At 36.2% G+C, this 144,179-nt stretch overlaps 7 protein-coding genes across 9 annotated transcripts; 3 read left to right on the plus strand and 4 right to left on the minus strand.

Annotated features, from left to right (window-relative positions):
- Positions 1–466: 466 nt before the first annotated feature.
- On the minus strand, positions 467–3,802 carry LOC306872141 (carboxypeptidase O-like; the record flags this gene model as incomplete). The annotated part of the gene is made up of 8 exons (XM_079420563.1): positions 467–687; positions 1,461–1,545; positions 1,628–1,830; positions 2,513–2,606; positions 2,696–2,812; positions 3,170–3,274; positions 3,617–3,718; positions 3,794–3,802. The coding sequence occupies 8 exons, from the start codon at positions 3,800–3,802 to the stop codon at positions 467–469; spliced, it is 936 nt and encodes a 311-aa protein (XP_079276689.1).
- Positions 3,803–31,596: 27,794 nt separating this feature from the next.
- fn1b (fibronectin 1b) lies at positions 31,597–54,842 on the plus strand. Its single transcript, XM_079422140.1, has 45 exons — positions 31,597–31,941; positions 32,351–32,476; positions 32,718–32,855; positions 32,938–33,069; positions 33,390–33,527; positions 34,056–34,217; positions 34,703–34,900; positions 35,356–35,538; positions 35,783–35,959; positions 36,656–36,808; positions 37,463–37,591; positions 37,846–37,986; positions 39,328–39,440; positions 40,124–40,292; positions 40,371–40,547; positions 40,757–40,885; positions 41,151–41,240; positions 41,381–41,575; positions 42,353–42,631; positions 42,768–43,031; positions 43,134–43,228; positions 43,867–44,035; positions 44,250–44,336; positions 44,801–44,992; positions 47,184–47,372; positions 47,477–47,566; positions 47,670–47,936; positions 48,015–48,131; positions 48,224–48,397; positions 48,501–48,656; positions 48,785–48,898; positions 49,129–49,428; positions 49,536–49,723; positions 49,853–49,940; positions 50,035–50,217; positions 50,526–50,615; positions 50,746–50,934; positions 51,043–51,132; positions 52,057–52,541; positions 52,625–52,763; positions 52,852–53,013; positions 53,095–53,220; positions 53,302–53,408; positions 53,553–53,642; positions 53,805–54,842. The coding sequence occupies exons 1-45, from the start codon at positions 31,782–31,784 to the stop codon at positions 53,880–53,882; spliced, it is 7,218 nt and encodes a 2,405-aa protein (XP_079278266.1). The 5' UTR covers positions 31,597–31,781; the 3' UTR covers positions 53,883–54,842.
- atic (5-aminoimidazole-4-carboxamide ribonucleotide formyltransferase/IMP cyclohydrolase) lies at positions 54,808–64,994 on the minus strand. Its single transcript, XM_079422141.1, has 15 exons — positions 64,871–64,994; positions 63,990–64,116; positions 63,660–63,803; positions 63,119–63,207; positions 61,767–61,918; positions 60,040–60,196; positions 59,822–59,947; positions 59,597–59,704; positions 59,418–59,503; positions 59,231–59,320; positions 58,494–58,619; positions 58,183–58,275; positions 57,903–58,085; positions 57,183–57,338; positions 54,808–55,452 (listed from the first exon to the last, which is right to left on the minus strand). Exons 1-15 carry the CDS (start codon positions 64,884–64,886, stop codon positions 55,333–55,335), a joined length of 1,773 nt encoding a protein of 590 aa, XP_079278267.1. The 5' UTR covers positions 64,887–64,994; the 3' UTR covers positions 54,808–55,332.
- Positions 64,995–83,038: 18,044 nt separating this feature from the next.
- mnx2b (motor neuron and pancreas homeobox 2b) lies at positions 83,039–86,953 on the plus strand (the record flags this gene model as incomplete). Of its 2 annotated transcripts, none has more annotated exons than XM_079420560.1 (3): positions 83,039–83,492; positions 85,630–85,790; positions 86,579–86,953. In XM_079420560.1, the coding sequence occupies 3 exons, from the start codon at positions 83,039–83,041 to the stop codon at positions 86,951–86,953; spliced, it is 990 nt and encodes a 329-aa protein (XP_079276686.1). The 2 variants fall into 2 exon arrangements, with proteins under 2 accessions (XP_079276686.1, XP_079276687.1); XM_079420561.1 differs by having other exon boundaries at positions 83,039–83,468.
- An 8,787-nt stretch (positions 86,954–95,740) lies between these two features.
- On the minus strand, positions 95,741–103,625 carry LOC306872171 (serine/threonine-protein kinase 16-like). Its single transcript, XM_079420616.1, has 8 exons — positions 103,564–103,625; positions 101,639–101,772; positions 100,697–100,916; positions 100,441–100,574; positions 98,245–98,365; positions 98,074–98,169; positions 97,682–97,803; positions 95,741–97,086 (listed from the first exon to the last, which is right to left on the minus strand). The coding sequence occupies exons 2-8, from the start codon at positions 101,722–101,724 to the stop codon at positions 96,945–96,947; spliced, it is 921 nt and encodes a 306-aa protein (XP_079276742.1). The 5' UTR covers positions 101,725–101,772; positions 103,564–103,625; the 3' UTR covers positions 95,741–96,944.
- Positions 103,626–104,106: 481 nt separating this feature from the next.
- On the minus strand, positions 104,107–113,388 carry LOC306872599 (tubulin alpha chain-like). Its single transcript, XM_079421216.1, has 4 exons — positions 113,098–113,388; positions 106,916–107,138; positions 105,766–105,914; positions 104,107–105,687 (listed from the first exon to the last, which is right to left on the minus strand). The coding sequence occupies exons 1-4, from the start codon at positions 113,098–113,100 to the stop codon at positions 104,713–104,715; spliced, it is 1,350 nt and encodes a 449-aa protein (XP_079277342.1). The 5' UTR covers positions 113,101–113,388; the 3' UTR covers positions 104,107–104,712.
- A 5,139-nt stretch (positions 113,389–118,527) lies between these two features.
- On the plus strand, positions 118,528–135,443 carry LOC306872504 (NEDD4 family-interacting protein 2-like). 2 transcript variants are annotated; one of them, XM_079421093.1, is made up of 8 exons: positions 118,528–118,750; positions 125,640–125,802; positions 127,537–127,667; positions 130,360–130,447; positions 131,432–131,556; positions 131,726–131,792; positions 132,563–132,668; positions 134,364–135,443. In XM_079421093.1, the coding sequence occupies exons 1-7, from the start codon at positions 118,715–118,717 to the stop codon at positions 132,664–132,666; spliced, it is 714 nt and encodes a 237-aa protein (XP_079277219.1). In that variant the 5' UTR covers positions 118,528–118,714; the 3' UTR covers positions 132,667–132,668; positions 134,364–135,443. The 2 variants fall into 2 exon arrangements, with proteins under 2 accessions (XP_079277219.1, XP_079277218.1); XM_079421092.1 differs by lacking the exon at positions 134,364–135,443 and adding an exon at positions 132,715–132,832 and having other exon boundaries at positions 118,548–118,750; positions 132,563–132,680.
- Positions 135,444–144,179: the final 8,736 nt, after the last annotated feature.

Here is a 144,179-nt window from a genome sequence, read left to right on the forward strand (position 1 = left end):
ATTCAATTTAATTATTTTGTTTTGTTTATTAACTTAATCAACCATAATAATATATATCATTTAATTTTATTAAAATTAATCAATTAATCATTAATTAACTTTTTTTTATTTTGTTGGTTGTTTATTAAATTATATTAATAAATATATTAAAATAATAATAATAATAATGAACTGCTTGTGATTTTCCCCATCTTTTCCTGATGTTTGTTGTTTTTGGAAGACAGTTGGTTACAAGTTGTTTCTAAAATCAGTTTTTTTTTTAATGGACACATAAGTCACACTTTTTTTGCATTGAATTTTATTGCATTAGACAGTACAATATCAAACCAGGTGGTTTTTGCTACACAGTTCTTCGAGCATAAAAGAAAACAACAAGCATGTTTGAAAAATAAAATCACATGATCCGTTTTGATATAGTGGTCTAAAACACATTAGCTCTTGAGATCCATAAGGCGGTCAGTGTTGTCTACAGTGTGGCTGTGACTGTAATCGATGCACTTTTGAAATTCTTATCATGGACGTAGTTTATGATGGACATTGCTCCCTGGTAAGCTTCTTCACATGTGGGCTGGATTTGATCCTCGGGTAGAAGGAAGCCGTATTTCCCTTCATCTCGTAACTCAAACGTAAAGGAGTATGGGATCCCTATGAGCCTTGCGAAATCACGTGAAGAGCCAGAATTTGCATCTGCGAAGAATGTTTCAAAGTGATTAACTGACTAAAAATGCATGATCTCATACAGAAACACCTGGAGTCGCTAAAGATCTTAATGACTGAACAACATCAGGGCTGTGCAAGTCATTTTTTGTTTATGTATCTCTGGACAATACAGCAGTAATTAAAAAAAAAATAAAAAAAAGAGATAATTTTACATAATGAATTTCAGCATCTTTACATTATAATGTACAGTATGAAAAATAAACACTTTTAGTTTTTAAGATGTATTAAAGGTTACATTTTTAATGATTAACTTTAATTGAGCCTTAGATAAATATTAAATTCTTACGGATATCTATAAATTAAAATAGCCTATGTCTAAAATTGCTGATAACTCATATGTAACTGTATTGAATGTGTTTTTGTCAGGTTGAGGAAAAATAGCAAGGTATTATTTTAGAATTCAGTTTTTAGAATTCAGAATTTTGGATTTTTTTTTTTTTTAGTTTTACAGAGGTGAAGAAACCGCAGTGAAATATTTAGAGTCAACTTGAGAACATTTATTTCTCAAATTAGTCCAGCTGTTAAATGCGTGTGGTGTCTCTCAGTGTATGATTGACTCATGAGGATGACTTCAATTGTGCATCCCCTTAATAATTGATTCCGCTAACAAATTATTTACACTGATACAATTAGCAGTTTATTTTTTTTTTAAATGGGCTATTTGTGTTATTTCAAATTCCTTTTTTCTAGACCTGATTGTCTTCAGGTCATGCGAGTGTACATTGGTTTAAAGTACTCACACAGTATATCAGGTGGAGTGCCCACTTTGTAGCTCTTCCCATGCACTGCTGTGATGGCTTTAGCTGCAGTGAGACCTACTTCCATCTGTAATCATCATTCAAAACTTACAGTATGCTTGAAAGCTTCCAATCCTTACTTATCCCAAAGAATTTGTTATTCTTCTTACCAGTTCATCGTAATTGGGTGCTGAGATGTTGGGGTGTCCGTATGGGACGAGGATCATCTGACCGTACGAGTGGATGGTGAGATAACAGAGCAGTTGGTTTTGATGTGCTCCCAAAAAGTCAGTGACAGCTATGGCCTCTATCTCAGACAGAGCAGTTGGTCCATTATAGATATCTGTACAGCAATTCCTGGAGTTCCCCACCACTAGTGAACACAAACAGAGGGACTAGATGATCGTTTTATTAGCTCCTTTAGCCTTAACTGCATGTCTGCTCTTGATAACTGCTATATCATGCTTGACTCTGCAGAAGCACAGCAAATGTGAATGAGTTTTGTCAGGGTTAGTTTAAACACACCTGCAATTTATGACCTGCAGAGGGTGGGATTGTAAGAAAGTCGAGATTAATATAGTACACTGGGTGCTGTTAAGTCATCTGTTAAGTCATGTTTATAACCCTTTATATCTCTTATATATAGATATATATATTTATAGCTGATATTTGAATTCATTTTTAAATTATATTGTAATAATTTGCAAATGTAAAAATTGCATGTATTTTGGTTTAGTACCATATTAAAGGTGGACATGTCAATAATGTAATACAATACATCTGGGTTACAGGATTATTTATTTGTTTATGCATTTATTTATGTTATACAACTATGTCACAATTATTCAACCCCTATTCAACTTTGCTGTTTTTAATTCATTTGTGTATATAGCATGGCACAAAATTGTAAGCCTTTAAAATAAAGTACTGTAAGCCCTTGCAAACTCTATAACAAAGCATAACAAGCTTTTACACATACTTTACATTTAGCCCATGAATGTGCTGAAATTGAGATATTGAAATTGATCTCTAGTGAAAAGAAAAATGTTACTTACTCCCCCAGTTAGCATAAAAGTTGCTGTTAATATCAGTGCCAAAACATGTGCAGTTTCCAGTCCCCGGTGATCTGGACTTCCTCCATAGTCGAGTCTTTAAAACATATCACTGATATAAGTGATATAAGATATTCTACCTTTATCAAATGTGTGTTATATAATACTTCACAGGATGAAACTCACTGTGTTATCCCGCCAGGAATAAATATATCCGTCCATGTTCAGCACTGGGGTGATGTAGAAGTCCAGGTTTTTAAATACTGTGTTCAATTTCGAGTCTGTTTTGTAGGAGCCCAGGATCTTTTTCCAGCATAACAAACAGTTCAATTCATTTATAGATTAAATTCATTTCATTCAGATTAAATATAACATGTTATATTTGGAGAAACATATAAACACATATACAAAAATGTTATCAAATCCATATGAATCTAAGGGTTAACAAGCTACAATACGTGCTTTACATCCATTATACTGGCAGTATCAATATTACTATTCAAAATAGCATACCATAACATAGCAAAAAACTCAAGAGTACATTATAAACAATTGCCTTTCATGTAATAAAATGGATGTGATATTTCTGAGAATAACACTTCAGGTCTATGTCATCATGACTAAATACGTCATAGTAAGTTTGATGTAGTAAAGTCTCACCTCTTTAACAAAATGCTGGCAGAAAGCTGGAGTGATCCATTCCCTGGCATGAATCCCACAGTCCATCCAAACGGCTTTCTTGGGTGTGGTGCTTTTGAAGCCAATCTGCATATCAGATGCAAACAAGAAAGTACTATGGTAATATCATGGCATTATTTCAAGTACTTTGAAATATTATAACTAACACCATGGCACCGGATGCAAATGTCATCTAAATTGAGTTGCAGATTTATTGTAAAAAATGAAATGATGAGTAAGTCATGGCAACATATGTTATTTCATTACTTTAAATCATCAAATTAATTTAACCAATTTCAACATCATTAAGTTATGAGGGATTTTAAATTATAGAACTATAATTTAAGTTGAAATAACTTGTGCAGCCAACTTGAAACTCAAAATCCACCGGGTGATGATAACAAGTATATTGCACTATACAGTTAGTACCTTTAGAAATGTAATGTTCCTGTTCTCATAAGTTTGTCCATATATCACGCTGGACACAACGTCTGGGTTTTCTCTTTCCATCTGATTCATCCAGGCTGAAATCTGTTTGGAGAGATTTACCAGGTCAATAAAAGAATCAATCAATCAATATCAATTGCTAGTACAGGATAACCTCACCTCATCCATGGTGTGGTACTTCGTGTAGTCATACGATCTCTGTTCCAGTCCACCAGCCAATCTGTAATCAATTAAAACACTTTACTGAATCAAATTAGGAAAAATCTCTCAGATGTAATACTTAAAAAAGACTGATCTTATGCATTCAAGTTTATTTGTAAGGACATCCCATGTCCCAATGTCAGATATCCTATTTAATAAAAACCGTTTTTCTATCTTTTTCCGTTAATGCAAAGCTAGAATTATCTCAGCTTTCCCAACAAAACTTAATGCTTTGCTCTGTCTTAATTCAACCTCTAGAGACCAATAAAACTAAGTCATAACCCCGACACCTTACCTGTCCTGGGCCACCAGAACCAAGACCAGCAAAACAGATATTACTGAGCCTTTCATGGTTTGTTTGTTATCCAGGCTTGTTGAACCTGACAGTATGAACCTAGTACAGCCTGAGAGTGACTTATAAAGCAACTCTCATCTGACTGAGATACAGAGGAACCACCTCAACTGATAACTGTGTTAATATATAAACCAAAGACATTTATTTAGCATCCAAGTTATCATAAATCTGGACTAACACACTGAGCTGTTATAAAGTGAATCCTCCTGTAATCAGGGCATGGTGACAATAAATATTCAAATATCCATTGATTAACCTTTACTGTGCAATTGGCTCAGCTACTTTAGCTGATGCTTAGATATTAGTTTTGCTGTTCTGTAAAGTTCAAACGGTGCACTATAACCGAAAGCCATCAGCTCACGTCATCAGTATATCTGAGTATATACATCAGTATATACATCAGTGATATCTGAGATATTTAACATCATCAGCATAGACAATATGGAGTAATCACTTATCAGCAGTGATGTGTATTTCCTTTGGGCTGGGCAATATTAATTAGCATTGAAGATTATGTCTTTTTATTATGATTTATTGGCATTTTTTATGACATCCAGACAGAAGCAGTCCAATGGTCAAAAGGTCATGAGTGTTGCATTTATGACTTTTTATATTATTATAGTATTGCCATTTTGATACACACACACACACCAGTTTTAATAATAATAATAATAGTTCACATTCATTCATTCATTCATTTTGATATGCCTGCTGTTTAATATGGTTTATGTATTGTTAAAAATATTAACAATAATAACAGCAACCACAATATCTATGTTATATGCTTGCTGTCACTAAATCAGGAGGTCTATGCATTGGTATAATTCACAAATCTTATATATATATATATATATATATAAAAAACTAAGCTACAGTATATTGGAAATAAAAGATGTTCTTGGTAATTGAAACAGACACAACTGGTAATTATAGATTTCTGAGGATTGTACTCTAGATGGAGACAGAGGTGGCTGAAAGCATTTTACAGAAGGTTTCACGTCAAATTAGTCACACCATTACACTGAATAAATAGCATGCAATCCCTGTAAACTCACGAATCAGTTATGTGGTTTTCTCCTGATCTCGAATCAATTTTATACATTTGTAGACAATATATATATATATATATATATATATATTTACTTCCTATTTAATGGTATTAGATGATTTGTTAATTGCATTTTATATCTTACAATTACAATTTCAATAAAACATTTGCAGTTGGTTTGTAAAAAGGTTTTTTTTAAGCATGAATGAGCTGAGTTTTAGTTGCATTTACACATTTTTGACCAACAGGTGTCACCAGTGTATGCTGTTTTGAGTTTTTCATAAAAGTGAAGCAATTGGTTGAATGGATATAATGAACTGGCACAGGACAGAGAATACGGGGAGAATAAATGTGAACGGAAATGAGGAGTGGAGGGAGAGCAAGTGGGAAAAAGGAACTAATAATGAGGTAACAAGGGACAGGATTGCCAGTTCCCAGAAATTGTCCATCCCAAAGCTGACTCAAAACCTGCTGAAATGAAAATTACTCTAATTTATACATATTATTTACAGACATATTCTCTGTAATTTTTCCAACAACTGCACTTTCCAAATAGCATAATTGTCTGGAAAACCACAACACTGGCAAGACTGCAAGGGGCAGGGCCAAGGCAAGAGACGGACAGAAGAGCACATGGCAAATAAACAAACAAAAAGCACATGGCAAACAAACATGACAGAAGTTTTCATCCACCATGAGCTCAAACAGAAAATACAACAATACAACACGCAATACTGACAAATGTACAGACTAATAAGCATAGACTGAGGACGCCAACAGTGTACGATCAGGCCAACAATACCAAAATCACACACATAAAGCAGAGGTTCTGCTCTGTTCCCGCTCTGCACAGTTTGCATGCCTCCCTTATTTAACACACCAGAATCAGATCATCAGCTCATTAGGAGAGAGATCCACAAACTGAACTGTGTCAGAGAAGAGAGACATACAAAATGTGCAGAGCAGGGGGTCCCGAGCACCAGGATTAAGAACCACTGGCATAAAGCAAGTCTAATAAGGGTGTCAAGATCCCATCATCACTGATCCAGACAAAAAATATAGCTAACAGAGCTGACAGAACCTTGACACAATGTAGAAAGAGAGGTGTACTGCTATTGGCTAGAGTCCATTAGTTTAGTTTCTGTGCAGTGTTGCACTGTAATTAACACTCATAAATTCCTTTTTCCAAAGTACAAATAAAGCCTTCGGCTTATTTTGTCATTGTGTTGCACGTTTTAGGCCCCGTGCTGCAGTTTGAACATGGTGTTATTGGGTAGCATGACTAATAAAATACTGTTTATACACATAAATATAGACAGGAAACCACAAACATTTTGCACCACTTGTGTAGAGAAAAGATAAAGGCTGAATACACAGTTTGAGCATGTGTTTCGGTGGATGTCTTGGCATGCGTTGTCATAAGTAGTTATTTTGTTAAATCTACTCTTTGTGACCTCACAGGAAGTGTCTTGGTACAAGCTATTAATGGCAATTTATTTTCAGATGATAATAGTTATTATCAAAGTTTTATGTGTTTGGATGACTGAATTTGGTTTTAATATTTGTAATTATTTTGTTGCATCCTCTGCAGTGAATGGGTGCCATCAGAACAGCTGATAAAAACATCACAATAATCCACTCCAGTCCATCAATTAACATCTTCTAAAGTGAACAGCTGCATGTTTGTAAGAAACAAATCCATCATTTTAACTTTAAACTCTGGCCTCTGGCTAAAATATGAGTCCATAATCCATAATAACATTTCCTCCAATAAGAACTGTTTGCTTGCTGTGTATGATCTGTGCATATTTCTCTCCTGATTCAAGATTACTTTTGCACTGGAAAAAACAAAATTATGGAAGGAGGACTCCTATTTTTACTTCACAAGAGGTAATTGATGGATTGGAGTCGTTCGCATTACTTGTGGATTAGTGTGATGTTTTTATCAGCTGTTTGAACTCATTCTCAGTCTGACGGCACCCATTCACTGCAGATGTGATGACTACACAGTGTGAGCATGTATTGTCTTAAGTAGTTATTATTTTGTTAAATCCAGAGGAGAACATGACTGACTCTTTGGGACCTCACAGGAAATGTCTTGTACAGTTCTCAATCTGCCATAAACAGTCTGATAATAGTTATGCTTTAATTGTTTAGAGTTCACATACAGTATCAGAAGCGTATATTAGCTGCTATAATGTGTATTGTATCATATCATTGAAAATAAAATAAAATGAAAGAAAATTCTAATTTAAAGAAATAAAACATATTTAGCACTTCTCTCATATTGTCACAAGAATATGTATAAGTCATGGAATATGCAATATTAATAAATGACGTTTTGGACTGCAGTTTTTTTGTTGTTGTTTTTTTGCAGCACTTGCTCTTACACAAGCTGTGGATGGAAGTTATTGACACAGAACACCCAGAGTACCACACCAGCCAATCCCAGCGCACTCCCTCACCAGAATTCTAATCACATGCACCTGTCTCACATCAGCACACTTCAAGTTGGCTTTATAAGCAGTTCCATCACCTTACTCCAATGTCTGGTCTTGTTTACACGCATAGGACTTCTTCACTACGCAAGTCTACATATTGAGTATATTCCTTCAAGTGTGATTTGCTGTACTTACCTCCTGTGTTCTCTCCAGCGTGTTATCCTCGTCCTCCATCGTCTCCTCATCCTCCTTGTCTCTGATCAGGATACTGTTGTGGTCTCTCTCTCCATTCCATCCATCCACGATCTGCTGGTCCTGTAAGATACGGCTACCATCACCTACCTCATCAAGTTATCTGAAGTTGTATTGCTCTGAATACTTACCTGACCCCCCGCTCATTCTGCTGTGTTTTAATAAGCAATTTAACATTCCTCTCTTCATCCTGGGTATACTTCTGTAACCGTTATATCATGCCTGGTCAGTGTAATGTGTCTGGTATGTTGGGAAAAAGATCCACATTGCAGTTAGACAAGAAACAGAGCCACTCCTGCTGTTTTACTGTGTATGAGAGCGGTTCCTGTTAACAAGCTTTGTTAATGAGTATAGCTTGTTTGCATAGTTTTGTGCATTATGTAGTTTCCTCAGTCTTTTTGTGAAAAAGTCAAAAGTATGGTATTACCATAAAAATGGCCATGAAAGAACCAAGGTATTTTTAGTAGGCTACTTTAGTAAATGCCCATAACCACTCTAGATATTGAGAGGGATACATCCTCATATCCAGAATACTGATTCATTAATGTGGGTTCAATGGGTTTTTAATATAAAACAGTGCAATATACAGGTAATTTTGATGATCGGCATCATATTAGACATGTTGAAGTTAATGAAATCATCTACTTAACTATGAATGTGGGAACTATATTCGCTGACGGGTGTTTTCACAGATAGCATTGAGATTAATCAATATGATAACAGTGGTAAAATATCACTTGGCTTGTCTTAATTCAAACAAGCTCTTTTACCAATTAATGTCTTAATTTTGTGTTGTTCCTATGCATTCATCAGTGCATATGAAAAGGAAGAACATTTGTATATTATTGTTCTATTTCATATCTTGAAATGTTTTTTTTTTTTTTAACAGCAACATTTAAAGCACTTACCCAAACAAATGGGTTGCAAAACAGACTGGAGTCTGAGAAAGAGAATAAACAAGAGCACTTTCTTCACTGGGAGCCATTTGTGTGAAGGGCCTTAACCCATTTATTACAATATGGGTGCCATTAGCCATCTGTGATCTCTAACAAACACAATAACTGTGCAAATAGTTTCCTCATTGGTCTTGATTCTGATTGTTCTTTGTCTTTAGTGAACTTAATTCAAGTGGTTTCTTTTACTCTTTGAATATTAAAGAAATACAAAAATACACCCACAAATTAAAACGTACCCACCCTCAGGCCATCCAAGATCAAAACAGATTTGGAAAATGTAGCATTACACCACCTGTTCACTAATGGATCTTCTGCAGTGAATGGGTGCCATCATAATAAGAGTCCAAACAGCTGATAAAAACATCATAATACTGTGACGTGAAAAGCTGCATGTCTGAATCAAATCCATCCTTAAGGCATATTAACTTAAACTGTTTCTTCTGGCTTGTGCATTTTTCTCTCCTGATTCAGATGTGATTACTTTTTCACTGGAGAAAGCATTATTGATAATGGACTTGAATTTTAGCTGGAACCAGCAGTTCAGGTTAAAATGGCTTAAAGGTGCCATAGAATGCATTGATACAGTATTTTAAATTGTTCTCTGATATCTACATAGAAGGTATGTGGCTTAGGTAAGGGCAAAAAAGCTCCAGAAACGATTTTACATGTCCATTTACAACCCTAGGATTTTTCCTTAGAATGAAACAATCTGTTATTGGCTTATTTGGCAGGGTCATGAATAATGATGAGCTCTGCTCTGATTGGCTGTTTCACAGTGCTGCTCAATGTTGAGCTCTGATCTGATTGGCTGTTTCACAGTGCTGCTCAATGTTGTTTCCACAAATCCCTTCACTCGATTGGGATGTTTTTTTTTTTTCTGGACGGCAAGGGCAGTGATTGTAACATCGAGCGTGTTTTGCAGCATTAAACACGTATTTATACCTATTTCATCAGGCTCTGAAAATTAAGAATGGCCTTCTCAGCTGCCATAGTTGCAACACTTGCATCATCAGAACAGGGTGTTCAACGCATCACCGTTTCCGTTTAATAAAAGTTTTGCACCGTTTTTTCGGGGCTGAACGCAGCCTAGCTCACAGCAAGAAGGAAACACAGGGAGGAAAATATTTATTTCAATACTTTCTCTGGCAGTTATATCGTTGGGTAATAACACTGCATATAAAATGTGGGCATCAGGGAGCCGTTATTAATACGCGAGGCATTGAAACTGCTTTTGAACGATTGGTCGATTGCGTTATAGATTCACTTTTGCTTTCAAGATACGCACAAACTATGTTTATATTATGGAGCGGCAGTACTTATCACACATTTTGCAAGATCAGTGGTGCTCAGGATCTATAAATCATTCGCCATCATCCTCATCTCTCCTTACTCTGTTTATGTGGTAAGTGAAATCTTATGTAGGCTACTGTAATGTAACAGGCTACCACTAGCAAGGAGCTAACCATGTCCCTTTAGTGGCTCGCCTTGTTTTAGTAGAATGCGTTATTTTCTTCCCGTGCCTTTCTGAATAAAGACACCAACCCATCCCTGCACTTCACACCCCCTGCACAGCCTGGAACATAACCTTTATTTCTATGGTTGTTCGTACTTGTTTATTTACAATACCAGTAGAGATTCTGATGGTTCGGCTGGCCTAGAACAAGGGCAGGTTTATGCAAATGTTGGGGGCATAGTGATCCCGACTGTAACGTCACAGTCGGTGTTATGTTCTGATTCGCTTGTTTTTCAGTGGTCTTTTTTTATTCACGAGATTTACATAAGAAGGAGGAAACAATGGTGTTTGAGGCTCACTGTATGTCATTTCCATGTACAGAACTGTTATTATATAACCATTCCAAGGTAAAGACAGTTTTTCATTCTATGACACCTTTAAAATAGGCTTACAGTTTAATGGCTTAAAATGAACTTCACAAGAAGTTAATTGATGGATCTCCTAATGTGCCTAAGTATGTTTCCTGACTAGAAAAGCTCTTTTAGAAATATTGGTAAATGACTTTCACTGCATGTTTCATGTTGCTGTTAACCTGTATTTATGGATAAGCATATTAGCATTAAACTCAAATCATCTGCTGCTAGCAATAGACAAACTCTTATCAGTCAGGTAGTTTTCAGACTGTTGAGACTATGAATATGTTTTTTTCCTTATCACCAATAGAATAACAGTCTGGCAAATCTGGCAAAGCCCGACTGTATGCATCATTCTTGGAAAGTAATAAGGGATCTTTTGGAATTATGTTTGCTTCATTTCTCTCCCTGAAAAACTGCTTGAAAGGAAAAGTGCAGGATTTGTTGATTTGATCATATCTGCTTTTAAACTATTTCTAAATCTTTATGTCTGATGAATAGATAAGAATTTCAACTATTTCATAGTTTAGTTTCATATAAACATCAACTTTGTCTCCAAAGGTTCTTGTAAAATTCCTTAAAATATACAGAAGTGACAATACCCTTAGAGTATCAAGCTTATTTCAAATCAGACGTTTTAAAGTAACAGTAAATTAAGCAGAAGACCTTAGTGTTCCTGTAAAAATGTCTTTGTTTGCTTAGAGTCCTAAATCTCCACAGTGATCTCAAGCCCTGAGGAACAGGCAGTTCTCTGAGCAGATGCTTTCTTAACATGACTGGACTGTAACAACACAGCTGCTGATTGTCAGACATGATCACCGAGAAAGTTGGATGCAGAGGAAACTTGTATTGCTCAGCCGTCTGTGAATGTTATCAATCATGGTTGATCTAGAAACTTTGTGTTTAGATGTTTTTGTCTGACACAAATTGCTGACATACAGAGTACGAACATAGAAAATTGGATGGATAAAAAAATATATTCATCTCCTGTTCGGATGATTTGGCGAGTTAAATAAAAAAAAAAAAAAAAAAAAAAAAGGAAAGGCATGGAGAAGTGTTCTCTAAAAAAGACCTTACTTTTGTCCTTATAAGTACTTAAGAAGTCAAAGACCACCTCTGACATACATGTGCTGTGATGTCATGGGTCATCTGTCTCTTTACAAATTGAGGCCTGTAACTTTTAACCATGATTAAAGGATAAATAACTCTTGTGGCTGGGGATTTTTAGTTTCTACGCTCATTACATAATTGTGGTGGTCAAGGGTCTCCTTAAAGACCTGGAGACAGTCATTAAGCATCATTCCGTTTGTGAGGGGTAGAGCAATGTTTAAAGACAGAAAGACAGAGAGTACAGAAACAGCCTTCCAGATCTGTGGAGATTACCTCATAGAATTTGTCATGGAGGAAATAATCTGTTATTTCCTCTATGAAGGAAAGGGCAGAATAAACATACAATCTCACGTCATTTTATTTGTTCCTCAAGACATACCAGGCACAAAGTACTTGAAAAGTAATTGAAAAAAGTATCATATATGGTAAATTGAGGTAAATTAGGACACTTTTTGGCATTAATATCTATCTATCCATCTATCTATACACATAAACATATTAAGTTTAATATTTTAAGAATTTATATACATAAATTGTCCTGTGAAAGGACAAATAAAGATATTACTAGTATAAGATAAGATATTACTACTATTGTCTCAAATTATGTGATTAATTTGGGTCACAAAAGGTAGGGTATGGGGGAAAACACCCCCTTACTGTTTTCCCAAAATAACCACTTGATAAAGTCATGGTCAATTTTTATTGTAACTATGGACTACATTGATGAGAGTGATGTGGAAGTTTTCACCATGAAGCATAGACTGGTGATGTACCAGAGAGAAAATGGATTTCACAGTACGCAAGAAGAAAAGTGTTTGAAAGTTTGTTGTTTTGTAGAACAAATTCAAATTCAAATTCAAATTCAAATTTTATTTGTCACATACATATACATACATAGTACGACATGTAGTGAAATGTATTGTACGACTGTCCAACAAATTGTCCAACAAAATTAAGAAAAACCTCAAGTTTACAAAAATACAAATAGAAAAAGTACAGTAAACATATATACAGAAATAAACTAGCAATCAAATAAAATAACAAATAGATATGAGAATAACAAATAGATATGAAGAATAAAAATAGAATATGATTCTAAATAGATTCTATAAAAAGTAAAGTGTATGTCAGTGATAAAGTGTCCGTGTGCTGTGCAGTGCAGTAAAGTGTATAAGTGAGTAAAAGGAATACTAAAGACAAAGACAAATGGTATGTAAGTCCCACTCATTTATCCTTACGTAACCTTCTACAAATTAGTGCAGATTGTATTTGAAAATGTGCAAAGTGGAAGTGTGGGGTGATGTGATTAGAGTGGAGAGTGGTTAAGACTCCGAATGGCCTGCGGGAAGAAGCTCCTCCTCATTCTCTCTGTGTTCGCCTTCATGGAGCGGAAGCGCCTCCCTGAACACAGCAGAGAAAAGAGTCCATTGTTGGGATGGCTGAGGTCCTTCACTATCTTCCTGGCCCTGGTCAGGCACCGCTTGCTGTAGATCTCCTGCAGGTCAGGGAGCTTGGTGTGAATGGTACGTTCCGCTGAACGCACCACCCTCTGGAGGGCTCGTCTGTCCTGCATAGTGCAGTTCCCGAACCAGGAAGTGATGCTGCCCGTCAGGACGCTCTCGATGGTGCAGGTGTAAAAAGTCTTAAGCACCCGAGAGGGAAGTCTAAAGTCCCTTAAGCGTCTCAGATGGTACAGACGCTGCCTGGCCTTCTTCACCAGGGTGCTGGTATGACAGGACCAAGTCAAGTCCTGCGTGATGTGAACACCCAGGTATCTGAAGCTGTCCACTCTCTCCACTGGAGTCCCGTTGATCGTGATCGGCTGGTATGACCGCTCCTGCTTCGTACTGAAGTCCACTATCAGCTCCTTAGTTTTGCTGATGTTCAGGTGTAGACTATTCACCTGGCACCAACTCTCCAGGTTCTTAATCTCCTGTATGTAGGCCGTCTCGTCGTTGTCTGAGATCAGGCCCAACACAACAGTGTCATCAGCAAACTTGATGATGGTGGTGGAGTTGGAAGTGGCCACACAGTCATAAGTGTACAGTGAGTACAGCAGGGGGCTCAGAACACAACCTTGAGGGGCTCCAGTACTTAGGGTGATGGAGGATGAGGTGTGTTTACCCATCCGTACGGCTTGCTGTCTGTCCTTCAGGAAGCTGGAGATCCATTGGCACAAGTATGTGCTGAGACCAAGGACCTCCAACTTGGAGGTGAGTGTGGAGGGAATTATGGTGTTAAACGCTGAACTGTAGTCCACAAACAGCATTTTTACATAATTCCCTTTTCTGCAGTCCAGGTGACTTGTTGTGGTGTGGAGGAGGTGTGAGATGGCATCCTCCGTGGAGCGGTTATGCCTGTATGCAAACTGTAGTGGATCCAGTGTGTCTGGTAGTGATGCAATGATGAAGTCTCTGACCAGTCTCTCAAAGCACTTCATCACCACTGATGTGAGGGCTACAGGGCGATAGTCGTTTAGGCAGGTGGGCTGCGGTTTCTTGGGGACAGGAACAATGGTGGACTGCTTAAAGCATGAGGGGACTATGGACTGTTCCAGGGAGAGGTTGAAGATCTCGGTGAATACCGGTGCTAGCTGGTCAGCGCAGGCCTTCAGAACCCGACCTGTGATGCCATCTGGTCCTGCTGCCTTCCTGATGTTCACTCTCCTGAATGCCCTCCTCACGTCATGCTCCGTGATGGTGAATACGTTGTCCTCACCGGCTTCCTCAGCGTGCATGCAGTTAGCACTGCTAGCGCCGCTAGCGTGATTAGCTGCAGCCTCGAAGCGAGCATAAAAAGTGTTCAGCTCGTCAGCCAGAGAAGCGTCCGCATTCCCCGATCTGGAGGGTGGTGTTTTATAGTCCGTGATGGTTCTAAGTCCCTGCCACAGGCTCCTAGAGCCGCCATGTTGGAATTGCGACTCTAGTTTCCTCCCGTAGCGCTGCTTCGCCTCCTTCACCGATCTGCGCACGCTGTAAGATGCAGCCTTGTAGTCATTCAATGCAGCGTTGTAGTCATCACAGTTATATATGATATGAGAACAGTTGGGCCTGTAGATAGAGAGTACATGTTATTTAATAAAAATATAATTATATTTTCAGAATGACATATTCCCCCCCCCCCCCCCCCCCGGTACAAATTACATTTTTGGTAAAAATCTAACAACATGTAAACTCTGGACATTTTTCCTACTTGGTTTATAATTTATGTCAGTGTCACTAAAACTATGATAACCTTTCTAAACACATTTAACCTTTGTTTTACAGAAAAAAAAAATTACACAGTCCTTAAGGGCGCTTTCCTACGGAGCCCCTAAGAGCTCATGGTGGTGGAAAGATTTCGGGGTGGGTGAAAAAAATCACAGAGGAAAAAATATTTTTAGGAAAAAATATTTTTCAAAACTTTTGCGTTCCCTCGCAAAACTTTGCGTTCTCTCGCAAAGAAGTTGTTTTCACCCACCCCGAAATCTTTCCACCACCATGAGCTCTTAGGGTCTCCGTACTTTCCCCCACTCTGCACTGTAAAAAAAAAAATCTGTAAAATTTACGGTAAAAAAACGGCAGCTGTGGTTGCAGGAATTCTAGCTTAAAAAAATACTGTAACAACATTTTAGGTTTTAACTTAAATTTACAGTTAAATACCATAATTTCATTAACTGATATAATGTTAATATACCAACCTATTGAAGTACTGAAATCTGTTTTGTTCCTTTGAAATACACTGATAACCATCAAACGCAGGTGGTGATGAGAAAGTCACATGATGAACCAAAGCCCATCACAAGCAGCTTTTAAATACTAACATATATAGAAGGTGCACAGTGTCATTCACACAAACACTAAACACCATTAACATCATTAAACTGAAATATGCAATAAACATTCATTTAACAACATTAGATGTAACATACAACCCTAATAAACATAACTGATAAGAAAAAACATGATAAGAAGAAACATAGTTATTTAAAAAAAAAAACGTCAAATTCAAACAAAATTTGAAATGCAACGCAGGGAATTTTGGGAACGTCAGTTTACGTTTTTCCCCCTGTAAATTGTACAGAAACTTACCGTTAACCATTTAACAGGTTTTTACTGTAGCATTTTCACAGTTTTTTACCGTTAAAATCACAATCATTTTTACAGGGTACCCTACTGTTTTCTGTCGTGACCCTAGTCAGTTCTGTTGTAATAAAGTAGTGCTGCTAATAGATAAAAAAAAAATATTATAAAAAAAATATTACTGTTTATAGATTAGAATGGTGGCAAGATGTTTAATCAATGCATTACATGCAGACGGCTTCACATTCACACTTCATGTTTAGTCTACAACCTCTCTGTTGGTATCCAAACACTCACCTCAAAATCAGTTTTGTAACGTACCACCATGCATACCATAAATGTTCCCTTAAATATTCCCATAAAATCAAGTGTCTGAATGTACAAGTAGAATTTATCACTGAATTTGTCTCGGATGTTTTCCCTAGAATTCTTTTGGAGAAGTAAAAATAGTCACAAATGAGACGTTCAATGGTTAAATGTTCTGCTGCATGGTAATTTTACTGCACAGACCCACGATGATGTCATACCTTCTGGAAATCTCGTGGCACTTCCCGTGTCTCTTTTCTGGGCCTGAGTTTGGCCGGGGAAACAAACTGTACCTCACATAACCACATTAAACAGCAGGCTTATTTGGTCGGCCTTGTCCTGCCAGTTTACTGTCCTACCCAATGTTGTCGAAGTCTGAGGTTTGACCATCGCTCACTGTATGCACACATACTGTATGCTTTAAAGAACCACGAGCAGACGGAAAGTATTTATTTCCTCCCGTGGCTCCCGTCTAACAAAACCAGACTTGTTTGCACTCAGTCTGCTTATTAGGTTATGTAAGACTCAGTTCCTTTAGAAAGCAGGAGTGATACACACAACACAGCACCTGTGGGCTCTATATTATAAGGAGTGATCATAAACCAATGTCTTTTACTATTACTGCATCCAGTCCAGAATGAGCTGGTTTTCTACACAGACAATAAAAAAATCAGACTACTTTCTGATTACTTTAAGATTACTTTTTGACTTTACTTATCACATTGATTTAAATAGGATAATCTTGTATCAATACAAAATACAAAGAGTAAGACAATATATTCCATTTGTTGTAATTAACAATGTGAAGTGCCTTAAATATTACATTTTGCATGTCAAGGTTTCCCAAACTGGAGTTCATAAAGGAACTGCAAGGGGTTTGTAAGTTCAATAAAAAGCTAAAATTTAAATAGATCATAAATATGGAACAGTTAAAATAACATCAATTAAAAAAAAATTAAAACATTTTATTTGTTCACCTTCATGTCAAGTGACCATTATCCGATGACAGATAACCGTGCACATGCAAATGTGATACTATTAAAATATATTTTTTAAATCTGAGGGGTACTTCAAGTAAATATATTAGGTGAAAGAGGTTCAGATGACAAAACAGTTTAGGAATGCCTGCATTACAGGTAAATAGGAAATCTTGTGAATTTATGCATTTTAATGTGTTTGAAAGAAAAAAGCCTTCCAAAGACATAATACACGATTAAATAACCCACCGAGTGATAATTCAAATAAAAATAATCAATACATTATGAATAATATATTAATTCATATAATATGTAATCATGAAATCAATTAAAAGTAGCTAACTCCAGTCTGACTACGAGTATTTTAAAATCTAATTTGATCTAATTACAAGTACATGTTTTTTTAAATCTGATTATGTAATCCAGATTACTTGCAATCAATTAATACCTAGCTGTAGGCTAATTTAATTTTTTTTTCTTGCAGTGCACCAATTGATTCCATCAATTAGACAAATGATGACTGACAGGAAAACTCACATAAATGTATCTACATTTTGCACAAAATGTTATTTATAGAATTGCATGAGCAAGCCAAGAACAAATCTGTCAAAACTGGCGTTCTTTAGATTAGAGTAGGACATAACTACAAAATTTGTTTTAAATCAATATTAAGTTGACAAAACATTAAATTGACAATCATTAAATTGATTACTATATATATATATATATATATATATATATATATATATATATATTTTCTCTCTTTATTTATTTATTTTTCACATTTTGTTTTTCCTCAACATTTATTATTAGTGAGTTCTCTAAAATACAGCACACAGTTTTTGAACAGTTTTATGAAGATATAAAATACCATTGAGCATCCAACTATGGAAAATTTCTGGCAATGTGCTCATGCAAAATGCCAAACAAGTCCCCGCAGTTATTCCCTCCCAAAACAGGAGTTATGGTTGCTGGGAAATACCTTAATTAGCACCGAGTCTACGCCTCCGACAGGCAGACAGAGTCTGAGTCATGAGGAGGACAGCAGAAATGATTCGGCTCCAATCGAGAGAAAATTTCACCCCACAGTCCGAGTCCAACAAAAGCCAGCATGCTGACTGGTGTTTGCACTTCACCTTTTTAGTCCTTCTGGAGTTCCTGTGTTAAAAGGAGAGTCCAGGGTGCGGTTATTAACCGTCTTCATTTTAGAAGTGTGCGAATATACCACATCTGAATGGTTTAGATTCCTAAAATACTGTGATGAAGCTATGGTGAGATCTTGAACCCAGCTGAACCCAGCAGACAGGCCCATGTTAAATACTGTGTCCTGTGTAAAAAGCTTTGTTTTCAACATGCTGGTGACTCTCATGAGATGCAGTTATCGCTCAGTGCAAATATGCTCTGCAACAAAAAAGCCTACTACATTTGTAATTCCAAGGCATTCACTGGACTCAGAGTGACCTGTGAGAGAAAATGGCACTGGAATGTGCATTTGAGCAAACCAGTGCCAGGCAGAGTATTTGAGTCTAGGTTTCGTAAGAAAAAGTCCATCATTTTTTAGATATAGTACTATTATTATAATAACATTTTTGGACATATACCATGGTTTTTGGACATGTACAATGGAGTACCTTGTAAATGCATGCATGCACATGGTTCTCATTCAGTACCATGTTAAATAACGTGATACTGTGGTAAAACCATCTTGATACCATCTAGCCTACCACTGATGCAAGGTTTTTTAGTTTTTTGGTAGGAATTGCCCCACTCAGTAAAGCCCAAGCTATTAGCAGCAGTTATGATACATACTGAGAGACTGCTCCATTTCTCAGACAGTTTTATTATGGCATGACTTAGTGTTAGAATATGAGAATAACAACAGCTGCAAAAGTCTAAAATACATGATTTGTCATCAATGAATTAATTGCAATGACTTGTTGCTATTGTTCCAGGTATAGTGCAATGTCTGTGACATTCTGTGGGGGGGGGGGGGGGGGGGGGGGTATATATTGTCTGTAGTTTGTAAAAAAATTGTCCTGTCATGTAAAGCAAGTAAACATGTAATTAAAAATGTTAATTTATTCTTGTGAAGCAAAGCTGAATTTTCAGCAGCCATTATGCCAGTATTTAGTGTCATATGATCCTTTAGAAACCATTCTAATATGCTGAACTATTATCAATGTTTTAAGAACAGTTGTGTTGCTTAATATCTTTGTAGAAACAAATATATTTCTTTCAGCATCCTTTAGATCATGTAAAAGAACAGCATTTATTTGAAACAAAACTTTTGTAACATTATAAGTATCTTTACTGTTACTTTTGTTCAATTGAATGTTTCCTCACTGAATAAAAGTATTAATTTCTATCAATCAATCAATCAATCAACAGCTATTACCTATGTCATAATACGTTATTATGATGGTAAAACATAGCATTTAAATAGGATCAGAAATCAAAATGCAATTCTTTTTTTATTAAATTAAAGACAAAGCAATATACATAGCAAAATTGTGTATTGTGAAGAAGCATACACCCAGTACTCAGTATGGGCCCAAAGATGTAATCATGTTTGGGTGCTGGTTGCCCAAGAGTTAAAAGTTCTAAGCTGTTAACACAAAGATTATAGCTGTGAGTGACCTGTGACTTTAAAGAGCTACAGAGAGAGCCACTGAACCCTTGAGAAAGCAGCTCTATGCAGGGAGACTGTCCTTTAAGTTGGTGTGCTGTAAGTACTTGTATTCACTATTAGATGAATCACAGCCGAACATGTGTTTGGTATAGGTTGTTTCTCGTTTTTGGCTAGAAGAGATTCGGATGTCTAAACCTTACTTTCAAGCATTTTGTGTGGTCAGTAAGTTAATATTTGCCTATTTCAAATTAGGCTTTTAGGAAGACTGGCTGTTTATCAGAGAAAATGTGCTTTTTGAAGGTTTACTTCAAGGAGCAAATGTTTCATTTCCGCCGGAGTCTTGGACTGATTCTGTGCTCTTGCATTAGGTCTAAATAAATGTTTACTATCCTTTTAATTTTGTTCTCTAGATAAACACGCTGAAGTTTTTGTGAACGGGATGAAGCTGGTTATCTTTCAGTCAGTCTGAAAGCTGAAATACTAGGGCGTCAACAACACATACAGCTGTTGGGTTACGTCACCTTCAGATACTGCAGATGGGAAATCTGAAACAAATTCTCCTCTGGCTCATTTGTTTTGGCTGACTGGATCTAATAATTTCTTGTCAACGAGGTAAGATTTTTTGATAATCATAATCTTACAGTATGTCGCTCTTAATCTTTTTTTTTTTTTTTGGCAGCCCTAATATGTTTTTTAAGCTTAAAATGTTTTTGTTATTACAAATCAACTTGACTAAAACAGGTCATTTGAGATGATAAGCACTGAAAGTCAACCAGATGACACGATAAAGCAAGAAAACAGCAGAACGACTGCATTTATTAATTTTCCTTTGGTTGAATGAAATGACTCAGGACATTTTTGCTCTCAGCTAGTAGAGAAACACTTGCCCATTTTAGGCATGTCTCTTTCAACCTAACCTTGTGTGTGTGTGTGTGTGTGTACATTTGGAGAACAGAGAACGCTATTTCTACCAGTGGATGGTCAGGTCATACTATCATCACCCACTAAATCAACATCGCCTGGGCATGAAACTGTGGCCTGCTTTGGGCAAAAGGACCTGGATGTCTGGATGTTGCCAAATAGAGAGAGACCACAGTCATCAGGAAGGACATCAAGGATAGACTGTATCGCTAACAAAGAGTTGTTTGTAAAATAGGTTTCATCACCTATAGTATTCACATGGGATATTCAGAAGATATCATGATGAAATTCATGTTGCACTGGATTAGTTTTCTATAGCAAATTAAAATGAGGGCGTATGAAATATTTGAAAAATGTGTGTGGGAGGACTTGAATGCATGAGTCAAAACGTGAGGGGACAAACATAGACATTTCCAAAAGTTATAATGGTTGCTACGCCCCTGAAATGAGTATTTGTAGATATTGTTAATTGCTTTGCTTATATATAATAACACAGTGGCCCTGAAAAGAATTTGGACGCATGAACTGCACGAACAAACCAAAGTCATTGCATCAGAAACAAAATGGCATTTGCAATGGCATTTTTTTGTTCACTATCTTCACTTTTTTTGAATCACTATTCAATGATTATAAACCAAGTGGTCTCAAGGGCTGCATCTGAAATCTCATTCTTCCCTGTACCATATAGTAGGTGAGTATGTGGAAAGAATAGAATGTCCAAATTCACAGTATCAGCAAAACAGTACTTACTTCTTCCAGCGAGATTCTGAAGTTGACTCATAATTCTTGGGATTTACAATAATTGGGCTTAATGTATTATTTATCTTTATTGTATTTTAAAGAATGTTTTTCTCAGCCAGTGGTTCTCAACTTGGTTGGCAACCAAACACAATACCAAACTTGTTTATCATAAAAAAAGCAAACAAAAATGTCTCAAAAATGTACTACCATGAACAGCATAGACCAAACAACTTGTATAAAATTATTACCAAAAAGGTAAAATTTCCAAAAATGTAAAAGTGAATTGCTTTCTAATTGTCTCATGAATTTTGATAATTCATGTTGTCACCCAGTAATCTACCTCATAAACCACAAGATTTCACACAAATCGTGTTTTCAAGGTTGTTAAGCTAATGTACCCTGCCATATTGGCATATGCCTATATTCTAAAGACAAATTAATCTACATACAGATTATGAACTTTTATTTGATATCACAAAATTTGACATCAAAAAGATAAGGGAAACATTTTCTACACTTCATACACCTTTAAAGTTTATGGTTAGTGCTTCATTATTTGCATTTAGATTATCCCTTCTATTGTGGTTACATCTCAAGTAGCATTTTTGCTGAGATGTGAGGTCAAGATATTGCATTTCTGTGCAAATATAAAGAGTATTTCACTACTTTGGGTTCAGTAGAGAACAAAACTGCTTTAGAACCAAACCACAGTGTCATTCAGACATGTTAGTGGACAAAAAAGAAACCAGTCAGACACATTAGCAAACAGCACCTCTTGGGTCTTGTAGAGGCAGCTGTTTCACTACTTCTCTCACCCTGCACCTGCAGTGTTTGTGTGTGTGTGTGTATGCAGGTTTATATATCCTGGTGGGGACTTAAACCTGAATATACAGAGATTCATGGGGACTAATGTAACTGGGCGGACCTAAATTGAGGTCCCCATGGGTACAAAAGCTTATAAATCATACATAATGAGTTTTTTTGAGAAAGAAAAAATGCACAAAGTTTCCTGTAAGGGCTAGGTTTAGGTGTCGGGTGATAGAAATTATGGTTTGTACAGTATAAAAACCATTACGCCTATGGAGAGTCCCTAAAAGGATAGCTGACCAGACTTTGACCCTGTGTGTGTGTGTGTGTGTGTGTGTGTGTGTGTGTGTGTTTGTGTGTGTGTTTTCCCACCCTGCACTGCCAGTTTCCAGACACTGTTTAGACATCACTAAGGTGTGCTGGCTGAAATCTGAAATCTTGCAAACACCTTACAATGGAAACGTTTTGCACCCGAGTTCTAGCTGTATATCAGTGTGCATGGTAATTATGTGATTTGTGGCTTTATTATATATAAATCTTCTCTTATTACTTTTGCATAAGCAGTCTATACGAATTACAGTATTTTCTAATGTTCTGTGTTTGTGGAGACTGCTTAATTTTCTTCAATTATTAAATTTCTTACAATTGAATGAAAAATAAAAAATAGCATAAAAAAAACGGAGTTGGTCACTTTTACATGTTGGTTAAACAGTCACAATAAGCAGTGAAAAGACTTCATGCCTAAAGTTGAAAGTCTGGCTCTGTGTGACTAGCAGACCCCCGGCCCACAGTCTAGACTGGAACAACTAAGCAACGCATCAGGTTATTTGGGATATTGCATCGAAATAAACTTCTAATGAGTGGCTTTCCATATTGATTTGTAAAACTGTCAATCTACAATCTGTTCTTTTCTGTTTGTCTTATTATGGGACGTGTATGGGACTTTTATTTCTTTTTTTATAAAAAACTCATAACTTTTGTGTATGCCTCATTCTGAACTGTTCATGTTAGAGACATGGGATCATGTCACCAAAACACAGTGCGTTTTGGATGAGCTTTGTGTTGATTGTCCCTTTGTGAAAACTTACTGAGGTAGTGACATGATGTAATGATGGAATCAACTGGAAATACCATGGTGCTGGATTATATTTACATGTATTCATTTAGCAGCTGCTCTTATGCAAATGCTACCCAACTAAATTTCAGTTGTGCACTAGAATAATAATATGGTGCAGCTTAATGCAGAACAGTGGATTACCACATTCATTCACCATAGTATATAAAGGTACTTTAAAGAATACCATAGTACCATGAGCAAATCCATGGTGGATCTTTGCTACTTTTTTTGACAATGCATCTAAGGAATTTTGTCTAATTTTTGTAAAAAACAAACAAACAAACATTATTGGAATAATAAATTAATCTATTTTCTTTGTGCAAGTCTTGACTTTAAGTCTTGCATGACCAATCAAACAATTATTTTTCTTTGTTTTAATGACACGTTTTGATACTGCAAACTGAATGCTTTTTATTGGTGAACTTACAGATGACCTGAGTGACCCCTATGAAAGGCTTCATTATTTATCCCAGACATCATGCGAACACAGCAAACAGGACACATCAACCAACCAACAGTCCGCAGACACAAGCACGGTCTGAAGACACGTCACAGACACTGCTGAGTGATTGAAACAACCATTACCATTCACACACCGTCAACAAACACACACTCACGTCCACCTGAGCAGCAACGCTGAGTCACTGAGTTTCCCTGAGGAAAAGGTAGTCTCGCCGCCACTGGCCGTTCAACATAGAGTGTCCCAGCAAACAGGAACTGGTTCAGTGGAGCATCGAGTTTATGTGGAATCCAGCACGTTGTCAAAGCTCCATCAGCCAAACATGAGCTGGATGAGGAGAAGTGACGTTCTGCGAGATTAGTATGCAGAAACCGGAATTCTGTGTTTGAATGTGAAACACTTTTCGCAAGAAGGTGAGGAGTGAGGAAGAGAGAAAGAATAAGTGGCAGACAGGAAGGAGAAAGGAGTTCATCAAGCCATTTTCAGCAGCCATTCCCTTATGAATATTAACCATGGTTTCACTACAAATAAAACCAAAAACCATGGTTAATACAGTTAAACCATAGTAACCATGGTTTTGCTACACTAACCATAGTTTAACCATGGTATTTGTAGAAAACCATTGTTACTACAGTTTTAGTTTAACTTTATAACTGTATTTTGGGTTTATATTACCACACTTGGCTTCAATTTTTATCACTGCAACCAGAAAATCATTCATTCCTATCACGCAATGTCATAAAGACAAAATTATTTGTTAATCATAAGTCCACTTGTCATCCATCTTAGAAACAATCTAGAAATGTCATCCAGTCATACAAATAAAAAAGATTATTTCTACCATCTACTTTAATAGAGAAATGATTCAATTATTTGTGACTGTTGTCAAGCTTATATCTGAAATGATCTGCTGAGTGTTGCAATTTCGGTCATTTATTTTTAAAGAAATGGACAGTCAGAACTGGATAAGAGAGACTAACAAAAAGTATATTGTGAAAAGATCATGTAAAAAAGACAGATTATTCAACCCAAATTCCGGAAATGTTGCTACGTTTTTTTTTTTTTATTTGAATAAAATGAAAACTAAAAGACTTTCAAATCACATAAGCCAATATTGTATTCACAATAGAACATAGATAACATAATAAATGTTTAATCTGATAAATTTTACAATTTTATGCACAAAATTTGCTAATTTCATATTTGATGCCTGCTACAGTTCTCAAAATATTTGGGACAGGGGCATGTTTACCATGGTGTAGCTTCTGCTCTTCTTTTCAAAACAGTTTGAAGACGTCTGGGTATCGAGTTTATGAGTTTCTGGAGTTTTGGTGTTGGAATTTGGTCCCATTCTTGCCTGATATAGGTTTATAGCTGCTGAAGAGTTTAATGATGCGCCAAATGTTCTCTATAGATGGAAGATCTGGACTGCAGGCAGGCTAATTCAGCACCCGGACTCTTCTACTACGAAGACATGCTGTTGTCATAGCTGTAGTATGTGGTTTTGCATTGTCCTGCTGAAATACACGTCGTCTGGAGGGGAGCATATGTTACTCTAAAACCTTTATATAACTTTCAGCATTCATAGTGCCTTTCAAAACATGCAAGCTGCCCATACCGTATGGACTTATGCGTCCCCATACCATCAGAGATGCTGGCTTTAGCCTGGAGGACACGGCGTCCGTGATTTCCAACAAGAATGTAAAATTTGGACTCGTCTGACCATAGAACTCTTTTCCACTTTGAAACAGTCCATTTTAAATGAGCCTTGGCCCACAGGACACGACGGCGCTTCTGGACCATGTTTACAAATGGCTTCCTTTTTGCATGATAGAGCTTTAGTTGGCATCTGCAGATGGCACCGTGGATTGTGTTTACTGACAGTGGTTTCTGGAAGTATTCCTGGGCCCATTTAGTAATGTCAATGACAGATTCATGCCGATGAGTGATGCAGTTTCGTCTGAGGGCCCGAAGATCCAACAAAGGTCTTCGGCCTTGTCCATTACGCACAGAGATTTCTCCAGTTTCTCAGAAACGTTTGATGATGTTATGCACTGTAGATGATGAGATTTGCAAAGCCTTTGCAACATGATGTTGAGGAACGTTGTTTTTAAAGTATTCCATAATCTTTTTCCACACTCTTTTACAGATTGGAGAGCCTCTGCCCATCTTTACTTCTGAGAGACTCTGCCCATGTAAGACATCCCTTTTATGTTACAGACCTGATGTCAATTAAATTAATTAGTTGCTAGATGTTCTCCCAGCTGAATCTTTTCAAAATTTCTTGCTTTATCAGCCCTTTGTTGCCCCCGTGAGAACTTTTTTGAGACCTGTAGCAGGCATTAAATTTGAAATAAGCTCACTTAGAGGATAAAAGTGTAAAATTTCTCTGTTTAAACATTTGTTATGTTATCTATGTTATATTGTGAATAAAATATTGGCTCATGTGATTTGAAAGTCTTTTAGTTTTCATTTTATTCAATTTAAATTATTCATTTTCAGAATTCGGGTTGTACTAATTAGTAACATCTGGCATTTGAACAGTCCAATCTATGTGACTCAGCAGTTTTCTGGCCAAAGATTGTGTTTGTCAAGAGACTCCATGGAAACATATCTCTTATTTTTGTTTAAAAGAAAACTTGCAGAAACATCCCCTAAAAAGGTTTACAGTGTCTCTCAGGCTTTGTCGCTCTGACCGTAAATGTACTCCCACCTGATCCTGGAAGAACATGAATACATCTCAACCACAAGTTGCTACAAATGAGAAGCCCTAACAGAAGAGGGTGAAATCACTTTTACATAACTGTTTCATATTATGAAAATGAAGGTGAATTGACTGACCAATGATTCAATGGTGAACAAATGCATGAATGCTCCTTTGTCTGCCGAGGTGAGTGGATCTCTGTTACTTCCTGCAAAAACATGGAAAATCACTCCACCTCACAGACACACGTGGGTGCCGGACATGATTAAACATCACAAATCCGGTTTTGGATCGAAGCTCAAGCTGGCCTAACACTTCAGTCCTGGAGCATCTGCCTTCACATTTAATGAAAAGCATACCCTTAGCTTGCCTAGATGCATGAAATCAATTTGTAAAAAAAGGGGAATATTTCATCAAATGTATGCATTCTTTTTTGTCTTGCATAGCCCTGCCATCAGCATAATGTCTGGTCAAGGATCACCAACCTAAACAAGAAGAGATCACCGAACGACATGTACACATTCAAAAGTCTGGGGTTTGGGGTTGGAAAGATGTTTTGTTTTTTTAGGAATGTAAAATATTATTACAATTTAGAATAACTATTGTAATACATTTAAAAATGTATTAGTCCTGTTTAGTGTTACATGATCTTTCAGAAATCATTCTAACATGCTGAATTGCTCCGTATAAATTACTATTAACTTCACTGTGTTACAAAATTTTGAACACAATGCTGCCAAAAGGGGCTGGTGACGCAGACACTGGCACTTTAGGGTTGAACTCTGGGTGTTTGGGAGGAGATATTTCATCATGGAACTCTTTGTCAACAGAATATGAAAAATGTGGAGACTAAAGCTGTTATGAAATGTTATGAGAATTTTTCAGATGGCTTGGCAAATTCAACTGCAAAATGCTAGTTGTTATCTGCAGTATACCATATGTATATAATTTGAGAATGCTTTAGCTGATAAATTATTTAAATAATGAGTTAATAATGTTCAAAGCAGTGAATAATTTGTAATATTGGTCAGCGTGGGATGGCCAGTCTCATACAGTAGATCAAGACCGATTCAGTCTCTTACCGCAGAAAACTGCATGCTATCAGTTAAAATCATATTTGTGAATTTGATCTCAGGCAAGTTGAAAGAGTAATTTGAGGGCAAGTGAAGCATGTGGACCGTTTGGGAATCTTAGACTTAGAGAATGTCAGGTCATTTATCAGCAAAGTGGTCTGGGATATATCTGTGCCTGTGCACTAACATCACTGTAAGAAAGAGAAAAGATGGTGTTACTGGAACATTTAAAGAACTAAATTGTTACAAAAGAGATACAACCAATATTTATTATAACTTTAAATCTGTAATAACTGCTCCAATAACAAATATGAATATATTTGATGGCATGCCAACATTAACTTTTTTTTAGGAGAAACTAAAAAAACAAATCTGAAACCAATATATGCATATTTTTATCAATACTTTATCAATACAGCTCATGTGGCACAACAGGATGACTTACAGTACAATTATATATTGTCATTAATATGATAATTAATTAATATAATATTGTAATATATAATTTATTGATATAATTGACATTAACAATATAATAATCATTGTGATATCAACAATTTTAATAACATTAAAAATATAATTGATATAGTTAATATTATTTCATAATTGATATAATTAACATTAATAATAATAATAATACTAAAATGTATAAATTAATAATTATAAGTAATGTTGTTTTAAATTATCTAACCTATTAGACACATTATAACCTATTGCACAATTATAATTACAATAATTTATCATTAATTTATTGACAGTTTCTGTTATTAAAATGTTATATTTATTAATATTTTTTGCATAAACTATTTTGTATCTTATATTTTTGGTTTTGCATCCACAGCTATGGAAAACTCTAACTGTGCAGGGTTACAGTTTGTTAATTTTATAATCAAGTAGAATACACTGTAAAAAAATAATAAAAAAAAATAGTTGAGTCAACTTCAAATAATTTGTTACCCGGCTGCCTTAAAATGTTAAGTTTCGTCAACTCAAATAAGTTTGGTCAACTTGAAATGTTAACAGATATTTGTGTTGGCTAAACTTCAAATTTTAAGGCAACCGGGTAAGAAATTATTTGAAGTTGAAACCACTTTTATTTTTACAGTGTAAAGCAGATGCAAAGGACGCTTTAAACTAAATGAATTGAGCTTGAGTTCACAGAATCGCTAAAGATGTCTATTGTAACATCTGCGGTATGCATGTGTTAAGGCAAATGTCTTGTTGCACTAACAGTAGTAGAGTGCTTGTAAACCTTTGGAGAATGTTGGATGGACCTGTCAGTGAAGTCCTGTTTTGCATCAGTTTTAAGGGGAAAAGTTCAGCAAAAGTACTATGGAGTGGATGTACACACCAATCACACTGACTTTATATTAAACTTACCCTATAGATCCACTCTGTTATGCAACTATATGGCTTTCTCAGTGACATTTTGTTTAAACAGCTGTTGATTCTTCATCATGTAAATAAGAAAATGTTATGAGACTGCAGTTTTGCACAGAATGTACAGGAAAAAAATATCTGGAGGCAAAAACGTGTAGAGGCCGCATCTCTGTCTTGATGAGCTCACCTGTCTGTCGCTGAGTCACGGCCTGTTATGTCAGTTCATTAGGTTTCTGAATCATTAGGTTTTTGAACTTGTCAGATGGTCAATGTAATTTTGCTCCATGCCTGCGGTGTTTGTGTGAGTGCTTGTTTGCTTCAGATTCAGAAGGTCTCTTACAACACTGCTGTACTGTAACTGGATATGGGGTGTGAGACGACTTCATACAGAGAAGTGCTTGTGAGTATGCGCCATATACAGTGTTATGAAAAAGTATTTGGACAGCTAACAAGCACAGCATTGTACAAATTGTAATATTTCACAAGGGAAACCTGATTTTATTTTGTTCTTTAAGTTAAAATAATTCACAAAGGCTCATGTCACCTCTTCCGAACTTCTTGGTTGTATTGAAATTCACTATAATGCAGCATTGATTTCTTGTTTTATGTCTAAGGGCGCGATTAATTTTCCCACAGGGATTTTAATTGGCGACTTTTTCTATTAAATGTATAAATTGAAATAACATTGTATTATGCTGCTCTGTTGAATGCTTCATTCTGATTGGTCAGTTACAGTGTGAAGACAAAATAGTATTATTATTAAACATTATATTCTATATACAATAAGAGACCACAAGTTGAAATGCTCTCTCTCTTTTTTTTTTTGCAATTGCTTCTAATTTAATATAACTTTTTTTATTACAAATTATATTAGCATACTTTTTAGTGACAACTTGCTTGCTTTATGCTTTAAAATATGTTTAAATAGTAAGAAAACTTTCATATATTTTATATTCACACTGGAATCTACATGAGCTTCTCTGATGTTTGTAATAATTTTAGAATATATAAAAGTATATTGAAATATATAATTACAAACCATATATAAAATATGAATTCAGTAATATACTGAAGTAGATATTTATTAATAAATATAAAGTATTTCAATAATATATTTTAATACAAAAATTATTTACAATAAATACACTTTTATAGAATAAATATTTACTAAAAACTTTGTCTGCTCGATGGGATGCTTGATTCTGATTGGTCAATCACGGTATTAAGTCATAAAGGTGTAAAATATGTCATCCTATTATGCTAAATGATATACTGTATACTGTACTGAGTTGCAAATGCAATACTCTTATTTTGCATTTTTTTATAATTCAATACAACCTTTTTATTACAAGTTATATTAGCATATATTCTTAGTGAAAAGTTGAACTGAAAAATGTATTTGAGTTTATGAATATCTTGGTCTTGTAGTACTTGGTTTGGACTCTTTTGCTTTATGGATAGCAAGCTTACATGATCTTCTCAAATGATGACTAAAAATCTTCTGATGTGTTTTGCAGATGTGAAAAGTAAAGAGTTGGATGACAAAACTGAGCAAACTTGCAGCAGTAGACTGCTGACATTTTGGGCATTGAGGTTTTGTACTGAGTCACATGCCTAGACATGGACACCAGGTACTGGACATCAGTTCCTGTAAGTGTTTGTTCGTGTGCCTTAGAGTACTAAATCTTTTTTTTTTCTTTTTTTTGTTGTTGTTGCCAGCAGCTATTTCCCTTTCTACTCAGTAACTTCCAGAATCACCCAGGCTAGACAAAACCGTGCATCAGAAACACTGCATATTTTCCACCCATGAAAAAGAACACAGAATCACTGTGCTCTCTTTCCACTTTATTCAGCATGGAGGATAAATCTTAAGCTAAGCAAATAAAAAAGCATAAAGACTTAGAGAAAAGATAGCACATTTGTTACATGTGAATTTTGAGAAGTACATCTAAGACAAACTCTATTTTGTCTAAACCCTGATTTTGTTATTTTGATCAAAGGCTTTTTGGTTCTAAAACTGTTAATTATTTATTAAAACACATGACTGTAAATAAATAAATATACACATAAAAATAGATTATTTTATAAATGCTTTTTATTTATTTATTTTTTATTTTGGTTTAAAATTTCTGTAATTAGTAACAATTAGTAAAAAAAAAAAAAGTAATATATTTTCATATATTCATACTTTAATCTACATGTACTACTCAGATGTTTGAAGAAAAAAAAAGTTAGCATGTATAAAGAGTATATAATTCTAACTGAAAAAAATACCATAAACCATATATACAATATATGTTAATATATGTATGGTTCATTATATATGGTTAATTTAAAATATATCTAATGTTATTAGAACTTGTTCAAATCTGAATAGCTGTGAACTCTCGATGACAGTTACCTGCGGGTTCATGACTGCACAGGTGATGCTTGCGTTTTGCCAGACTTCCCGAAACTGACGCAGAGGGTGAGAGATCCCTCCCCTCAAGCCCCCAAACTCTCTCTCTCGCTCTCTTTCTCCCCACCTCTCTCTCCATACTGGGCTGGATAAAATCCCCCTTTAAAAGAGCACTCGTCCCACATCATCTGGACGGCGGAGGTTCAGTACAGTCAGGGGAAGGCAGCTGAAATACAACCGTGCTCAAAGACAATCAGCCTCCGCAAACCTCTCCGCGCCTTCCTCTTTAGTGCGCAACAGAAAACACTGCACATTGACACACTTGTTCTCCGTAGCGGGTGAGAATGACCCGTATCTCAGTAAAGAGGCTTCTTCTCCTGCTGTGCATCGGGGGATCTGTCCACTGTATGCCACAATCTGCAGGGAAAAGTAAAAGACAATCGCAGCAACAAGTCCGTCTGGACCCGGTCTACGAGGAAGCCAGGAGTTTAGCAATCCATGAAAGTAAGTTCATCAGTTTATTTATTTGGAGCGAAAAAAAAAAAAGATCACACGTAATTTTAAGATCCAATTTTCACTTTTAACTAACTACTGACCATTAACTTTTGCCTCAGTAAACCCATAATTTGCTTAATAATTATTAATAATAATTTGCTAATTAATAGTTAGTAAGGTAGTTGTTAAATTTAGGTAGGATTATGGGATGTAGAATACGGCCATGCAGAATAAGGCATTAACATGTGCTTTATAAGTACTAATAAACAGCCAATGTGCTATAATACATAGTTAAATTGCTCTTTAAAATATAGTATTACCAAAACATTATATCTATATATGTATAACAGAAATAAGACCACTGTACAAGGAAAAGAAAGAAAGAAAGTGTGCTAAAATTGTTTATTTTTAAATTTAGATGGCTGCAACGACAATGGTCGGTTTTATAGAATGAACGATCAGTGGGAGCGTCAGTACATGGACAGCACTCTCATCTGCACTTGTGAGGGGGCTTCAGGGGTCAAGTGTAAATCCAAACCTGCAGGTGAGCGTTTTTATCATTCAGATCTTGTTATACTGAGCTTCTGATATTAGGTTTAAGTTTGCATTCTTGATTTCTGTTAGTGCGCAAAAATGCGCAATTACGCGCATACTGCATGCGCGCTGAACGAGTTGTTTGATCATTTTCTGCATTTAATGTGAAGCTTTATTTAGGTGATGCATTTGAAATAGTATATAAGTGGAGAGATACATATGGTTTATCTGCTCGTTTTTGTCACCTGTAGCCGAGGAGACGTGCTATGACAAATTCAATGCGCGCTCTTACCGAGTCGGAGAGACTTACGAAAGACCGAAGGAGGGCATGATATGGGACTGTACCTGCATTGGGTCCGGCAAAGGCAAAATTAGCTGCACCATCGCAAGTAAGTCCAAGAAAGGAGTAGAAAGAATTGTACATTTAAAAAAATCCCCATTACTAAACTATCCGATTGTTCTTGTTTACAGATCGCTGCCATGAAGGAGGAAATTCCTACAGAATCGGAGACACCTGGACACGACCACACGACACTGGAGACTACATGCTTGAATGCGTGTGCCTTGGCAATGGAAAGGGAGAGTGGACTTGCAAACCAGTTGGTGAGTCAGTGTTTACCTGTACTGTACATTTGTCTTTGCAAACATTCTGGAGAAATAGCTATTCCTGTGTATAGTCAAGCTGTTTGTAAACAGCTACAGAGCAGGTATAACTATTTAAGGATTTTTAAATCAATTTTAAAATTGCATTAAATTTTAATTTATTTTCTTTAATGTATTTAAATGCCCTGTTATTTGTTTGTAGCCTGGTTGGTTATGTGTTAATGCACACTGAGATGAAATTACAAGTGACTCTTTTCGGAAATTTGGCATGCCACACCCAAGTGGAAAGAACAAGATGATAATTTATTGTATCTTCACAGCGGAGCGTTGCTATGATGACGCACTAGGATCTTCATATGTGGTTGGCCAGACATGGCAGAAACCCTATCAAGGCTGGATGATAGTCGACTGCACCTGTTTGGGAGAGGGCAACGGACGCATCACCTGCACCTCCAGAAGTAAGAGCTTGTTTTCAATATTGCATGTCTTCAGCATCTGTAGAAGCACCTTTTTGTTGTGTTTGTTGCTCAGTAGACACCTACTTATTTCTAAGGTCCTGTTTCCTTTCTCCAAAGCACAGCTATTTTCCATGTCTCCTTTCATGACTTTGTAGTTATTTGTGTGACACACCCTTATTACATAATTACCAATGAGCTCTGCAGAGATGCAAGCTCCCTATAGCTGGATGGGAGCATGCACAAGGAAAATTACAGTGTGCACATTCCAGGGTTATTGACGTTGAAGTCTTGCAGTGAAAGGAAGTGGAGTGGGTGAACAAACACTATTACGATCTTGACTTCCTTCACCTTCTCTGCTTGGAAAGTGTCAGAAAACACTTCATCAGGGTCATAAATAAAGACAACCTACTGAAGTGTGACAGTGTGGAGATGTTTCCTAAAAAAAACTGAATGTATCTTAGTAAAGAGGTTTTTCCATGTTTACAATGTGCCATTTGTCATCTTAAGTTATTTCATTGTCTTTTCCAGACCGCTGTAATGACCAGGATACAAGAACCTCATACCGTATTGGTGAGACCTGGACCAAAACTGACTCCAATGGAAATACTCTGCAGTGTCTTTGCACAGGCAACGGTCGTGGAGAATGGAAGTGTGACAGACATACTGATTCCCATGCAACACCCGCCATTGGTACGTGTACAAAATCTGCTGTCAGATAGATGGAAATGCGTTATTTAATTCCAGTTCTCCGTGCTTTTGTGAGTTAATGTTCACATGATTACTCTAAAGCCAACGAAAGGTGCAACATTTGTTAAAGTGTAGGCCAAATTTGCCTAGATGATATGTATCATAAGTGTGTAGCAACCAAGATGTTCATTACATAAACCAAAGGAAACCTATTGGAATATCTGCTGTAAAAAAATAAAATAAAACAATCTGTAAGGATTTAAGGATCTAAGGCACATAGATCCCAAGTGACCAATAAGTTGCTTAATAATCTTAACGTATAGTCAAAAGGTTTTGGAAGGAATTTCAGTAGGACCATAGTTCCCATGATCCCAATGTGAATGATCCTATATTTGATCATAAAATTCCAATAGGAAGCCTTTGGAATATTTATTCCTACAGGGGATTTTTGTTCTAAGCCTCAACAGCTTGTCTCTGTTGTTGACTAGGTTCTGGCTCTTCCGCGACTCATAGAGTTTCACCAGTGATGAACCAAGTCGATGTCCTGGCTGAACTTCTTGAGGAAGGCAACTGTAAAACTGATTCCGGTGTGTACTACTCCAATGGCATGAGCTGGCTCAGAAGTCAGGGCAGCAAGGAGATGCTTTGCACTTGTGTTGGAGGAGGAATCAGCTGCGAGGAGCAAGGTGACCGTTACCTATTTCGATTGAATTTAGGGATTCAGGAAAATTTAGTACACTTGTTATGTTAACCAGTTCTTGGAAACCTTGAAGGGCATGTGACCATTGTAGGTTTAAGTAGTTTCTCACCCATTTGTTGTCATTTTTCTACTACATCTTTACATAAAAAGGCAAAAACTTACATTTATGCATTTGGAAGATGCTTGATCCAAAAGCGAATTACACTGCATACAATTTGTTTACCAGTTTATGCATTTCCTGGGAATCAAACCCAGTTTTGCCATGCTCTACTGTTTGAGCTACAGGAAAAAGGCCTAAAACAAACTGGTTTGGTGCAAAGTGGTTATCTCCCAAATGAGTATACAAGTTTTTAAATGTTGAGGTGATATGAACCTCTCATTTTGAATATTTGAAACACCCCAGTGCCATTATTAATGCTATCCTCTCCTTGATTTACGCAGACGGACAGTCCTTTGTTTACGGTGGCAACTCCGGTGGGCAACCATGTGTGTTCCCATTTGTTTTTAGTGGGAACACCCACTACTCTTGCATCTCAGAGGGCCGAACAGATGGGCAGTTATGGTGCAGCACTACATCTGACTATGATAGCAATGGCTTGTACTCATTTTGTACCGGAAAGAACCGTAAGTGATTCTCAGAGCCTCTTTCTTTATGTACCTTGAATACATCGACTTAAACCAGTAAATTACCCAGTTTATGTTGGTTTTGTCCAGCATAGCCACACTGCATGGTCTTCTTGGTAAAACTGGTTGACCAAGGGGGCAAGGTCTTGGTCAAAACCAACATACAAAATATTTTCACTAGGGTGCAGATTAATGTAATGAATCAAGATTCACTCTTGGTTTGTCTGTTTTTTTGGCCTTTCAGAGCTTGTGGCGACTCGTGGAGGAAACTCAAATGGTGCTCTGTGCCAGTTTCCCTTCAAGTATAATGGACGCAACTACACCGACTGCACATCTGACGGCCGTCCTGACGGCATGAAGTGGTGTGGTACCACTACTGACTATGATTCAGATCGGAAATACGGATTCTGTCCCATGGCTGGTGAGCATGTTTAATTGTTTTAGTTCTCCTACAGCAGTACTGGCTTTGCTCACTACAATATGAAGTTATTTTCTCTATGGATAACAGAGAAAATAGCTCATGGCAGTGGAAATACATTAATAGCTTAAAGAAATTGCACATTGAAACTTTAGCTAACTTTGAATACACTATAAAAACTGAACGATTTCAGCACATTGCTGCATAAAGATCATTTTTATTCAGTCAAAATACAGTTTTCATGTACTCAGTGTGTCAGTAGGAGTATAACTGTGTGTTGTTATCTGTTTAAATTATTGGTTCTTTTTAATGCATTCAGCTGAAGTCAGGTTTTATAGACAGTAATAGCTATTTTGGCCTTAATTGGTCATTAATGTGCTCAGGCCTTGACAATCAGTGGCCTGTAAATGAGTTATATTGAAGAGATATATTTAAGAGCCATTAAGGGAGTTGGAGTTTTTAAGGCCATGTAATGGGGTGCTGATTTGTGGCTCTGCTGACTGGATCTATGGGGTCCGCCCTTGTCAGGGTTTTAAGCCTGGCTTCGGTCCAGACCAGACATAGTTCCTGGCTGAGTTCCAGGGAGAATGAGATCAGAATGGACATGGAACATTATGTGCATTCAGATAGATGTGCTTGTTGTAAGTATTTGGATGGATTTTATGCAATCATAAATTCCCTTTCTTCATATTAATCCAGCTCATGAGGAAGTCTGCACCATTAATGATGTCATGTACCGTGTGGGTGACGAGTGGGACAAACGCCATGACACGCTTGGTCACATGCTGCGCTGCACGTGCCAAGGCAATGGACGCGGAGAGTGGAACTGCATTTCCCACACTCAGCTCAAAGGTCATTAGATGTTCCTAGACACAATTTTCTTACAAATACACCACTGATATTTCAAAAAGTAGTTCTGGACTTGACATTAGATTATGACATGACATTATGAAATATAGTAAATAAGAAAATACATGAAATATATTACGTATATATGTATACTTATGTATACTTTATTTTATTTACAATGAGATTTATGCTCATCACGACTGCATTTATTTGATCAAAATGTTTAAAATATTATTACAGTTTAAAATAGTTGTTTTCTACCTAAAGATATTTTAAAATGTAATTTATTCCTCCGGCAAAGCTGAATTCTCAGTGTGATCCTTCAGAAATTATTCTAATTTGCTGATTTGCTGCTCAAGAAACATTTCTATTCATTATCACTGTTGAAAATGGTTGTGCTGCTTAATATTTATAGGAAACCCTGATGCACTTTTTAAGATTCTTTCAAAAGAACAGCATTTGTTTTGTTTGAAATAATATTTTTGATTAGAATTAACAATGTGAAAGTCTTTACTAGTCTTTAGATAGTGTCTAAAACTATGTAGGTTCTACCTACAAATTAAAATTGGGAGTATAGAGGATGCAGATCTCCCTTTTTGTCACTCGTAGTCATCGTAAATTTACTCAAAAAAATAAAAAAATGATTCCCTATTTCAGACCAGTGTGTTGTGAATGGACAGACATATGATGTTAACGAGACCTTCGAGAAGCGTCATGACCAGGGCTACATGATGAACTGCACATGCTTCGGCCAAGGTCGCGGCCGCTGGAAATGCGATGCCATCGGTAAGCTGGCACTCACTAATCGTGCTGCTATGTTCAATGTTTTGTTCTGTTTTCTTTTTCTAACCTTTTTCTCAAAATGTTAGAACTTCCTTTCATTGATCAAAGTATTTTACAGTGTGAATGGCCCATGTTTCCTTCAATTCAAATCGAACAGACTCGATTGAAACAATAGTTTTTGTCAACATGTCAGAGTTGTAATGAAAGAAAGACTATTTTTACTTTGTCTACAAAATCCATTTAATATTTTTCTTTAGACCAGTGCCAGGAACCCGAGGCCAAGGTGTTCTACCAGATTGGCGAGACATGGAACAAGGTCATCCAAGGCGTCCCGTATAGATGTTCCTGCTATGGTAACGGCATTGGAGAACTGGCCTGTGAACCTCTGCAGTCTACCGGTAAGAGATCTCACTACTTTCTAGCTAACAGAACTAAAAATGACTGTGAATTCAAAGGCAAGAAACAGAACATCTGTTGTTGCCAACAGTCACTTTCCCGCAATTAGCCTCCTTTAACTTGACTAACAGTTGATTATGCATGTTTGTTTTTCTTTTAAAAGTCTCAAATGGTCCCACTGAAGGATTTCTCATCTGTCGTTTACTATCAACAATCTCTTTGAAATTCAGCAGATGTAGCATGTCAACCTCCTTCAAATGTCTCTACAGGGGGAACATTAACCATTTGAAGTTAGCCAGATGGGACAGGTGTTTATATATATTATTTTTTCTTCTATGGAACATGGATTTAGCAGGATATCCAGGCTAATGAAAGTAGATAAAGTAACTGGGGCTGTCAAGCTTCAGAAAGTACCATAAAAGTAGCCATATGTTATCGTGGTGTGAGAAACAGTTGTTTTTCATTGACAATCCTGCTTTTGAGCACCATTGTGTTAGAGTCCTTGCAAATTTTATTTATTTTTTGTCTATGGTTATGGCGCAATTGTGCAAAATATCAAATGTGATTCTCAAATACCGTCTATAGCTTTTAATACCAAGGTCTGCTGTTCATTTGCGATTCCAAATGGCCTGTAGTATTGTAAGACAGGTTGCCGTTTGTTAGCTTTTGGCCTTTTTTGAGGAAAGTGTGAGCTGTATTTTTACGACCTTCACAGAACCGAATAAAGAACAGCCGCACTCAGACCATCTGTAAATGATTGTCTTTAGCACTGTATATTGAAGGTTGTACTTTTGAAGGGCCACTGTGAATTTGTATCTGGGTTACCATCTTACTGTTTTGTGTAATTTTGGTTTGACACCACAAAGGCTGATATATTTTCTGCCAGAGTTGAAGAAGACATAAGAATTGTTAAAAATGACCTCACTGCCTTGAATTGCATGCAGCTGTTAACCAAACTCTGTGAAGGCCTGGGGATGATAAAGGGTAAAGTGGGTGCAGAATGTTATGGCCGGGTGTGATTTTTAACACCGCACCCATGCAATCATCCTCCGGACTGTTTAACACCCCTTACTTGACAAACTGGGGTAATTTTGCTCCATTTTCAAACATCTCGCCAGACAGCAGATTCAACTGTCTTATCCAAACTTTTTTTCAAATACGAAACGGAATGTTTTCAAAGACTTTTCTCCTTTCTTTCTTTGATTTCCTTTCCTTCAGAGTGAGTTTATCACCTGTTTTGTCTCATATGCTGTATTAAATACAGTTGCAGAGTTAATGCCCTTTACAATATGAAACTATCTAATCAGTTAACAATCATTAATTTTTATCCTCCTCCTCAAAAGCTCCTGTTCGAGTCATCATCACAGAAGCTGGAAATCAGCCGAATTCCCATCCCATCCAATGGAACGCTCCCCCGTCTGCCCACATTACGCAATATATCCTCAAGTGGAGAGTCGTAAGTCTTTGTGTTTTGCAGTCTCACGTTATGCTGGATTTTTATGATGATATAGTTTTAGTGACATAATATGTTAAGGAGGAGTACAAAAGCATCGACTGTAATCCAGATTCCGGGAACGAGAGACATTTTGTCCCTTCATTGAATGTTTGTGTACCTCTGTCTGCAAGGGATGATCGCCTATGCTAAAAGCACAGGATGAGATTTCATCACACACAAACAAGCCACAGTCCTTGAACTTAAAACCACAAATTTACTCTTGAGTCTGACACGATGAAACATTGACTTCAGTGGAAAGTTGCAAAATTGTGCATTTAACTAAAAGAAAGAGGCTTTTCAGATTATTATTATTATTTTTTGTTTCTGCCAGGGAGTTTTAAATTGTAATTTGTCTGAAGCTGTGTTTGGACAATATTTTATTTTTGCAGGCCAATGTGCATTCAAAAATATTTTGGAATATACTTTCAATTTTCTTAATTTTAGATGTCAAGAGACTTTTAACAAACCGGCCTTTATCAAAATATCCACTCTTTGTTACTCTTTAAGCTGTTTAAAACCGTAAATAAAGCAGAATTGTTTAACATGTAAAGGCAAAAAAAAAAAAATCATGCTACAGTTTTACCACAGATTCACCTCTTTGAGCAAGATTGATGTTTTTAGTTTCTATATTTTTCCTTTCCCAGAAAAACACACGGGCACCCTGGAAGGAGGTGAACATTCCTGGGCACATCAACTCACACACTATTTCAGGGCTTAAACCAGGTTTGACCTATGAAGGTCAGCTGATCAGCATTCTACGCTACGGACCGAGAGAGGTCACTCGCTTTGACTTCACCACTACACATGGCTCTCGTACGTAGATTATTTTATGTTCAATTATTTTCTTTCCTTTAGCAATTTCAAAAACTTAGCATATTCCCGTTTCTGCAGTGGAAAAAGCAGAGGGTGAGACCACCCAGCCTCCACCAATAGTGGACACCTCAGAGTCCGTTACCGAAATCACCTCCAGCAGCTTCGTCATCTCCTGGGTATCTGCATCTGAGACAGTGTCTGGATTTAGAGTGCAATATGAACTCTCTGAGGAAGGAGCCCCACCAAAGGTGATTGGTAAGTATTGTAGGAGACATGCAACTTGTTCAAAATGAATAGGAGAAATGGCAATGCTCAAATGGACAGCAGAGACAAGAAAAGCTCCTGATTCTGAGCTAAAGAAGCTAAATTTATAATACAAATCGTGTCCAATTATAATTAATTCAAATTTTAAAGTGGCTTAGTAAAAATTTTATTGATGTCATAATTACCCTTTTTTTCCACAGACCTCCCAAGAACAGCTACATCAGTGAACATCCAAGATCTTCTGCCTGGCCGTAGGTACAACGTCCAAGTTTTTGAAGTCAATCCAGAAGGAGATACAAATCTCATCTTGACAACTACTCAGACCACTGGTAAGATTTCCGACCAGGCATGAATCAGTTTCATAGCATTTCCACAGCAACAAGCAAGTTCATTACTGACATGATTATTTTGTTGCTCAATTTTTGTTGGTTTGATGCTAACATTGGGTTGCCACATGAAGTGGTTGGTTACGACAACAAAATAAACCTTTCTTCTGTTCAAAACAAAATTTACTACATTTACATATTTAACGTCCATCCACTAAAGTGATCAGATTGCATTGCGCATTCAAATTAATCGTCTGTCTATTCACAGCACCTGACACTCCAACTAATTATGAGGTCTCAAATGTACAGGAGACAGCCATCACGATCAGATGGGCCAAACCACAAGCACCTATAACTGGTGAGTAACATTTGTGTACCAACATTCATGCATTAAGATTGTCTTTAAAGTTGCTTAAAGTTGTACTACATCTGCAGATAATGTATGAATGTGGAATAGGTGTTAACAATTGTTTTTTTTCATGTAATGTGTTTGCACAGGCTATCGTGTAGTGTACACACCCTCGGTCGAGGGCAGCAGTACTGAGCTCATCCTCCCTGAGACTCAAACATTTGTGACACTGGGTGACCTTCGACCTGGCCTGTTATACAATGTCAGTATTTACTCAGTGGAAGACAACTTGGAGAGTAAACCTTTGGTCCTACAGGTCAGCACTTCTGGAGAGCAACAGCCTGGTAAGCGTTCAGATGATCCATTTTAGGATCCTTTTATTGGACAGATATTGTAGTAAGTGACAGGAAACATTGAGAAAGAGGTCGAGGCATGTTGCAGCCTGTACCTCCTGCTTTATTTGTATGCTTATTGATGCATCTCTTGTTTTTTTAGTTAGTTCAGAATTTGTATTCTTATCGGTTTGCATCAAAGTGTTTTTCTCTCACACACTTAGTATTTTATGTCTGTACTGGAGTTCAAACAACTTTATTAAGAGGCTTTTGCTCACTTTTCTCTAAGCTTGTGAAAGTGCCCAAGTTTCTTATTCACGTGTAAAGATGTCTGCCAGTTCTCTGTCACTTCTCGATGAGAGCTGACTCTAGCAAATGCCTGACCTGGGGGATTTAGTGCTTTCTCAGAGCCAAAAGAAACTTATAAGGATGAACTGGGAAGCTTTGAGTGTGTCTTTCTGTTCTTGTCTTGCCAGATAAGGCAACTTCTTAAGAGAACTGTGAAAACTCTTTTCTACTTTGCATGATTTTGCTTTTCTCTCTTGAAGCTAACAGAGTACTTGTTTTGAACTCCACAAAAGCATGCACTGATGATATAGACATTCCCAATTAAATAAATATTTAGTAGTACTATGTCAAGCATCACTATTTCGCTTGCTTTTACTTATGGATAGGGATTTGAACAGACTCCTAACCCTAGCTTGCCCAAAGTGTTTACATGATCATTCCTGCCTCCCCTTATAGTAGAGCTCTGAAAGATTGTAATTTTGCTTTCCATCACATTAACAGAGGAGGTCCAAGCTCCCACAGACCTGCAGTTTTATGAAGTTACCGATGCCAAAATCACCATCACCTGGACTGTTCCTCCTAATGAGGTCTCAGGATACCGCGTGACCTTTGCACCCGTAAGCACAGATGGCCGGGCCCAGAGACCCCTTCAGCTTCCTGTGACACAGAATGCTTATTCCGAGCTCACGCACCTGCAACCTGGCACTCTCTACCGCTTCCATATCTATGCAGTCAACAGAGGAGTGGAGAGTGAACCTTTGGTTGGGGAGAAATCGACAAGTGGGTGACATTCATGTTTGTCTTTGAGCTGATCACTTTCTAAACTGCAACTTACAAAATAAGCTGAATCTGTTTATAGTTACGTTTATATTATACATAGCATCTTGGTCAACTTTTCACCACATTTTCTTCTCAGAGCCTGATGCCCCTACCGACCTGCGATTCACTGACATCACTGATGACAGCGCTCTGGTCATCTGGTCAGTCCCCAAAGCTCAGGTCACAGGTTATCGTCTCTTCGTCAGCATGGGAAGCTCCAGCCCCAAACAGCTGAGGATCCCCAGCCATGAGTCTCAATACAAGCTCACCGACCTTCAGCCTGGCACAGAGTACATGGTCACCCTGCACTCAGAGCAAGGGAACACGCTCAGCGAGGGAGTCACTGATGTCTTCAGAACATGTGTGTAACCCCTCTACCTTTTCTCCTGAGTTGAAACTATAGAGTAATAGAGCTCTCTTGAGGCCATTTTGAAACCTCTTTTTTTTTGCTTTTGTTCTTCAGCTCAGCCAACAGGTAATGCTCCTCGATTCAGCACAGATGTCACCGATACAGCCATCATTGTTACCTGGATCCCAGTTCCACGATTCAGCTATAGGGTATAAACACTGTATTTACAATTTTCTGGTTACCATATTATTAGTTTATTTTGTAAAACAGGTGAAAAGAATGAAACGATATTGTAAAAATTATATATTGGATGGCATGTTAGAGGTTTTGCATATTGTTCTCAGGAATTGTGGAAATACATCACCTTACTTTAAAGGGGTCATGATATGATAAATCCAATTTGCCTTGGTCTTTTGGCATATAAGAGGTACTATTAAAACATCCTGCAAGTTTCATAGCTTAAAACATCCTCCTCATTGCAAACAAAGCATTTACTTAATCAAGCTCCAAAAACGACTCATTTGAGATCCATTGGGGTAAGGGGACGACACCAAGGTTCAGTCGTTTGCAGAAACATTGCCTCCAGACATTGACGAATAGTCATCTTCTCACCATAGGCCCCGCCCACCAGCGTTCAGTCCCTAATGGCTGACAAAATTGGTCCAAGTTGGTAATTAATGGTCATAGATGGAACACTAGGTTGCCCTAGAGAACAGTTGTTGTTCAAGCTGATAAACCAACTTGGACCAGCTACCATATTTCACCATAAGCTGTTATCACCAGAGTTTTGCTTATACATTTTCAGAAAAAAATAAAATAATCTCAAGAATATGTCTCCTTCTCTCAGATGTCTGTGAAGCCCAGCCAAGGTGGTGAGGCTCCCAGGGACATGACCTCTGGACAAGGCACTATTTACTTTTCTGGTCTGACACCAGGATTGGAGTATATCTACAGCTTGCAACCCTTGTTCAATGGCCGAAAGCATGGCAACCCTATCACAAACAAAGCTGTGACATGTAAGTTACTGATAAGTCTAAATTTGACAATGTCCGAAAGGTTTTAGAACTCAAATGCATAGTTTTTTTGACTAGCTACAAAGACAAGAAGTCTGGTAGATCTGCTGAAAGAGATTAAAACAAAATGTAGAGATTTCTAGCCGGTAATATACAGCTCAAAGTACTATATACATTTTCTAATGTTGGATTTCATTCCTCTTTCCTGTCACATTAGCCCTATCCCCGCCAACTGACCTAAATGTGGTGTCTAACCCTGTCACCGGTGAACTCGATGTCAAATGGAGCAGCACCAAAAGTCCGGGTAAATATTGACTGTACACCCACTTATCCCTGTTCACCCTTTCTTTGAAGCATGCTGGTGGACCTTGGCTATTTGTGTAGCCTGTGTGTATGTGACCATTTCAAATAATCAGGTTAAATTCTTCCAGGAATTATCTGTTCTTCCAGTCATCCTTTACTCCCACTGTTCTTTGTCTGTTTATATATTTTATGTGTTTGTGATGATTATTACATTTAGTGCATTTAATTCTAATTCTAGCATGTAATTTTATACATTGTTAATCATGGTATTACTAAAAAAATATACCATAGTTTATTGGTCAACACTATGGTATTTTTAGAAGAACCTTATATTCATAATACTATGGTATATGAATATGGTAATCAGATGGTAATACCATCTTTGGACACTATTACAGTCGCTATACTATTTTCTAAGTGTCCATTTATATTTTTATACTTGCAATATCTCCTTTATCCTCTCAGATATCACTGGCTACAGAGTGACATGCACACCAACCAATGGGCAGCGTGGAAATACTCTAGAGGAGAATGTTCGAGGATATGAAACCTCGTGTACCCTTGAGAACCTCAGTCCTGGCGTTGAATACAATGTCAGCGTCTACACTGTTAAAAACCATCTGGAGAGTGAGCCTATCTCAACCACCGTTACACCAGGTAAGACCCCATCTATAGTCAATAAATAAAGGTAAGTTCAAGCCATGCTCTGCTGGATCAAAACTACCATGACTGATCCAGAGAATCACCTGATTATGATCCATAGATTTAGAAATTCACCCTCTCAAGACACCCAGCCAACAAAAATGCCAATTGCTGCTTTTAAAGGATATCTGAATAATAGACTGTTGATCACAAGTATACTTCTGAAATATCAAAAGTGAAGTCAATAGATCTATTACTTAGCCATAACGGTGATAACTCATGGCTCACAACTCATAGGGCTCCAACCTGCAACCAGTCTCCAGCCCAAAGATCAGTCTCCATTCTTGAGCTATATCTACTTCACCACATAATCCTGCTTCTGCTCCAGTAAGATGCTACTGATCCTCGTAGATGCATCACACAAACCCTGCAAAGATCAATAAACACAGTTGCATTTAATATATTAGAATATTAACTTCTAATAAAATCCAGTAATTTCTTCTTTCCAACAAGTCTTTGGTGTTGTTTCATCTGTTTGTGCATCATGGAAATAATTGTGTAATTCTCAACAAGCATGGCTGTTTCACTTTTGGTTTTAAATGTTTGAAAATATCTATTGAATTTAATAGTTGCTAGATAAGAGCTTGGTACTTTTTTGTAGTATGACCAGTCCCGGTGCCATAGGCAGGCAATGGGGGGCCTGGCCCGCCCTGTGAGTCACTAGTGCCCGCCCTGGACGAGCCTGCTGAGTATAGAAAACGCTGTACTATTCAAACATTTTGCATTGCGAAAAAGCGGAGATGTGTTTCCTCCAGGCTGTGTGCGGCGCAGGGTGGAGTTACGAGCTTATGAGAGCTTGAGGATCCAATGGCCTTATGAAGTTTTACTGACAAGCTCTTTTTAATGATTGGCATTGGTTAAACATTTTAAAACCCTCTGATTTAAAATAATAATGACAAATTTTAATACAGGTATGAAGTATGGATAATTTTTCACGGCACACCTGACTGGGCTAAGGCAGGGCCATGCCCCCCCAAAGGAGTTACTGTGCTCCCACTTTCCATCCTCTCCCCTCCTTGCTGAACGTGATCGATTTCAAAAGCTAAAGTGAAACCAATAAAACAGCACACATAAGAAAGCGATTGCATGGTTTAGCGAGCGTCAGCGACCCCCCCCCCCCCCCCCAACACACACACACACACACACACGCGTGATTTGTGCCCCCACTAGAAATTCAAATGCCCCCTGATGGAGGTGCCCTGGCGCCGGCTCTGAGTATGACTAATTCAAATCAAAAGCCTTTTTATTTTCCATTATTGTGTGCATGTCTCTTCTGTTTATTAATCATTTGTTAGCACTGATGGCATGAGAACAGTAATTTGCTGCTCGTCTTAATTAGTCATTGTCATTGCTTCTGTGTGTCTTTTCTTCTCTCTCCCTTTCCCATAAATGCAACTTTGCAAACCAATTAAAGAAGTGCCCAAGGTGGGTGATCTCAGCTTTGTTGATTTCACGGATACCACAATCGGAATTAGATGGACCCCGCTAAATTACCCTGCAGTTACTGGATACCATATTACGGTTGTTACGGCCGGCCAGAGTTTTCGTATTTTGGAGGACGTGGTGAACTCCTCCGTCAGCTATTATACCATTCGTGGACTGGAGCCAGGCATCAATTATGACATCAGTGTGTCCACCATTACAGATGAGGCGGAGAGTGTGCCCTCGGTGATCACACAGCAAACCCAAACTGGTGAATTATCCTACATAGGTTCCTATTTACATTTCAAAGGGTGGGGGTAAAAGAAGAGGGAAAGGAATGGAGAATATGGACATAAACGAGAGGCTGAGACCCTCATCCCTCAAACATCATTCACTCAAGCCACTTCATTTCATTACTTACAAGTTTGGCTAGCCAAGATGAACAATTTGCTATTTCCCAAACTCGGTGCAGCTTTTTGAATCAATCATATGCTTATATCTGAATATTGATGCATTTCTAAGTGTTGTATGTTTGCATTTGCATTTCTGGGGAATATAACTATAACTTCCACTTGGTGGGGTATCAGTGTTTGTATTTACTGTATTCATGTTTCATGTTAATAAGAAAAGCTTTAATAACACATTTCTTAGCTATTTATTATTATGCTGATAAAGTGTTGACTTCATTTAGAAGTTCACTGTCTCTCGGTCCCATCTTGTTTAGCTATTCCAGCCCCCACAAACCTGAACTTTGCTGAGGTGGGCTCAGACTCCATGCGTGTGTCATGGACTTCCCCTTCTGTTCAGCCATCTGAAATTAGCCGCTTTGTCATCCGTTACCATCCCACAAAAAATGATGACGACACTCAGGAAGTCAATGTAGGAGGTGGCATCAATAACTTCCTCCTTCAGAGTAAGGGTTTACTGATGCTTTCATTTAAAGATCTTAATTTCAACCATGTGCATCTTACAGTCTTAACACATTTCACTGGCTAATTCAGATTTTTCTCGATTCAGACTTGCTGCCAAATACAGAGTATCTGGTAAAAGTAGTGTGTGTCTATGAGGACAGAGAGAGCGAACCTGTAACTGGTATTCAGAAAACAAGTACGTATTTGGATATAAGAAATGGTGTTCAGTTCTTAGTTTTCTTACCACTCTCTCTTCCACTCAACTCCTCCATTTGATTTTGTTCCCATCATCCACACAGAATTGGACTCCCCGACAAATCTGGACTTCTCTGATGTGTCCACCAACTCATTTACCGTGCACTGGATGGCTCCACGTGCCCTCATTACAGGTTACCGTCTACGCTATCAGCCAACCAGTGGTGGGCGCGCTAAAGATGAGAGACTTCCCCCGACGAGAAATTACTTCACACTGGTGAACCTGGCTCCTGAGACAGAATACACTGTCTATATTTATACTGTCAGTGACAATAAAGAGAGTCTACCACTTACTGGAACTCAAGCAACTGGTGAGAAGTTAAAAAGTTAAGGATTTGTTTAGTCATATTTGTGAGGTATAATGACGCAACTCTTGTTTCTTCCTGTAGTCTCTGATGCTCCCACTGACCTGGCCGTGACGTCCTCCACTCCCTCTAGCATCACCATCTCCTGGGATGCCCCTGCAGTTACTGTACGCTACTACAAGATCACACATGGTGAAACAGGTATGACAAAGTGTTTTTGTGGTGTTATGTTTAATTTCTGCAAGTTCACTTGAACTTGTAAATGCAGCTGATTCCTTCTCATTGACTCCTAGGTGAAAGAGATGAACCCAGGGAGTTCACTGTTCCAGGAACACAATCTACTGCCACCATCCAGGGTCTGCGTCCAGACACCGATTACACCATCACACTGTATGCGGTGACAGGCAGAGGGGACAGCCCAGCCTCCAGCACACCAGTCATCATCACACACAGAACTGCAGGTGGAAGTAAGTACTTATGCTCAACAAGACATTTATAACTATTATAATGTCTGACCATTAGCTTACCACACATTTCTTGTGACTGTATTGTTTTTTTCTCCATTTTCAGGTGTTCCATCCCCATCAGATTTAGACGTTTCTGATATTCAAGACAATACCTTAACTGTCCGCTGGAGCCCAGCTAGAGGTCCCATAACAGGCTACAGAGTAACAGGGACACCCAAGGGTGGGCAAGGTCCTACATTCTCTGAGCTGGTTGGCCCTGGTGAGACATCACTTGCTCATTACCTTGTCATTACATTTTATTACTACTCTTAAACTTGAAGTTAATTTGGAAGAAGTGGTTCAGTACTTGGACTTGATGTAATAACTATTCTATTTCTGCCTTTTCAGAACGTACAGAAATGACTATCCGTGGCTTGGTGCCCACCGTGGAGTATACAATTAATGTGATTGCTCTCAGCCAAGAAGGAGAGAGCACCCCAGTGGTCCAGAAAGCTACAACAGGTTAGTGGGTTTTCGATTTCTTAACCTACCTAACTTTTTAACCTTTCAAATCATCATGTTAAACTCCCCATTGGAACAGCTTGGAGTTAAGGATTTCTCAATAGGTCAATGATTAGAGTTCATTGCTGTTCCTTACGGGGCTCAAACCAGCAACCTTCCAGTTAACAGTGCTGAGCTTTAGCCACAATGCAATGCCACCCAAAACATACTTTCTCCTTCCAACTCTCCAGCAAATTTGCAGCATCCAAGAGATCTGACCTTCTCTGATGTGGACTCCACCTCCATGCTTGTGACATGGGATGTTCCACGGGTTCCAGGAGTGACCTCCTACAGGGTTCTGTACTCTAGTCCAGAGGAGGGAGAAAGGGAGTACAAACCAGCTGTAAGTGGTCGTGATAACAGTGTGGCTCTCCAAGGTCTGCGCCCAGGAACCATGTACAACATTAAAGTCATTCCCATGAAAGGACGTAACCCAGTCCGTACTCTTGAGGGCATTCAGCAAACTACCCATGAGGAGACTCAGCCCACTGGTATGACCTGTCGAAATTCAATTTAGCTTTTCAAGCTAGTCATTTAGATAATAGGGTTGAGTCCCTGTCCTAATCCGTTCTGATTCTTGTTCCTTTACATTTCCCAGTTGTCCCTGTTCCCACCAATATACAGTTCTTCGACATTAGTCCATCTTCTTTTGTCGTGGCATGGCAAGCACCCAATGCTAGGCTTTCTGGCTATCGTGTGGTGGTATCACCGAAGAATCCTTATGCCCCAGCCAAAGAAATGAATGTTGCACCAGACTCCACACAAGTCTTAGTGCCTGGGCTTATGGTAATAGGTCTACCTTCTTGTAATTTACAAATACATTTAATCTTTGTAGGCACAAGTAAAATTAGAAAAGTTATTTATTGAATCATGACTTGGACATTCCTGCCCTAAATATCTGTTGTTTACTTCCAGGTGGCCACCGCTTATGAGGTTCATGTCTATGCACTGAGAGGTTCAGACAGCAGTTCTCCTCTCACTGGAGAATGCACCACCGCTGACAGTAAGTGGGTTACCCATATATTGTCTTGCCAGTTAAGTGATTTTTAGTAGTTTTCCTATATTAAATGTAAACTATAATCTCATCAACTATGCAGATATAACCCCTCCTCGCCGAGTCCGTATCACTGATGTGAAAGACACTTCATTCACTCTCACATGGCGTGTTGTCAATAATGAGCCAATGACAGGTTTCCTTATTGAAGCCACACCCAAAACTGGAGGTCACCCCACCTTCAGGCAGACTATTCCTGCTGACAGCCGTACCTACGTTGTCACTGGTAGGTTACCATACAAGCCATAAATAGCCCCTTATAGGCCATTTGTTTTAACATTAATGGTTAAGCACTGTTTGCTCAAAGTAAACGCTCTGTTATTATACACTTCCATGGCATTTATATTGTATTCAGAGTTACAAATATTTTATACCATTTTATTGCCATCACAGTAGTGTCTAAAATCTATGGGGTTTCCATGTTAGTAAATGTTGCATCCTGTTTGGTCTGGATAAACACAAAATGTTTTTATAACTTTTTTTTTTTTTTGGGAGTATTGCTGTTTATTGAAAGAAATGTGTTCAATGCCTCAGGTTTGCAGCCAGGTGTCATGTATGTGGTCAACATGTACACACTAAATGGAAATACTCGAAGCCCTCCTTTCACATTGACTGTAAACACAGGTACAACTAAGCACATCTGCCAATGTGGAGTGATATACTGTATTAATGCTAATGCATTAAGTCTGAAAATGAACTGATTTAAATTTCCCAGTATGACCTTAAACTTTATTTTTGTCCTATATGGTCACAGCTCGGCCAGCTGTTCCGTCTCCGACTAACCTCCAGTTCACCTCGCTGACCCCCAATTCCATCTCCTTCACTTGGCAAGCCCCTCCAACACAAATTACAGGATATTACATCACTTATGAAGAATCAGGTGGTTCGCCTCGTGAGCTTACACCCCGCCCTAATGTTGGCCAGAACTACGCCACCATCACTGGTAAGACCCAGAATAGCAGATGTGGTATACATAGATGTTGGTAAACTAGGCTTGTGAAACAAAATTTATAATGCACTACGCAAACATATTGTGATATTTTAATAACAGGTCTGAAACCAGGCACAGAATACATCATAAAGATTTATGTCCTACTGAATAGCCAGAGAAGCACACCACTGGTTGGCACGGCCACAACTCGTAAGTATAACATCATTGATTTTCCTAACTTGTAAGTCACTTTGGAAAAAAGTGTCTGATTAATGGATAAATGTAAATACAGAATGTTAATGCACATATTGAGACATAAGGTGTACTCCCTTGTGCTTTGTTTCTGAATGGTGCAAGCTAGCAAAAAGTGTTTTGCAAGCATGATAGCTACTGCTGCAGTAGCAAGTGAAATAGATACAGCACATTTTGTTGAACTAGCCTACACGGGATTTTATAAAAGCTTGATATTGCACTGGCTTGCATTTCAGTAGTATACTTGGCTAAGCCATACATTTTCTTAGTGCTTAGCTTTTTAATGATGAAATTCACTCAGAACTGAAATGCAAAATAAAGATAAAATGCATTTAACATTGCTTAATTGATGCACCACGCTGACTGGACTGCTAGCTCATCACTACACTGTTTAAATTATTCAAACTAAGTGTTCCCACATTGGACTACTGTGATCAAAACCTTTGATAAGTGTTTAAAGGGCTGGTCCAGACTTTCACCAACATTTTCACTCTGTGGAGAAGTGTATTCTTGGACTGAATCTTACACCATATTCAAACCAAACGTGATGCAAAAGTTTCCATTAACAATGTTACAAAACCACAACCAATGAGAACATATTGGACGTGTAATAAAGAGTTGAATCTGGAATTTTGAACAAATGAGATTTCACAATGGGCAGGAAACAAAGACTATAAACTATATAATGCACATAATCCTCAATGTTTAATTGTAAAATATTGGTGAATTTTGAAAAAATTCTTGGACCAACTGTCCTTTAAAATGATATCAGCAAGTACTGTCATTACTTGACTGAATCTTTAGTGCCTTACTGGCTGGTAGATGCAACTGTGGCTGCCTCTTTACCTGCTGCTTTGCTTTTAACACCTTTTTCCCGCCCAGAGCTGACCTCTGATCTGCCCGGTCTGCCCCACCACGGTGGCCCAGACAAGTTGGATGTGCCTGAGCCTGACAGAGGTCATCCAGTGGGTCCCACCGGGCATGACTCACCTGATGCACACGGGCAGCAAGTGGAGTACACAGAATTCAATAACCAGCCCAGACAACCCAACAGAGGCTACCAGCCTCAACATCATCAAACAATTCCTCAACCTAACCAACCCCGACCCCAGCCTTATGTGCCTCAAGTTGGGGAGACCCTAGTCTACATCCCCAATGTGGGACCCGATGGGGGTCGTGTGCCTCAAATTATTCAGGTTAGTGAGAAGCCTGGCGATGGCCATCCTTTTGGTTTTCCAGAAGACAAGACCGGAAGACCTCAGGAGGCCCAGACCCAGACCACCATCTCATGGCAGCCCTACCAGCAAAGTTCTGGTTACCTGGTGTCCTGTCAGCCAATTACCCATCCAGATGAGAAGATGTTTCAGGTGAGGACCTAGGAAGGATTTACAGAAGATCTTAGATGAATGCAAAAGAAAAAGGTCGCAAATCTTCCTTTATTGTTTTGCAGATGCGTGTCCCAGGAACAACCACAAGCGCCACCCTAATCGGTCTCACCTCTGGTGCCTCTTATAATGTCATTGTGGAGGCCTTGAAGGGAGCCCTCAAACACAAAATTTTGGAGGAAATGGTCACCGCTGGAAACACAGGTCAAGGATCAACAAACTTTGATGAAGCCTTAAAAATACACATGCTTATCTTGATGTTTCTTTATTTTGTTCCCATTAAAACCAACAGTTCCAGGAGACAGTTCATCTAGCAAGGACTCATGTTACGACACCTTCACTGCCACTCACTATGATGTCGGAAAGGAATGGGAGCGCATGTCTGACACTGGCTTCAAACTCTGGTGCAAATGTCTCGGTTTGGGAAGTGGACATTTCAGATGTGACTCTTCCAGTAAGTAAATTGGAGATCAAATGGTGGATTTTATCCTGTAGATGATCCTGTATGAGTGCATAAATATCACTTTTTACACAGAATGGTGTCATGACAATGGAAACAACTACCGCATTGGTGAAAAGTGGGAGCGACAGGCAGAAAACGGTCACTTGATGAGCTGCACTTGCATGGGCAATGGCAAAGGAGAGTTCAAGTGCGAACCACGTAAGTGCCGCCGCTAAACAGACAATGTGTAGTCAAGTTTCTTTCAGTCAGTGGAATTAAAGATCTTGCATTTCATTACAGATGAGTCCATATGTTACGATGATGGAAAGATGTACCAGGTTGGAAACCAGTGGCAGAAAGAATACTTGGGGGCCATCTGCACTTGCACATGCTATGGAGGACAGCAAGTAAGACCAGAATGTATTTTACGATAAAATAGCAAAAGAAAATTTCAAAACATGTAAATTTCAATAAAATGCAATTCAGAGGGGGTGTTTCAAAGTCACATGCTTGAGTCTGGTGAAATGCATTGTATGTGTGTTGCTCCTCAGGGCTGGCGATGTGAGAACTGCAGAAGGCCTGGTGCTGAGATAAGCTCTGATCTGCTCAAACCTGTCCGCTTAAACACTGGCCAGAGGATGGTGAGTATCGGCTTTCAATCATGCAAGCATTTCAAAAGGCAAAAGAGTTATATTTTTGGTAAACGTGCATTGATAATACACAGTATATCACATATATTTGAATGTATATAGATAAATATTTCTGCTTTTCATTACATAACACATTCCCCTTTTTTGTTCCAGAACATTCAATGCCCCATTGAATGTCTCCGACCTGAGCTTCTTGCAGATGCTGTGGCCAACGCCAAACCCAGAGAGTAAAATTCTGACCAAACTGCACCATGACCTTCTGCCCCCCTCATGCATAATTTAATTGGGACATGTAATAAAGATGTGATTTTATATGAGAACATACTAATCACATACTGCCTTAAAATATCACTGTTTGTTATGTCTCCACTGCCGTCCAGCTGCTGCTTTACAGCAGCTGTTTTGATGCCATAGCAACAGCTGCATTTATTCACAGCCTTTCATTGGCTGTTGTTTGGTTGAGGAATTTCAATGGCTTTTACATTTTTGTTTGCTAGTGTGTTTTATACATCAATTAAAAAATGTACTGCAATGTCAAAACAAGATATTTCTTATTGCAGTCAGTTAAAACCATTTGTCAACGTTGATACCAAAAGCATAACAGGAAAGTGTACTTTCTCTGTTAATATGTGAAGATATATATAGCCTTCTAATCAATTAAATTTACAATAAACTACCTTACCATTATTGTCAGAAGATTTCAGTTTTTATTAATTGATATAGTGGCTAATACAATTCAAAGTAGTAAAAATAAGCACCGTTTTATAAGAATGTTAGAGCACCACTGGGGGTACACTGAGGTACCAAAAATCAAGTCTCAATGTGTCTTTTATATATATTTTTTCCAACATGGCTCATTGATTATTTAGAGTCAGCACTGTTTTTAGATCGATACAAATTTTAATTTTCTAAATTCTTTGACTATTTGTCCCCTTCATTCAGACGTTTTTGGATTGTATAGAATGTTATATTTGTCTCATTTGATTGTCATTTTCCTACTGTCTACACCAGTTATCACTACTGTTAAATTCATTTTCTGATATTGCAAGACTCATGACAAATTGGATTTATAAAATGTCACTCAAAACAAATTCTAGTAGAACTAGGTTCTAAAGTAAACAAACCTTGCAAGAAAAAAAAAAAAAAGTCAACAAATGCAAATAAACCCTTTATGGAATCTATGACAATCTATTATATCTGATTTGTGTTTTTATTTTGTAATGCTCATGGACACTAACGGTAGCACAATGGAATGTATCAAGAAGTGTATAGAGACAATTTCACATTGCAAATGTTTCATACAGCAGCTGTAAACAAGGACCACATGGAAGAAATTATGCAAAGATATAAGTAGTGGATCACAGTAGTGGATCATCTTATTCTGAGCATATCAGCATTAAAGGCGGCATATATGAATAATGTTCCTAACTATTTAGCAAGAATGTCACTTTGCTCTTGGCTTTAGGATCAGTAAAAAGAGAAACTTTTCAAAATTCAAATAGTTAAACTACTGAGTTAATGTCAAAGTGGACAGGTAAGCTATTAGACCAAGTTATGAAATATGGATAGCAACGTGTAATCACAGTAAATGATGTGCATCTAAAAAGAAAGAAACCCTATACTTTCGTAACAGTGAAACTAGTTGGATATTTGTATTCAACTGGATGTTTTGTAGTGCTTTTCAGTGATGGAAAAGACGGATTTTGGTGTGCACCAGGGTAATACCCAGCTCACTGCAGGCGTTGATGACCACCTCATCTGCAGTAGAGCCAGAGGGGGCAGCAATATACTCCACACCGCTCTAAAAGCACACACAAATAGAAAACCACTTAATCACAGTCACTTTTACGCACCATTTATATGCCATCTTAAGAAACATAAGGAATGTATAATACGGTGGGGAAAAACATTATTTGATCCCCTGCTGATTTTGTACGTTTGTCCACTGACAAAGAAATGATCAGTCTATAATTTTAATGGTAGGTTTATTTGAACAGTGAGAGACAGAATAACAAAAAAAAAAAAACGCGTTTCAAAAAAAGTTATAAATTGATTTGGAGTGAAATAAGTATTTGACCCCTTCGCAAAACATGACCAAGTACTTGGTTGCAAAACCCTTGTTGGCAATCACAGAGGTCAGACATTTCTTGCAGTTGGCCACCAGGTTTACACATATCTCAGGAGGGATTTTGTCCCACTCCTCTTTGCAGATCCTCTCCAAGTCATTAAGGTTTCGAAACAGACGTATGGCAACTCGAACCTTCAGCTCCCTCCACAGATTTTCTATGGGATTAAGGTCTGGAGACTGGGTAGGCCACTCCAGGACCTTAATGTGCTTCTTCTTGAGCCACTTGGCCGTGTGTTTTGGGTCACTGTCATGCTGGAATACCCATCCACGACCCATTTTCAATGCACTGGCTGGCTCCAATAACCTGGCCCTGACGGTACATGGCCCCATCAATCGTCCCTTTGATGCGGTGCAGTTGTCCTGTCCCCTTAGCAGAAAAACCTCTAAAGCATAATGTTCCACCTCCATGTTTGATGTGGGGATGGTGTTCTTGGGGTCATAGGCAGCATTCCTCCTCCTCCAAACATGGTGAGTTGAGTTGATGTCAAAGAGCTCGATTTTGGTCTCATCTGACCACAACACTTTCACTCAGTTCTCCTCTGAAGTTTGCCAATGAACATCTGAATGATTCAGAGGGCCTGTACATGTGCTTTCTTGAGCAGGGGGACCTTGCAGGAGCTGCAAGATTTCAGTCCTTCACGGCGTAGTGTGTTACCAATTGTTTTCTTGGTGACTATGGTCCCAGCTGCCTTGAGATCATTGGCAAGATCCTCTCATGTAGTTCTGGGCTGATTCCTCACCATTCTCATGATCATTGAAACTCCACTTGCATGGAGCCCCAGACCGAGGGAGACTGACAGTTGTTTTGTGTTTCTTCGATTTGCGAATAAATCGCACCAACTGTTGTCACCTTCTCATCAAGCTGCATGGCAATGGTCTTGTAGCCCAATCCAGCCTTGTGTAGGTTTACAATCTTGTCCCTGACCTCCTTGGACAGATCTTTGGTCTTGGCCATGGTGGAGAGTTTGGAATCTGATTGATTGATTGCTTCTGTGGACAGGTGTCTTTTATACAGGTAACAAACTGAGATTAGGAGCACTCTCTTTAAGAGAGTGCTCCTAATCTCAGCTCCTTACCTGTATAAAAGACACCTGAGAGCCAGAAATCTTGCTGATTGATAGGGGATCAAATAATTATTTGACTCATTAAAATGCAAAATCAAATTTATAACTTTTTTTGAAATTAAATTCTGGATTTTTTTGTTATTCCGTCTCTCACTGTTAAAATAAACCTACCATTAAAATTATAGACTGATCATTTCTTTGTCAGCGGGCAAATGTAAAATAGGAGATCAAATAATTTCTCTCCACTGTATAGCAACAAGCAAATTTGTTGGTGTATACAAGTGTGCATAAAACATGAATAATGACTTGAGCTTGGTAACAGTAGCAGAGGATGTTTACCCGTTTGGCGCGGTCAACATTGTCCCGGAAGGGGAAGAAAGCATCTGAACTGAGGGCCACAGCCTGCAGAGAACTGATCCAGTTATTTTTCTCAACCTCTGACAGAGTCTCAGGCACCTCATCAAACAGACCCTTCCAAACCTCCATATCTGGACCCTAATGAACAAAAATAAACATTCAATATCATTAGGAAAAACTCCATGGCCCAGCAAGCTACAAAAATACAGTGGTGCATAAAATTATTTCTAAGATTTTATAACATTCCAAGATTTGCCTTATGGTGTTTATTATTTTATTATTATTAATAATTATATTGTATTTTGCTTATTATACCACCCAAAGCATTAAAAATAAAACAATGCCATTTTCACAGGCACATTTTCCACCCAAATTCATATTACATCATCTTTATATTTAATTTGGATTTAGGTGTGTAATAAACCACACATTTCTTGACAGCTTTCATGAGATTCACCCAAAAATATTACACTTTCATGATCTCAAATGTCACAAAATGATAAACATCACGTTTCCACATTAAGTCCACAAATTATTTGAAAACAGAAAATGTGTATTCACTAAAAGTACTGTAGCTTTTGGAACTAGTTAAGTATGGTTTTTTTGGCTGATGTAGATCTCAAAAATATTCGCCAAGTTAACTAGGCTGGCCAATACATCCCTCCATGACCAGTACAAATAACCAATTTTTGAATACACTACCTCTCCAATTGTTCCGCTGACATACTGATCAATGGCATTAGCCATCTCTGCACGCTTAACTCCGCTGCGAAATTTCATATTGAGCACTCGTGGATGGTGCCTGAGCCACCAGTTATCAGCCTTGTCTCCTGCCAGCCGAGTGCAGTGGATACGAGACTGCTGCCCAGCACCGATGCCAATCACCTAACAAACACGCACACGTAGCACACAATTTTGTATAACTAATTTTCAACCATTTACATGTTTTGGCATTTAAATGAAATTAAAACTTTTTGGTTACCTGACCATCCTTTGCATAACACACAGAGTTGGACTGAGTGTACTTCACAGCGATACTGGCTACAATGAGGTCTCGTAGGGCACTCTCAGAGAGCTTTCATGGGGGAAAAAAACAAAAACTCACTTAATCTGTTACTTTGTTTTTTTTTTTACATATTAACATTAATATCTCGGCCCTCTTATAACACAGTACAACCAAATCGCAGTTCAAAAATTGAATTTTTTACTATACAATATGGTTTAAAAAAGTATTTCACAAATGTTACAACTAAATCAATTGCAGAAATTACACAAAACAACAGTGTTTCTCACCTTGCCCTTTGACACAATGTTGCTGAAGAGCTCTTTATCAATGACAGCTCCATTCCTCTTCTGTTTGAGGTGCAAACCAAACAGCACTCTCACCTCCTCTTCATCAGGTTCATACTCGGGATCCATCTTAAAAAACAACAACAACAAAAAACCACACATTACACAGGCTTAGAGTTGAAGCACATGGGCTTTGGGTAAGTTTGGGGCCAACAAGAGTTTTTTTTTCCAGAAAAATCATTAATAAAGTGACAGTAAGGACTTTTACATTGAAACAAAAGAATAGTATTTCTAAAAAAAAAAAAAATATTTATAAGAATAAGAAGTGTTTCTTGAGCAGCAAACCAGCATATTAGAGTGATTTCTAAAAAATCATGTGACACTGTCATGTGAGACTGGAAGAATAATGCAGAAAATTCAGGTTTGCCATAACATGAATGATTTAGGTTTTAAAATCTCTTAAAATACAAAACAGCCATTTTAAACCTGTAATAATTTTCACAATAGTACTGTTTTCATGGTCAAGTAAATGGTGAAGTCCTGGTGAGCACGAGAGACTTATTTTAAGAGCATAAAAAAAAAAATACAAAATAAAAATGCTTACCGACCCCAAACTTACTGTATGCATCATCAGAAATGTATATATTGACCAAAAAGAAAATGCTATGGGAAACGGTAGAGCAAACATAGTTAAGTAACAATTCTTGCGTCTCTTTAATCAATGAACAAGCATGGTTTACCCGAAGGACGCAATAGTTTCCATTCTTTTTTTTGGAGAGAATGCGCAGTGCTTCCTCATCATAACCAGGAGCAACGATACCATCTGACACCTAAAGAAATTGGGTAAAGTTTTATATAAAATGTACAAATAAATCCATTTGTTAAATAAGAGGCTAATATGAACTCTTGATCAAAGTTCTCACACACCTCTCTGGAGATGATCTTGGCAGTAGGGACGTCACAGATGTCAGACAAAGCAATGAAGTCTCCAAAGGAGGACATCCTGTCAGAACCTACAAGACATTTTTTCAGATTTTTCCACATTTTAGGCTTAAACATATGTGTTAAAGTTAAAAAAAATTAAAATGCATGGATAGTAGTTTCACCTCTGGCTCTGGCGTATGCAGTGGCGAGAGGGGTGAGATCCTGGAGCATGTCATTCACCATACACACCTTGGCCTCATCTTCGCTCAAAGGGACGCCAACTGCAGCTCCTAAAAGGTGAAAATGTGTCTCAAATGTTTGTCTTAAAAAGTCTAAGCCCTTTCCAACAACTCTACAAGAAAGACATGAGCTGAATTTGCATGTGAGAAACAAGTTTGCATGCATACCTGCAGGGCTGACATGTTTAAATGAAGTGGCAGCTGGCAACCCAAGAGCTTTCTTCAACTCTCTCACCAGCTGCCAGGCGTTCAGAGCATCGCACAGGTTAATGAAGCCTGGAGATCCATTCAGCACTGAGACCAAGTCAGGAATGTAGAAGAATATTAATATTCTATGTTTTGTGGTTGAATATTGATCTGGTAGCAGTATATGTGATCCTATATACCGGTAAGTGGAAGTGCTGGGCGTAGAGTGTAGAGCTGAGCAGGTGCTTGATGGGGGTTCATGCCGTACCGCAGGGGCAGCTGGGAAATTCCTCGACTGTATTCACGTCTGAAGTAATCAGAAATGGCCTCGTCGTACAGAGCGGTGTGTGTGAAGGCCTGAGATATTACAAATATAACTTCACACATACATTCTAATTAACTAAAGTCACATTTGAACTGAAATTGGTGTCCTTGTTAATTGTTGAAAAAACAATAGAAACTTTAAGCTAACTAATGGGTTTATCAAGGATTAAAGCAGATGTCTAAAGAGAAGGGGTGCTAATATGTTATGATAATTTGATGAGACGGTTACATAAAAATTACACATTTTTAAATTCTACACCGTTTTAAGTACATGCTACTATTCAAACATTTTTTTTATTCATACTTTAAGCAAGAACTCATGAAATTGATCAAATGTTACAGGAAAAACCTTAAATATATATTTAAAACAAATGCTGTTCTTTTGAACTTTCTATTTATCAAAGAAAGCTGATAAATTTACCAGTTTACACAAAAATATGAAGCAGCACAGCTTTTTTCACCTTTGATAATTATAAATGATTCTAGAGCAGCAAATCAGCATATTAGAATGATTTCTGAAGGATCATGTGACACTGAAGAAATGATGTTGAAAATTCAGCTGTCATCACAGGAATAAATTACATTTTACAATATTTATACAAATTTAAAACTTATTTGAAATAGGTCATAAGAACGCAAATAATTTTAACACAATGTCCCAACTGATAACCTCAGATGCTTGAACTTTCCCCATATTCAGCAATCATCACCCAAGCTTATCAAAAATATGCAAATGCCTCATGATCTCACAGCTGTATTGATTATTTTAAAGGGTTATCAGCACAGCTAAACATGAGAAGTCAATGGGTCAGAACTTAAGCAAGGCAAAGATTCCACTAAAAGTGACTAAATGCCTCTGCTATTTAAACTGTGGGACCAACAACAATTTCTGTTCAATTTTGTTAAGTATGACTAAAGGTCATTGCACACAGAGTCCGAAATAGTCGCACGTTAAAAAATAAATACAACCTCATTATGTCAATCATGTTATGTCAATCATGTTTGCACACTGCCTCCGAAACGTTCGTCTGTCATAAAAAAATAAATGAAAAAAATCGGATCAGGTTCGATTTTCTGCGTTTTCGCTTCTGTAGCATGCATTTTGACAGGAAAGGATGGGGAATAGGAAAAAACTCAACTCACTCAGTCTGCAATGACCTTAACAGGCCAAGTTTACTGTTTGTTTCAGGTAAAAGGCCTGAAAGCATGAATTGGATACAAGCAAGCCTATTGCTCAATGCTAACAGCAAGTCTTTGAAGTCAATGTCTGAACATGATTTACCACAAAATTCAGAACACTAGCTATTCATGTCTTGCATCTAAAAAGGGTCTAATTCATTTAGAATTATAATGTAGTATATTATGTATTATAATACATAATAGTACACCATTTCATGCGAATAAGCCTATGGTATAGTTCAGAATTACATTAAAATGAATCTGTTCCGTTAATCTGAACATTAATGTTATTAGTGGTGAAAATCCTCCTCTGGAGTTCAGTGGGTTCAGATCAGGTGCGGTTCACTGAGTTTTGAACATGCAAAGGTCAGTGGGTCGTCAAAGTTTAATCAAACCTCCTTTCAGATAGGATTGCCATGGTTACCTTGAGTGCAAGAGTTTTGCGGGTTTCCATTGTGGTATCATGGTTGCCGGAGGATTCCATTTCCTTGGCAACAACATCATAGTCAGACGGATCACAGACTACAGTGACTCTGGCGTGATTCTTAGCTGCTGCTCGAAGAAGAGTAACTCCACCTAAATATGATAGTGGGATTAATGGTGACTTTTGTTAACCAGGTGAATCTCACAAATGCTCAAGCAAAAAAAAAAAAAAAAGAGCCAATTAAGCACATTTCCCAAAATTCAATATATAGTAATTAGCACTATAGACCAGTGTTGCTGGTTTTAACTAAAACTAAAGCTACTAAAAATTGTCAGTTAAATAAATTAAGCTTAAATAACACAAAATATAAATATTAGATAAAAAAAAATGTAATCTAACCTTTAAAAAAAAAAAAAACTTTAAACTTTAAAACTAAAAAAAAAATTAAAGCTAAAAAAATAATAATAAAATAAACAAATTACTAAAACTTAAATTTGAAATTAATCCTGAAAATATAATAGGGTCATTCTTCATTTGTGACGTGTCCATCTTCTTTGTAGCAGCTAAAATACTTCCAATACTAATAAATCAAAGTATTTGCATGCTTGTATTCTGTAGTTAAAATCCTTATTGCAGTTAAAAATGACAATTTTGTTTTAAAACATATTTAACTGACAGATTGTGTGTAACAATCTGCACATTCCCACCATATATCAAAGAGGTTTTCTGGGATGTAACTGCAACAATACAACATATTCAACACAAATAATGATAACACTAATTAACTGTATTTGATTAAAATGAATTAAAAAAATAAAACCTTCTTAAGCTTCATTTTACTGAATACAGAAATTGATGCAAAATTTAAACACATAATACTTAAAGCAACAATTTTTACAAATTAGGCCTCTCATTTGCCACACAATTGAAGAATATAAATTATACTACAATAACACTGCCATATAAATAAACAGTATAATGTATCTATTAAATGCAAAAGTTAATGTAATTTTAAATAAACAAAGATTATTAATTTTGGGAGAAAAAGTGATACTTATGATTTTTTGTTTCCTCCTCTGTGCAAAATATATTTTCTTTTAGTTTTGACAAAATATATCCTGGGCTGTCTTTGTAAGACTCAACTAATAAGTTTGAATGCATAATTTCCTAGTTTAGTAGACTCTTACACTTATAATATTGCTTATAATCCTTACTCTAAAGCACATTTAAAAGTTTTCCTTGCATCATCAAATTTCTTAAACATAGAAAAACCACTGAAGGCAAATATTAAATAAGGAGTCAATTCGAAGCCCTTTAATCAAAAGCCTGTGAGCCATTAACAGTGTACTGACCGATGTCAATCTGCTCAACAGCGTCTTCCACAGTCACACTGGGGGATGCAACAGTCTTCACAAACGGGTAAAGGTTGCACACAGCCACTCTTGAAAAACATAAGTTCACATAAATATTTTTTTTTTTCTTGATTTACTACTTATTTAGAATTTAGAAGTCTAGCATGACATGATTGCATCATTACTATAATCCATATTTCACAGTGATCATATGACCCTGTCAGCCAATCAAACTTCTTCTAAATGGCTGAGAGCCAGTAAGTGAGATGAAGACTTTCGGTCACACCACAGCGGCACTATTTGAATTAGCAGTGATTAGATTACCCATGCCGAGTCTCCACTTCTAACAAAAAAGCCAATGTTAAGCATGTTAGCACCACTAAAACGGATTATATCCGTATCGGCGTCACATGACGATCATTCATGAAATAACATGACCTGAATTTAAAATCAATAAAGCAGAACTTGCAAAACAAGTACCGTGGTTTTACCACTGTAACATAGCTAGCACTGGAATGGTTTGCTTACTGAACAGTATTACCTGACAAGACTAAACCCTAGTTTTTCCATATCAGCTTTATCAGAGGGAGTTTGTCTGGCCAGAATACCACCGTGGACAGCAGGATGAAGGGTCTTGACTCTTCCTCCAAGCATTTCAGGGAATCCAGTGAGATCAGATACATCCCTGTATGAAACAATTAAATTACATATATACACACACACACACAACATTTTAAAATGACAAGAGGAAGAGTAGGGGTACATGAGCCCCCTTTAAAACAATGTTACACCTGCAAGATTTAGTACCACTGTAGTATTAAACAAATCACAGCAGCTATAGATAAATTTAAATATGCAGTTAAAACCTGACCTGACAGTGAGTCCAGCATCTCGGAGAGTTTTGGCGGTGCCGCCTGATGCCACTAATGACAGACCCACTGACACCAGACGCCTGGCAAACTCCACCAGTCCAGTTTTATCAGAAACACTCAGCAATGCTGAAAGAGATCATCAATTAGTCACATACACAAGAAAATGCATCTGACATTTAACAACTGCAGCAGTATGGGTTACTATAACTACTTCAACTGCATGTGATGACTTTTGCACAAATGTGATGAATTTTTCACACAAATCCAGGCTTCATGAAGTAAAACCATGACGGAATCAGTTTGTTGATACCATTGTCCTTCATTAAATACTGTAACAGCACTATTTCAGACAGTTAACTCTAAGGCACTTCCATATAATCAGTGGTACAACAATTCATGCAAAAAAATAAATAAATACTATAATTGGTCCATCACTGCATAGGTAGTTTTTCAAAGAAAACCATTGTATTACCATTACACCTTATACCAAAAACCATGGTACATATGGTGAGTGATACCAGGGTTTAGAAAACAGCAATACTTTTAGATAATATGGTACTGTAGCCAGACTCATTCAAATATAATAGCATGTACTATATATAATAGCATGTACTATTATCATCAGGGTAGTGTCAAAAAGCATGGTATTACCATAGCGTTTTTGGTATCGTTTACTAGTGACATAAGAGCAGTTTTCAGAATGAAAATCAAATACAAACTCTTTTCTAAATTTGAAGTTGTCTACAAAGTTCATTTTAAAGTCAGTAAAGTGAGTTATGTGACTGCTCAACAAGACACTGCGACAACAAAAACAAACACAACACAAAGCATTTGATTTGTAGGCAGCAACGTGCAGAAGGTAAAAAAGACCCAAGATTACCTAGTTCGGATGCCATGCTGCAGGTAAAACAGGGTAAATCTGAGATTTGTGCTGTAGTGTCTCGTGCACCGCGCGATGGTAATCAAAACACGTGGATGCAATAGTTTTATCCGCGAGGATGCATGACGGGAAATGTAGTTTTTACATCAAACGACACTCCCACTTTAACATAAGACGAGGAAGTGATGTATTTCGTTTTATTACAGAAAAGTGATCATAAATAATGCATATATAATACAAACGACAATGCATTAGCAAACTTATAAATATGCAGTTAAGCAATGAAAACACAAAAACATAAACGTTTTTTATCATTATAGTTTATCTGAAACTGAATGAAAAAAAATCACACAATTGAGTTGCATTACAAAGTTGACATTTACCTGAATGCACCAATAGATGGCGCCTCGAGCACAAACAGGCTCCTTGTTTTGTCCTCCATGTCCTCTTTTGAACCAGTAGAGCATGAGCAGTTCAGAGAGATTGACATGATGCTTATTTCATACATCAAGCTCTTTTACTGTAGCATTCAATGGCACCAAATATCTGAATGCAAAGTATCTGATAACAAAATATAAAAAAGCCATTTATATCAATTAAGAGAACACAAGCACATTTGTAAATAAACTACATCTCATTAAATTAAATTTGAAACGATAAACAACAGCAATAATGAAAATGTTTCTAATGAAGACAAAAGCTATGTAACTTAATAAAATAATAGTTAAATTGTAAAGTAAGCTCATTTTGAGGCATAGTAGATTAAAGAAAATGTCATTAAAGTTTCAAGCAAGCCATTAAATGTGTTTAATATATATATATATATATATATATATATATATATATAAACAGTGAAGAGGCAGGAGAATTTTCATGGCAGGAGAATAATGTAGATGATACAAACTTTAAAGGCAAACAACTGAACTATGTTTTTATTGTGTTTGTTTTATATCATATCTGGTTGAACCCTACATGCATTTAATAAAAATAAAGATAGTGTGTTTTAAGTTCATTCAGGGCACTAACTCAGGGCAATTCACTACTTTACATTTCGCTGAATTAGTGGCTAATTTATATTCTATACTCACATTATATATATATATATATATATATATATATATATACTGACCATTTATGTCAATCCAATGTAGTGTTTTCCCTTCAATACCCTGTTCCTTGTATATATTAAATATTTTATATGGACTGGTTTTATATGTGTTATAGTTTAAATCAAATCAGGATTGATCAGGAACACAAGTAATACTATGATTGTATTAGTGAAGTGAAGTGAGATACTGCCAAGTATGGTGACCCATACTCGGAATTCGTGCTCTGCATTTAACCCATCCAACGTGCACACACACAGCAGTGAACACACACACACCGTGAACACACACCCGGAGCAGTGGGCAGCCATTCATGCTGCTGCACCCGGGGAGCAGTTGGGGTTCAGTGCCTTGCTCAAGGGCACCTCAGTCGTGGTATTGAGGGTGGAGAGAGTGTTTGTTAATCACTCCCCCACCTACAATCCCTGCCGGCCGAGACTCGAACCCGCAACCTTTGAATTACGAGTCCGAGTCTCTAACCATTAGGCCACTACTTCCCCTTATATTCCCCTTATTACTCAAAACATATCTTTTTGGTGAAGCTTTTAAGTTATATTACAGTTGTTTTTGTCATTGTGTTGTCATTGTGATTGTTATTATGGAGTAGTTGTTTCTTTTATTGCTGTTTTATATTATTGTAGCACCTTGAGTGTAAGAAAGGTGCATTATAAATAAAATGTATTATTATTATTATTATTATTATTATTATTATGACACTATATATATATATATGTAGTAACTTTTTTTAAGGCATTTGGCCATAAAAATGAGTTGGCGGAAGACAACCAGTCAAATTCAGGGTTATTATAGATTACTAAAGCTAAAACAATAAAATAATATTTTCATTACATAAAAACAAATACTTACTGAAATGAAATCAAATAAAAAAACATGTTTTAATGAACTGGATAAACTAAAATAACTATAAATAAAACTGAAAGAAATGAATAAAAAATACATTTTTAAAACACAAAAAGTAATAAAAATGACAATAAACAACAAAATTAATAAAACATCATGTAATAAAACATGGCTAACACTGGCCCAGATTCAAACTCAAGTTGGCCACACAAGCACCACGGCATGTGTGCAAACAACTAGGCCACATCCCCAAGTACCACTTTATTTTCAGGGTGGAAAATAAATGTAAAGACCCTTGTCAGGAGGGCTTAAATGATTTACTTCTGCAAAAGCCTTGAGTTTTTACAGTAAGCCGCATGTCTTCTGCCAGCTCAGTAATTGGTGTGTTTGGGTTAAAATACATAATGAGTTCATTAGGGCACATTCCAGTAATCAAAAAGGGTGTCGTTTTAATTACTGGGCTTGTGCCAATCCAAGCGCTCTTACGACTTTTGGAAACCTGTCTTTGTAATTTAATTAAAGTGAACAAATGGCATGCGCAAACTTGGCCCTGGAGGGCAATTAAGACAGAATTGCGAGCGAGCGAACCCCAACTGGACGATTTGCGCCACCTATGTCAGTTAAGTTGATTGCATCGATTTCATTGATTTGCAACAGCTTCAGGCTAATTTCATCTCCCAAGGTGTGCACTCTATCTCCAGAGGCATTATTTATTTATTTATTTATCCATCCACAGTTCACCTCTTCAGATTTTGCCAAGTGATTAGATGAAAGTGTTTCATCAGGGGCAACAAAAATTCTCTTTTGCTAAGGGTGCCATGAGGTTGGGGGACTCAATAACTTTTTATTTGCCTCAGGGTCAGCCCAGGTTGGATGTTATTGATGCTCTTAAATGCATCACAACTCTCTTTAGTCGAGGAGCACAAAATGCTGAGGTAGGCGAGAAAGTGGCCTAGACTAAGGAAAACAACATATGTTTTGAAACCCACTTACATATGCAACATAACGGTCAAATATTCTGGATTGCTTGTGCAACATTGTTGCAAAAATTATTTGATGAGGTTAACATGATATTATTTGAGGTAGCATGCTATTTAAAGTAATAGTTCACTCAAAAAAAAAATGAAAAGAGTTTGTTTCTTCATTGGAATAGATTTGGAGAAATGTAGCATCACTTGCTCACCAGTGGATCCTCTGTAGTGAATGGGTGCCATCAGAATGAGAGTCCAGCTGATAAAAACACCACAAAAGTAATCCACAAGTAATTCACACCCCTCCAGTACATCATTTAAAGTCAAAAGATGTGTGCTAATAAGAAAAAAAATATCCATCATTAAAATGTTATACTGGCCAAAATACATAATCCATAATAACGCTTACTCCAGTGAAAAAGTCCATCTCCTGTTGTCCTTTCACATCAAATTCCACCAACTGTTTTTGCTGGTAAACAGTGCTTGATCTGTGCATATTTCTCTCCTGATTCAGTTGAAATGACTTTTTCACCGGAGAAAGTAATATTATGCATAGAGGACTCATATTTTAGCCAGAGGCAATGATTTTAAGTTTAAAAAAAAAAACACCTTGATGAAATTGTTTCTTACAAACACACAGCTTTTTACGTCACGACATTAATTGATGGACTGGAGTGGTGTGGATTACTTTTGGATTATTGTGATGTTTTTATCAGCTGTTTGGACTGTCATTCTGACGGCACCCATTCACTGCAGAGGATCCATTGGTTAGCAAGTGATGTAATGCTACATTTCTCCAAATCTGTTCTGGTGTCTTATGGTTTCTTCAGTGTAAACCTATAGGATATTTTTATCCTGTTTTATCCTCCATCAGATGAAAATTATAAGTTTCTTCTCAACAAACTACACAATTTGAGGTGTTGTTAATATCTGTAGCATAAACGGTGCAGGATACAGTTTAACGCTTAGGGTTAGAGTTTGTTTCAAATGTCACGATCAATCACGATTCATTGATTCATTGATAATAAAGTCACCTCCTACAGTACAAATCTTGCAACCTTGACACCAAGTCTAGAAATCAGCTTGCCACAAAACCTCAGAAGTCCTTGAACTGTCCTTGCTTACCGTATGTGTATATCTTTTCCATTTTATTTATTTATTTCCACCAGCTTGATCAGTGTGATGGTTACATTTATCTTCTGCTCTGCTGTGATTGGGTCTAATTGGCAGATCAGGACTTCATTAAAGCAGATTAAGTGTGAGGGAAGATGGGCAAAACACAGTGTTGTATCGGTGAACGGGGTGACGTGAAGGAGAGAATTAGCTGATTAAAATGGACAAGCGTGTGGACATAAGGTGGGAGGGGCTGCGGGTGATTGATGGGTAGTTGCAGCAGGTTGAAGTGTTTGGGTAAGGCCTGTCAGCGAGCTGGTGGAGAATGAGTGAGGTGTCTTCATCAATTTAGAGCCATTATCATGTCAAAAGGAGAGATGCCATTTGCATGAGACTGCTTTGCAGGCAATCAATCTCATGCAAGAAAAGTGTGTGTGTGTGTGTGTGTGCATCTATTTCTTTGTATTGTAATGTCTTGCAAACATGCACTATTACTCTGTACACAAATGCATTAAAACTGAGGATTTTGGGGCTAGTTGTCACACAGGGAAGGGCTGTATTTCAGTATTATTAACTAAAACTAATAAAAAAAAAATTAAATACACTTGAATTTATAAAATAATCTAGCCAAGTTAATTTAACTTGACATACTAAAATAACTAGAACTAAAGTTACATTGAAATAAAAATGAATTTTATAGAATAATAAATAAATAAAATGAGATTAACATGTATCAAAATTACTAAAACTTTAATATAAAAAAACTAATTCAAAATTCTAACTATAAAAGTATCTCAAGGATACTAAATAACATTGAACAATACAATTTTAAAGCAATGTTTTGTATTTTAACTTTAAAATATTTAATTGACAAATATTATATAATTTGCAAAATCATTGACAACAACAAATAATAATTTAATACATTCAATAATCATTTTGTTTTAAATAATATTTTTTTTCTATTTCAATAGCCTATATACTGTATATAATGAAGGTACAATTTATTATTATAATAATGAATTATATTTTATATGTAACATTCAATATTTCCTTCATTGATTTATTGTCAGTTTGTGTTCAGTGGACTTTATCTTTTTGTTTTCTGCATCAAAAATTTAAATACAATGGAAAAAGGTATTTTTCACTGCAGTAAAAGTGTGACAACTACCCGCGGTCTTCCATATGCTTAACTGCACAAACTGTCAAACACTTAAAAGTCTTTTTAGGTACTTGTGGCACTTTTGCATTTGTGTTAAGCAGAGGTTATAAACACAAACCAATAAATTCATGCACACCCCTCCCTCACAGAGCATCTTTACCGTAAGCCCGTTTAATTTTCCTGAAATAGGAAGCTGACAGCCGCTTCATATTGATGGAGTGTGAGGAGACAAATGCAAAGATGGAGTGACACGCTGTTATCTGTCCCCCGGACGCTGTTCATCCTCTCATCTCACAAACACACACATTCATCCAGTTACTTTTTAGTATCACTTATCATGATTACAGTGAGAAAGCGGTAACCATTTGCATTAAACACCTTGCTGGAATGTTGACAAAGAACGGTTGATAAGAGTGATATTAGTTGATATGGATATTAACAGTCAAACTGAACCTATAAGAGAGTGTTTAATGGTATTTTTCACCTCTTTACAGCTATATCAAGTTTATAAATCACTGTATGAATGATGCATTTCATGCAGTTGCATTTATAATGCTGTCTGTTTGATTGCTGTGATGTGTAATAATTCAGAAAATCCAATTTGCTATTTGGAAATGCAAATAGATTGAATAAATTGAATAACCTTTATTATCAGTTTTAGTATATCGATTTTTAGAGGATCATACAGCAATGAGGGGAAATGTTGAATGAGGTGATGGAACTCAGGATGGCTGCACCTTTAATGGCTGTAATTATACCAAGTGGATGGTTCCACTGTGGATTACAACCTTCTGCCACAAGCTGAAGTGCTCTGATAAATGAGGGGTGTAATCTTTCAAGACACACAAATACACAGGTTCACACATATGCATGCACATATATGCACATGCATTCATCTCCTTGAAGGTTTGCACAAGAGTATTGTACCTGTCTGGTGAGATGTATTAAGCATTACAGAAATTTCCATGTCATTTGCGTTTTATGTTAGGTGTTTGTGGTTAATGCACAGAGTGTATGGGTAAAACAGAGTAATTTTCTGTTATACTATTCATTGGTGACTCGTTCTGTAGGTTATACACAGGTAAGTGGTGTCATGTGACATCTTCGTTTGCCCATTCATTCAATCGATGTATTCAAAAATGAAGCTACTTGCTGAATGTGCAATCATGTACATAAGTTTTAATATTTTACCTCTATATCGTCATATGGCAGAAAAAGTAAAAGTAGTATGCTGCAAAAAAAGTGACTGTCTTTTTGAGAGAGTAATTGAATCATTCATTCATACGATTCATTCAAAAACAGTCAATAATTCAGAAACTGAACAAGTGACAGTTTTTATGGATCATTGAATCTTTCTCATTCATTCAACGGATTCATTAAAAAGCTGATATATTTAGGAATGAAACGAATGGCTGGCTTTAAGATTGAGCCGCTGAATAATTAATTCAATATTCCTTCAAAAATGGTTGCTCGTTTAGGAACGAAACAAGTGACAAACTTTATGGGTAAGTCAAAAAATTATTCATTAAATCATATGGTTAAAATCTCTGTTTCATTCAAGAAATGATTTTGTTTTCTCGAATATTAGCATTACTGTCTGGCTTATGCCTATATGCAGTCAATTCAATGCCTTGTTGATAACTTGAAATACAATAGTGTTGATATAAATTTTTAAGCAATATCACATGTGCATCAGTTAAAAAAATTAAAAAATCATAAAACCTTTTTGAGAAAATGTCTCCATCTGTAGGCACACAATGGTCTTCTTTAAATCCTAATGAACCCTAATGTTAGTTAGAAAATTAGGCAATGCTATTTTATCATCTCAAGGAATAATGCACCAATTTCATTTCATAAGCAATAATCTTAATTAAAATAGCTTAGAAAAGTAATAGCACACCTTTCATCAACAAGCTGCCAGATTTGAGGTCCATTCATGTCAAACTCAATAAACAAGGTTACTTTGTTCTCAAACGTTACATTTTCAAGGATTATTACAAATTAAATAAACATAAGTAAGTAATCCTCACAACCTTACAAAGGATGTGGCAGATTTTGTGTTAAATCAACAAGTGCCCAAAGTCAAAATTGTATGGCATTTGTGGGGCGTTTAAAACTCATTTCCCCTTCATTAGTGTGTGCAAAGAGAAGCCGAATCCTTGGCAGTGTGCACTGCCTTGATTAAACATGTTGAATGTGTTTCATAAGTGGGCGTGGCTGCTCATTTCAGTCAATTAGCTGCCGGCACCTGCAGGGCCATCTGTGTAAAAAGACATGAACTAATTGACCCATCTTCCTCTGGACGAGTGCGTGAGAGAGGAGGAGAGTGATGAGAGTGATGAACGGCAATGTGTCAGATCGGCACACAGATTAACCTCAGGTCCAATCGAGCACCAGTTAATTAACCCTACTGATGAAACGAACTGAGTATTATATCCCCCAACCGCATCTATCAATGACATCGCTGACTGCCTTCATCTTCAGCAGAGTTTTCAGGAGAGATCCAAGGATTTGGAAGGACCGCAAAGAATGTGTTAAAAAAATATTTATTTAATTAAAATTAAAAAATAATAATTAATGAAAGTAACGGTTGAACAAAGCCAAACATATTGAAATTTAGAAGATCTTAAATTGTTGTATTTGCATAAATCTATTTATTTGATTTTGTCTCTCATTTATTAATCAAGGACTTCAAAATTATTATTATGTATTTGCCATATGTATAAACTTAATAAAATCTAAAATTTTCTCTTTTTTAATTATATTGTCAAACAATGATTGTATAATTACAGTTATGTTATATATTAGATATAATTAAATATGCTGTCTATTATTTTAAAGTGAATAAAGTATCTAAATGGATTTTATATAACTCTAAAATTAAAAGAGTGGTGAATGATAGCAAAGAAATAGCTGATTTCCTGTAAACAATTTCCTTTAAATTAAAGTATTCTATTTTATTGTTTAACTTTTGTCACATTACACATCTGTCCTATCTTTCAAATAATATGACTACATTATATATCTGTTACATCAGTAGTAAAATAGTTGTAAAACATTCTTTAAAAATACCCCCCAGGAGAAAAGTACACAAAATTAGAAATGCATGGATCAGGAAGTTTAAAAATATTTTGTATAGGTGCAGTGATTAATTAAAAAGCAAAAAGGAACCGCTGTCTTGCTACTAACATACAGCAGAGAGCTGTGGCAACATGTGCTCATAAATGATATAATGATTAAAGCAGAAGTCAATATTAGGTTCATTGCTTTCCATACTCTTATATTCTAATGCAGCCGCTCACCAATGCTGTGGCTTTTACCTAGCAACTGTTGATGAATGCCATCCAATAAGAGCTCGAGTGAGATGTTAGACTCCATTTGATCACAGCTAAGGTGACACAGACACTCAATCGAAATACTGCCACCAAAAAGCCATTTGTTGTCCAGACAATTTATGAGGAATTGAATAAAAATTCGTCAGCTTGACTGAGTAATTGATTTTTTCATTTCACAATCCTATAGTCGTCAAAGCTCGACAGTCAGCAGTGAAGTGCAAAACTGGCACATGTTGCAATTTCAACAGGGTTCCTATTGGCAAAACCGTTAGACTGCTTAACTCTATAACCTCAATCTATCAGGTCAATAATTTGGGCATAAAGCTATTCAGACAGACAGATATTGTAAATCAGACTTTCATAGCACTGAAAGAATTTATGTCCCTCTTAGAAGTCTATATTTATGTATGACAAGAACCATATTATAGTCAATATTTGAAGTATTTCATGTGCATTGAAGAACAATTTTTGGTTCTTCAAAGAACCTTTTAGTGAACAGTTCTTGAACCATCATTTATTTTAATATTCTAAGGAACCTTTTTCCGCTATATAACCTTCAGTGCAATGGAAAGGTTCCATATGTTTGAGGGTCATCATGGAACCAAAGATGCCAACAAAGAACCTTTATTTTTAAGAGTGTATTTTATTTAAATTTGTATTTATTTTATTTTATTGGATGAACATTTGTATACGGTTATCTTGACATATACAGTCCACAGAATAACAAGAGCCATTTCTACCTGATCTGACTGATAAAAATGACTTCTGTTGATGTTAATTGTTTGATTCAGACATATTAAATTATATAAATAAGCCCGTTAATTTATATTAAACACTTTTTAGGTTACCTAACAAAAATTCCTTACAGTATTTAATTGCATTGTATTGTATTTTATTACAATGAAAGTCAATGGAGAAATAGTTTGGACCCAACGTACTTGAGTTCCACAGAAGAAGGAAAATCACACAGGTTTGAAATGACGTGGGTAAATAAATCATTTTGGGTGAACACAATTTCTATTTTAGCATAAACTAAAAAGACACATTTTTGCTAAATGATATTATGCTGCTTTTGCATCACTTTCAAAGTGAAATCTGCAGGTAGTAAATATCTAAAACTTTTATGATGATGATGTTCATTTGGGGGAAGTCGTGGCCTAATGGTTAGAGAGTCGGACTCGTAATCGAAAGGTTGTGGGTTCGAGTCCCCGGCCGGCAGGGATTGTAGGTGGGGGGAGTGAATGTACAGCGCTCTCTCCACCCTCAATACCACGACTGAGGTGCCCTTGAGCAAGGCACCGAACCCCCAACTGCTCCCCGGGCGCCGCAGCATGGCTGCCCACTGCTCCGGGTGTGTGTTCACGGTGTGTGTGTGTGTGTGCATTTGTTCACTACTCACTGCTGTGTGTGCACTTGGATGGGTTAAATGCAGAGCACCAATTTCGAGTATGGGTCACCATACTTGACAATACGTCACGACTTTACTTTTGACTTTTACTTTTTTTTTTCATATCACAGCAGTTCAGAAATGAAAAGTCAAGTGAGTGGCGCTAAAAGGTTAAAGATCTATTGTGTTTGAAATTAATTTACTACCTACACTAAATCCTACCCTGATTCTAACCAAAAGCAAACGTGAGATAAAAACACATTTGCTGAAGCAACCGTGCAAATGTCAAAATGCATGAATCTATTAGTCATGCACTACAGTAAAAGTGTTTTGAGGTCATATTGTGCAAGGAACCATGCTAAAGTCTTCATTAATCGATAATTTGTCCCCCGTGATCATAACTTGTGTTAAAAGGAGTAAAAGGTATTTTTTCAATAAGCCTATGTTGCTTAATTAATACTTAAGAATTAAAAATTTTACTGAACCTTAGCAAAGATCACTGATACAATCACAACCTGTGATCTTCTATGATTCTTTTGAAAATACATTTTCTTCACAAATACTTTAACTCAACACATGCCCACCAAAATGTCCATTTTGGTCCAACAGATGGTTATTCTTTCACTCTTTATCAGTGTGATGTCCACTAAATAGATGTCCTGTTTGTGCATATCCATGCAAATTTTTATCAAGGACAGATTGAAGTGGTTAATAGATGGTGTCAACATCTGCTGCCCACACACACTCACATTTTAACATAACATGTCTATATCATTAATCAAGCCATTTAGGCGCTGTGTGAGCTGTCACAATTGTTGTCTGGGAAGTCTTCAATTCTCGCAGGTCATTAGAGGGAACGTGTGAGAGAGACAATAGAAGAATAGAGAGGGCTGGTGGTGCATTGTTCTCTGAGGGTTGTTCTCTCGTAAGATGTGGAGATAAAGCTTTCAGACTGGGGAGGCAAAGAGAGGTCAATGTCTAAGCGGGAGATGTTTCCCACCCTTCTCACAGAATGACTTGAGCTGCATTATTCAGTCAAACTACTCAGAAAATCCATTGTGTCTAGGATTAAACTACAGAGAAACACAAATGATCTTATTGGTTAGTATCAGAATTATATTTGAAATGTATGAAATAAATCCTATGAAGGAAATAGCTAACTAATTTTGGAAATTGAATGCAAGCTGAAATAAAACATAATATGAATATGAGATTACAAACTTAAACTTACATGAAAATGATAAAGGTTGTATTGGCAACTAACTATAATAAATATACTAGAAAATACCACTATATACTATAACAATACTATAAATAAATGTACTATACAAATTATTTAAATTGTAAATAAAGGTTATTGGAAAAATACCATTTCAGTAAACTCTAATTGAAAATTTCACATTTAATTCAAGGTGTTTTTTCTTTGTTATTATTTGCCATTTCAGAGTGAAAATTGTTTATACATCATTTTTTCAGAGCAAGTTAAGTATGAAATATAAATCAATTTAAGCTGAAATTAAATGACATAAAAACTGACAAACCCACATTAATAATAAAAATTTTAAACAATTAAAATTGATATAAAAATAAAAGCTAAAATGATTTATATTATAATAGTATATAAAAAGTATTAAAATAACTCAAATCTACTTAGAAATATAAAAATAAATTATACAATTGACAAACGCACATAAAATAGTGCTTAAAACGTACTAAAATTAAAGTCAAAACTGAACATTTAAAAATAAAATCTAACAAAATATCAATAAAAGCTATAATAGTTTCTAAATCATGCTAAATTAACTGTAAGTGTGTTGTGTGTATTTATTATTCATGCATTATTCACAAATGGTGGGACCAATTACACATTTTATTATTAATGGTTAAGGGTTGATTATTTATGGTTAAGAAGTACACTAACAATTTGGATGATATAACTGAGAATGACACTGATCAAGTATCATGATGACTTGCAATCAAAAGACCAAAGGTCACGTCATTCAGCGATTATGAAACGATTAGGTAGGTTATATCCACTTAATTCAATAATCAATTTAAATGTAATGCTTGTAATATTTTGCATTAAAGTCATTTATAATGCAAGCTACCCAAAGGCAACAGTTTTCAGTGAATCTGTGCTACAGCACAGGTACATTTTTTTAATTATTCTCATAATTGCCTTGAACTTATATTTGACATTATAAGTCGTAGGTCTCAATTATTTCCCTGTAACAAGTTGAAAGCGTTCCGACTCCATCTCAACCAAAGGTTGCCATTCTCAGACAAATGAGCCAATAAAGGCCACACTTACTGTGTGCTAATGACTTTAACTTCCTCATTGACTCATATGTCACTTTACCGCCCAGCTTCAAAGGCGATATATTGTAATCCATCGCAAAACCAACATCAATTAGCACATATGCTGTGGGTAAGTACCTAGAAAGGGAGATAATGAAAGATTAGTGAGAGCGGGAACCGGACAGCAGGATACACTGGGAGAAAGGAAACTTCAAAGCCCTAGGCTTCTCTCTTAAGGGAAGAGATAATGGTGCGTTGAGATAGCAGGGATATCAGGGTGAAAGTAATTATGTCTTCTTGTCTGTGATTGGTACAATATGGGTTGTTTATCTACAAGCACACAATGAGGCCCTTGTGTGGGGCCATAAAAAAACCTGGTTGTTAAAGGCGGCCCATTAAACCGCCATAAAGCTCACTCCATCTCTGGAAGCGTAAGGTGTGTTTGTTACCTGCGTGGAAAAAACAAACAGGTCGCTCATCTGCAGAACCGTTTGAACTTTTAACATACAGAACATGCTTGTGTGTTTTAATTTAAGGAAGGTTGTTTTTTTTTTTTTTTGTCAAATACCAGACTTTCAGAAATATGCTCTCAAAAACAATGATAAGTGAATGATCAAGATGAAATAAAAAGCTTAACTTAAAAAAAAAAAAAAAAATTCCATTTGTGACCCTGGACCACAAAACCAGTCTTAAGTGTCAATTCTTTCAAAATTATCTTTCCATTAATGTTTGGTTTGTTAGGATAGGACAATATTTGGCCGAGATACAACTATTTGAAAATCTGGAATCTGAGGGTGCAAAAATAAATCAAAATATTGTGAAAATCACCTTTAAAATTGTCCAAATTAAGTGCTTAGCAATGCATATTACTAATCAAAAAGTTTTTATATATTTACGGTAAGAAATTTACAAAATATCTTCATGGACCACGATCTTTACTTAATATCCTAATGATTTTTGGCATAAAAGAAAAATTGATCGTTTTGACCCATGCAATGTATTTTTGGCTATTGCTACAGATATACCCCAGCGACTTAAGACTGCTTTTGTGCTCCAGGGTCACATTTATGAGTGAGAAACTGACATTATCTTTTATGATAAATATTAAAAATAACCTCTTATCTATTATCTTACACTTTTAAAAGGATTACAATTTTGAAACAGATTTCTGTGATAAGTTTATTTGCTTTTTTGCAAGATTATTATAATGCTTATTATTTGTAACACCTTTAAACATGAATTTGCGGCAAAACAGTTTATTGTTATTATTTATATATTATATTGTATTGTATTGTATTATATTATAGTACTAGATTATACTAGATTTTAAAGAACTTGATCTATTACCATTTTTAAATTATCAAACAAATTTCTTTAAATTTTCATATTATTATATGTATTAATACTCTGTTTATTTACATTATGATGTTTTTACCTTGTTTGACCTTCAGACTTCAGAATAGTTTATTCTATTCTATTCTATTCTATTCTATTCTATTCTATTCTATTCTATTCTATTCTATTCTATTCTATTCTCACTTCCTGGAGGATGATGCCAAAAAAGAGCTGTAGCTTTTGTTTTCTCAAAAGACTAACAGGATAGAAAGTGCATGAGGACACAGGAAAAAAAAAAAAAAAACTGATGACCTGTTTAAACAATATTCTAAAGAAAACATGTTTAGAGTAAAATATTTAATTAAGGAAAAAAAAAAAAAAACCACACTTGGAATCTTTTGTAATAAATAGCCAGTTTGTGTCGTCAGATGTTAGTGCTGCACCTGGAGTCAGTTAAAATCAATGTAAACAATACAATTTTCATTCTTGACAAAATCAAGTTAATATTAAACATCATTTAATTAATGTGTAATTAAACAATAATTAATGTTAATAAATATTCAGTCAATACATATACTGCATGATATACTGCAAAAATGACCATGTTTAAAAAAAGTTACAGTGTAAAAAAGACCATGTTTTCAGACGGAGAGGACAGGAGGTGTCATGGCTATCTTTGAAGTCATCTTATCTGAATGAATGACTACTTCCTGAGCCATCACAGAGTCATCGTAGCCATGGAAAAACTGATCAACATAATAAAGCCACATCCTTTAATCCCAGCCTAGATGAATTTATGAGTCTCGATGAGCCACAACAGATAAAAGCATATTAAGTTTAGCTGCACAAATTACACTGAAGGTACAAATCGAGGACAACAACATTGATAAATAATGATTTTAATGATTATTTTCTGGCATTTGGGTAAAAGCTGGACATTTATCAGCGTTCAGAAGCAATGCCAGGAAAGCACCTGTCCTCAGAGATGTGTTCAGAGCAGGAATAATTAGTATAATGCATTAGATGAAACCTCACGCTCATTTTTCAAAAGTTGGTACACTAAAAGGGCTCGTGAATGGCACACGTTTAAGAAAACATCTAATAATAAACTCGATTTTTCTTTTTCTGATATAAGTGGTTGAGCTTGTCCAAGCAAATAGTAATATTTCAGGATATTATTATTGCTCCAGACAAACTTGACAAAACGTTTTTTTTTTTTTTTTTTTTTTTTGCAGTGTAAAATAAAAAATAACCATACTGGACTGGAATTTGGGTCATGCTAATCAGACGTCTGTTTAATTTCCACTCAAATAAAAGAAACCGCTGACTCAGTATCTTATGACCTCTCTTTGATCCTCTGTCTAAGACGTCCGCCGGTCATGACTGTGTGATCTTTGCTGAGCTGCGATAATGACCCCAAAATATGCCTGTAATCGGTGATAAGGCCTTTAATGTTCTGTAAACTTGACAGGTACTAAAGTTTACAGGCCTAAAATTAAATGATAAACTTTGACTTTGAAGGGAGTATAGAGACTACACTGTGATAAGTTCATCCAAACATGTAAATTTGCTGAAAATTTACTCACCCTCAGCCCATCCAAGATGTAGATGTAAATCATTAAGAAATGTTTAACTTTTAAACCATTGCTTCCTTCTAAAATAGTCCCCTGAAAAGTAAAATGGCTTAAAGATTGATTTGTTTCTTACTAACATGCAGTTTTTTGCTTCACAAGACGCTAATTAATGGACTAGAGGGATGTTGTGGATTATTGTGGTGTTTTTATCAGCTGTTTGAACTCTCATTCTGACGGCACTCATTCACTGCAGTGCATCCATCGGTGAACAAGTGATGCAATGCTAAATCTCTTAAAAAATAAATAAATAAATAAATAAAACTTAAGATGAAGAAACTCATCTACATCTACATATTTTCAGCTTTTTTCTTTCTTCATTTTTAGGTGAATTATTCCTTTAAGGCACTGTGTCAATGCATGTTTACATGTAAACTATACATAAACATGCATATAAGCATTGGTCTAACTCTGTACTATAAAACTTGGAACATCCCATCTGTAGTCAATTTGAAAATGAAAATGGAATATCAATAAAAACTAAAACATTTCTCATGAATGAATTTGGACTATATTTATTCATTTTAAAGCTACATCAACAATTAAGGAACTTTTAAGTAGAAACATCTGAGTCAAACTTAATTCTTAACTGAAACATAAAAAGGTAGAGGCCTATTAAGTCACCTGTGAAACAGCAAGGCCATTTAGAAAGAACATCATAAAATACAGTAAAATTCACCTGTTTACCGTAGCAAAATACTGTAAATCAGTATCATTTAAACATTTAGTTAAACATTTTGAGTCCAAAAAATAAAAGATGAATATTCTCAGCCTCCACAGTCATTTATGCATTTATGCAGGCTATATGTCGTCTTGTTTTAGCATTGGCTGTCATTGCACTGAAGCATGCGACAGCCCTGAGCTACTAAACGCGGCCGGCGGGGCCACCGCTTGCATTGATTCAATTTAATTTGCGCACCTCTGTCACGGGGTGCCAATGACGGATTTACCAGTGGCCGGCCTGTTTAAATTACTTTTAAATCATAAAAGCAGCGCAACGACCGAGGGGAGGGAGAGGTTGCTGCACAGGAATATGATTTCTCTCGAGCAAATTAGCTCTATTAATTTGTCCCAGACCTAGTGAGCTGCTTATCTGGACAGCATTTGTGTTGTAATTATTATTATTTTTAAATCGTAGGCCTAATGCAAAAAAAAAAACGTGCTGTCTATTTTGGACCGCAGACCGGCGCTCATTTGCGGGATAGAGAGGCGGGCCGCTCCAATCTTCTCGGGTCAAGGAGAATATATTAGTCTCGGCCTCATGTCCCCTTTGTAGAGCCTGTTTTCCATGTTATTAATCCACCGTCCACTGCCGTTTCGTGTAGTAGGCAATATTTAAAATAACAATTGCGAATTTCAATTCATTTCGTCTCGATTTATTGCGTGTTTACGACAAGCAGTTCATGGATGAAATGAAGGTTTTGAATGGATTGCCTTTCATTTATTTATTTTATACAGATCTACAACGTTTTTATTATTTGTATTTTTCCCCATATAACGCATAGCCCACGGAGTGTTTGCACTTGGATACAGAAGATTGCAGACTAGCCTGTATTGTTTTATTTTTACTCTACAACGTCTGGTTTTTTTTTTTTTTTTGCGTCTGTTTATGCGTTTTCGTATCTGTTCTGTCTTCAATTTATTTAAAGGCATCTTAAGACCCCTCATATGATAAATGCTCAAGTCCATGAAAATTACTAACAAACTTTATTTACGTAGCAATGCTATCTCAAAAGATTAATAAATGCAATTAGGCTATTATTATTATTATTATTATTAATGTTGGCTATATTGGATATTGGATGCATGCAGTTAGAGCTATTTACCTGATCTGACTTTGCATTTAAAATTATTGTACGTCTAAATCAAAATGGTCTGGAAAATGTAGTCATTCTAAGTAATTAAATATTTGAAATCAATTACTTAATATACAGATGTCACCATATATTAACGGACACCTTTTTTTCAAACTCTTTAAGGCTGCAAATAGGCTATTTGACGCACTGATAAGAGTCAATCATAAATATATAGGCTAATGCACAATTCTATGGACTACATGTAATGTGAAGTCGTAAAATGCAATTATCTTGATATTATAGCTGAGATTCTTAAAATAAGTCGTAAAAAATATTGCATAACATATTAGTTTTAATATGTAGCCTTGGACAACTGCTCAGTGAGATTATACTTTTTTTAAATCAGATATTGAATAATAATAATAATACATTAGCCTATACATTATATTTCATATTATACAATTACTTTATAATTATAATTTACATGCTTCAGGTCTCAGAAATAGTGTCAGCATCGTCATCTTAAACAATAAGTAAATAAACAGCGACAAGAAATTAGTATTTGTTTTTGTTTTTAATGATTTTTGATTATTTAAAAAATCTTGATGAGATACCTTAAACTCGCAATAAGTGCAATTAATTGAGTTACTGGTGAGCCACAGAGAGATGGCTCCGCTCTGATGTTGGTTGAGGAACACATCTCAGTCCAAGGACGTGCTCGAAGTGTCTGTACTACAGTATGATTAGTTAATTAGAAAAATGTCAAGTGATCGACTGCCGCAGGACATCCTCTGCAGCCAATCAGCGCTCACACAGGCGTTATGAGTGAGCCGTGAACGCGCGGGGAGGTTCAGAGAGCAGCGCAGATGACAGAGATACAGTTCTAAACAAGAGAGAGCGTCAGTATATATATAGTACGATTAAGCGCTCATATCCTTTCTGGGCGAGTTTTGTTTTTCTGTGCGTACAAGTTTAGAGATAGGCTGCTTGAATTAGCCTACTCTGGGCGTCACATGGTTCCAAATGGGTAAATATCAGTAAGACTAAACTCTAAATATCCATTTTAATAAAACAGAAAGTATCAGTAATCGCGATTAAAACGCATGCATCTGTGCGTAAAACGCAGCTATCCAAGTGTTTTCCTGCAACTCCAAACACCCTAAAAGCGTTGCAATGGAAAAATCAAAGAACTTCAGGATCGACGCCCTTCTGGCTGAAGAACCACATCGAGGGACCCGTGAAGTATCACCTGGACTGAGCAGCGACAGCCCGACGGGCAGCCCGATGTCCTGCAGGCGCGCCGAAACTCCGTCCCCGCGCGGGACCCCCGGTACCATACACCTCCAAACCGGAATCATACCTAAACCAGGGCTGCTCAATCTCCCATACCCAGGACTCACTTCGCTTCCAGGCATGTACACGACGCCCATGTACCCCATTTCAGCTTTGGGAGGTCAGCACCCTGCCCTAGCGTACTCGGGTTTTACGCAGCTGACGCAGCCGTACCCGGAACAGCTGAAGGCGGCGGCGATGGCCGGATCTTTACCGCTGGAGCACTGGATACGAGCTGGCATCATGGTACCACGACTGCCCGATTACACCTGTGAGTGGGGTAGCATTCAGATGAGTGGGTAACAATTTATTAAGTCACTAATAAACATTACATATTTCTTAACACATAAAAAGTTACTGTCCATAGAAAATCGAATATGCACTGAAAAAGAAAAAGAAAAAAAGTGTATAGTAACATTTTTCACTCAGAAATGCTAGTAATTTTCACAATTCATAGCAAAATCTTTTTTTACAGTGCATAAGAATAATGCAAGTTTTATGACATTTATTACTATTTTGAATGCATGAATTTAAATTCTGTTCAGCATTATATATGACTGAATAATGTTTGTTGTTCATGAAATTTGAGTGACACTTTTTAACCTTTCATTAATAACTCAACATAATAATCTGTTCAAAAACCTGATGTACATTTACATGTGAACAAACCTATACTGAATATAGAATTTAAAATGTATATTAGTTTATTGACATTTACCTGTTTAAATATCAATAACTGAATGATCTGTAAAGAAATACATAATACAATAATATTATTTTTAATTATAATATCATTTCAAAGTTCTTAAAGTTCACTTAAAGGTCAAAAACTGGTTTGAACGTTTTTCAAAATAAATAATGCTTTATTCCAGTTATGAAATTCCCAATTCACATGAGCAAATTACAGTTTTTATGTAATTAAAAATGACAAAAGCATCTGATATAAATGGGGGGGAAACAGAATAAGGCCTCCCTTATTATTTGTACACCTCCATCATTATAGCATCATTACTGTCATACACCAAATTGTGTTGCATTACCGCCATTGTCAGTTTGAAAGCAAATATTGTAAAAGCTCATGAGATCCTTTTCAACATAATCAAAGGTGAGGAAAAGCAAACAGAGAGAGAGATGTGCTTACACACCTGTGACTCTTGAAAGACCTGGTGTTAATTTGTCACTAAGCAATTATGATGTTTATAACTCCTGTTTGATGGATTATTAAACTGAAATCATGGTGGTCACATGTGGCAAAATTAGTTTGCTGAATTACATATGACAATCTAGGTGCCTAAATGATAAGACAGTATCAGGAAATTATGACTATATATTAGTTATTTCTCAAATTATTTGCAATTAAAAATAGTTAATAATTAAAATACAAGGAAACATTTTTACAAACTGAAAGCAGAAATTTTAAATACATAATATAATCAAATAAACAACATTAATAATATGTTGTGAACAACGAATAGCCAATATATTTTACCAGACATTACACTCTTCATAGACATGATTGAAAGGTTATATTATCCTTGGATAGTTAAAGAAACGACAACTCAACAATAAAGTCATTCTGACACTCTAACTGAACAATGGTCCACACTGTGTTACCAGGATTTACACCAAACTGTAATAATATAATTTTATTTTTAGCTTCTTTATAAAGCCATAAATGTCAGCTCGATGGAAATTGTCTTTGTGTGAGAGAGAAACTATAAACAAACACCTTAAACATACTGTAGTTCATCAATAAAATCCCAAAAGCGTTCATTGAATTTTCATTAAGTTAATGGCTTGCTCTTGCGTTTTATGGCCGCCCAGCCCTGCTTCCTCTGTGTTTAACAATAAGCTGCTGTAAAGCTATTATGGTAAATGATAGCTGCAAATTCTGGGCTTTCTTTTGTGTGTGTGTGTGTGACCCTGCAAGTCCTTGACATTATATAAAAGAGACAAAAATCTCATAAAAATCATCTAGATGTGGATTACAGTACCTTGCATCCCTTTTGGCTTGTGCTTAATTTTTATATACAGGCACAAGAGGCCTGTTATTAATTTGGAACAGATTTACAGTTTTAGCAATGACGTTAGTACAGGCTTTTAAGTAAAAAATGCTGCAAAATGTTTATGCTTTTAGTTTAAAGTTTATATTAGATCAGCATAAAGTTATGTTAAACTGCAGCAGAATAATTGCACTTGTTAGCAGTGCCCAGGCTTGAACAAACCCCTAACCCTAAAGATCTGAACCACATCTGAGTAACAGAATATCACCTGAATGTGGCAGGAAACCACCTAATATTCACTCATTATAGAATCATTCTAGCATTAAAACCACACATTGAAACATTCATTTAAAGGTCTTTTGTGTGTAATCTGTTCATAATTTATGTTAGGATCTATTAATGTCCTCATTCTTTCTATTTGTCTTACAGCCGCCCCCCAGTCCGGTTTGATGGGTAAATGTCGTAGGCCACGGACAGCATTCACCAGTCAACAACTACTGGAGCTGGAAAACCAGTTTAAACTTAACAAGTACCTTTCCAGACCCAAACGCTTCGAAGTGGCCACATCTCTCATGCTGACTGAGACACAGGTAAAGGAGTGTGAAAGTCAGAGGGAAAAAAAAATGAAATATCTTAGGGAAAATACACGGCAACACCAATGTATCGTTCAATGCTTTGGGATTTGTACGATTTTTAATTGTTTTTAAAAAGTAGTTACTTATGCTCATCAAGGCTGCATTTATTTGATTAAAAATAAAACAGTATTGTGAAATACTACTACAATTATAAATAACTGTTTTCTATTTGAATATATTTTAAAGTGTAATTCATTCCGATGATCAAAACTGAATTTTCAGCATCATTACTCCAGTTTTCAGTGTCACATGAACCTTCAGAAATTATATTCTGATTTGATACTCAAACATTTCTAGTTATTATCAACATTAAAAAAAGGAAATAAATACATTATATATATATCATTTTTTTTTATTTTTGTGAAAACAATCATTTTCTGGATTATTTGATACATTTAAAAACTTTATAAAAGTCATTACTGTCACTTTTGATTAATTCTAATTTATCCTTCCTGAAAAAAAGTATTAATTTCTTTTGAAAATTGTATATGTAACCGTATTGACAGTATATAGTATTTAAATAGCACTGAATATCCAATGCTTTTTACACTGGACAAAATAAATAGTAAAAATATCATGTTAATTTTGCAGTATTTAATAGGATGGACAAACAAAATAAACAAAACATCACTGTAGTGTCTAAAAACCATGATTCCATAAATTCTTTTCTATATTTCTCTATTGGTTTACTGATAGAAAATGGTTATTTTGCTGCTAACCTTCTGGGACTGTATGTAAAACAGGTCAAGATCTGGTTCCAGAACCGCCGAATGAAGTGGAAACGCAGTCGTAAGGCTAAAGAACAGGCCGCGCAGGTCGAGGTCGATCGCCAACGCGGGGGAACCAAATCGACCAATGAGAGGCCAGGAAGGGACGGCCGCAGGACCATCGCTCAGAGTGTGGAGGAGCACGAGGAAGAGGACGATCTTGAGGAGGATGATGAGGAAGATGAGGAGGAAGGGCAACACAAATTCATAAACGACAACCTTAATGTACCATGTTCCACAGACTTTCTGCACCACGCGTCTGCGCTAAGATACCACCCCGACAGCCCGTTCTCTGAGGACGACATGGAGGAGGTGGGAGGAGGCGACAGGAAGATTGGGGCAGGGTTATGAAAAGAGATTTATATGGACACTGAATAAAATCGCAGCAGCATTACAGCCCTGTGTTGTGGTCTGACTGTGGCAACAGTGAAATTAAAGAACAGAGACTATAAATGCCAAACTATTTAGCCACTGAAAGACTCACGAAAAGCCAACCACCAGAATGAGTTTCACCAATATGTGATGGTGTTGGTAAGTACAGGTGCCAATGAAACTCAAACAGAGTAAATATTAAAATATAATAATAAACATTCAAGCTGTGTTCCAAAACTTGTAGACAGCAAAGGGCATCACAGAATATCTTTCTCTCTCTTTCTTACACACACACACACACACACACACACACACACACACACACACACACACACACACACACACACACACACAATAAATGCAGCCTTGGTGAACACAATAGACTTCAAAAACATTAAAACATCCAACCCATATCTTTTCAATGATAGTGTGTATATCATTCATTCAATACCATAAAAAAATAATAAACAATTTAACATTGTCTCTTTTACCTAATATTTGCTATATAGAATAACATTTTGCTAACTTAGCAACATTCCAACTTTAACCGCTGTTCACATGAGGTGTGCTATTTGTGTGGCACATGAAAATGCTGCCTATGTAGAGCATTTCAAATTAGTCACTTACCAGATTTCACTTTAATTAGCAGCAAGGCAGCTCACGAGGTTCTGGAACAGAGCTTTGATTACAATTTCTGATTCAATGTCTGAGAGCTATGTCTTGCTTCTACAAGACGTAAATGTTAATTTATTGTTTTTGTTCATTGTAAATAGCATCAGATGTGCAGTTTTTGATGTGCTTCATAGCTACATCCACTAAACATACAATAACTCTGTAAATTAAAACTTTCTTAAGTGCTGGTTTTAGAAAATCTAAATGACCATTCTTAATACATATCTGGTCTTACTGTGCAAGATTCATAAGTGCACATTATTCCAAAGAAATAATGTAAGCATCTTTTTTGAAATCTTACAAATTACAGATCGATAGCAAAAAATGGCAAAATGATCTGAAATAGATGCATTGACCCTGGAGATGCTCTGGAGGGTGAGTTTGTCCTTCACCTTCCATGTCCAGGTCAGAAATTTGGTGGTCGTGGTGTTTCATTGTGGTATGAAACAGGCACTTTTCATAATCCAATCAATTCCTAAGACTACAAGGATGCACTCATTATAGTACAACAAAATGTCTTTCAAATGTAGGTAGTTTCATGTGGTGTCAAACCAGAACAACTGCAAGGCATTAAATCAGCTTGAAATACATTGTATTAGAATTCACTTATATGTTTGCTTTGTTGAAAGGCACAACGTGCATATAAATATTTATTTTGCATTAAAAGTATGCCCTTTTTTTTTTACCTTCTCTCCACTTCTCATACATGCGTCATTTACTTGTGTGATGGAAAAGAGCTGGAGGCATGTATATTTCTACATTCATATGTGGCTCAATGTTTGTTCACTTTAATGTTATTTAAGAAAGTCAAAGTCTGTAATTTATTTCCATTGAAAGATGCAAGGGAGGTCGATACACTGCTATAGCAATGTTATATTTGTTGCTGTAAATAGCTGCAAATAAATGAAATGAAAAACAAAACCGTGGAAATGATTGTGTTCAAAATCTGAATAAAGCTTCCTTTCAAAGGCGGTAGTCTATATGGAGGTAGGATTGCTAGTAATATTTGTTTAGCATTCTGTACAGCGTGAAGATTATGCTACACTATGACTTTAAAGGTGATCGTTAATTATCCAAAAGTTATTTAGATATTTTTGTGATATATATGTTATTATATAACGACAGTACTTTTCATGTTTTTCCAATGTCCCCCTGATTAATCACAGCGTGCACGAGAAGCGTAGTATTGCTGTGTTTCCTCTTAAGGCCAATGCAATTTCTGTTAGCGTGGATGCACAAAAATGCATGCTATGACATAACTTTAGTGGTTAATGTTTGAAAACTCTAACCAAATTAATACCTATTTAATATGTATTTATTTCAACATAGTAAAAAAATATATCTAGTAAACATATTTTCAAATATAATATTTATGTTTAACAGAATAACATCCGACTTACACATAATTGCATCTCATGGAGTGGTTGAAAGAAGCAAATTACTTAACGGGATAGTTCACCCAAAAATACAAATTCTGTCATTAATTACTCACCCTCATATCATTAAACCTGTAAGACCTTTGTTCATCTTCAGAACACAAATTAAGATATTTTTGATGAAATCCGAGAGGTCTCTGAGCCTGCATAGACAGCAACACAACTGACATGTTCAAGGCCCAGAAAGGCATGTTAAAATACTCCGTGAGACATCAGTGCATCCGTCATGGTACTCTTGTGAACGCATGCTGAAAACTGACACGGAAGAGAAGAAATTGCTGAATAAAGCCATTATTTTAGTTTTCTTTCTGCACAAAAAGTATTCAAGTAGCTTCATAACATTATGGATGAAGCACTATTTTAATGATGTCCTTACTACCTTTCTGGTCCTTGAACATGTCAGTTGCATTGCTGTCTATGCAGGGTTAGCAAGCTCACGGATTTCATCAAAAATATCTTCATTTGTGTTCTGAAGATGAACGAAGGTCTTACGTGTTTGGTACGACATGAGGGTGAGCAATTAATGAGGAATTGTTTTGGGGTGAACTATCCCTTTAAGTCACTGACTTAATGGGCAGCAAGACAGCTGCCTTCAGATTCAGACACAACCAATGAGGCTGATTAACATGCTGGAGAATTGCAAATCTGCTGCCCATAATAAACCAGCTGAAAGAGGTTATTTACAGCCCAGCCTCTCAAATATGAATTACTCAGGCGAGTTTACTCATAGTCAAATAATTAAGTTAATGAAGAGGAAGTAAAGTAATCAGGCCCTTGGTGGTGATGTCATCACGGTTATTACATTTACGCACAAAAAAAAAAGCAGAAAATACATTTAAAAAAAATGATGGGAATATGACTGAAAAAGACACTTTATTGGGCGTTTGTATGAGGGCAGTGATTAAATGCAGAACAAGTGCAGACGGCACAACTTCGCTGTCATGGGGGCTCCGGGACAGCATGTTTATATAGTGATTAAATGCATTTTTAACTGGCCTCAGAAAGGTGCCTCTGCCTCGTTAAAATTCAACCAGACCGGGACATCGAGGACAGTCTGAGTGAGTTTACTCATTTTCAGAGATTGGACTACACAGGTTTATTTCCCGGGTAAGGTGAATAACATACGCTTCCTGACGGGAGATTATAGGACTTTACAACTTGATAGTTGTCAATGAAACCCTCAAAAGTTTCACACTGGATTGGTTTTAAAGTCAAGAAAAGGACATCTCGTACAGTCTTCCTGATTAGGTAAGTTGCACATTAGCATTTGCATTACATTTGGCAGGCACCTTTATCTAAAGTGACTTACAATGTATACATTTTATCCGTTCATGCATCTTCTGGGAATTAAACACATGACCTTGGAGCTGCATGCATCATACTCTACAGCTTGAGCAACAATACAGAACTCAAAAGAAGTTGCACTTTATATCACAGTGTTCAGAGAGGAGAGGAGAGAAAAAGAGCTGAAAAAATTGAAGGAGGGACCCCAGCTATGGGATCAGAACATAATTGTTGACTTGGGCCCATAAGAAACCACCCACAGCACCTGTTAAAATCATTGAGAACTATAGCAAGTTTTTTTTGCACAGGCAAATGCCAATTACATTTTCTTTAAAAATCTATACCATCTCTGAAATGTTTTCATTTACATGTTTACCTACTTTTTTAGGCTCCATGTTATTAGTTCTTACATTTAGCAGATGCTTTTATCCAAAGCAACTTACAAATGAGCACAATTGAAGAAATCAAACCACAAAAAAGAGCAATATGTGCGGTGGCAAGTCTAACACAGTACACATTGCAAGTTTTTGTTTTTGTTTTTTATAATAAAAAGAAATAAGTAGACAGAATAGAAAAAAGACTAGAGAACGCTTCATAATAGAAACAGAACATTTGAAAAAGTGTAAAAATTAAATTACCTAAAGAAAATGTAGATGATTTTTGCCTATGCAATTGCTGGTCTTGTACAAGTTTAGTCCTTATTCTGAAAATACATATAACAGAAAAGTAACAACAACCTTTACGAAAATTTACCGTTTTAATATAGTAAAAATGTAGTAAGTGTTTTTTTGTCATATTGACTATACCATAATTTAATTAATTTGTGGTTACCATGGTTTAGCTATATTAACCTTTCTTTTTTTTTTTTTTTGTAGTAAAACCATGGTACATTTCCATAAGAGAATCCTAGAAGTCACTGAAGTCACATGATTTGTAGTCCATTTAAAAGCATGGGACAAACTACTAATTGAGATTATGGGAGTGGTTTTCAACAAGAGGGCCTCATGATAACTTATTTTTGACAAAAACAAGCAAAGTCATAAAAATCACAGTATTTCTTATTTTAATTTACCCTCTCGACAGCATTTTTCTTTTCTTTGAAGAACCAGGGTTCCTGCCTATAAAACTTTATACATTATTACTTCTTTTTTTTTGTATTTTTGTTTTTTAAATCACTGTCCTTAATCATTTCCTATAAATCAACTAGAACATTTATGGGACTATGGAGAACCATTGAATTAGGGGTTTGTTCCAACCTTTCAAATAGTAATAATGATTCTTGGCTTATCAAACACTTTAATATAATTATTCATGTCAGAAATGTTGATTAGTATTATTAACAGCAAAACACTCAATCTGCCTTTTAAGCTGACCATATATAAAACATATATCCAATGAAATGCTTCAGGTGGTTTTATCGTACGCTTGTATACGCTACAAGACGGACAGAAATGCTGACTACCGGTATCTTCTAACCATTACGCCGCTGACCCAAAGCATCAAAGATATCCCGACTTTATACATGGCCCCGCTTTCAACTCCAACCCTTTTATCCACATGAAAATGTCAGTTTCATAGTGAAATAAGTAAATGCGACTCTACCAATTTGTCTGCCGGCAAATCAGCAACAATAACTTGAGCGACATGGCCCTGTAAAATATTTATACCCTGTAGTTTAATCAATCAGACTCATTACGGGAATATGAACAGATTGTGAGATCTTTTAAAGTAATCACCCTTATTGCTTGAGATTTCCCTCGGCCTTGTCGTGTCACTTAAGCTAATGGGAAGGTAAGAGAATGAGAGACTGGCCCCATAAATTCACATCTGTCCCGACTTTAACCGCAGCTCAAACACACACAAAAAGGCCAAGTTTTAGTAATAAACTTTATTGAAAAAGGCTCAGCCTTTTCTCTTTAAATGCAAGCTTGCGTTCGGGACAGGCATTTATTATGCTTGCGGGAAATCTATCAAACAGATGCGAAATGTGGCTTAATAATCAAGATAAGCGACTAGCTACACGTCACGATGATTATGATTGGCTTGGAGTCAGCAAAAGGCCGTGTTTGTTTTTCCTTGCCGCAGTAAATAATCGACCTATATCCTTGAGATGTGATTTCTGAATGTACATGTAGAAAACGGCTTGTATTTACTTTTATACACACTAGTGACTAATTTCAATGTTCGGCCTAGCTAATCCTAAAGTGAACGCTATATTGTGCAATGACCGTTTTAAAGACGTAAACTTCAACCCAGTGGCGTCCAATAAAGCAAGATGGTCTGGGATTCAAAATCTAATTTAAACCTGGAAATAAACAGAAAGGAATAAAAGAAATCAAAAAGGTCCAATCAATGCAACAGAACTTTAACAAATACGACGCATTTACCGCTCCCTGTGGCCTTTATGGCACATCTGTGATTTACTGAAGGAGAGAAACTCCGGAGGATCAAAGGCACTCAACACTGACCCGTAATCCCTGGCTAATTAAATAATTCACTAATTGATTCATCACTAAATCAATAAAGCTGGAGATGGTTTATTGTGTTGGTATAGCATAGGTGACCAATTGGTTGCAACCAGCACAATGTATTTTTATTAAGCATGACTATTATTATTAGTATGGAGTTAGTGATTTGAACAAACCACAAAACACAGGCATTAACTTTAAACTCTTTTGGCCAGTAATCAATTAATCAAACAAAAGATTGAACTGCCATGCTGGAAAATCCAGATCATTTAGATCCTGTCCGGTGATGGTTTTAAAGCTGGTGATCATTAGCTGGTGTAAACTGGTTTAAATGGTTAATAAGCCAGACCACCACCAAATGAATGTAGTTTCAACATGATAGACCACCATGGAATAGCTAAATGAATAAATAAATAAATTAGTAAAATTGCATTTATTTTGTTAACTTATTGATTGATAGCATTATGACATTATGCTCAATTCTTAAAATTTTCCTTATTGTAATTGTGTGTGTGTGTGTGTGTGTGGGGGGGGGGGGGGGTGATGCAAATACTTGGTGGTTTTGACTGCTTTAATAAAAAAATAAAAATAAACATACATAATGCAGAATATGTTCATATTCCTTATGCTATTAATATCTGTCCTTTGTTGGGGTGAAATGCAACCTGGAGATGTTCTAAATGCATATAGTCATCTACAAGACTGCAAACATCACCCTAACCATCATCATATAAGGTATGCTCTTTGATTAAACGTACTAAAAAATATTAGCCTCAGACAAAACAAAGGTAGGTTTCGTTTGACCTTGATGTGGACTAAAACATGACATCACTTCATGAAAGCAGAGACGGCTGGCCAATGGAGGACAGTCCCACACGCTCCCCAGACCATAAACATTGTTTCTGTATAATGAATTATTATCCAGAGAGGGCCGACTGGACTTAAGTGGGATGGTTTGCATGGATGGAAATACTAATTAAAGTGTAATTCATCCCACTGGAACTGTATCCATGTCTGTGCATTGCGTTCTCGGTCTGAAACTGGCGATGTTTAGGGGAACGTGTGTCCATATGCAGTTTATGGCCTCTCTGTTCCCCGTCGGTGGCGTAAGGTCATTGATGAGATTGATTACGATGAACATTGAGTCAGAACGTCACTTTTGACCCTCACAACCCCTGTGAACCATAAATTCTGGTGCCTAAACAGCCTGTAATAATTGTTTCATACCTTCAAAACAGCAGAGACCAACCAGGGGTTTGATCAGACTTTCAGTCGGTGGTCACTGCCAAAACTGTTTTTGTGAAGGTCAGCCACTAAACAAACAACATTAAAAAATTACATTGTTAGAGAGGCAGTTTTGGATGCCCTCCTCAGGTCCGCAGCAGGGAAATTTTGAATTAATTTGTCCAAAACAAAAGGTCTGTCTAAAGAACATGTTCATATTCCTTGCTTTGACACCATTATGTTTCTGCATAAATGTATTGTATTTCTGCCAACATTCTAAAGTATGCTTGTCGTTGAACTATTTTTTAATGATTTGAATTCATTCTGAATTTATTCAAATTTTCAGTTGTCTTTTTTCAAAAGAGGCAACAATTCTATATTTAATATTGAATGTTGCAACTCTTTAATAATACAACTGGTGTATACATCACAGTTTGAGTAAAATGGCATACAGAGAATCTTTGTAAGCAATTATTTTCCCTTCTGCAATATATATATATATGTGTATGTATACACACACACACACACACACACACACACATACGTGTATACACATACATATGGGTAGTTGACGTATAAATGTGTCCTATGGTGTGACGGAAAAAAAAAACACCTCTATCATTGAAGATAAACCTCTCATATGCTATTTGTAACTAAGAATGAAGATACATTTTTTGTTATTTGTATAAGTTTTTTTTCTTCTACATTTTTGCTGTCACACCATAGGACACAGTCCAATTTTTACTTGTCAACTATATACATACACACATACATATATACATACCCGACTCTATCAGAGAGTGCTATTATAAAATGATGTATCAGATGGCAATACCATGTAATTTCATATATGCCATGGAACTGTATGACTAATATATTTGTGAATCACATCAGTAATTTAGATGGTACAAAAGTTCAAAGTACATTGAAGTATAACACGGTATTAGTTTCTAAAACACCATGGTATTACCAGTTTTGGGGCATAAAGAAGCAGCACTACAGATGACAAAAAGAACAATATCAGTACAGAATGTCAATAAATGCTCACCAAACCCCGGTTTTCAGTTTTCAGTTTGCTACACCTGTCCACTAGAGATCACAACACAACTGGAGCAACATCTCCCCCGAGTGGTGATACTGAAACCTTCAAGAAAACCTAACTGACTCCATCTGTAGCTGTTTCAGTCACACTTTATTCACCATTTATAAAAAGAAAGACATACACATAAATGAATGCCAAGATACATTTCTCCAGTCTTATATCCGATAAATTAACAAGCTTGAATAATTAAGAATTCCTGAACAGAAGCAAACCTGGACAGAATTTCATGTGCAAGTAAAAAAAAAAAAAAAAAAAAAAAGTTTTCTCAATAAAATCCAAGTCAAAATGAGAAGAGCCACTGCAAAGTAATCAGTAAATCTGAATATTTTATATGTATAATTTTTTTTTCCTGAAATAATCAGAATATTACTACTGTTAAAAAAATAAAACAAACAAAAAGCAGAAACACATTATTAGGTCCTTATTCACAGATACAATTCCAACTATATATATATATATATATATATATATATATATATGGATTGCTTCAGTTACTTCAGTCCTGAATTATGAAAGAGCACGTAATGCATATACCTCTTAAAAACATGTCTGGGTCATACGAACACAATGCCAAAAAAGTAATGGTCCAACAAACAGGATTCATTTTATTTATTTTTATGCAAAATAGAATTTATTATTATTTTGCAAATATTTGGGATAAAATATGACCCAGATGTTATTTTGAGATTCATCCTCACTAGCCGAGCCTTATCAGACATGATAAACAAATAACCGAATGCAGAAATTATCTCTAGGCATGTGGATTTCTTTCTCAATTAAAATGCATACTTAAAAAAAATATATATATATATCTTACAAGGTTCCTTTAAAGAACACATTAATACTGCAAGCAATTAAAGAAACTTATACTAAATGAAACAAATTTGTACCTGTTAAAAAAAGAAAAGTGAACGCATCCTATTTGCAAAGTAATGTGAACTAGCATTAACAAGTTTTCACAGGCATGACCATTTTTTATACATCCTCTCCAAGTCTGGAAGAAATACACAGCATAGCATAACTATCACAACGTTCACTTGCTGATAAAAGCCGAGGGCTTTAGCCAAACAAGTTGCTTAAATTTACTTTTCAGTAATTTTCAGGCATTTTCCTTCATCAAACAAGAGCAGAGCTATTTGTCAACATACATAAGATGTTGCTAACCATTTAGTCAGAAATCGGTTTCACAAATGAAGTCCAATAGCAGTAACACAGCTTTATCTTTGGGCCTTTGCAACACAAAGTCCCACAAAAACCTCAGATGTCTTGCTTTACCAGCAGAACTGTTGTTTAAATAATCTAACTAATGTCATTTTAAACAGCTATAATCCCAATCAAAACCCTCATAAATATATATTGGTAAGGTAATAAATCTGGAAAAAGACACATCAGCCAAATTACAATCTGAAAACAACTGGTTTGATACGTAACCGGTGCCTTTGATGATGCAGCCATTACAGCAAATAGAGCTATTACCCTCTCTTGTGTGGTTTGTGTGCCATAACACTGAATCCCACAAAATCAGGAACATGCACCGTTCATATTTTACTCCAAAATCATTATTTCATTGCTCAGTATGGATTTTGGGGTGAAATACAAGACATTGATGCGAAGGCTAGTGTGATCGTGTTCGAGTGTGTAATCATGGCGTGCTGAGCTCACTGAGGTAAGACAGAGCAAATGTTTGCAAGGCTTGTGAGTTCAGTGGGTTGTTTTTGTCCGAGTGCATAGTCCAAAACGTCCAGAGTCCACTGGAAAACAGACATGAAATCTCAGTGGAAGCATCATACTCTGTTGGTATCTACGTCTGTAGCGTTTGAGTCCCCGAGGTTCTGGACCTGGTCAAGCACCCAGCTGATTCTGGGCCTTTCCTGAGGATTGGTCACCATAATGGAGCTGAGGAGGGTTTGAAGACCTTGAGAATAACTGTCAAAGATAAAAATATGCTAAAGATAGGATGTCTCTTTGACAGGTAGCATTCTCCATTTATCAAGATGCTGGAATATATTTCCATTAGAAAGCGTTACAGCGCTAATATTCGACATTTAAATTACACAATTTATGTGCATTTTATAAATTATTTTATTAATTTATATTAATATTAATTTTCCCACATTACAGTTGTACACAAAATTGTTTAACTTATATGCATAATATTTAAAATAACATTATATTTAAAATATATTTGAATACTACATATTTAAAATATATGATTATATAAAATATAATATTTCACATTTAAGTTTTATGTGCTTTTTTATCATGAGGGGTATGAAATTATTTCATAATAATATTAAAAAAAAAATATTCCACATTTAAGTAAGTTGCACAATGTGTACATTTTTTAATGAGGGTAAAATTTGTTCAAAACACAATATTACAATACAACTTAAAAAGTAAAATTATTATGACATTCGATAGAAGATTTTGACCAAAAACATTGAATTGAATTGCCTTTTCCAATGAGGTCCACAGAGGCTGAATTTGACACAATAATGGCCCTGAAAGACCTCAAGCTCACCTGCACGGCTGTGGAATGGAGACTGGATTCTGAACGGCGAGAGCCACGCTGTCACCCTTCTGAAAAATCAAGTCATACGGTCCCTCCAGCATCATCATGCAGTACAGCACACAACCTAGTGACTAGAGCAGAAAATACAAAGGTTACCTACAGCAGACACAACAGACTGTCAAAGACATAACATTATGCTGATCTGAAGGAGTAGAGATATGAAAGGACAAAGTCTGCTAACATTAGCCCTGCGCAGACAAAACTGAACACAGCAGTAAAACAACATGGCATGGGTTGGTTTTGATTGTTGCTGAAATCTGTAATGAATGTTGTTTTGAGAAAGAATAGCTGAAAAGGTAAAACTATTACATCTGTAAAAAGACACAAAAAAAGAGAATTACCCAAATGTCTGTTCTCTCATCAATGATACATTGACTCTCCACATTAAAGAGCTCTGGTGCTCTGTAGGAGATGGTGCACCTCTGAGCGGCCCAATCCTGATAGAGAAAGTGTAAAAATATAATTCATTTAATGTTTTTGATAAGTGCCGCTGAATGATTTTCTGCACTAACCTGGACTGTCATGGCCTCCCGTGACCCTCGAACTTCAATCCTGGCCTTGTTCATGGAGCCCAAGTCCATTAACAAAGGGCGATCGTTCTCATCTAGTAAAACGTTGGTGGGTTTCAAGTCCCTGTTTTCAGAAATACAGCTCATGTTAGAGTAAAGGTCTCTGCACACTGAATCCGAAATTTTCACACGCTAAAAAATAAATACGGCCTCATGTTGTGTCAATCACGTTTGCACACTGCCTCCGAAACTTAAAAAAAAATTTGGATCAGGTTCGATTTTCTGCGTTTTTGCATCCGTAGCATGCATTTTGATAGGAAAGGATGAGGAATATGAATAAACGGAAAAACGCATGCGAAAGTTTCGGACTCATTGTGCAATGACCTTAATAGTAAAAAGAGTAAAACATTCAGGAGAACATTAAAATGTTCAATACAAAGTTTGGGGTTGGTGAGATTTTTGTTTTCGAAAAAAATTTCTTTTATGCTCATAAGGCTGCATTTATTTGATCAAAGATAAAGTGAAACAGCAATATTTTGAAATATTAATACAATTTAAAATAACCGTTTTCTATTTGAATATATTTTAGAGTATAATTTATTCCTGTGATGCAAAGCTGAATTCCCAGCGGTGTCACAAACTAATATGCTGATTATCAACTTAATGTATTCTTGCTAAAAGCAATAATTTCTTTAAAAAAAATCTTACTGACTCCAAACTTTTGAACTGTAGAGTACATAATTCAGACTGAAAACATGATATTTGTATATATGTTTTATTTATTTATTTATTATCAGTTATAAGTTCAGTGTCCGGTCAGCTTTTGTTATATACTTAACTATAATATCTTCTTTGGGGTAGCTATTATTGAAAGCCTCTCTATTAACAGTTTTCTCTATTGAAATTAAATCAAATATAAACATTAGGTGGGAAACTTTAAAGTTTCAAAGCCTTGGTAATTATCTGAAATATAACTAATTTAAAATGAAGAACTAAATCAACAATACCAAAAATAACAAAATTACTAAAATAGAAACTAAAATGAAAACCAAAAATAGAAAAACAAAAAGGTAATTCAAAAGATTCCTAAGTACTATAATAGTATATTTAAAAACAAAAATGAGCCACATTCAAGGCTGTTGTATACTTTTAAAATACCTGATCTATGCACATCTTATATTATATATAATATAACCATTGATTGATACAAAATAATTTTTTTTTTTTTTTTTTTTGATGATTATTTTATAAATACATTTCTTTATTTATTGAACATTGCATCCTTGATCATAAATGCGGTTGCTGCAGTTTTAGGGACTGTAAACTATTGTTCACTGTTAGTTCATGTTAACTAATCTAGTTGGAAAATGCAAAGGGTTACCAATTACATTAATTACTATTAAAGGACCACTCCACTTTTTTTTGGAAATAGGCTCATTTTACAACTCCCCTAGAGATAATCAGTTGAGTTTTACCGTTGTTTTTTTCCATTCAGCCGATCTCCGGGTCTGGCGGTAGCACTTTTAGCTTAGCTTAGCATAGATCATTGAATCAGATTAGACCATTAGCATTTGGTCATCAAAAATGACTAAAGAGTTTCGATAATTTTCCTATTTAAAACTTGACTCTTCTGTAGTTACATCGTGTACTAAGACCAACGGAAGTATGAAGTATGTATAATGAACTGGTCCCCAGCTAGGGAACTAGTTATGATATAGCTGGGGACTACTTTCAGGCGCTGCGTAATATCACTGCACCCATGGTACGGCAGCAAAGTTCCTTGATTATTACGCCAGAATGAGAGTATAGTTCCTAGCCATATCAGCCTAGAAAATCGCAACTTTTCATTTTCCATCGGTCTTAGTACACGATGTAACTACAGAAAACTCAAGCTTTAAAAAGGAAAATTATCGAAGCCCTTTAGTCATTTTTGAGCTAGATGCTAATGGTATAATCAGATTCAATGATCTATGCCTAAGCTAAGCTAAAAGTGCTACCGCCAGACCCGGAGATCGGCTAATTGGATTCAAAAACAGTAAAACTCAACTGTTGTACAATGAGCCTATTTCCAAAAAAAGTGGAGTGTTCCTTTAAGCAACTAGTTATTTTTCACAAATTTAGTCTGCAAAGCAGAACAAAGGCAAAACTGATAACATAATTTACCAAATTTGGGTTTAAGTTGAATTTTACTCTCAGTACCTGTGTGCATAGCCTTTGTCGTGAATAGCTTTGAGGCCCTCGCAGATGCCATGCAGAATGTGCAATATGCGGCTCTCAGGCATAGAGCTCCCCTTATCCCGCAGCTTCTCCAGAACTGACCACAGACTTCCCTTCTGCACAGGAACAATTCAGCACATGAAACGGTTTTAAATGGCATACTGCACAACTCAGAAGTCACTGAAATCTTGGACTTATTAGAGGCCTGGAACTGAAAAACAAAATGCAGTCCACTTACACTAATGTATGGGAGCAACAGCCAGGCTTCACACTTCGTGCCGCGCTCCATGAAGGTGTGTGAGGTCAGGCTGAGGATGTTGGGATGGTTGAAAAGGCGGTGCATCTCCACCTCGGTCTGAGCTTCCTTGCGGCCCTCACGGTCATGGCAAAGGATCCGCTTTAGAGCGTAGAAGTGGCCATCATGTGCACCTTCAACCAGATCCACATAGCTGAAACCTCTAGAAGAAGCAAAGAATGAAGAGAATGAAAGACAATTATTTCTTATGAGACCAGTTACCATAATTTATCTGATAAATTTCACTTGAGAAAACTATCATGAAAACTGACATGCATAATCATGAAAACACACACACACACACACACCTATCCATATTTCCTAAACTAGTAAATAAACCAGGCATTACAACAATTGTTAGCTCTTTGACCAATTGACCAGTTTCTTTTTTCTCTTTAGATAAAAGCATCTGCAAAATGCATGAATGAAAATGTAAAAGTAGCCCCTCCTGCAATTTAGTCAATGAACAAGCAGTGCATGGTTGTCCCTTCAGAATGAGACATCAAGCCACTTCCCAAAATCTTTACTCTCTCTGTTCCTCTTCGGCAGAATAAGCTCCCATCATCCACCTGATGTGCTGAAACCATCAAAACCTCAAAGAAACAACTAAAGACACACTTCTACAAACACTTCACAGCTAGAAATAAAAGAATGTATTGCAACACCTATTTGTTTATATAAAAATCTTTCTTTCTTTTCTGCTTATGTGTTCCTATTTGTAAACAGCTATGGATAAAAGTGTCAGTTAATTATATCTAATAAATGATAATCTTTTAAGCATCATTTACCCATTTTCAACCATATTGTTTCTATGATTGGGGTAACACAATTCCAGTAAGCTTTGAAGTGTTTTGAGGACTGGATAGTCTAGTTGACTAGTCTTACCCTTCTTCTAGTTTCTGGATGAAGTAGTATCTCTTGTTGTCAATGGTGATGGCACTGCGCGAGCAGACACACAGAGCTTGTCCCATCTTCTCTGGAGCATTGCATTAAAACCCACCATGAATGGAGGAGAGGCACTGCAAGAGATCAAAACAAGATTACTTATATTCATATTCTTTTCAGAATTTATTCTATTCCTTGTTCATTTATTCTGTCCATCCCATATTCAGAATGGAGCAATGTGTAGGACTGTAACGGAAAGGTTGGTATAGACCAACCAAACGTTAAATCTAGAGTGTATATGACTATTTTGTGTGCACCAGGCTAAGATTCAGTATGTTGCATTTTTGTTTTGGTCCACTGCAAATCAACGGCATATGTGTTGGTAACAATTTGTTTTCATTTCAGCATATGTTGGAATAAATATTGCTTTATTAATACAGAACTCTATGACCCTTTGGGAATGTGTCTGGAGAAATTTTCAATATCACAGCGGTTTCAAAAACCACACATCTGTAACAGGGTTAAGCATATCCTCTTTTCTTGATTTCTTTAAACTGCAAGTTAGTATAAAATTTAATTATTAAATATTTTTTATATAAATAAATTACACAATGTTAAAATGTACACACTATATAAGAAAGTATGAACGGGAAAGTATAACAAGTCCAGCTATAAAAATATTTAATGTCAAGACATTTACAAATATGATTAAAAGATGAATACGAGACAAAACTACAGAATATCACATTTTATAAGCATAAGTATTGGAACAGTTGCCTCACAGGTCTTTCTAAGTGATCAGCTGTGTCCTGTTGCATTAATTCTTCAGATATTAAAAGCAGGGAATGTGTCGTATCAGTTGAGCCAGAAGAGTTTTGGAGCTGTGTTTATGGACCGATGAGACAAAGATGAACCTTTATCTAAGTGATGGGAAAGCAAAAATGTGGAGAAAAAAAGGGAACTGCAAATGATCCCAAGCATACAGCCTCATCTGTAAAGCATGGTGGAGGTGGTGTCATGGCATGGGCATGCATGACTGTCTCTGGAACAGGCCCTCTCAACTTTACTGATGACTTAATGTATGATGACCGTAGCAGAATGAATTTGGAAGGGTACAAAACCATCTTGCCTACCAATATTAAAGAAAATGCCACCAGATTCATTGGGAAGAGCTTCATATTGCATCAGGACAATGGCCCAAAACACCCTGCCAGTTCAGTCAAGGAATTTATAGATTCCTTTTTTTTAGATCGCCCAAGTCAATCTCCAGATTTAAATCTGATTGAACATGAATTTCACCAGCTGAAGAGGGGAGTAAAGGCAGAAACTCCCCAAAACAAGTAACAATTGGAATTGGCTGCATTAAAGGCTGGGAAAAAGTATTTCAAAGGATGAGACCAAGAGTCTGGTGATGTCTATGGGTTATAAAAACCATACACTTTTTTATTTTTTTTTAATTGTCTTGATTTCTGTAAAGCGACATGAAAACGACATATATAGCCTGTTAATTAAATGTATTATTATTTATTAAATGCAAGCCAATTCGACTCAATACTGTCTCTGTTCACATAATCCACTGTCGGTGTCTAAAATAAATTATTCATGAAGAAGGGAGCTTTCTGATTGACTTCTATTTTACCTTAATGACGTTGGCTGTTGCCCTCGAAAATGTTACAGATGGCACTTGATAGAGTAACGTGTTTACCGTGAATTCGTTACGATAATAGATGTAACGTTACACCTCGATGGACTCGTGAATTCGTGTCTGCTGTGAACGTGGCGTCTTCCAGAACAACAGCATTGCATTCTCCGAGCGAGACCCCAGCCATTCAGATGTAGACTAGCTTCTTAGTTCATTATTTGTTGTTGTAATCGACCTATTTAATATGGGTCTAAGAGAAGGATTAAAGCGAGACTCGGTTTACCTGCTGAGACGCTCTCCTCCGCTGATTTCTCCGGTTTCTTCCGGGTACAAAGAAAACGTCAGCGTTATGCATCCTTACGACCGCCTATTTAACCCATACAGTGCTGGTGCATCCCCTGCTTTTAATAGTGTTATTGTAATAAATATAGGAAGAAACAATAATTATAATCAAACAGTTTAAATAAATATAATTTTTAATATTATCAAAACATCAAATTACCAAATAATTGTCATGTAATATTTTAATATGTAATTATTTGTAATACACACTTTAAATATGTAAGCATACATTTGTGTGTTAGGATATATATATAAAAAAATGACGAGTTTAAGTATAAAACATTTGTGTAAATGTTTCTCATTTAATTTATTGTGGTTTGAATGGTCATATTAAGGCTCTTCTAGTAGATAAAACGTTGGCATGATTTAAGGTTTAATATAGTGTATGCTACACTCCTTTAAAATTGAATAATTATTAATATTAGCATATAAACTAATTAGTTTTAATATTATATAATTATCTATAATGCAGTTATTAGGCCTAAATATTAACATGATAATTACTAATTAATATTAAATATATGACTCTGGCCCACAAAACCAGTCAGAAGTGTCAATTTTTCAAAATTGAGATTTATACGTCTGAAAACTGAATAAATAAGCGTTCCATTGATGTATGGTTTGTTAGGATGCAAAAAAAAATATTGTAAAAATACTGCGAGAATTGCCTTTAAAGTCCAAATCAAGTTCTTAGCAACGCATATTTCTAATCAAATTTTGATATATGGTAAGATATTTACATAATATCATTATGGAACATAATCGTTACATAATATCCTAATGAATTTTGCCATAAAATAAAAATTGATAATTTTGACCCATACAATGTATTTTATATTGCTACAAATATACCCCAGCGACTTAAGACTGGTTTTGTGGTCCAGGGTCACATACATATATCTAAATAATGTGATTAATTGTAATAATAATAGTCTTTATAACCAGGGCTTTTAACCAAGTGTCTATAGACAGATATATTTTAGAAAATGCCTGTATGTGACAAAAACACCAAATTATGAAAAGAACCACAACAACAACAATTAAAAGCTTTATTTTATTTGGTTTTTATTTGGTAAAAAACACTTCCCCTTTAGTACTCTTCCCCTTCCTCATCTTCTTCAAATGAATCGATGCCCACTTCTTCGTAATCCTTCTCCAGGGCTGCCATGTCTTCTCTGGCCTCAGAGAACTCTCCCTCTTCCATGCCTTCACCCACATACCAGTGCACGAAGGCTCTCTTGGCATACATCAGGTCAAACTTGTGGTCCAGACGAGCCCAGGCCTCAGCGATGGCTGTGGTGTTGCTAAGCATGCACACGGCTCGCTGCACCTTGGCCAAGTCTCCTCCAGGAACCACTGTTGGGGGCTGATAGTTGATGCCCACCTTGAAGCCAGTGGGACACCAGTCCACAAACTGGATGCTTCTTTTGGTCTTGATGGCTGCGATGGCGACGTTGACGTCTTTTGGCACCACGTCTCCTCTATACAGCAAACAGCAGGCCATGTACTTTCCATGCCGAGGATCGCACTTCACCATCTGGTTGCTGGGCTCGAAACACGAGTTGGTGATCTCAGCCACTGAGAGCTGCTCATGGTAGGCCTTCTCAGCGGAGATGACCGGAGCGTATGTGGCCAGGGGGAAGTGGATACGAGGGTAGGGCACCAAGTTGGTCTGGAACTCTGTTAGGTCAACGTTCAAGGCGCCGTCGAAGCGCAGAGAGGCGGTGATGGAGGAAACGATCTGGCTGATGAGCCGGTTGAGGTTGGTGTAGGACGGACGCTCGATATCCAGGTTCCTCCTGCAGATGTCGTAGATGGCCTCGTTGTCCACCATGAAGGCACAGTCGGAGTGCTCCAGGGTGGTGTGAGTGGTCAGGATGGAGTTATACGGCTCCACCACAGCCGTAGACACCTGTGGAGCCGGATAAATGGCAAACTCCAGCTTGGACTTCTTTCCGAAGTCAACAGAGAGACGCTCCATCAGAAGGGAGGTGAAGCCTGAGCCGGTGCCTCCACCAAAACTGTGGAAGACCAGGAAACCTTGCAGCCCTGTGCATTGGTCAGCCTGTGTGGAAGGGAGAACAGTTGCATTTTAGGTTCTGTTATGTTGAGCTCATTTGTAAGTGAATGGAAGAGTAATTACCAGTTTGCGTATGCGGTCCAGTACAGAGTCAATGATCTCCTTGCCAATGGTGTAGTGCCCACGGGCGTAGTTATTCGCTGCATCCTCTTTGCCTGAGATGAGCTGCTCGGGATGAAACAGCTGGCGATAGGTGCCTGTGCGGACCTCGTCTGAAAGAATAGCAAGATAATACCATAAAACCAAATACTGACCAGTGCCGTTATTGTTAACAAACTAAAGATAAACAATTGAAAACAATTCTTAGTAATTTAAAATAAGCTGCAAACTAGAAATAAATATTAAATGAAACAGAACTCTAACAAATTGGCAAAGTTTCCTTGGCAGCTAACTGAAATAAAAATAAATTAAATAGAAAGAAATATTTAAAAACTTAGAAATAACTAAAACTTAAACTAACATTAAAAAAAATAAATAAAAGCCAACTCAAATCACACACACGAATAATAAAATAACACTGATCCTGACCTCTATCCCCCGGAAAAAAAACATAACACAAGCTAAAATAAAAAAAAAAAAAAAAAAAAAATAAAAAAAAATTACATTCTGATCTGACTGACACCTAAAAATAAGTAACATTTAATCCTCAGTAATATAAACCAGATTCTCAAGGTAATGTGATTTATACTAATACCAATACTACTAATAATAAACTATTTTATTTAGTTTAGTAATTTAAATAATTATTATAATAAAATGACTGTAATAATTAATGTAAAATAATTAACTGTTTACATTCAATTATTATTATTATTATTATTATTATTATTATATTACAATTTATCTGACTATAACAATAAAAATTATTAAATTAAACCTTGCTATGTGTACTGTGACTAATTGGGACCGGTCACGGCATTTTGTTACCCTTTTGTTGGTTTAATTGCTTCAAATTATCCTCATTTGTAAGTCGTTTTGGATAAAAACGACTGCTAAATGATTACATGTAAATAAATTATAGGATGAAGACTAAAACTGTTGAAACTTTGTCCAGCCGGTTTACCAAATGTTGTGAAAGCATTATTACAGTGTGTCAGAAAAGGTTATTTATATTATAAATGCAACGTGCCACCTATGGCTGCAATGATTTTACTCATTTACTTTCCAAATGTTAAAATGACAAATACAAATTAAACACCATTATAATATTTACCAATGACTGTTGGCTCAAGGTCTACAAAGATGGCGCGGGGTACATATTTGCCAGCTCCAGTATCACTGAAGAAGGTGGTGAAGGAGTCATCATGGCCACCCACTGGTTTGTTGCTGGGCATCTGGCCGTCGGGCTGGATACCGTGTTCCAGACAGTACAGCTCCCAGCAGGTGTTCCCCATCTGGACACCAGCCTGGCCAACATGGACAGAGATACACTCACGCTGTGGAGAGGAAACAGATTATTAGCAACTCTGTTGCATGGCATTGTGTAACATATTAGGTGAAAGAAATGTCCACAGTGTTCCTCTATAGTTAGCTTTTGTTAGCTATAGCAAAAAAAAAAAAAAAAAATAGCCTATTCGAAGAACGTTCTGCTAATTTTCCCATTAAGTTATGAAAACATTTCAGAATATTCAAAATGTACAGATTTTTCAATGTTTTAAAAATGTTTATTCATAACTTTAACAGAACCTTGCCAGATATTTTGAACATTCCCCGTTACCTTTATATAACATTTAGTGCAAATTAAATAAATAACAAATTAAAAATAAGTCTCTCCTTTTCAAACCTTCGTTTTTCCCACCAGGGGGCAGTAGAAAAAAAAAATAGTTTAGTCAGCGGTTGGTCCATTATTACAGGACAATCACAGATGACTGACATCTGCAGCGGACAGGACAGAGAAAAGATGTTGGCTGAATCTCTCAAAGCCCCCAAACATGTTTGTCATCAGGGTTTGTGCTCATCTAGAGGACAACCCTGAGATAAAGTCCAAGCTTGAATTCATATTATAGCATGTCAAACACCTCCGTTTGTTTGGAAAGGGAGTTTCCTGAAAGACTTGTCTTGGGAAGAGTTTATGATGTGACCGTTGCCAGATATGGCAGACAGACCTACTAACCCTCCTAGCCATTATTTTCTTTTCACACAAACCAGAAACCTTCCACAAACACTATTTTCCCTTGCTTGTCACACACTCCCTTGCAAGTCTGAAGACGCATGAAAAGGCTTGAGGTGTCAACAACAGCCCCAACAGGTTTATATCAAATGAGAGAGCGAGCTACACCCTAATGTGGAATTTATAGCATGTGTCCTAAAAGGGTGTTGAAAGTGTTGGAAATGGAGGGAAAAAGCAAATGAAGGAAATAAGACAAAATGGAAAATTTTATGAACTGAAAACTAACACATTTTCAGTCAAAATAAATTTGTGTATATAAAATTACAACCGGAAATGTTGGGACATTTTTTTTTTATTTGAATAAAATGAAAACATCTAGAGAACAGCTAGAACATCTAGCAACTAATTAAGTTAATTGACATCAGGTCTGTAACAAAAGGGATGTCTTAGATGGGCAGAGTCTCTCAGAAGTAAAGATGGGCAGAGGTTCTCCAATCTGTGAAAGTGTGTGTAAAAAGATTGTGGAATACTTTAAAAACAATGTTCCTCAAAATCAAATTGCAAAGGCTTTGCAACGCTTATCTACAGTGCATAACATCATTAAAAGTTTCAGAGAAACTGGAGAAATATCTGTGCGCAAGGAACAAGGCCGAAGACCTTTGTTGGATGGTTGTGGTTTTCGGGCCCTCAGACGACACTGCATCACTCATCGGCATGATTCTGTCACTGACATTACTAAATGGGCCCAGGAATACTTCCAGAAACCACTGTGGGAAAACACAATCCACTGTGCCATCCGCAGATGCCAACTAAAGCTCTATCATACAAAAAGGAAACCATATGTGAACATGGTCCAGAAGCGCTGTCGTGTCCTGTGGGCCAAGGCTCATTTAATATGGACTGTTTCAAAGTGGACGAGTGGTCAGACGAGTCCAAATTTGACATTCTTGTTGGAAATCACGGATGCTGTATCCTCCGGACTAAAGAGGAGGGAGACCTTCCAGTGTGTCATCAGCGTTCAGTTCAAAAGCCAGCATCTCTGATGGTATGGGGGTGCATAAATGCATACGGTATGGGCAGCTTGCAAGTTTTGGCATCAAATCTGAAATGAGCTCATTTTGTGCATAAAATTTTAAAATTTCTCAGTTTAAACATTCGTTATGCCCTCTATGTTCTATTGTGAATACAATATTGTCTCATGAGATTTGAAAGTCTTTTAATTTTCATTTTATTCAAATTTAAAAAACGTCCCAACATTTCCGGAATTCGGGTTGTATTTGATTTGTGATTTGGCCAATAATAAATCAAATATTAGAGTTCCAGAATCAAATATCCCTTGACATATTCTGTATACAGTATGTGAAGGTATGATTCTGTAGCTCTACTCATGGGTTTGATTCCCAGGACATAGACTGATAAAATGCAAATGACGTTGGGTAGAAGTATCTGCCAAATGCAAAAATGTACATCAAAGCATTGAAGACACAATGCAAAAATAAGAGTCACATGGTTGCAATAAAAGTGCTCTGTAATGATTCGGCCCCTAAATCTGTGCCTGCGCTCCAGAGAGGTGTCCTACATCAGCCTGAGAAGAACTATCCAGACTCTGCTTCTACTCTGTGGGCATGACTCTTCCTCTGAATTCATTCTCCTGGGGTTGGGCTCTATTTTTACTCGCCGTCCCTCTGTCTATTGGTGAGTCAGTGGGGAGGGGGATGGTAGATTACACAGGCACATGGGACTGCCTAGTTTGGGCATGGCAGCCAGGTTAGAAGTTATTTATGGTTTGTTACAAGTCATGTTCCCCCACCAAACCCTTCAACACCATCCCATGAGCCCTTTTTGCTCATCTTTTGACCTCACAGTGAGTTGATATCTTGCCTTTTTGATATCAGAATTTTTTTACAAATTCTGCCGACTCAAATTTCTTATTCTCTCAACAACTCGACTTTTTAAAACCTCATGAGTGAAATGGGTCTTAAATGTGTTTGGGAAACATGTTTGGAGACCATAAATATTTTTGCAAGTCCATTAGGTTGTGCTAGCGGCAAAGAATTACACATGAAACAGTATTTGCAATCCATTTCACTCTTTTGAGTTTACTAAAGCAACGCCCAAATAGCTGTTTGCCTATTTGTTGACATCATAACCGACTTGTCCGAGGTATTGTCATAAAATAATTTTAAAGGTTGGAGCAAGCCATTTCATTTTGGTGAATGATTACAAAATGATTATTTCTTTAGAATAATAAAAACTAAATTGACTCCATTTAGTTTTAGTAATTTATTTTATCACATTTTGTCAATTTATGTTGACTTAAAAAAAAAGGAAATAATCTTAAAATTCACTAATTTAAGTGAATTCGACATTAGTTTCCACCTTCGATCTATTCTGTATAATGATTGCAAAAAAGCAAATAAGTGACTTATGGTTACTAAAGTGTAAGGTGAGATACGACATGGACTAAAGTTTGTTAATTGTTAACTTTACTGTGCGTGGCATTACCTCATGAGTTGTAAAGGAGAGAACAGAAACTCTTTTCATGAGATATTAAAAAAATAAAAATAGCCATTTCACGTCACAAACATCATGTTTTAGACAGCCAGCTTATTATTAAGGTTGATGACAATCAGTCTCTTATGAAATGTTTCTAAAGGTCGTGGTGGCATCCAAAGCACCCAAAAGACAAACACAAATGCCTCAGGGGTGTGATTTGGGACCTTTAGAATACGAGAACCATTTGTCCTTGGAATTCAGCACAAACAAACTCCTACATGTGTGGTTCTAATATATTTTCCATGCAAAAATAGGCTTTGAGACCTATACTGGGGGCGAGTTGGCAATGAATCCATTTTACAATGTAGGTTTGTTTTGAATGAGCCTTGGCACATAATATTTCGCACATTTAAATCAAGCCTTGAAATTCTAGACGATTCATAAAACTATTGACTATAGGCCTACATAACCCAGCCTACTGAGTGACGTCATCTTAATATCAGGAACAACAGCTCATTATTGCTCAATTTTACTCTCCGAGTAAGATGCACTTTTCTCTTATTATTATTCCACACATTTTCAACATTTTATATTTTTGTGAATATTTTCTGGATCATGGGACACACACAGACATGCTGAGAGCCACATCAGCATTCAGTAAAATCACAAACACACCCATAACCGCACCACTTAAGACACAGCTTTCAGTGGTTTCCATACTGTAAATATGAAGTGGTGGTAAAGTATGGTCACACAGCCATCTATAAAAATAATATGGCATATAAAAGTCAAATTAAACATTAAGCATCCATTTCAGTAGCCACTTTTAAAGCTGCAGTCCGTAAGTTTTGCCTCTTTGTCGCCATCTGTTTGAAAACCTGGTATTGCAGCTGGAATGCAGAATTATCTTTATTACGTGGGCTGTACTCCAGCACGGCTTCAGCACAAATTAATCTAATGTTTTCACATGCATTTCACAAACGCATACCCCTTTCTGGATCACAATCCGCCACCAAAATACTACATTTAATTATTCAAGCTACTGTGAGAAAAGGCTATAAACGATCCGCCACCTGTAGGATCCTCACATGCGATAGCCTACTAGCCGGGACAATTTGTACAATGTTTACAGACGTGACGTAATGACGCAGCAGCGTGCTCGAATTTCCCATGAAAACCTACCCATACCTCTCAAATTAGAAAATATTATTATAAGCTAACCTTTGTGAAACGGATTAAAGGCGATAGTTTTGAACACTGGCTGGTTTTGTACTTGCTCAAATATTGATTTCGGATCATTTTTAAACAAAAGTTACAGACTGCTGCTTTAAAAGAGACAGACTAAATTAAGTTATATGAAGAGACTGGGGCTAGTAGTGAGTAACAATGGTTCTCAAGATTTTGAGTCAAAAGTCCAGCTGCCTAAATTCTTATTTCCTAGGAGTGGTTTTATATGTCGTATAAACATTTAACCGTAATACTTTTAAAGGTTACACACATTATTTTGCTGCTACTGTATGATAATTTAGGAGTTATCAAGAGCATTATAATTCTTTTCCATTCTCAGTTATTTTTGTTAATGTATTATTAAAGTTCAATGTAGTGATGTTTCGTTCAACACGGAAGCTTGTATCAAAAAAACACCACATTTCACATTGAAGCACGGTATCGGAGCTTGATTCGTTTTGAGAAAAGCACATGATCTATGACGTCCGAAGCTTCATTTGCCTGAAAACCACATGACTGCTTCAGTATCTGGTTCAAACGAAGCAAACCTCAATGCGGTTTCCTTACATTGTTACATTTTTATGCGTTAGCATTGTTTTTTTTAAATCGAAATGTATATAATGGGCTCAAAAATGAACTTGTGGCCATGAAATAACAGTCTAAGGACTGAGGCAGAGTTCAAATAAACAGATCATAGATTTAATTTATGAATTTGTGTTTTATTTATTTTACTTACTGCAAGTACACACCGACATAAATGAATGACTTTGACAATGACCATTATTTATATAGAATATAAAACAAAGAATCAGTTATTTAGTACTCAAATTTAGTACTTTATCACACTGAAGTATAAAGTATAGCAAATGCAGGAAGTCACTTGTCATTTAAATAAATAAAAAAGGCCAGACAACAGCCTAGAATGCGGAATTATTTAAATACAAATAAATAAGTTGGAATAACAACAATGCATTCAATATTTTAAAACGTTTAGATTTAATTTAATAACTACATCATTTAAGTTTTATTCAACACAGACTTGCTGCTGTAGTTTAGTTAGTCTGAATTTAGTCTAAATCACTTGCACAGCTCTATTTTAACATCGGCTTGTCAGATCATTCATTCAGTTGCCACTGTCAATCACAGCAATGACTCACCACATTATTTAACACATAAATTTAATATTAGCTTTTGTCATTCCTGAAACAGTATACATGGACATTTCATCCTCTTTGACAAATACAATTTTTCTCCAAATTGTGAATGGATTATGTAGAAAAACCGAGCAAAGGACCCTCCCCTTTTGGCACAGTACAGTTTACCGGAAATGACTGGGTTGGTTTATCTAAAACCAGGAAGTAATGGTGCATATGGTCAATTGGGATGAAAGCTTCGCCATCACTAGTTCAATGAAATAGATCAAATGTGCATATACTATATCCTTAGCTCAGTGTGACCCAATACGTGCGTGATTGCGCAATATGTTTACTTGCATGCAAATAAAATTTCAGTAGAATTAGAGTACAATAGAATTAACTATTAACAAATAATATTCTACTCACCATTTTGCTTTAGAATTGGGATTTTTGCCGGGAAATTAGTCTGAAGATCACTTGCCTTCTCACTGCGCACCTGCAATGTGGTATGAGTGAGACAGTCTCAGCGTCGCACTGACAGGAGGTTGCTTTTATACTACAGCAGCAGAGAGGAGGGGTGGTCTCAGCCTCACGTGTCACGCCTACAGAACGTTGGCTAAACGTCTGATGCATAGCGCAATGGCACCCAAAAGTGGAAACACTGCAGAAGTGTCGGATTTCCGGGAGATGTGTGTGTCGCGTTCTTTAACGTTCTGCCTGGAAACAAAGTATGGAGAGTGGATCATGCCATGGATTGCCTTCCAAAGGAGACGCGTGACAACAACGCAGTAGAGAAATATGTCGCCACCACAATAGATTAATATCTTCCCTCATGTGTTTTTTTCTGGGTTTTCTTATTTTATTTGTTATCTTTATGATCAATCATTAACTTTTTGTCTTGAATATATCCATGATACAAATTGTGTATTGCATACAAAGTTGTATGTCATTAATGTAATCTCTGTACTGTTACAAACATAATAATAATAATAAAAATAAAAAAATACATATTGGAGATTATACACCATCAAAGTCGCAATTTTATATCATGTTCACGATTATTTACAACAATTTCAAATGTAAACTTTAATAATTTAACATAATTGAATAATTATAATTATAAACAATATTCTGGGATATGTCATTCTGAGCTTTTACTTTTGATGGTGGTAAATTTTAATTAACACAGCTGACTATACAATGTGTGAATACATTAGCTCACAATATCAGACTATATGCGATATTGTTTTCAGGAGATGAAGTCATTTTAATAGCCTATTATTTTCAAGAAATCAACAATGACAATATATGACAGGAAAATACTATTCTAATCACAAATTTCAAAACAATGCAGGTTAATTTTCAAATGTTTTAACTAGGGCTGGCAGTAATGATTCATTTGTTAATCATCTGCTTAACATTTTATTTATTTATATATTTTTGGTAATTAAGAGAAGTGAACAATAGCTTTTATTCCGAATTAGACACATGTAATAATGAGGCAATAATAATTGGTTGAAATAAAGTATCAAAAGTAGGGATGTGTCTGAATAGCGAATCCGTGTTCGGAAAGGCATGGAAAAAGAATAATGCATTCTACGGAGCCACAAAAGGGACATGGTTAGCCGCTTACTAGCAGTAGCCTAGTACATAACATTTCACTTACCACATAAACAGAGAGAGGTGAGGAGAGATGACCGATAGGACGATGTTGAATGATTTGCAGACCCTGAGTACCACTGACAAACATCTAGTTTTGTGAAATGTGTGGTAAGTAGTGCCGCTCCTTAGTAGATTAGGCTGTGTGTGATCGCGAATCTCAAAAGTGAAAGTAAAAAGCAAACGCGCATTCTTAAGTGATTTCAATGTCCCGCATATTAATAACGGCTCCCTGAAAGCACTGAAATATATTTTTCTCATATATCTCATATATATCATATTTATTCCCTTTACGGTTGCCGTAGTACACATCATTACTTTTCTGAATACCATATTCGGATTCGGGCACATCCCTAATCAAAAGTAAGTAGTCATATTGTTTTACTGATCAACACTATTAAAATACAATAAGAAATGTATAAACAATAAACTTATGTATTTTATTTATTATAACAAATGCCAGCAAAGGGCGCTAGTGGCCTGACGATTGTTGTTACACTTTACATCACGAGCAAACCATTGTTTATCTAATGTTTAATTGAAAAAAGCAAAAAAAAAAAAAACATTATATGATGACACTGAACACAAAAATATAAACCAAAACTCACCAAAACCGCTGTTTCACATTCATATAATTTTCCTTTAGGTCCACAAACAGGTAAATATCACACTTCTTCTCTTGCAGGGTCTTAAAATCAGCCAATTAATTACTTATTTTAGTCAGCAATCTCTTTAATAATACTAATATTAATAATATAAAGAGAATAATATACTAATCTTAATGAAAATAAACTATTATTAAATACATTATTTACAACACCATTGGGGCCCTTTATAGCACTTTCAAAGGATAAAAAAAATAGACAAAGTTTATTTCTTTATGGAACCTTATACAAATGGTTATATTTAGCACCAAAAGGGGTTCTGCTATTGCTACAAGCTGAAGAACCCTAATTTGGTACTGTTTAGAACCATTTTTGAGTGAAGGGAGGAATCCATTTTATCCAAGTGATGGACTTGATTTTGTTATTTTTAAAGCAATAGCCTACTTGCTACTACTAATATTTATTGAAATCACCGCCTGTTAAATAAAACTTTACTAAATTAAAAATAAATAATTATAAATAATAAAAAATATGGAAGAATGCAGGTAAGTTACCACATCTCATCTCATCATAGCCTTAGCACCTAGCAACAACAGTCATTTAAAGTGCAGAAATTATTTAAATACATTTTTGTAAACATTAAACATAATTTAACTGTAAATGGTAACAGTTTCTGTGGAGCTACTCTGAATGGAGCCGCTGTGAGACGCACTTGCTTAACCTACACGCGTGTAAATAAAGGCAGATACTGTATTAGAACTGCATCACATATCATTATTTAATTAAATCATAGCATTTGTGAATTCACAATTATGCTTAATTATGATTTTAAATGGGTTTAATATATCATGCAGCCTTGGAAAATACTAGTCTAATAATGTGGTAGTTTAAGGCGCTTCGGAAGAGGAGTTCGTCGTTCCGAATGAAAATGAACAACTGAATCGTTTCACAAGGCCATTCAAAGCGTCTCAGTCAGTCCCCTAGGTAGTGAATCAGTAGATAGTGCACACAAGTGCCTGCACAGGGTCTGGGAAAGACAGTGGCTCAGTAAACACTGGGACAACTGATCAATCAATTTGTAAAACGTCACCACTGGTATTATCAACAACAGGCAGGACCGTTATATTTTGATATTATTTTTATGCTATTTGAGGTAGCCTTATAATATGAAATGTACATGTTCTATTACAAACACAGTCAGCATCAATACTTCCTGTTGTGCAATGGATTGTGAGAAGGATTTGTACCAAAAAAAAGGTTGCAACTTCTGCTTTATCACAAATTTCATTAACTGATATTGATACATTGTAAATGATTTAAAAGGCATCATTTCATTTTTTTGAACTTAAAATTTCTCTCTCCATCAGGGTGTGGCCAAAGGTTTCATTGGTGCTTTGTCATCTTTGCAAGATTTCATATGCAACCCAGCCAGTTCTTCCAAGGAACAAAACACTCCCATGTGACCAGACCGCTCCACTGCAACTATACTGTATGTACTTTCAAGACTAGGAGTTTATTGTTTTCATTCCAGGTAATATGTGCAAATGTTTAGAGTTTTTACTACGATTATAATGTGCTTTACTGTTCTCAGTGGCATCTACACTAATATTAGTCTGTTTCATTCTTATTCCGAGGTGAATGTAGCCACCCAATCCGTATCCAGATCAGATGGTCATTGCAGTCACCTGGATCCAGTCCATATCCAGATCAGATGGTGGATCAGCACATAGAGACAACCTTGACAGCCCTGAATGTCAGCGGAGACCATGTCAGCTAGATGTGGTCTAGAGACAGATCCCCTCCAAAGACCTCGTTGGCCATCTGGACAAGACCACGAGAACCAGACAATCCTCTGCTCAATCTGACCTGTGTTGCAGCCTAGAATTAAACCACGCCATGCTGGTTTCATCTGGCCAGAGGAGAACTGCCCCCCTGACTGTGCCTGGTTGCTCCCAAGGTTTTCTACTCAATTTCTGTCGATACCTTGCCGCTGTCACCTTTGGCGTGCTTATTTGGGGACGCTTGGCTGATTGCACATACATTATTGGAAGAGAGCTGAACTGGATGATGTCATCACTGAATCACCAATGAACTGACTTGAATTGGAAAAATGACTTGTTAATGTTGTCTTGCATTACTGACAAACTATTTTCCTGTTTGACTCTGTAAAGCTGCTTTGACACAATCAGTATTGTATAAAGCGCTATCGTAAATAAAGGTGACTTAATTTGATTTTATATACTGTAACACTTACATTTATGTACTATAACACCTGTTTATTATTATTATTATTATTTTATCTATCTATCTATCTATCTATCTATCTATCTATCTATCTATCTATCTATCTATCTATCTATCTATCTATCTATCTATCTATCTATCTATCTATCTATCTATCTATCTATCTGTCTATCTGTCTGTCTGTCTATCTACATATATATGACTTCATATTAGTGTTTTATTTTTTATGGAAACAGACTAGTGGAAATGGTAGTCAATAGAGGTATTGTTCGTTTATAAGACTCCACTTCATTGCATGACAACAAACAGTCATGTTTATGGCCCTGCCTAAGGTGGCCCTCTAGTGCCTGTAAAAGAAATCACATCAACAGTGTGCTAAAAACTACGAGCTGAGCTGCTTTTGAATCTTTATATGTTGTTACATTTCATTAATATGCCTGTGTCATACTGCTACATCATAGAATATTGTCTGAACTTATTGTTTTTACACACGATGGGGTAATTATATTAATTAATACTCCACTTTGAAAAATATGTAGATAAACTACATTTATATTCATCTACGATTCCTTACTTTTTTGTGTGTATGATATATTTCTCTGTCTTTCAAATAAGTTTGTTCGAACTTCAAATCTTAAAAAATACAAATAAAATAATAATTATGATTACTATTATATTGCATATATATTCATCCAAAATGATCTGTCATATTTAACTTACAGTACACAATTTGCATTATTTGTCCAGTAGATGGAGCTATGCATGCTTGATTTCAGAACTGCAATCTGCTAGTTGTTGACTGAAGGATCACTGCACTGTCACTTTGACCTTCCATTTATAATTTGACAGATAAGATATAAACACATGGGGATTGAAACTGTTCAGTGAATTAACGGTGCTATCAATATGCTCAAATTAATACAGGACAGTGTTTACACAACATTTATAGTCAGGTCACCTTGAAGAACAAGTACATTTCAAGGACAAATATTCAAGTGGAAAAGGAACTTTTGTCAGTTTTTCCAAAAACACACAGAGCTCGAATTACATAAAAATAATAATAATAAATGATATAATAATAATTATATAGGCCTTCCCCTACAACAACGGCTCGTTTTATATTTCAAAAACGCCATTTATTAAACTGAAAAATATATAAATAAATAAAAATAAAACAACTATTAAATTAACCTTGTTTTTTTTCGTCTGTCACATAGCCTATCTTGCATGCAAATGAAACATTTGGGTATACCTGGTGAGAATGTAACAGCTACTTATAATTATTTTTCAAATACAATTATATGAGTCTATCTCTGTATATTATTAAATAAAAAGAGTTTGACGCGTCACGCCTGCGTCATGGACATCTCCTCCCACTCGCTTTGTTTCTCGTGACTGTCTCTGTATGCGCGTTCGCGTTCAATCATGGCTATTGTGTAAATGGGAGAAACTAGCGTCTCCGTTTATGACTGACCCGTGCCATATGATCGAGGGCTGTCTTTAATTTGAATTAATCAAGAATCTTCAGGTTTTATATGAAAATGGACCAGGCGGCGAGCCGCTACCAAGTGGTAAGTCTAATTCACTCATCCATCGTTATATAAGACGATCAAACATCCCATGACATACAATAGACTTGACATATCCGAGCTGCTGATTACTGGCATTGTATCCGATTTCCTTTAATCATTCATGACTTCCGCATCATCACCGCTACAAAGTGCGCGTGAGTTCACGCAGAACGCGTTCAGATCCGCTAAACTGCGCGCGACTAAATGGAAACATTGCAAAGCCGAACTCATGTTATATTGTCGCACTAACTTAAAAAAAGCCCTCCTCCCTTCCCTTTAAAATAAAACAGAGAGTCTCGATTTATTCAACTTTAAAAACGTTCATTTGATATGTGTCTACGAATAACGGAGACGCAAGAACACAACGAAAAATAGCTCAGGAGCGCGTCTTGTTTGAACAGTTTCTTACCAGTCTGTCGCAATGTTTTGTAATAATGTGCAATAAAAATGACACTTTTACAGTTTTACCATAGAAACACAATGTTGCTTTTCTAAGAACATACTGTACTGAGACTGTTTTGTGTTTAAAATATTTTGTGGCACCATAGAGGCGCGTTCGAAAGATATATCGCACATATGCTTTACAGAAAGTGTTGATTCGTTCATTAGACGCATTTTGACGATTAGCCATCACTAGTGCGTTCCACATCTTTTAAGATTTTGGGGTTCAAATGGCTTTTGAAGCGTCAGGGACATGTGTGGGACGTTGGGTGCACTTGTTGAAGTTTGAGGTATCACTGATGCCTTCCAGCTAAATTTTGAGTTGTCACATGTACACTCAGAACATTTGAGGCTTTCAGGGGTGTTCAAATGTACTTTGAAAGGCCTATGGGAAGTTGGATGCATTTCAGCGTTTCATTTTGAGTTACCATTGGGGCGTTCCAACAGAATTTGAGTGGCCCACATCTAGGCCCGGTTTCATAGACAGGGCTTAGCCTAAACCAGGATTAAGCCATAGTTCAATTAGGAGGTTTAAGTCATTTTTATAAACATGCCTTTAGAAAAAAGCATTTCTGGGGCCTGTTTCATAAAACAAGTTTACCAAATAAGCCAGGTTTATTTCAGTTAGTCGGACTTCTCGTCAGTTGATTTGGTTAAAAATAAATCAGACTAACTGAAATAAACCTGGCTTATTTGGTAAACTTGTTTTATGAAACAAGTCCCTGGTGTTCATCTTAAAACAAAACAAAAGCACTGACATGTTTTAAGATCAGTCAGTGCAAGTTTCTTTCAGTTGAAACGGCTCAGATGTACATTTTAGTCTAGGACTAGGCTTAAGCCTTGTCTGTGAAATCGGGGGGTAATCATGGAACTTTTTAAAGTGGCATTAAGTGCACTTGGGGGGGGGGGGGGGTTGGCGCTCAACTATTTTGTGGCATAATTGACACAATCTTTAAAACAGATTTTAAAGCATCAGTGGTGTTCCAGTGCAATTTGAGTTGTCAGCTAAAAGGCCACATAGACACTTTTTGTCATTATAGGCATGTTTCAAATGCATTTTGGGGCATCATCATAGGCCCATGTGTAACATTTAAAGGGATAGTTCACCCAAAAATGAAAATTCTGTCATAATTTATTCACCCTCAAGTAGTTCCAAACCTGTATGAATGTCTTTGTTCTGCAAAGAATGACAGAAAAAATGACACAATTCTAATTTTTGGGTGAATTATCCCTTTAAACATTAAATATATATTTTGAGCCATTAGATCACGTAAACACATTTTGAGGCATGATAGTCATGTTTATTATCTTTGAAGGGATCATAGGTGTGTTTGGTATGTTCGACAACATTTTAAAGCATTTTAATCGTGTTTGGGTGTTGTTATTGGTACATTTGGGTGTGTTCAAAAGGCATTTTGATGCATCATAGATGTCTTTGGGATATTGAAACACATTTTGAGGGGTCAGGTCTGTGTGCGGAATGTTGAAATGCATTTTGAGGCGTTGGCTGCAAATGTCCTGTCCTCTTGGATGACACTTGGTTAGGTTTGGAGTCATAACCTTCTACTGTATCATAAACAACACAAGTGTGGTATAATCACAGGTTTGTGTGTGAGTGTGTGTTTTCCACTCTCAACAACAGAGCAGGCCTAAGTGATCTGGATCCAGGGCCTTTTGTTTATTGTGGAAATCTGGTGGCTCACTGCTCAGTTGGGAAGGGTTATGTGAAGCATCCCAGAATATAATATATTTTATAAACATACAATACAAATGATAATACAAAGAATTACCATGGTAAAAGCATGTTTTCTGGACTGTAGTGCCATGTAAATAAATTCATCCAGCAGGCCTCTGTATGTTTTCGAAGCCTTTTCATCGTTTCTAGGAAGGAAAAAACCCCCAGCTCGCTTAGTCACAAGCTTTTTTGAGCTCGCTGCATGTTCGAATGTTGCTATGGCAACCACCGCAAAATAGCGCTTCTTAGATGTGTCAACAAATAAGCATAGCTGCTTTTTCCATTTTAAGGTAAATCGATATTTAGGTGGTTGTGGTTTCACCACATGAACCATTCTCAGAAGTCTCTCCCTGCGTTATTTCATAGCTCAGCTCTCATTGCACGAATTCTCCTTCATCTTTATCCATTTTATTATACTTGTACCATGATAGCACTGTCTCCCACTTATCTTTGTCGCTCTAAACTCGTTATTAGTCAGCACACTGCAGAACTGCAACTGTGCAATTTTAAACCGGTCTTCATTATTGTTCAGCAGTTATGCGAGGTTTGAAATCTTTTCTTTGTCAGACCAATGTGGTGTGATTACTTCGATTGGAAATTATGAAGCTTTTAATCTTCGTAGACAGTGATTTGTCTTTAACATCAACCTGCCAATGGACTACGGATGAAAATGATAAAGCCAATTGGCTAAATCTGATATATTTTACATGTTATGCATCAATAATGTTTATTGTCCCTCATTAAATAAATAAATAAATAAACAAAAATAATGTTCAGCAGGAAAGACTTTCCTGACATTCCCTAAAATCAAAATCGCATAGCCTTTATTATTATTATTATTATTAATTAATTAATTTATTTATTTATGAATTCAGCGATAGTGACCAACATGTTAAACCGACATTTTTGGACTTAAAAAAAAAAAAGAAATACAAAAAATAAAAAGTAATATATAATATAATGTGACATGTAATTATTTGTTATGCATACACCAATATTAAAATGGTGGCCAATATGATAAACCAATAATTATTTAATATTTCTTAGTGATAAATGGCTAATTGAAATTCTGCTCTATTTGGTCTCAAAAAATTAATTTTAAATTACATTTAAAAATTAAAATAATTTGACATTTTGGCATCACAACGTTATGCACAGTATTAAAAATATTCAGATTGAGATTAATTTCTGCTAAATTTTGCATTATTTAGTAACACTGTTAAGAATTAAGTTAAAAACTGACTAAATGAATGTTAGATGGCAAATATAGTTTAAATTTAAAAATTGGGGAAATGCACAATTAAATATCAACTATCAGATTCAATGTCTACCGAAAAAAAAACAACCTCTAATATAAATATCTAAATTCATATTGTACCAGTATATCCAAATGCATCTCTCTATTTTTAGTGTTACTTGTTAACAAAAGTGACATTTTAATAATCGGTCCAAATATTTCTGCTGAGAAGAGCTTAAATGCCATTGTCAAGGGCTTTTTAAAGTTTTTAGCAAACGGATTCTGTGCAGTCTTAGTCATAACACAGATAAGATGTACCATTTATCTCAAGTAAGATAGTGCTTCTAACAGTCCATTGCCAACCACTGGAGATACTTTCTTTGTCCCTGGCCAGTTGTTGTGTTTATGTAATGCCAATCCAGGTTGTCCTCAGTGCAAAGTGAGAGCACTATTCACCATTGGCGTTCTTGCTGTCCTTGATGTGGCCCTGATGTTACAGTGTAATCATTCTCATGTGAACTTTGTCTCTCACTGGATCTCAGTTTCTGTTCGACTTTTATGATAGCAGAGTTGAACCTAAGAGCATTGACCTATGCAAACACTTCCATGGCTCTTAGGCTGCTCCATCAGGAGGCCTTAGATATTATCATGAGGTGTGGTATAGTAAAAGATTGTCATGGCTTGATCCTTCCAAAGAGTGAACCGTTATTTATTGTTATATTAGTGATATCAGGTCTATATGGTCTTCAGCAGCTTTCTGATTGTTGTTGTTGTTTTTAAGTCTTGTAGGATAGTCCATGAGCTGTAGTAACAAGTTATATTTATTTTCTCCATTTACCATACGTTTTATTTATTAGCAGCATGTGACCAGTAGAGTTTGAACAATAACATTCACAAACTAATTGCATTTTGATGATAGCCTAATAATTGCGTATCATATGATTAATGTAATATAATATTTTATGATATTTACTAATTTATATTTACTGTTAGATTTGGAAGTTTCTATTTAATTTAATAACATTTTTATAAATTTTTTTTGTAATAAATTATTTAGACTGTACATAAAAACCTGTTTTCAAAACTATGTCCTTGACTTATACACCTGTGTCCCTGCTAAGCATAAAATAATGATTTTATAATTAAATAAGGATTAAAAAATAAATATATTCATAGGTTTAATTTGATGCATTGTGAAAAAGAAATCAAAAGTTGAGAAGGATTTAAAGCTGCAGTCCGTAAGTTTTGCCTCTTTGTCGCCATCTCTGTTTGAAAACCTGGAATTGCAGTTACTTTATCTTCCTTGCATGGGCTGTGAGTCGGCACGGATGAATCTAATGTTTTGAGGAGTATGTGTGGCAGTCAGTCACCTCACCGGTGTGGATGTTTACTGTACTTCGCAATCACAGATTCTAGCCTAGGTCTTGGAATATATGACCCAAATAATACTTTTCACCATATATTGTCATCTGAACAAGTAACAAGTCTGCCATGTTTGTTCTGACCAACTGAGGAAAAAAGCATTAGAATAAATCATGCTACCAACGGCGATTTAATCTAAAGATCGGTTAGCTCATATCACATCAAACCGTGCAAATTATTATTACTGTTATACTCTATTCTCAAATTATTACTGTTAACAACATCAGCATTGCGTGACTATGGGTACAGTGTGTATTAGCGTGTAGATTTCAATTTCTGTACAGTCTAATCTAATTGTCATGCCATTCAAATTTCATATTAAGAAATTCTTTTAACCCAAAAAACAAATTATGCTCCCTTCGAACTGGTTTTCTTTAAAATACAAATCTTGAGTAATCCCAGGCTATCTGTAATCAGAAGCACATTTTAAAACTGGAATATAATTTAATTTCATTCACACATGTTTCATAAACACATAATCCTTTCCGGATTACAATCCAACATCAAAATGATATGTTTAATTATTCTAGCTGCTGTGAGAAAAGGCTAAACGATCCGCCACCTGCAGGATCCTCACGTGGGATAGCCTACTAGCCGGGACAACTTCTTTAGGTTTACAGACGTGACGTATTGACGCAGTGCAATGCTCAAATTTCCCGTGAAATCCTACCCGTACTTCTCAAATTAGAAAACATTATTATAAACGAACCGTTGTGAATCGGGCTAAAGTAAGGCGATATTTTGAACACTGGCTGGTTATGTACTTGTATTGATTTCGGATAATTTTTAACCAAAAAAAGTTATGGACTGTAGCTTTAACTTTAAAGTTTAAGGCAACCAGCTTCAGGAGTTTTTTTTTTAGTTTTCTCAACTTGTTTTTGTATAAACTGAAAACATCTCCTGAAGCTGGTTGCCTTAAACTTTTAAGTTTTCTCAACTTTAGTTTTTTTACAGTGTTGGAAATTTCAGGCATTTGTTAATGTTTACGACTTTATTTTTAAATATTTTTCTGTTAAAATTTGAAAAACCTAATTCCCTGTTTATTTAAGGAATATTACATAGGTTTTGCCATTTATTTATGTAGTTAGTTAGTTATTTAGTTAATTAGAAATGAGCCGGTACCTAAAATTTGTTTTCAAAACCATGTCATTGCCTTACCCAGAGATAATTTAAATTCAGATAATTGAATTCAGAGCTGTCTGGTTCAATTTCATAGGGATATTTCAGGCATTTATTGATATTTAGAGTTGAAGTAGCTATTTATTTTTTTGGAAATATTGATATTAATGCTTTTTAAATAAAAGCACATGTAGATAAGCACATGCATTTTTGCTGTAGTTCATATTTTGTATTAAAATCCTGAGCATTGTAGCAATGGTGTGAACTACAGACGTTTTGGTTTTGTGACAAAACCACTACGATGATTACTACTAATCGCCCCAAAATATGAAACGGACTAATTTCATCCTGGTGAATCGCTCATATCTGTTTGGACGATTGCTTTCGAACGACACATCAAACAGGTGCATCTGAAGGCACAGCCTTGTGCCTCGGTCTCGTGGTTTGCATTACCGCCGCTCTCCTGTTACGTGTGAATCTGTTAGCTAACTTTGTTGGCAGACAACTGTGCATCTTACTGCGTTGTGATGTGCCAAGTGCGTTCCCTGCAATCTTAAACTGTCATATTACCATGAGGCCTCAGCACTCAGAAGACATTTTCAGGTCACTTTGTGCAGATTGAGATTCAAGGCTCCTTTTTAATACTAAATGTTTTATTCAGTACTACTTTTCAACACTTCCTTCTTGAAGTTTAGCTTCACAGATTGTTTTGTTAATCGTAGGGCGAGGACAGTAAGGTTATGCGACCCAAGAGACCGAGTTGTTGACTCAAGTTGTTGACGTGTTCCTTTGCAGTGTTAGATGATATCCTTCCTTCATTGAGTACATCATGGTGTCAGTTCAGCCAACGCAAGACATAAGACCTCGTCAAATTGGCCTTAAATTATACGACAAGATTCTTCAGTCTGATCTTTTGTGATTCTGTCCTTCCTCAGTTGCACAATGAGGACGATCCCTCTGAAGGGGCCGCTGGCGCAGAGCCGTCCACATCCTCCCAGGCCGCTGCCTCCGTCGCAGGCATCAGCAACCCCGCAGTGGATACCGAAGCTCCGCCTCCGCCTTATACCAGCGTGACACTCGGAGCAACAGCTGCACCAGGTAGAGACACCTGGAAAAAGTTATTATTTCCAGAGTAAGAGCAGGAATCTACTTAGAAACTGATATTGTTTGCAATAAAATAGAAAAGTTTTGACATGCGTAAATAAAATGCATCAGCTGCAGCTGCCATGGCACTCAAGGTTTTATTTTTAGCTGTTGTGTATGAAAATAAACACAATGCGGATTCTGTTCAATTCATTATGCAAATATTACAATGACATCATTGCCGTTGGTTACTGTTCAAAGGTTTATGGTCAGTAGCATCAATTCTTTCAAAGAAATTAATACTTTTATTCAGCAAAGATGAATTAAATTGAATAAAAATGACAATAGACACACACAGATGTCGTTTTCAAATAAATGCTGTTCTTTTGAAGATTCTTTGCATCAAAGAATTAAAAAAAATCACAATTTAAGAAGCACAGCTTTTTTCAACATTGATAATGGAGTGCAACAGTCTGGTTCCAGAAGAAAAATGTCATTTTCTGCATAGGGAAATTGATTTTTAACAATAACTTACAAAGCTCTAAAGACAGACCTAATGTGAGCGCCATGGCTGTTAATCAATGGTATATGCTTTTGTTGCATTATTTCAACTTTTGTTTTAAGTAGGGATGTAACAATGCACCCCAAGCCGGTTGAAAATCTATAAATATGTGACGATTCAGTTGAATCGAGTCAGTTGAGATGTTAAATGAATCTTGATGTAGTCTGGAGTTTATATGAAGGTATCTCTGAGGTGAACACTGTCTTCAGAAAAGTTTAATGGTATTTTTCTTTTCATTTTGCATCTATATGCATATTAAAGTAGTGCAGTGCTGATTTTTTTACAGCGGTAACCAAGGAAACACTGCATAGCTGCTGTTCCATAAGTGCCACCTGCTGTCCGAGAATGAATTTGCACATCTGCTGTTTTTGTTTCATGCAGATGTTTTATGCAGCATAGTTTCACAAAGCTAAAGTCAGACTATTCTGTTTTGAAATTTTGAAATTATGCAATCAAATTTAAATCAAAAACTGCTCATGCTGCATGTATTCAGCATCTTTGTTTGGATTGGTTAATTTTAAATGGAAAGATCACAAGAAAAGGGACAGTTTGTTTATATGAAGGTATTTTTTTTATTTGTATTATTTATTTGATTTGGGTTTTGTTTACTTTAGTTTTGTTATTTGACATGCTTGCTTGATGCTGTGAAGAAAATTCCACCAATCAGAATATCGCAGCAAGTAAATTCACAAATGATGTAATCGAGTCCTTGTATCTTAAAACACTAAAATATGTGTGTGTATATATATATATGCATATTTTACAATAAATGTAAAATATATTGTTACTGTATACAATCAACAACTTGAAATTAGTTTTTAATTCAGTTTTGCGATTGGATTGTAGTTCTTTCTCTCATTAAAGCTGTTAAAGTACAGTCTTGTACGTTTTTGTCTGACTTTCAAAAGGTTTTTTTTTCTTCTTCAAATCTAATTTTGGTCTCTAGGTAGGGCTCAGTGTATGTGTATCAGTTGTTATGCGTGTTTTATCAAAGGCAAAACTTGTAAGCCTGATGGCTAGTTATGCGTCACCGCTTGGTGCTTGCGTTATGGCTTTTATTCAGATCTCTAAATATGGGCAATAGTAATTGTGATGCTTGACTTCGGTTAGGAAGACTCATTGTTTAGAAGACTCATAGCTAGAAATGTGTGGCGTATGGCTGACCTGTGTTTTCTATTGCTTTTCAGAGAGCACATTTCCGGGGGACTTTCCCGTTCCTCCACCATACAGCGTTGCCACGTCTCTGCCCACTTACGATGAGGCAGAGAAGGCCAAAGCGGCAGCCATGGCTGTCTCAGCGGTGGAGGTCATTCCACGAGTGAGTATCTCATCGGCCTACGCACCCACACGTTCTGCAGAATCAAACGCCAAGCCCTCGATTCGCACAACTTTCCACTGCGGCTTCGGTACAGTCCAAAACATTCCCTCAAAGGAAATAAATTGCTGTAGTGATGCTGCTATGATTTAATGACGACCAAAATTAAATGGGACATCTCTTAAAATCATGTGTGATTAGGTTTTAGCAGTAACATAAGGAGAGCCTTTTTGAGGATGTGGTGTGCCATAAAAGCCATGACCTAGAAAGAGAATCCCACAGCTACTCTGATTTCTCTGAGCTCAGATCAAGAAGTGTTATGCAATGTGGCCCCAAAAAGTATTTGGACACTCTTAAGACGGTCTGAATGTCATTGCGTTAGATAACAGAATGACAAACCAACTGGCATCTGGAAACAAATGATGCTTTTCTCAGGACTAACTTCCTTTTGCAGTGACATCCACACAGTGAATCCCAAGGTGGTTTCTATATTTGAAATGACTAAATTACTGCTCACTGAATACTGTGACTTAACATAAAAATGATAGCTATTAGTGTCATCCTTCAGAAATCATTCTGATATGCTGATTTGCAGTCCGAGAAACAATTACTACAATTATTAATGTTGAAAACAGTTGTTCTGCTTCATATCTTTGTGGAAACCCTCATACTCTACCACTCGAATGTTTGAAGCAAGTAAATTAATTCTAGTACCGTACATTATTGATACAAAACGACAGCAAAACACTTCACACAAGACTTCTGTTTCAAATAAATGTCATTGTTTTAAACTTTGTATTCATTAAAGAATCTTGAAAAAAAAAAAAAGTATCTCAAAAATATTAAGCAGTAAAAATGGTTAGCATTGAAAATAAAGACAATTATTGATTAATAATTGAACACTAATAATGAATAATATTATTTAAGCACCAAATCAGCATATTATATTGATTTCTGAAGGATCATGTGACATTAAAGACTGGAGTAATGATGCTAAATATTCAGCTTTGTATCACAGAAATAATTACAATTTTAAATATATATTAAAATAGAAAACTGATCTTCTAAATTGTTTCTAAATTTCTACATTTCACAATATTAGAGTTTTTATTATATTTCTGATCAAATAAATGAAGCCTTGGTGAGCACACGAGACTTCTGTCAAAAATATTTGAATTATTCTAAAATACACATTTCTTCTTTTGGAAAATAGCTTCATTGCAAATTGAGGACATGCAGAGAGAGAGCGGGAGAAAGTGCAAGCACCCAAGTGCTGGAGCTCTGTTATGAAATCACTTCAGAAACAAAGAATGAATTGGAGCATTATCCAAGACTTTTACTTGTTATACAACCTCAGCAGCTCCGTTGTAAGCTGTGGGCTGGGTTACCAAAGGCGTAGGATGGGTCATAAAGGAGCAGTTCACACAAAAATGAAGATTTGCCATTTTCTCAGCCTCGTGTCAATCCAAATCTGTGGAACACAATCATGTTGTGCAGAAAGTTGATGCTGTGCAAAAGTGAAATCATGCAGTAAAAGTGAATGTCTACAGAGCAGTTCAAAAACTTAGTATAAAAATTGTCCTGCAGTCAAATGTTGTTTGCTGAAATGAGACATCTTTTTTAGATGCAACACTTGCTTATGTCAGATCCAACTGATGAATGTTGTTAAAGCTGGTGTAAAAAGCTGCTTTAGAAGACATATCTAATAAAAGTTGTATAGACCGTGGGTTCTCAATCTTTTATGTGCCATGGACCCCTAAATATGATCATACGTGTTCAAGAGTCCTCCCCTTAAAGGATACTAAAATTTAAAAGACAGCTGTATATTTTTATGTATAAAGACCCCATTTATACTGTGAATTTTTTTTTAAATATAACATATTATTTGAAAAATATTTACTTTCCAATTTTTTTACATAATTTTTTCCCCTTATTATTTTTAATAGAATTGTACCGTTAGATGTATTTAAATATTATTTAAATACAGGATAATAAATATTTATTATCTAAATATTATGTATTTAATGTTTGTTTATTTCAATCTATTTATTGTTATTTTGTAATCATTTATTTTTACACATTTTTTATTTAATTAAATTTTTATGTTTTCCACAGACCCCAGTCTGAGACCACTTTTATGATATGCTTATGGCTAATTTTGTTTTTTTATATTTTTTTGTTCTCATTTTTGGAGCGTGACATTTGGTCATTATTCACTTTTACTGTATGGAAAAGAAAAATACATTATGTAAAATAATTCTTAACCTCAGGTTGCTCTGAAGAGCCTGTCTCTGCTCCAAGTGTACTTGAAGTGAGTAACCAGGCTATGGACTAACCAGTTATATCAGCATGCTGTTGTCTTAATTTGTATTATTTTGATAAGTGATTTTAATAAAGTGATGTCTTTCAAGAAAATTGCAATAATTTGTCAGGGGTTTAATGCATAAAGATAGGAGTTACATTCTTTCTTAACCATTTTCCACCTCTCTGAGCCTTACTTAAACACACAGCTTGGTCTACTGTGTCTGCTATAAGTAAATGACTTTGTTTGTGATTGGCTAACATCTTTATGTCTAGTACACTGTTTATGTAGCTGGGGCAGTTGCATTGAGGTTGCATCACAGCCATACTGAATTCTGAGCCAGTGTATGTTCCTTCCTAAATGTTTCTCTCAATTCATCTTCTTGTTAAAAAGGATGATGATTTTCCGGTTCGGGACGACTTCAGTGACGCTGATCAGCTGAGGGTGGGAAATGATGGCATCTTTATGCTGGCCTTTTTCAGTAAGTCGTGCAGAATGCTTATGCTTTACACTCATATGCATGTTTAGAATAGTATACTATTATAATAATAATAAAAATTGCATTACATGTTTACACAAAACTATATAACTAATAACCATATTTATTTACAAAATGAAGACTAGACTGAATTAAACATGCAATTTACTAAGGTTTCATCAACCTTTTAGTAGTTAAAGATTTAGATAATGCATACACTTAGACATAATTGTTTTGGATGATATGCAGATTACAGTATATACATATTCGTGTGTGTAATGTGCAAGTGAACTAGTATGCCATTAGAAACATACTCTCTTGAGGAGGTATTACTCTGCAACCGCTTAAAAGTATGGTCTATATTAAATGTATGTGTGTAGTATGAAAGTAATCTGGACATACTATTTTTTGTTTGCCATGTTGTCATTATCATGTGACCGATCCGTGTCAGTTGCATTGCTTCACTGCCATGGCCTCATAGGATAGAATCTTGCTGGAAGTAGTAGGTCATCCGAGTACTTTTTTTCATACTCATTTTTGTGTATTGTGAATTAAGACATACTACTTTAACCGAACACTGTTTTTTTCACCTGCTATATAGTAGAGAAGTATGTGATTCCAGATGCAGTCACAGCCTTTGTGTGTTTGTTTGTCATTGCATGTTGATTTCCTCCATTAATGCTGTGTGTGCGCCATCTGGTGAAGTTGTGATGTATTGCACTGCAAGTTTTTCTATTCACTGTATATATTATGGTCAGTCAGTAGCATAACACATTTCAGCGCAGTTGATCATAGGCCAGTCATGTTTACTAAATGATTAGTCACACTTTTATTAACAATGTATCACCATCTTTGTGACACATTTAAGTAGTTTTTCATGATGTGTTGGTCTGCACATAAAAATACAGAATGGTTACCGTGAAGGTATTTACATGTAATAGTCATTTTTTTATCAATGCAGTACTCTCTCTCTTTTTGTGTAACCAGTGGCCTTTCTGTTCAACTGGATCGGGTTTTGCTTGTCTTTCTGTTTGACCAACACCATTGCTGGCCGATATGGTGCCATCTGTGGCTTTGGCCTCTCTCTAATCAAATGGATCCTCATTGTGAGGGTGAGTCTCTTAGTAACGAATCGATTAACTCCAAAGCACACAGGAGGATAAGATACCCACAATTAAATTATATTAAAAAAAATCTTGAAGTCAGTTAAATATTGTGTCATGGATGTGAATTTAATCATTGTTAAACTCGATGCCCGATGGTATTATTCCTCTTTTACAGTTTTCAGATTACTTTACTGGATACTTCAACGGGCAGTACTGGCTCTGGTGGATTTTCCTTGTTCTTGGTGAGTTGTTTTCATGTTATATTAAGTAGGACTTTTATAGTTTGATGATCTGATAATATCCAGATGAGTGTTATAGGGATAGTTCAACCAAAAATGAAAATGTTGTCATTATTTACTCACCCTCAAGTTGTTCCAAACTTGTGTAACTTTCTTCTGTTAAACTCAAAAGAAGATATTTTCAAGAAAGTTGGTAATTGATTTGCATAGCATTAGTATGGAAGTCAATGGCTACCACCGAGTGTTTGGTTACCAGTGCATTCTTCTTTTGTGCTGAACGGAGGAAAGAACCTCATATAGGTTTGGAACAGCTTCAGGGTGAGTAAATGATGACAAGTAAAAAAAAAACTATCCTTCTAAATAGTTACTGAGAAGTTTGTCATTCATTTGCAGTACTCTAGCGCCATCTGCTGGTTGACTGACTACATGACGGCATGTTTCGAAATGCACTTCAAAATACATTGTTTTTCATTTATAAATGCATTATGACCTAAATGCATTTTGGTAATTAGAGTAGATGATATTGACAAACAATGAGCTTTGCATTATTGTACTTGCTGCTGTGATGAGGCTTTTGGAAAATTTACAAATAACATTTATACTGCAGTATATTGTCTTTGGGAATTTTGAATTAGTGTAGTTTGCTAAGACCAGCTAGGTGTACAATTAATTCTCTTTTTCTGTTGTCTGATGGATGTGAGTGGGAAGCGCCCCTCACATTTTCTTTAGAGCAACTAGTTATTGACCTATGACCTGTCTGTCTTGCACTCCAGGACTCCTGCTCTTCTTCAGAGGGTTCGTGAACTACCTGAAAGTGCGTAACATGTCAGAAAGCATGGCGTCTTCACTCCGAACCCGCTTCTTTCTCCTGTACTAGAGGTGAGGATGGCAACACACACACACACACACACACACACACACACACACACACACACGTGAATGCAACCAAAATCATGATTCTGTCAAGAATAGAGGTGTAATTATTTACCAATGTCCCATTCTTTTCAAAATGATGCAACAACTTTTACAACAGAAAACTGGTCAAGAATTGTATATAGGAAAGAATTAACAGTGTAACTGATTAGGTTTTGTTATATTAATTATACCTGAGCTGCATTGCAATCTTTGAAAATCAAATAGCAAAAACTACTTTTTCATAGATTTCTGTGTGTAATTGCTCTTAAGTAAGTTAATAAAAAGGGTAATTTTATTCATTTTATTTATTTAAATCTTTGTGAAAAGTGCCTGTACTGAGGCTGAATTATGCATTATGCCTTGTTTGATTTTATGTGGGTAAATTGATTAGGTTTTACTCTATTCATTAATCTGTTATTAAAGGTACATTAGCACAAGTAAAGTTTTTTACAATTTACATTCTTGTGCATGCATTAAATGATTGTGTAGTTAAGAAATTATTTGCACATTCCATCATACTTTAATGCAAGAATTGCATTTTCTATGCTTTGATACCAGTCTATATATTGGTTTGACTGCTGAACCAGCATGCCGTCTTATGTTTCTACTGTTACAGTAGTATCTGACTTGTTTTTGCTAAATGTGGTTAAATATTTGGCTGCTTAACTCGACACTTACTCAATCACTCTTTTATTTTTTTTATTTGTTGCGGTGAACCTAATTACTGTGGCTGTCATGTTATTTGTTGAATGTTGCATTGAGAAGGAACACTTCCTTTCTGGTCAGGAATTACCCAATATGCATATTAACCAAGCAGGAAAAGTATGTGCATTTCAGTCATTCTGGGAAAGGACATGTGACTAGGACTGGGCGATATAGCCAAAAAATTATGTTTTGATATGTTGTTGGTTTCAAATGACTGAAAAAGTCATTTTATTTAATCATTCATTTAGTCTGTCTTTGTGAAAATCGAACCAATATTTGTCATAAACTAGACTAACATATTTGTTTTACCATTTTTGTAATAACTTTGATAGCAGGATTGAATGATTGTACTTGACTTATGCAGACCAAACTACAATTTGTGTGAAATTTAAAAATTGTGCTAACATGATTATTTTCTACAAAGGGTGCAATTTTTTGATTTTGTGCAGTGGCAGTTGCATGCAATATGTGGGATGTTTTTGGTCATTAAAAATGACAATTAGTTGAATATAAATTTATAATGGTATGGTTTTAAACACCTCTTGGGACAGACCAAAATGACCATTTTAAGGGGGGACTTTTGTTTAAAACTAGTCACTTGTTATGCAAAGTTCTACATTAGAAAGTAGTAATGGGTCTCACAACAAAATAACATGAGATTTGTGTCTTTAAAAAAAAAAAAGTAAATATCCGTTCACCCCTATGGTGGAGGAGCCTTTTAGTGAAATAACAGATTTAAGCATGTTGAACATTATTTTTCTTGGCTTGAATTTGTTCCAGATCAACACAAGAACTGATTATGCTTTTGTTCACTTGGCCACGCAAGCCGGATGTAATTTGCTGCATTGATAATGGCTCTCATAACCTTGCTTATATGGAGTTTGCACAATGAAGGCCATGGTGGCAAACCTCCAAAAAACAAGCTTCACTCTCATTCACTCTGTCTCTTTCAAGGTCGCCTCACCAAAACATTCCTTCCTAATGTGAAATTCCTTGATGATTTGCAACCCGTCAAATGAACTGGACTGGATCCCACTGAGGGGAAGAGGAAGAAGAGAAAAAATAAAAGGAGTATCTCTGCCAAACGTTCTGAACTGAACTCGGTAGAAGCGGAAGGTTTTTCTGCACTCTGAACGAGTGCAAATCAGCTCTTAATATCCAGTTTTCACATCGTAACGGCCCAGTTGGCCTCAGCCCATAAACTTCTGGTTGATTACTAGATTTGGACAAGACAAAAAAAAAGTGAATCCTTCCACACACTGCATGCGGAGTAATGGATTAGTGTACTTGGGTCGGAAAAACTGCAAAAGAGCGCTAGAAATATGCAGCCAAGACATCCTAAGCAATGTCTTTTACCAAACTGGGTTAGCAGTCTTAGACGAATGAAACTAGACTAGTTTAATTCTCTTTGCTTCGTTGCATCCAAGGCCTTGGCGAATTTGATTGCATTGCAGTATTAATATATAAGTTTAGATAGAATTTGACGTGTAACTATAGCTAACGGCGATGTAAAGTACAATTGCACAGTTTCTCTTCTTACGTTGTGTCTCGCTTAACTTTATAGTAAATGATTAAGAAAATTTGTTGATGTGTTTCAAACTGGAAATGGAATTTGTACTTATCCTAAAACATATATTTGCCTTTTGCACCTTCATTTTTTCCTGTTTTTTTATGGTTATTGGTTGTTTTAAATTGTGACTTTGCTCAAGCTGTGACCTGCCTAGATGACTTTAGTTACTTGAATGCCTGAATGCAACTCTCATTTGTTTCTATTAATCACAAGCCTCTTTAGCAATATCGGATATTACAAGAAATGCATGGTTAAATCGGTTACAGCAGTTTAAACGACTAATCCAGTAAACAAAAAAACCTTAGAAAAAAAAAAGGCAACTTACATTTATTAAATGTATGTAAAACAACCAACCAACTTCTGTTGGAATAATGATTTTGGATATTCTCTGATCGGCAGAGATGATTGTGTGCTATGTTTATTCTCTTGTCTTGCATAATGCCAATAAAATTTTAACTCCCAGATGTATTTCTTTGGACCTTTTGTTTCACGTTAACAAGCATTCTTAACATGCATTTTCATTCCTAGCCATTATTTATGTCTTTTCAATCCAAAATGTCATGTGGAAAATGGGTTGCGAATGCCATTTCATGTTGACTTTATTCTCACCGAAAGTGATTTATTGAATCTTTTATAATGCCACTGTAATTATGAGTATTCAATTCATTTGGTTGGTTGTAAATTATACCAATTATTACACTTAAGAAGTAATAGTTTTAGTAGTAATATTATAATCGCTCGTGTGATTGCTTATGTTACATGTTATTTTTATGACAAATGAACTGCACCCTTACCATAATTACCATAGTAAGCATAGTTTCTGCCAAAATGCCTTTTGTTATTATTGTTCAGTAAAACAATAGTTAATTCAGAATCATTTTGTTGCATTTTAATGACATTTCTGGTTAAAACCAAGCAACAAAAACTGTAGTAACAGCAGCTATGATATTTTGTAGGAAGGGAGTCTCAAGCAAGTAGTGTAATAGACTAACCACGTTACATGTATGTTTAATAATATCGATGCAGTAATACTTTGATATTCTACTACCATGTGAAAACTTTCATATATGAATGTATTATCAAAGTATCACAGTCTGATACAATCTTTGTACCACAGTATCACCACAGTACAGATTTTTCTCAAGGCTATTACTTCATCTCCACCACTGAGTGGCACTTTTTTCCCTTCTACCCATTCCCAAGTACACACACACACACACACACACACACAGTTTATTATTCTTAATAAACTTTTAATGAGTGACCCATTTACATAACGCCTTTCCGGTCGGCACATGGTACTACTGTTGTGGACTGCATTTTTCCAGTCTTTTCTTCTGGATGGATGGCTCACCGCTCACAATCATTCACAAATATGTACACGCACCATGGTACTGACAGATTACTATATTCACATACTGTTGATGTATGTAAACTATTCTAAGTCAAGGTCAGAAATGAAAAGGGGCTCAGGGCAAAACTGCACCAAACAAAAAAAAATAAATAAATATATATATATATATTAAATTGAATTAAATAAAAAAAAAATCCTTTATCTAAATTGTGTTAGATTTAAATATTATTTTCTAGTTATTTATATTTAGTGGTTTAATTATTTATTTGTAATGAATTATTTGATGGTCTTGAATAAAATATGCAAAATATTTTAGTGTATATAATTATGCAGCGACTTCATTTCATTGAAATATTTGAAGCAAAAGAGAGACATACAATGTGTTTATATGGTTAGAAATATTACTCCCAATGAAAAGTTAATTTCATTGTAGGTCAAATAATATAATGTATACTACTGTTTAAAGAAATATTCTGTCATCTTGATGCCACATTCAAAATCCAGTAGTATCATAAGTTGATTTTTATTTTTTTTTCTTATTTATTAATGCCTCTGTTTTTCACCCATTGAAGGAGCAATACAGAGCAGATCCTGTCACATGGATCCAATAAAAAAAGAGAGAGAATGAATGTATGTGTGAACTGCAGTATGTGTGTGTGTCAAAGCGCAAGGGCCATGCTGACAATTGCTGTCGGCAGCATTTTCAGGCCTTTTTTTTTTTTTGTTCCTGGCCACGTCTAAACAGAGTAATGCACCCACTGGCCTCTCCTCCTCCTCCTCCTCCTCCTTGAGGCTTTCCGGCCCAGCGGGTAAATAGTGGCTCTCTTAAGCTCCGGCACACCTCCACTCACTCCTCAGCATGCACAGGTACGGATAGGAATGTCAGGGGCTGGGTCTCAACCTGCACTCACAACCTGCACGTTTTTTTTCCCCTGTTCACTCTGAATTGCTGGGCCTTGACACTAGAGATATGCAACAAAACAAAATTAACAAAGCTATCTAGTTTGGTCACATTGCACCCTTTAATTATAGTGTAGATGCATTGTAAGGATGACTCCCACTCTACGCTGCAATTGCAATGCAGACAGTTTCACTGATTAAAAAAAAAAGCAATCCCATACAAAATTTGAACACATCATTGTTTTCTCTCAGAGGGTTAACGGATGTTCAAAGTGACTTATAGTGCATTCACGCAGAAAATTAATTGCTGTAAAGTTGGTTGCCATCAAGCAAAGCTACTCGCGCTCATTGGTAGTTGCTGCCTTGTAATGCTGCTCATTTGCTTAAAGTAAAATAAAAATGCCCTTTTAAAAATAACATTTATTTGACGATGTATCATTGTTTTTCTTTCATAAAATATGTAAAATATTACATACTTTACTTGCTCTTATTGGTAGTTGCTGCATTGTAATGCTGGTTGTGTGCATAAATAAGAAAAATGTAATATATATATATATATTTTTAAAAGCCATAAATGACAATTAAAAAATATATATTTTTAAGAATTATTTATTTATAAACGTAAAAAAAGCCACCAATAGGACTTTTATTAATTCCCTTTTAATATATATACATTTTAAATAAAAAACAATATATATATATATATATATATATATATATATAATTTATATATTTTATTTTTTATTTTTTTTTGTTGTTGTTGTTGTTTCTCCATAAAACAAGCAAAATATTACATATTGCATAAAATTAGTTGATGTTGGATTTGTTGGCAACAACCTATAGAATTGTGCAGATTTAGGCTTCATTTTAATAAGAAGGAGAGAGAAAATGTGTTTTTATTGTTAGAAACATGTCCCCTTGCTATAAAGTTAATTTCTGACGTCAAAGAATATCATGCTTAAAATGTACCTGCTCTCATTGGTCGCTGGATTGTAATACTGCTTGTTTGCATGAAGTAAAATTATAAAAAGTGAAGGAATGCAAAATTTTTTGTTAATTATTTCTTTTTTTATCCATTTGATTATTTAATTTTGTTGTTGTTGCTTTAAAGGCATAGTTAACCATTTTTTTTTTCTTTAATTAAATTTTGAGTGAACTATCCCTTTAACGTAAGCCTCTGCCTCTCTCTCTCTCTTTCTGTCTCTCTCTCTCTCTCTCTCTCTGTGTGTGTTGAATGCAGCGTGAGGCGTTTGGCCACAGTTGATGGGTTGAGGGTAAGTGCCGCCCGGGGCCAGCATGGCACGGTGCCACACCTCTCTTGTACGTTGTCAACGACCTGTCAGATGCTTCGAAAAACTTCCACCTGTGTTTTTAAACACGCTTCTCGCAAAAGGCTTTTGTTGAGACTCATTCAACGGCACGTTCAATGAAAAACAGGCTGAAAACAAAACCCAATCATCTTGACGAATAACAGAACGTAGGTTTAGGAACAAATGAAATAGTAAACCACGTTAAATGTGTTGCTGTCTTTTCAGACAGGGAATGAGAATGATGACTATCTGGTGGAAATAAATAAAAAAAGTGTACATGTACGTTCAGATGAAGAATGGATATAATTTGTAGTTCCTGTAGTTTTCTTTTCGCAACTAAACCCTGACACCTTCATGCCTTCTCTGCGCTTCAGGGAACACCGGGGTGGAGATGAAGAGCAGATCAACTGCCTTTCAAGTGGGCAAGAAAAGCACCACAGTGGCTTGGCTTTCACTTGTTTTTCTGGCAAGAACATCCGTGCCTTTTCTAGATCATTGACAGAAAACCACAAACCGTTTGGCTGTATGCCTGCTTTCGTTATGAGTAACTTAGGAGATCAGCAAAGTTCAATTTTACTCCAAGAGATGCATGAAGAGAGTTTAAGAACTTAATTTCCTTTTTTTGTTTTTTAACTATGTCTAAAACGTCAAGTGTACATGAGGAGTTTTGGACTTGTCACCTATTATGAATCATATTTCCCACCCAATTTGTTATACTTATGCCTCAAAGTCCATGTTTACAGTAGTTTCATAATGTGCTCTGTCAGACATACGTCTAAAAATACGCCGGCCATATGTTACACCAGCGCTATTTTCAAAGCTATTGAGGAACGTGCTATTTTGCAAACAAATAAAAATTTATTGTTTTACGGTTTTTGGACAGATGAGGTCGACATCACAGGCAGTGCAGCTGTTGGATTTAATAAATCACCTCGGTTTTGCTAACGATAAAGACTCGTCTTGTTGCTATGCAAAACGTTGCTAATGTGTGTTTCTAAGCTTCCAACGCTCGACAGGAGACTGTAGAGGCAACTTCCCAGAGCCAGAGCTTTTACAACTCTGACCTGAGGGTCATCCTGTCACTTTGGCAAGATTTCTGCAGTTTGGTGTGAAGTGTGATCAAAGATTTTGGAGTTTCTGGAGGTTAGTCTGTTTATAATGGCTGCTTAGTACACACTACTGTTCAAAAGTTTAGGATCAGTAAGATTATTATTATTATTTATTTTATTTTTTAAAATAAATTAATACTTTTATTCAACAAGCATGCATTAAATTAATCAAAAGTGACAGGAAAGATATTTATAATGTTACATAAGATTTATATTTCAAACAAATTCAAATCATCAGATAATCCCCCCCCCCAAAAAAAAAGTTTCCACAGAAATATTACAATGTTTTTAACAGATAATAATAAGTATGAGCAGCAAATCATCTGAGCAGAAATAATCTTAGCGCTGGTGCGGTGCTTGATCATTGTTTGCTAGTTGACTTTTTGTGAGATGGTACAAAAACAGGACTAATTATTTTAATTATTAGGCTACTTTATAGTAGATTCACACAAGTAGGCCATGTCACACAAATTGTGTTAGTGACTGTGCTTGGAGCGCCAAATTGTCCCAAGAAAAACAGCAAGTCAACAAATTAAAAGAAAAAAATCAAATCTATAGATAAGAATCCGCGTATTACAGATCAAGTATAAAACATCTTAAACCGAGCCAAAGTGTTTTTAACTGCTGTTGATGAATGAATTGCAACTTTAGGGCATGTAGGCCTATACTCATGCAGCCATAAAGTCAACCGATAACCTCAGAGCAACAGAAACGGAACAAAATATTATGCTACGAGAGCAGTGTGAAAATAAAGCAGGGCCGAATGAGAGAAGGGTGTAATTCTGGCATGTTTTTCCGGGAGGATATGCGCGTGTATTGGCACAGGAGAGGCTGTAAAAGGAGACGTGTGTTTGCACTCCCTCAGGAGCGAGGAAAGGCCTCAGTGGTGTTGAGTTAGCAGTGGAGCCAGCTTGCCTGCCTGCCAGCCATTCTCTCTCTCTCTCTCTCTCTCTCTCTCTCTCCCTCTCTCCCTCTCTCTCCTTTGCTTCCTGGTACACCCCCGCTTGACAAGGTTAATCTGTCCTGATGATGAGCAGTTGCGCTTGGCTCCGCTTTTTTCGTAGATTCCTTCCGATAACCGTAACCTGAACCCTGCGCGCGAGATAGGCGCGCGAGAGCCGAGCAGACACGCTGTGGAGAGGACTCTTTTCAGACCGGGAATGAGAATGATGACTATCTGGTGGAAATTTAAAAAAAAGTGTATGTGTACGTTCAGATGTAACATTGTTCAGTGAAGAATGGATATAATTTGCCATCTACAACTTGTGAATGGTTTTATTATTATTATTATTATTATTATTGCTAACTACACGAAACCTTGACTCTCTCTCTCTCTCTCTCGTTCTCTCTATCTCGTTCTCTCTCTCTCTCTCTCTGTCTCTCTCTCTCTCTCTCTCTCTCTCTCTCTATATATATGTATGTATGTATGTATCTCAGGAGGCTTTATGACTACCTTGACTGAACATTTTTATCAGGCTCCTATGTCCTATGTTTAGGTTCAGTAAATGTATTCTAATGGCAATGTATAGGTCCTTTTCTATGCAATTAGAGTGAAATAGCTAAACATAAATATAGGAGCCTGATGAAAAAGCTAATTTTAGAAGAAAATGTCTGATGGCACTTAGAGGCTTTTGCATCTGAACTCTTCATATATATATATTTAAGTAATACTATAATTTTAAATAGTGTTACATATGAAATATCTGAAATATGCCTCCCAACAGGCAAATATTTTTTTTTTATTAATTCACAAGTCATAATTAAATATATACACACACACTCACTCTCTCACACACACACACACACACACACACACTGTGTGCTGCTGTAGCCCATCTGCTTCAGGGTTTGATGTGTTTTGTGTTCAGAGATGGTTTTCTGCATACCTTGGTTGTAACGAGTGGTTATTTGGGTTACGGTTGTCTTTCTATCATCTCTAACCAGTCTGCCCATTCTCCTCTGACCTCTGACATCAACAAGGCATTTTCGTCCACACAACTGCCGCTCACTGGATATTTTCTCTTTTTTGGACCATTCTCTGTAAACCCTAGAGAAAATCCCAGAAGATCAGCAGTTTTTGAAATACCCGTCTGGCACCAACAACCATTCCACGTTCAAAGTCACTTAAATCCCCTTTCTTCCCCATTCTGATGCTCGGTTTGAACTTCAGCAAGTCGTCTTCACCGTATCTAGATGCCTAGTTGCTGCCATGTGATTGGCTGATTAGCAATTTGTGTTACCAAGCAACTTGAACAGGTGTACCTAATAAAGTGGCCAGTGAGACTATATATCTAAATATTAATGAATTAATTATGACTTATGAATTAATAAAATAAATTAATATGCCTGATGGGAGGCATATTTCAGATATTTCATATGTAACACTACTTAATTACAGTATTTAAAATTATAGCACTATTTTAAATGTAACAGTATTTAAAATAATTATAATATATAAATAGTATATTAAGTATCATATGCATTAGCTGTCTGTCTGTCTGTCTATCTATCTATAACAAACCTATCTATTGTGTGGAAGTTTCCATATTTTTGTTATTAATTTTATTTATATTTCTTTTTATGCCATCAAGGTTTCATGTTTCATATAGCTAGCAATAATAATATTATTAATAATAATAATTCAACTATTCAGGTTGCATCTATGTATAACAGAATTTTATGGTCTAAATAACTTTGCTTTCTAAATAACTTCATTACAAAGCAAACAACAACAAAAATGATGCATTTTGGTAGTATAGTTAAACTATAATCATATAAGGATTGGTCTTAAAAAGAAATAAAATTATCTGCAGACATCTAGAGGGGGCATACGAGAAAAACAGGAGGGGAAAATTAAAACGCAGAACAAATATTCCGTGGCATCTCCTATTCAGCGGTAAGAAGCTCCAGCTCGGAGCGCCTGGACTCACGCCAACAGGAACAGGTTCTAGGTGAACGGAATCCCGCCAGCTGTTGCCTGGTCGTGACCATGGCAACTGCAGCACAATATTTGTATTAGGATGTGTGGGGGGACATCTGATACAGACAGTGCAGACCAGCTCGGTGCAGCTGTCCCAAGAAAAACAACTTTCCCTGTCTCTCTTCAATTAGTTCTCTCTGACTTCTGGGGATTCGAAGGCGCTTGGGTCGAGCTGGGTCAACTTTAGGACAAAATAGTGACATGAAATAATCCGATAATACAATAATAATTCAGCCGTTGTGTTGTTTAGTGTACGTTCTCTAATAATGCTTAGCGAACAGGCCGTAACGTCTGTAAACATTTACACTCTGTTTAGGAGACGCCACCTGGCCAACCTTTGCCACAAACCTCCCACTCGCCAGGCATTATGGTATTGACAAAGAGGACAAATGAATATTGTTTGACATCATTGTGGAACGTGTCCAAGGCTGTATAACAACTTAGCGGTGTGGTATATGTTCACAGGAGCAATGAATCACCGGCGGAGACCAAATCCACAGTAAAAACCACAATCCTGTAGCTCATTCAATATGCTTTCTTTGTTTGTAAGCAGTGTAATGGCAACAGTTTGGTTGGTTCAGCGCATACGATATGCAAAAAGAGTCAACATCATTTGTATGTTCACCCAATGCTTTTTTTTTTTTTTGGTACAGTTTTTTTTATTTTTATTATAGGACAATTTGGGAAATCGATTGGGCATAGTATTGACTAAACTATATATAATAGATATAACTCTCTCTCTCTCTATTATATACAGTGTGTGTAATATATATATATATATATATATATATATATATATATATGTGTGTATATATATATATATATATATATATATGTATATATATATATATATATGTATATATATACACATATACTGTATATATATAACTATTGTATATCAATATATTTTATTGATTGATTGAAATATGTTGTATTTCGGTGTATGGACTCTTGCTGACACAGTGCTTCAGTGGTAAGCTTTATTATGGCCAACATCTACATTCATTTCCCAGAAAGTTTATGAATTGCTTTTTTATCGGGTGTGATATTTCACAAACACACATGGAAACCATTCCGTTTACCTCCTTTATTGACTCGCACTTCACCACAACTCAGTTTGCGATTTTATAGAGACACAAAAAAGACTATGTGAGTAGTGTGAAAGTAAATACTGACCATAGATCAGTCGCTAGTGGCTTTTTAGTTGTTCTCTATTATAATATAATATAACTAATCTTCTTATTTTAGAATTTAGAATGCATGGTAATAATGATCATGCAACTTTAGATATGTAGCTTTAAATATGAAATGAAGATCTGTTTAAAGATATCCAGCATTTTAATAGACTTGTCATAATGTTGCCTATTAAATAAGCTAGTGTAACTTAAACAAAACAAACTGTATTTTTAGACTTTTTTTCTACACATTTTATTTGTTGCCTCCTTGAGACTTCCAAGAACATTTTCAGTTGTTAAATTAGTGTTCAATTGATTCATCCAAACCGACAGAATGAATGAATCACACTTATCAACATTTTTTGCAATTGA

This window comes from Barbus barbus (assembly GCF_936440315.1).
Source record: "Barbus barbus genome assembly, chromosome: 7".
In the NCBI taxonomy this organism is placed as follows: domain Eukaryota; kingdom Metazoa; phylum Chordata; class Actinopteri; order Cypriniformes; family Cyprinidae; genus Barbus; species Barbus barbus.

Coding starts and splice junctions, on each gene's coding strand:
- LOC306872171 (XM_079420616.1), bottom strand. CDS start 101,724: ATGGGACAAGCTCTGTGTGTCTGCTCGCGCAGTGCCATCACCATTGAC. Junction 100,917..101,638: donor ATCCAGAAACTAGAAGAAGG/GTAAGACTAGTC, acceptor TGCTTCTTCTAG/AGGTTTCAGCTATGTGGATC. Junction 97,087..97,681: donor TCCATTCCACAGCCGTGCAG/GTGAGCTTGAGG, acceptor TATCTTTGACAG/TTATTCTCAAGGTCTTCAAA.
- LOC306872599 (XM_079421216.1), bottom strand. Junction 105,915..106,915: donor CCTTGAGCCAACAGTCATTG/GTAAATATTATA, acceptor CTATTCTTTCAG/ACGAGGTCCGCACAGGCACC. Junction 105,688..105,765: donor TGGACCGCATACGCAAACTG/GTAATTACTCTT, acceptor CCTTCCACACAG/GCTGACCAATGCACAGGGCT.
- fn1b (XM_079422140.1), top strand. CDS start 31,782: ATGACCCGTATCTCAGTAAAGAGGCTTCTTCTCCTGCTGTGCATCGGG. Junction 36,809..37,462: donor TTCCCACACTCAGCTCAAAG/GTCATTAGATGT, acceptor TCCCTATTTCAG/ACCAGTGTGTTGTGAATGGA. Junction 49,429..49,535: donor TGAGGAGACTCAGCCCACTG/GTATGACCTGTC, acceptor TACATTTCCCAG/TTGTCCCTGTTCCCACCAAT.
- atic (XM_079422141.1), bottom strand. Junction 61,919..63,118: donor TGTTGAGCAGATTGACATCG/GTCAGTACACTG, acceptor TATCATATTTAG/GTGGAGTTACTCTTCTTCGA. Junction 58,086..58,182: donor GTTATGCAAAGGATGGTCAG/GTAACCAAAAAG, acceptor CGTGTTTGTTAG/GTGATTGGCATCGGTGCTGG.
- LOC306872504 (XM_079421093.1), top strand. CDS start 118,715: ATGAAAATGGACCAGGCGGCGAGCCGCTACCAAGTG. Junction 130,448..131,431: donor CTTTATGCTGGCCTTTTTCA/GTAAGTCGTGCA, acceptor TTGTGTAACCAG/TGGCCTTTCTGTTCAACTGG. Junction 131,793..132,562: donor GTGGATTTTCCTTGTTCTTG/GTGAGTTGTTTT, acceptor CTTGCACTCCAG/GACTCCTGCTCTTCTTCAGA.